General features: G+C 34.3%; 4 protein-coding genes across 4 annotated transcripts; 2 read left to right on the forward strand and 2 right to left on the reverse strand.

The window, feature by feature from the left end:
* Window positions 1–8,517: 8,517 nt before the first annotated feature.
* On the forward strand, window positions 8,518–15,284 carry LOC144442272 (SPRY domain-containing protein 7-like). The gene is made up of 5 exons (XM_078131573.1): window positions 8,518–8,645; window positions 9,861–9,977; window positions 11,058–11,218; window positions 12,307–12,409; window positions 13,086–15,284. Exons 1-5 carry the CDS (start codon window positions 8,540–8,542, stop codon window positions 13,181–13,183), a joined length of 585 nt encoding a protein of 194 aa, XP_077987699.1. The 5' UTR covers window positions 8,518–8,539; the 3' UTR covers window positions 13,184–15,284.
* Window positions 15,285–16,310: 1,026 nt separating this feature from the next.
* LOC144441956 (PCI domain-containing protein 2-like) lies at window positions 16,311–25,963 on the reverse strand. Its single transcript, XM_078131224.1, has 13 exons — window positions 25,848–25,963; window positions 24,837–24,878; window positions 24,160–24,281; window positions 23,864–23,929; window positions 22,948–22,989; window positions 22,464–22,518; window positions 22,046–22,149; window positions 20,770–20,845; window positions 20,326–20,467; window positions 19,343–19,443; window positions 18,359–18,558; window positions 17,585–17,708; window positions 16,311–16,884 (listed from the first exon to the last, which is right to left on the reverse strand). The coding sequence occupies exons 1-13, from the start codon at window positions 25,881–25,883 to the stop codon at window positions 16,783–16,785; spliced, it is 1,212 nt and encodes a 403-aa protein (XP_077987350.1). The 5' UTR covers window positions 25,884–25,963; the 3' UTR covers window positions 16,311–16,782.
* A 431-nt stretch (window positions 25,964–26,394) lies between these two features.
* On the forward strand, window positions 26,395–31,654 carry LOC144442414 (stress-associated endoplasmic reticulum protein 2-like). The gene is made up of 3 exons (XM_078131757.1): window positions 26,395–26,570; window positions 26,730–26,802; window positions 31,307–31,654. The coding sequence occupies exons 1-3, from the start codon at window positions 26,487–26,489 to the stop codon at window positions 31,342–31,344; spliced, it is 195 nt and encodes a 64-aa protein (XP_077987883.1). The 5' UTR covers window positions 26,395–26,486; the 3' UTR covers window positions 31,345–31,654.
* A 2,344-nt stretch (window positions 31,655–33,998) lies between these two features.
* On the reverse strand, window positions 33,999–102,803 carry LOC144442592 (TSC22 domain family protein 4-like). Its single transcript, XM_078131974.1, has 3 exons — window positions 101,692–102,803; window positions 46,911–46,962; window positions 33,999–39,485 (listed from the first exon to the last, which is right to left on the reverse strand). The coding sequence occupies exons 1-3, from the start codon at window positions 102,600–102,602 to the stop codon at window positions 39,210–39,212; spliced, it is 1,239 nt and encodes a 412-aa protein (XP_077988100.1). The 5' UTR covers window positions 102,603–102,803; the 3' UTR covers window positions 33,999–39,209.
* Between the last annotated feature and the right edge of the window lie 14,408 nt (window positions 102,804–117,211).

Consider the following 117,211-nt stretch of genomic DNA (forward strand, 5'->3'; position numbering starts at 1 on the left):
TCACGATTTATTGCCTTCCCATTGCCTGCGGCTGGGGCATCATCATCATACAGGTTTGTATCACATATCATTACAGAGAGAGAGAGAGAGAGAGAGAGAGAGAGAGAGAGAGAGAGACAGACAGACAGACAGACAGACAGACAGACAGACAGACAGACAGACAGACAGACAGACAGACAGACAGACAGACAGACAGACAGACAGACAGACAGACAGACAGAAAGGGAAGAGAGAGTAGAGCATCCAAGCACATTCGCATGGCAGAGTGTTTTTAGTGGTTTTAACGCCATTGACGGTATTTTTTACTTATAATTCGTAAATAACGCCATTACTTTTGTATTATTACCATTCTTGAATAGGATATTAGGTTACAAGTGACTGGTGTGGCGTAGCGTAGATTGTGTTGCATTGCGCTGTATAAAGTTTAAGACCACAGAGTTTTGTGAATATTTTTGGGAGACCAGTAGTTTACAATATCTTCATCGCTCTAGTTTTACGTCAAAGGGGCTACACAGTGTTACGTTTCGGTGTCTAAGTTATGTTCTTATAGGTAGATCAACATAACGTAAACGATTCTCCACTCTGTTGTTCTAGGGTACCAGGGTCTAGCTTGTCTAGCCCGGAATTAGGGAGCCTTCAGTATTTACAAAGGGGAGGGCCGGAGGAAATCACACATGGTGACCCTCCGCCCATGCTCCATTTGTAAAAAGTTACCCTCTCTTTGTCCCATTTTGTAAAAAATGACCCTCCCCATGACATTTGTACATACTGAACGTTAATCAATATTCCCATTATATGTATACATACAAATTAAATGATTTTGACTCTGTATTAGAGAGCAATATTTCTACATATAAAGTGACAAAATAATGACAAACATTAAAAAAAAAAACTGGCTATATATACTACTGTTACCCTTCTCTTATAATCATACACAATCTAGTTAGTATCTAAAACGTGCTTTCCATTTTGTGCATACTCTGCCTGATCTGGTCACTTGCAAAAGTTCCCTGATATCATTGTCATCATCTTTACCTTCACCTTTAGTATTGCCATTATCAGTGTCACTCTAATCTGACTCACTGTCACTAAATGATTCAGTACATGTATCACTGTCCATGTTCTCTATGACATTCAAAACTAAATCATCATCATCATCATCAGCAGCAGCATCATCATCATCATCATCATCATCATCATCATCATCATCATCACTGCTTCCATCACCATCATATTTTAACAACAACATTCACGTACAGTGTGAGTGATAAGGTGAGATGGTACACTCAACAAAATGCATCGTTTTATTAAACAATTTTTTTACAATATATTTATTTTAATTTTTGTATTTTTGCATGTAAAATACTCGTAAAAATAAATGTTGAGTGCTCATCTCACTTTTACGTCTCAAAACACACAAAACAAATTGACAATAATTGAATCTTCAATTTGGTCACAAAACTACGGATTGTAAAATGTGAACCTCCCCAAACACTGTAATGCAAAATATGACCCTCCCCCAAGAACAGGTTTGTAAAATGTGCAACAATATACATTGAGTTAAAAGAGCCATTAAAGCATTTATATATAAAGACTGCATCAAGCAATTTCCTACGAGATTGAAGACTTTGAATATTAAAATTTGAATATTACTGACAAAGATTATTGTAATTGAGGTTTACTCCTTTACCAGGGAATGATTTTCCAAAATAAAGGTAGTGGAGAAATTTATGCTAGAGTATGGGAAGCCGTTCAGTATGGGAAGCCGTTCAGGCCAAAAGTATTTTTTTATTTTTGCTATAGTATTTTATATTTTTCGTACTTACAAACTAATTTTAACAGTTTATGTACTTTTATTCCATGTTCACATTGTTTTAATTGAAATAAGTTTGCATTTATTTGAGAATATTGTTTTATTTTTCGTCAAACCAGAATTATTTTAAGGATTATATATAATTGAAAGTCAAAATATATTTTTTGTTAAAGTTTTTTATTTTATTTTTTAAATTCAAAAAAAAAATTTCAACTTTTTTTTTTTTTTCTTCCCAACTTTTTTTTTTGGCCGAGTCTGCTGACAGGCGCCGGTGCAGAGCACGTCGTGCTCGTACCCGGCGCCTGTCACGAGTACGAGGCGTGACCTTTGACATCCATTACGACGTGTTCCGGCGACGAATGTGAAGCTACCATCATATTCATATTCATCTTCACGTTCACGTTCAAAAGTTGACCTCTACGCTCAATGATAGCTTCACACGTTCATCATCAGATTCGAAGTCTCCCAAATGGGTACGAACATGCGTTCGGCAAATCACATATCCTTCATTGACAGGTTGAAATCATGTGATTGTAATTAATTTTCATTTGACTTGCGTGCATTTGCATGCTCTCTTTTTATTTTTGCCAGAGTATCAAATTTGCACCATGAACTATTGTTGTCATGGACCATATTTTTTACAATCAATTGTGTTGCCCCTCCCCTATCAAGGGAACTACATACATTGTGATAATTGTGGTCTTGACAACACTATTTTGACAATTTGTGTAAATTTCACCAGTGTTAAGTGTTAAGTAGGGTTTCAAAGATAGCGGGAAATCAAAACAATCCATGACACTAAGTGGCCAAGTGATATCACCTTGTCACTTGATCTCACGGATTCAAAACACACCCATCCAGGCCGTATTTTATTACATTACTCATATAGGTTATTTGTACACCCATATGATATACTGATATTTCATTTTCAAAGATATGGGAAAGGCATACTAAACATCCAAATTAGTTTTTTATATGACAACAATACTTTGATACTCTGACAAAAATAAAAATAGAGCATATGTGATTTGCCGAATGCGTGTTCGCACCCATTCGGAAGACTTCGAATCTCACTGATGATGAACGTGTGAAGCTATCGTTATATATTCACATTGAGGGTGGAGGTCTACTTTTGAAAGTGAAGATGAATATGAATATGATGATAGCTTCACATTCGTGTTTTGGCGTCAAATACACGTTCTTATTACCTTCGAAATTGATCGCTCAAACATTATATCAGATCTCAAAACTCTTAATTTACGTGTGATAGTATCTGTTTTTTCCAACAACCGCGACTTCAGCCGCGTACGATCCATGTGCAACGGGTAAAGGTATTTCCAATGGGTCAGTCAGGTACTTCTAGTACGAGCGCACATGTTGACGTCGACCTGCTGTATTACATACGTAGACGTGTTGTTCTCAACTTTTCATGATATATGCATGTGTATTCAGAACACCGAGAGAATGTATACTACAATGTACGATGAAGTAAACTGAATCTTTACAACAACAACAACAACAACAACAACAACAACAACAACAACAACAACAACAACAACAACAAAAACAAAAACAAAAACAACAACAAAAACAAAAACAACAACAACAAAAACAACGACGACGACGACGACGACGACGACGACGACGACGACGATGATGATGATAACAAGGCGATAAAAGCTGGTTTAGGTTGATATGTAATACATCAGGTCGACATCAACATATGCGCTCGTACTAGAAGTAGTACCTGACTGACCCATTGGAAATACGCCTTCACCTTTCCTCACGTTTTTGTTCCTAAAGCTGTTTTGCTCACGCTCACAGTATAGTGTACCATCTTATTTCAATTCTGGTCAGTTTCACAAGAATGAATGTAATTGTTATTGATGCAACAAACTTTAGTTGTTTTAGATTAACTACCTTTACCCTTTGCACATGGATCGTGTCTTACGTACTACATCATGTAATACATCATACATGCGGTCATAACCTTAACGTGACGGTGTACACATGTGTGTACGCGGCTGAAGTAAATTAACAGTTTTGAGATCTGATATAATGTTTGAGCGACCAATTTCGAAGGTAATGAGAAGGTGTATTTGACGCCGAAACACGTCGTAATGGATGTCGAAGGACATGCCTGTCACGAGCACGACGTACTCGTGACAGGCGCTGGTCAACAGACTCGGCCAAAAAAAAAAAGTTGGGAAGAAGGAAAAAAAAAAAAAGTTGAAATTTTTTTTTTTGAATTTAAAAAATAAAATAAAAAACTTTAACAAAAAATATATTTTGACTTTCAATTATATATAATCCTTAAAATAATTCTGGTTTGACGAAAAATAAAACAATATTCTCAAATAAATGAAAACTTATTTCAATTAAATTAATGTGAACATGGAATAAAAGTACATGAACGGTTAAAATTAGTTTGTAAGTACGAAAAATATAAAATACTATAGCTAAAATAAAAAAATATTTTTGGCCTGAACGGCTTCCCATACTCCACTGTGACGGTTCAGCAAATGAATCTCCATTATTTATATTCCAGTAGATATCTGGTGAATTAAAGTCACCACAAACAAGAACAACATCACCTGGTTTAGCAGTTGAATTGACATGTCAAAGTCATTCATTGTACATGTTTTGGTATCTGGTTGGAGGTACATATACAGTCGCAAGAAAGAGACTGTGGCATTTCAATTTAATCTCAACCCAAATGATTTCCATATCAGTTTCAAGGTCAGGTCTTCTTGTAGCGACTATGTCATCTTTCAAGGCTACTAAAACACCGCCACCACGACATTTATTACTACTTGTGGTTTCCCTGTTTCTTCGGTAGACTCTGTAGTGACTGTCCAATATTTTAGTATAAATTTTTTTTGAATTTAACCAAGTCTCAGTGAGTGAAATAATGTCCCAAGTAAGTCACTGAAATACATATTAAACTCGTTAAGTTTATTACCGATGCTACCGACATTTTGATAATAAAGTCTAATGTTATTAGGTGATTTGTTTCCCTGGGCAACAGGTATTCTCTATTCGTTCGCCGAGAATGTTCGACAAGTTCACATTGTCGCAAGCGTTTGAAGCGACAAGGGAACGGGGCTGTGGTACCGTGAGTAGAAATATTCAGTTCAGTAGCGATGATTCGGAAAATGAGGGAAGAACGCACTTATAACAATTCCACGGTTCTGTCATGAATTCGTAATTACTGTGTTTGGATTCAGACATGACACTGTTTATACATGTCGCCAAATACCTAGTTAGAGAAATGAATATGGCTCACATGGGTGTCAAGACAATAGATACACTAATATCGTATGTCTGGAGATATCATTCAAGTTAAAGTTTAGTATCCTTTCTTTCTTCTCCATGACGCTCATAATTATGCATGACCTATTGTTATCTTAAAAGTACATCTCATTTGCGTGACGTGACTTGTAATTTAATTATTGTAACGACCATAGCGTCGTAGAGATTCAGTACTTGGATTTTGACCGTCGAGCGGTGAGCATATGGACTCTCCAGCTGGCTCTGGCCTTGAAATGGGGCCCCAGGCCGAACTAAGGGCTTTGATGACTAAAGTCTGTGGTTCCAGTTACACAACATGCATCGTCTCGTATGCAGTTTATCATTTTACTACAAACCTTGCTGATCTGAAAGATTTGATAGTTCATTGGGTGTGTTGTAGAGCTTCATGTATTCTGAGGTTGTGATACACTCGCACTTGCAGTGAAACCGAACATGACACGTCGAATATAGCAGACCAAATTGATTACTTCTGACTGCCTTTTCTCACATACCACATGAATGTTTGGGAGGTCCTGGATTAGCATGGATATTTTCAACCATAATTAGAAGAAATAGAATCACCGACAAATTAGTCCAACGCACTGTAGTTGTCATAGTCTTTGTATCAATAGCATTACCTTTTAGTGTTCCTTGCGACAAAGTGACTGTTCATGACCTCCATCCGACATAGAGCCAAAATCTCTTGATTTATACATGCTGATAGATTTTGAGTGGTGGAGCATCTATCTTGGAATATTAGTGATCCTTTACCTTGGTTTATTGGTGAGTTCAAAATCTAAAGTAAATAATAACTTTATTCACGATTAGATTCTCATATATTGTTTGAATTACGTCATTAATCAAGAGATGCTTCATTACAAATAGATGACCTCTCACCTAGATTCATTGAATCATTCATCTAGAAGAAATAGTGAACTTTCCACAGAATGTTTAAGATTGAGATTAGAACATGTATGTCATAATGTAAATTTCCACATGTAAGACAAGACAGTGTCATTCATACCGTTATCTTGTTTATAAATACTACTCTATGTTGTTTAATCGAAACACTTGACATTCGTTAGCTACTAGAGATTTATTAAGTGCAATTACAATTATAATATGGGATTAGTGCTAAAATCAACATATTAGTAGATCACGCTGTTGTTAGCTCCTGATTGTAAGTAAGTAGCACAAAGGTAGATTATACGATATAGATTGGTAGAATATGCCGAGATTCAAAATATGATATTTCTGGATCGTATCACTACTCCCTCTATAATAAGACGAAAGTTTTAATTAATTATAATTAAAGTCAATGCATCATAGAATCGTTAAGAGAATAGACATTTGAAATATGGAATTATTTCAACTTTAGACTTTCAACTTTACACACAAAAATCAATTAAAGTTTACCTTCATTGTTAAAGTAATGATACACTGAGTTATTCATCATTGTAAATCTGATCAAGTATTATGTCTTAGTTTGAAATGTAAAATATTACAGAATAAGTAAAATCCAAAATCGTTAGTCGTTACGCCGGGATGTCAGAGTCAGTCAGTTCAAAGCCACGTAGGAAGGAAAAAACTAGTTAGGGCGACACTTACAATGAACCATACTGAGTTGGCACTGAATACATTCTTTCCATGACGGCTGGCCAACCTTGACATTCATCCATCGTCGACACAAACCAAAGTAGAAGAAACCCCGTCTGTAACTAATTGATTCCGTAAGCTCTCACTCGCAAATAGATTCTCCAATAGCTATTCATAGGATAAAATGAACATGTATTTCTCATGGAGTTACATAGGAGTTGAAAAGGTTGAACTCTAGTTTTTAATAAACATGGACAGAAAAATATAGTCTAGGAATACATTAATTCCTTACGTACATTCCTGGGCACAGTGCATGCACTGGCCTACAAACTTTGAAACGAGATTTTGATAGACACAGTACGTTTTACAAGGATTAAATTATGATCATTTGCTCTTTGTCTATTATTTGTTTTGTTTTCTGATCCCATCATATAGTAACTTACATAAAACTTAACTTTGCAGCTGCTTTACCGTCAATTTAATAAGGCAAAAATAAAAAAATTGATGTTTGCTTCTAGAATTCTGACAACATGACTTCAGAAGATATGTAGCTATGTGTTTTATTTTATTTTGTTAAAATGTTTGTTGTTAAGAAATTGCTTAGACCCAAAAACGAGATACTCGTACTCTTTGGTCACAATACTTCTGAGAGAGTTTGATATCGATGAGGTATTAAAGAAGTGAATGGTGACAATTATGTGTGAAGTAGACAAACACAACATGCAGACTGTGTAAACCTCAACTTACATTTTTTGAAAGACTCGATTTCTCTGGAATGGGATTTTAAAAAACGAATTGACCAAAGATACTTTAGCAAGAACATTTCTTAAATTAGGGTCGGTCCGGTTACCGGAAATATCCCTTTTATTCATTTAATTATTTTGTCTTTGTAAACATGATTAGTGATGTTTTTGAGGTATACGATGTTATTCTATGGCATATAAATTCCCTGCTCTATGAGCAATATAGAATGGAACTCATACCCCAGAGATTTCGTGCCCATCCGTCTGAAGAAAAAGGTTTTGCTTTATTATCCTCTAAAAACCCTCATGTTGTGTACAAACTGTCAGTGTTTGTGTACAAAGCTTTCAGATGTCGTGACGACTTTACTAAGGAAGTTGAAACATAATTTGCTGATCTGTATCTTTTCTCCTTTCTCTTTTTCATTATTGTATTAGTCTTTTGTTGTTATGCTCTTATCTCTGAATACTTGTACTTCTATTTTTATGTCATGGGCTAAGGCCTAAACACTTGCAATAAACCATATATATAAATTCCCCGATTTGCAAGATTCCATTTATTTGACTACGTTGCTAAGATCTACTAAGGAACTTAAACTCATCAATTTATTTATTCAAAAATATTATATGATTTATATACAGAAACGGTAGTACGGTAGTCAGCAGCACTCGAGTGACTGTGTGGAGAAGTTTATTCAAGTTGACGATTCGGAAATATAATTTATGAAATGATTCATTCTAAATTACATGGCGGAATGGAGGCGCTGGGGTGGGCCCAGGGTGGGGGTGGATTCGCTCTAGAACTCGAACAGCTAGCCATATCGCCACCTAGTGGTCACTTTTAATATTTAAGTCCTAAGGCAATGGCTTGCGATGTGTTCGAATTTATAAATCTCATGATATAATAATGTTTCTGTGCAGTTTTAATAACGATTTTATCTTTTCTAAACGTACGTAAAAACCGAATTCAACAGTCTATTAAATTATACCCGGTGTTCGCAAACTATACCTACTGCATTTTATTTATTTGTTTGTTCGAATCTGAATCGTATTACACACCCGGCTTTCATTCCTAAGCCAAGCTCATTTCACATTCGTAATGGCGGCCTGTTTCTGCTGTTTCCGTCGGTGCTGGGCCGGAGCGGGCTTCCAACATGTCCCCTTGAAGGAACTACCAGCTGTTGTGTTAGATACAGGACATATGGGTAAGTCAAGAACAGTCGAATATCTTTGAAGTTCGTATTTTTGGTCATAGATCGAAGAACGGGATACATTACGGTCTGATTGCTTGACACGGCCACGGTCACAGACGTTAGAAACGTCATCACGTCACGATACCGTCGCACGATCCCACATTGTCAATCTGTGTGAATGAAGTCCCGCACGAACATATGGTACATCATGTCTCAAATATGAACATAATGTTGATTAGAAAAGTTAACCTATGGTGGTATTTTTGTGTCCCATTTTTATGCAGTGGTAACGCAGAAAGCCGGAAGTAGGCATAGTTTTAAATTCGATTGTCGTTCACGCTCTATTTACACTTTACAGTGTGATTTAGTGTTGATGGTCATAGAACGTCGTGATGTTCATTGACATCTAAGTCACGACTAATATGACATTACGACCCCCCGAATGTTGTTGTGTCTGTCATTACCAGCATCTTTGATTGTAATAAATACATGACGTACGCTAAGCTAAAGTAGTTAAAGTACACAGTCAGCGTCAGCCATGTTTGTATTTTTAGTGGGTACGTTAAAACCCTGCTGCTAATTGATTCCTGAACTTAATCAAATTAATAACTTGCTGCCTCTGCATAAATAACTGTGTAATCCGACCTTTTACAGTGTTCATTGTAGAGAATATACAAAGTGAATACTGAGATGGGAGAGTTATTAAAGGAACAATAGAATAATCCCTAGTAATTGCAATGTTTCTTTAAAATAAATGTGGGGATGGGTTTTTTTATTTGATCACAAAAATATAAGTTGGGAAAATATGACTAATTTCAATGCTGTTCTTTCATCAAATTTTAAATCATATTGCTCAAAATTCTACATTTTTACAGGAAAGGTTGATCTAACTACTCCAGATGTATTTAATACATGTTTGCACACCTGCAATGATACACGCATACATACATACATACATACATACATACATACATACATACATACATACATACATACATACATACACATACATACACACACATACATACATACATACATACACACACATGCATGCATACATACATACATACATACATACACACACATACGTAGCATGCACACACACATACATACATACATGCATGCATACATACATACATACATACACACGCACGCACGCACGCACGCTCACACACACACACACACACACAAATTCAATTAATAAAATTCATTATTTTTGATTGACAGGCAATGATGTAGTGATAGTGAAGTCTGGTAGGAGAATATGTGGTACTGGTGCAGCTCTAGGTAATGCACCTATTGTACAAGACAAGGCTTACTTTGAAATGAAAATACAGTCTACAGGTAGAGTACCAAAACTCTATAAGTCTATATCAAATACAGACAAATGCTTTATACACACATGATATAGTCACAAATTTGACCTCCTTCAGCTGAGTAATACAACCTGCATCATTTTATTTTCAAAATGGGTGAGAATGGTCATATTCCAAATGTATAACAAAACATAGTAATACTAGTTATTGTGTATGCAAGAGTCAACACAATACTGTATACAACATGATTTTCCTACATTTTTGGTGAATGTGTAATTTGCATGACTAATTTTTAGCATACAAGCTGTTACTATCTCTGTAAATAGTTGTTGAAAAGTGATGTTGTGTACGATCTCATTGATGCTGAAAACGATGTAGTTAATTTATGGTGACAGCATGTTGTCATTTTAGGTCATGCTAAAATTGGCACAAAAGAATATAATGCATGTGAAAATGAATATATTTGGATTCTAGGTTAATGTTAAACATGAAAATATTGTTTCTCACAGTCAGAGTCAAGAAAGTTGTTCAGAAAAATCCCAAATTTTTGTTGAAATTTTGTTAGCATCATTAGGGGTGTACTACATGACTATCAGATTTGGCACATGATTGCAGTATATTGAAGTATACCACGATGGTACTGACAAGATAACACTAAAAATTTGGGATTAATAATCTGAGCAATATTTTGACTCTGTGAGTATAATAATAATAATACCATAATATACATTGATACAGATCAAATGTGGAAATTGAGATATTGTCATCACTTGTGTATTGCCCTGGTATTTAAAGCAGGAGGAAGGAAAAACAGACATTGTTCAGTTGTGTATAAACAGATCATCAGTCTTCCGACATACAGATCTTGAAAACATTTATTCGAACCAAGTCGTAAGTTGGCAGGTTTGAACCCAGAATGCAGTCATAGGCACCCTAGCTACCCACATGATAGCCACCAACAACCCCAAATATTTCATACTTAATATAATCCATTCTTGACTGTTTTCAACAGGTGTATGGGGGATGGGACTAGCTACCCACATGATGGCCACCAACAACCCCAAATATTTCATACTTAATATAATCCATTCTTGACTGTTTTCAACAGGTGTATGGGGTATGGGACTAGCTACTAGGAAGGCGAATTTAAATGTATTACCTATGGGCAGTGATTGCGAGAGCTGGGTGCTAAGAGAAGATGGCTCTATTTATCATAACAATGAACTTATACATAAACTAGGAGTTACAGTCAATGAAGGTGATGTCTTGGTAAGTCTTGTCAGAAACCTTTCTATATGAAATATTGTACCGAATGAAATTGAACAATCTTTGTGTATATTTACGAACGTTTTGCTTACATGGAACAGAATAATATAGAGTGTTTAAAACTTAAATTATGACTGTCACATGTTCTCCAGAACAAGGTTACAAGGGCTTGTGATTTCTGAGCACATTCTTAATAAAATGAGATTCCAAACATATGCAAAATGATAACAAATTAGCCACCAGACTTGAGATGTGCTTTTGAGACCTACAACAGGTCTCCGAGTCCTCTATTAAAACTATTTAAGGGAACACTGTGTACTAAACTGTACTGTTTTATAGCTTACTTGTATTCCTATAAATCTCACTTTTAGGTTGTGTACATTCAAAATCTATCAGGTGTTTTTATAAGACTTTTAAATATTGATTTAAACTTGTAAAGTTTGGTTACAAAACTGGTCACTAGAATACAACTGTGATATCAGACCATGGACACTGGAACCTGTTACAAACAGGGAAAGTAAACATATGAATTGAATTAATACCTCTTGGCTCAGCATGTTGGAACAGAAAAGACTTGTATTACACACCATGGTTAATAGGAACAGTTTTATGGCTTCTTTATGTGTATATGAAAGGCCAGGGGAACTGGACATTTGTTTGTGAACATGAACTACTATGTAAAGTGGCCATAAAACTTTTTATAAAATGATTGAATGTAATACAAGTCTGTGTACTTCCAACATGCTGTGCCAAGTGTTATTAATCCAATTCAGGTGTTTACTTTCCCTGTTTGTAACAGGTTCCGTTCGTTCACAGTCTGATGTCAGCAGTTGTAATCATATCCCATCCCACAACCCAAGTGTTTGTGATCGATTAAGTATTTCAAATTCTTTTGCTTGAGGTCATGACTTGTGCTTTAATCTGTTCAAGAAAACCAGATTATGAATATTATTGCTTAAATAACCCTTTGTTTGCTACTTACATCGATGCAGTTATACTAAAGATTTATTGGCACATGGAAACATATCCAACAAATTAAACATCTCCAACTTGTCAGTTTTTAAACAGAAATATGATTGGATTTGTTACAGGGTGCTACATATGATCACATAGAGTTTAATTTCTATCTCAATGGTCAGTCCTTACAATGTCCTATCAGTGGAATTAAAGGCACAGTGTATCCTGTACTATATGGTAAGTCAGTCAGTTTTATACACTGGATATTTGTACACAAAAAACTGAGTTGGGTAAAACAGGATTAAACTTGACTGAATCTTTCTGACTAGTTAGTCACTGCCACTTTTTTGACATAGTATTGGAACATTGGAAACTAGTTGATGAAGAGGGGGTCTTGGTGCAGCTGACCACTATGACAATTACAGTGCTTCATGACAGTTGTCAAGTTGTCACTTATGAGAGAACTACACCATAAAAAAATTGTCATTTTTGAAATAAAATAATCAGTTTACAAAGCCTGTCAACCTGAGCAGGTGAAACATTACTCTTGCAAAATTAGGAAAGATATTCCTTCATTCAATCTTGTCAAAGTAAATGTCAGAATCGCTAGAGAGACAGAACTTTTTATAGCGAAGAGGAAAAATAAACTAGAAATCTGCTCGAACAAGTGGGACAATCTAAGAATCGAGTGACACTTCTGCATTATAGGATTCCAATCACTTTATAGCATTTTATAGCAATGTATACCGTGCAATGTAAACCCTTTCTCCTTTTCTTTTCCTTCTTTTTTGTTGTTACTCGACTCTTTTCGAAAATAAAAAAATTAAAATTTAAAAAAAAAAAAAAAAACATTACTCTTGGTCATGGTACAAGACCCTATTAGTACTAATCATATATTTTGTTTCTCTTGTAGTTGATGAAGGCGCCATATTAGATGTACAGTTCAGTGAATTCTACCATCCACCACCTCCAGGGTTTGATAAGATTATGTTTGAACAGTCATTGTTATAGTGTACAGAGGAACAACCCAGTGTTTTTATTTTTCTATTTTATTCCATGTTATTTAAAACCTTCAAGTATCAGTGAAGAGCAGAAATGTTTTTATATGTTTTAATGATTTGGATTAATTTAATCACATTTAGAATCAGTAATTGAGATTATGATTTTGAAAGCCGTGTTTTATTTCTCTAAAGTTACAAAAATGGAAAAAGAAAGAATAGTATGAACATGTAGTGATAGGTGAGTCTGGCATCATTCTGCAGTACCATCTTTTGTATACAGTGGTATCAAACATTAACTATGGTGGCTTGTGAACAGCGCCACCAGGTGGCAGTGTTAGTAATGCAGCCAAGATAAGCACTTGTTACTTCACTGGAAACCAGTAAATAGAGATGTGCCTTGTTCAGGTGTCCAGACATAAAACCTTTGTGTCCATCCTGAACAACGATAACAAGGGTGTCAAGCCAATTTGTGCTGTGTAGATGAAATGAAAACCATACTGCAAACCACTATATTTCATGTAAAAAATATAACACAGCCACAAGACTCCGATTCTCACTTGCTGATCTCATACTGACATGCATAGTAGGTGTTTGTAACCACTGAACCCTCATGTGAAAACATTCTAGACTCAACGGTGTTTTTTAACCTTACATGTGTGCTAAATGAAGCAAGATATTATGAAGGGATGGGGCATTGGATGTCTTTTAGTTGACTTTAGTTAATTATTCATTCCCAAGTATTATGTTAACACATCATTTGCCAAGTTTTGCATCTCAGATATTTGCTGAAATGATATGTTACTGACTGTACATATAAGTTATTGGATTATCAACTCAAAAAAATGACTTCTTGCATATATATTAACCAGTAATATTTATATATACATGTATATATGTGTTTGTATGTTTAGATCGCATGTAGTCTTTAATCAATGATAGGGCGCCCTCACACATTAGTCAAACCGTTTAACTGGAGAACAGGATATATACAGAGCAGGTCACTAAGGGCAGAGCAATATGACGCATTTCACAACCTAGATGCTAGTGAGTTAGGTTATTGCTGTACTAATAATTCTAACTATGTAAAAGAGATAAGAAAATTAATTTTGGCTCCGGCTAGGCTAACCTGTCATTTCAAATATAGATGTAGGTGTATAGAATTTTGTATAATATGCCTCTTATGAATATCGCTTTGTAAGAATAGTGTTAACTTAAAAATTTTGATATGTTGTAGAATTTGCCAGTATTTTCTAACAATGTATGTTAATTTTATATATGATGGCTATAAATGTAGGTTAGTTTAGATGTCTTATTGAAGGAACAATTACTGTCGACTACCATTGCCTGAACTCAGATTCTGATTTTATTCAGAAAATTTAGGAATGATTTCATATTTTTGAAATATTTAATATTTATTTATAAACTTCCAATACCATGACTTGTGATAAACATGGTATTTGCATACACTGTTGGTGTGCATGTTGATTGTTCAGTTGACATCAGATTCAGATTCAGTCTTGTACTCATGAAAATCTGAATCTAAATCTGAAGCCATGTGCATCATATTCACAATAATTCGTAGAGGTCGTTTATGACTAGATAAACTATTATCAGTCTGTGCATGTAGATGAAAATATATGTATATAGAAATATATAGATAAGAAAGAAACAAAGAAACGTGACCAAAGAAAGAGAAAACATGATGTAGGCAGAGGGACCAAAAACAGGCATGAATATGGAAAAACACCAACAGGTAATAACCAAATATGGAAAAATAAGTACAGGTAGTGTCCAAATAAGGATAACTTAGACATGATTTGTGACTAAATAAGGAGAAGTTAGGCACAATAGGTGACCAAATAAGGAGACGTTAGGCATAATTAGTTACCAAATAAGGAGAAAACTGACATCAGAAGCATTTCAAGTGGGGAAGAAAGACAGGAAAGTGTGTGCTAGTGAAAACTGTGGCTTCCAGCATTATATAAATATAGATGTATTAAACTCACAGCAAATGTTACAATATCATTATACTTGTCTATGTGAGACTGTTGTGCCTTTTTCTAATTTTTGTCATTCTACGTTATCTGTTTTGTAATGTATATATTATATATTATGCATAAACATGTTTTCCACATAAAGGCTTTAAAGTGTCAAACTTTCAAGAAGTTGTTATCCTTGTCAATAGAGAGGTTTAGATACACGTCAGAACGTGTATGTGTTCGGAAGCATTATCGTGCAGGCATACACGTATCCACGTTCAGAATACAAACAAGAAAAACATTGGAATGTGCACATGCGCATTGGCATCTTCTTTCCAGAAGGCCACACACATGACTTGGTTTTCTAAACATGTCGTTATTTGTCAGTATTTTTGCCATTTTTCCCTACAACTACCCAAATGGAAAAATGAACAATTACTTTACAGTTATGCTTCAGAACTTTGATATAAAAATATATTTAATTGAAGAAAAATGGCAAACCTTAACACATATTTACAGTTACGTGTAGACCGCCATTATGACATAGCATCGTCTGATACAGAACACATGGGTTGCTTCAGATCACATGACTAGCACGCTACACTTATAAAACACATGTAAATACATGCATCTAAACCTCTCTAATATGAGAATATGAGTGTAACTGTGAATCAATGTTATTCATTGGGCATTATCATTTCCTGTACTCCCTATGTCCAAATAAGGAATCTGGTATGCCATACAGAATGTTGGTGCTGATTGTATATTGTCCTAAAAGGAAAGGAGTGACGGTATAAGTATGCCAGTCAACAATGACAATTCACACATGCCTATAGTGCCCTGCCATACATTTTCTCTATATGTTTCGACCCTAGATATTTTGGCACTACTTTGGACGTATCAGCACCAGTGTGACCTCTAAGCCAATTTGACACACTGACGCACACAATTTCTAGTGACGCACCAAAATGTAGTGTTCTCTTTCTATGTGGTGACTCACAAGAAAAGCCAGTTTTTATCATTTTGACTGACAACAACAAAATTTGGCAATCATTAGAGGGCACACTGATCAGCACCACTAGCCAAGACAAATTGACACTATTAATTAAATGTTGTGGCTATTCTTTCCTAAACAAACCCTGACCCCAACAGTAATTTGTTGAAACATTTATTTCAAAATAAACAAAATGTGACAATAAATGGAATGTCATTGTGGATAGTATAAATCTATTGAATACAAAATGACAAAGGAAACTAAACTGTACAAACATACTTTTCAAAATAATTTTACTGCTAACAGTAACGAGACAGCTCACAAAAACTTCTGAGGGTTTTGATATTTTCGAATTTACTGGTCTCAATTGAGAATTACTTTATTCTGAGAATTTACAAATATTCTGATGTAATCAGTTTGAACGAAAGGAAATTGTCAGTTGTTTCACTCAGTACCCATCAGTTGAAGGTATTATATACGGGCAAGTGGAAACAATGTCTTTCATGGTACCTCTTGCTCACCATTAAACAGTAAAATGAAGGTGCCACTAGAGGGCGCTGTTTACAGCTGTGGTATTCCAGCAATAAACTGATACAAGTACTGGCAGTGAGAATGTTAAGATGACTGTCTCTGTCACTATGATGATGATACTCCAATTGTCTGTGGTGGAGGAAATGCATTCTGTTTACTGATGACTAACTTCTTATGTTGATGAGACATGTAACCACGGATGTAGCCCTACAAAGAAGACCAAAAATATCCTGAATGGTGCATCATGGGAAATATGATAAATATGAATCATTCAGTAATGTAAACAATTGTTACATTATCTGTAACCATAAATAGTCTAGTAATGGTTACCCTGACCATTGTAGGTCTATTCTACTGATAAATCCAGATTAGATATTACAATAACTACAGATAATCGCACAGTTCTTTGCATCTGAGCATGCTCAGTCTGGACTGCAAGTCCCCTATTGAGGCATGGAACACTTAAATAATTCATGCAAGAGAGATGTATATTGTGAACAATATTCACATATAAAAATACTGAAACCAATGTGCAAAGTAGTGCAGCTACCTAAAGGGCATACATTTGACTGACGTCTTGCATAGATTACTTGCATAGATTAAATCTGACAATATTTACTGCACTCTTCCACTTTTCTTTCAAGTTTGTATATTTTTAACAGCTTGAGTTACTACAAGGGTCAAAACTTTGGTTCACTTTGTGACTGTCTAGATAAAAGTTGCAAGTACACACTATACCATGTCAAATTAGTAATGTTTTGCCAGTTATTTAGAAAAATTATAATTCCATTTCAATAGTTTATACCGTGTCAATATTGATGTAAAATTTGCCAATATACAATGTACACCACAAAGTTTCTGAGATATTCAAATTCAGAGGAATTCCAATTTATATCTCTTGACTCACCATATAGATAAGATTTGCCAGTATACACTCAACTTCATCTGAGTCTATGTCATTGACCTGCATCAATCTCAATGCTGTCTCAAAAGCATTCACTGGTAACTGATGTGTCTTCATAATTAAAGACCTAGCAAAATCAAGAAACATTGCATGATTAACATAATATGCAAAGTGGCTCATTAGTATGCATAACTTGTTAAAACTAACATTCTTGTGCTGATGACATATGCAAAGATCTGAGATTGATTTCTAGTAACAGTATTTATTGTATTGATATGCAAATGTGTTCATTAGTATGTATAACTACTGAAAATGTTCATTCTGTTTCTAATTATATATGCAAAGATCTAAGATAAGTTGCATGTAAGGGTACTTACTATTCTGTTATATGCAAATAAGATCATTAGTATGTACAATTGGCTAAACTCATTCCGGTGCTAAGAAACTATGTAAAGATTTGAGAGGATTGTCATAAAAGTATTTATTTCAATAGATCATAACACATAAGGTATATCCATAATTACAATATTTTTTACACATATAATCAATTCCTCTGCATTTTTGTCATATAATATTCAAGCACATACAACATGAATGGGATAAAAGTATTATTTGGGATTCTTCCCCTACCAATGAGTACCATACACACATGATCAAATTTCAAACTGTTAACTAACCCATAAATTTGGTGAAATCAGACTGCTCTTTTTTGTTCACAATTTACACAACCTACTTTAAAATCCAACCAGAATATACTGTATATAGATTATCGCTTACACTTTTTTGAACAAACTTCTGTAGGTGATAATCTTCAGTTTTTCCAGGATAAGATAGACACCACATTTAATAAAGAAAGCTTCGTGTTTATCCAGGGCTTCATTAAATAACAACAAATTACCCCGTTTTACTGCATTGGCAACATCTGAGAACTGCAGTAGGTCGTATTTCTTAAGAAGCACTGCAGTTGGCATCTGACCCTGTTGTTAAAATAACATTTGAGGTATTATTCAACACAAAATGTGAAGGTCTACAATTTGGTATCTTAATTTTTCTGTAAAACTTAGTAAGATATTTTAATGCCATTCTCACACAGATATCTAAGTAGAAGACAACAGGAAATCCAACCTATCATTACAATAGAACATTTTATTTCAAAAAAATTCAGCTGCAAAAAAGATATTTCTAATGGTTTAACTGATATTATCTTTACTGCTTTGAAATGACATATGGAATGACTTAGCCTTTCTCTAAACTTTCATTTGAGTAATCAGCAAAAGCTATTTAAAAAGTTAAAATAGTTTCCTTAATATCCTAGCAAATATATGGTGTTTTACAATTACAGCCATTGTCTGTTTTATAATTTTAAGAATTCCAACGTTCCAAAACTTTTAAAGATCTATGTAAAAAATGAGACTGACATTCTTCTAAAAGTCTTCTCCATTTCATAATATGATGTTGAAAAAACCCACATCATTCTGTACTGATATAGATAGATAATCAATATATCGCCATTGTTTGGTATTTTAGGACTACAGAGTACGGTTCTCTTAAATTTACTAAATACTATTTTTGTTCAGTTGTGTGTGTCTACTGGTACACAATGTGCTGGTTTAAGCATCACAAAACATCTAAGTATAGAATAAAAGAACATACCCAACATCAACTACATATTTGTATTTCTCAGTTTTTCAAACTGTCTATACTAATATTTACATTTACCATATTTCATGGATGACCATTATTACCCACAATTCAACTTACCAACAACATCTTGACAGGTAAGAGGTAGATAAGGATCATTCTCTTGTTTTTCCTGCTGGATCGATGACAGTGACTGAATGCAAATGAAAGGTACTCCTCAGCTGAGAAATTAATAAAAGATGAAAAAATGAGTTCATGAAAGTTTAACAGATCAGTGTGAAATCAAAAATATAGTGTGATCATGTTTACAACTGTCATTTGAGTGCAATGCACTCTTAACGACGTTGATGCAATGTGCATCGAAGTGTACATTCAGAAAAAACATGCACGTTTGATTCGGTTGTAATCAGGTTCAAATCTCCATGCCATTCTTCTATTCTAACCACATAACACAATCTGATTAAAATCCCATGGAGTGTGTACACATCGTAATTTCTTTTTGGCTGTTACGTTTACTGTCATTTGTTCTTTTGTCAGCACTCATGCCATACACCTGACACAATACCATACTATAGGTTTTCCCAAACCACACGAGAGTGCAATGGAAATGCGTAATGTACCAAAACATACGGGTACAGTACTTCAGAGCACTCTGTTTGAAAAGAGCACCAGCACAGAGCACAGACGACGATATTATCATTATTGTTTGGTGGTTCTCTTTCTTTCAATTTTGAACGTTGAGTGTTATATTGTAAGACGGATTCTGGTTAGCTACTTGTAAGTACAAGATTGGGTTCTGGAAAACCTATGGTATTGTGTCAGATGTAATGATATGTAATGAGTGCTCACAAAAGAACAAACGACAGTAAACATAACAGCCAACAAGAAATCACACCTTGTACGCTACATTGTATTTTAATCAGATTGCACAGAACATGACATGGGCAATAATGATGTTAGACTGTAAGATGCATTGAGTTGTTCTACCCTCACAGGCCTCCTCTCTTGACCGATGTGTGAGGGCGCCCCATCATGGCATACTTTACAGACTATAAGTATAATGATCTATGTTTACAGACATCAGTAGTTTCTAAAAGACTCACCACTTTTGAAGTCACTGTCAAACATAGCTTTCCTACCAACGTAGTACCTATAAGTGACTCTCTGTGATATAGGAAACTGGTCTTTGAGGTTAGAACTCTCAATGGCACGGATTAAGGGTTTACATAAATGTAACTTGTTTATCTGGAAGTTGAAATAGAAGAAAACCAAATTTTTAATGCAAGTCATCATCCATAAAAAAATGGACTGATTTTTGCTAGCCTTGAATGTCTTAGACGTTTAAAATTCTGTTCCACAGATTTAGTGATAGACATAATTTTACAGGGGTGTTCAAATCAATTATAAAATAGTACAGTGGTACCAGAATTGCACTTGTATATGTTCACTAATACACTTTTAACAATTATCATAGGTTATAGGGTTTGGAGTCGGGTCAGGACATCTTCCATATTCGTGTGAAAGGAAATCATAAATATATCACATACCTTGAAATAAATCTTAAAGAGTTGATTAACTAAATATAACATTCCCCATTTCTTGGAATCGACCACAGCTGCTCTCCTGTTGTAAGAAGAAAATAGAGCCATATTATAAAGAAGTACAGTACTTAAAGGCACGACTGCCTGGGCCTGGAACCCTATTTTGCATATGACTGACTGTATATTTGGAGGTGGAGAACTTGCGATGACTCACTGGCAAGTAATCACCAAAATATAAACATTCCCTATCTGGGTTTTTCACATGCAAATGCCGCATACAATCCTGAGTGACACACAATCTAAGCAGTTGTTTGTAGGGGAATTTGTCTTATTTTGAAAGGTTTTTTCATTCTATGAAACAAACATTGATTTTCAACTAATTTGTGTATCAAGTTACCATCCTACGACATTCACAAACAATTTGTACACGATACATGACCTGTGTGTTTCTTGGAGCACAGAAAAAATGCTGAAAACATGACCCAGAAGCTAGTGCTCTGTACAGCAGTTTGAATTTCCCACATTTGCATAGATTAGCCATAATCCTCTTTATATAGGGCAGTTCTGTGTTTAAATCATCTATTGATCTCAGAGTCAAATATTGATGCTATTTCATACTTGCTTTCTAAATGAGGATGCAAATCAATTTCTTCACAATTTGAGACTGAGCTTTCTTGAGAAGAAACGCTGGATATGTCTTATAATTTTGGTTTGAGTCTTTTTCATGTGAGTTATTTCAAATTAGAATTAGAGTTAGAATAAATAAAAATAAGCAAGTTTTTTATTGTCTGTCTGTGAAAATGAAATTCTGGTGGAACAGGAGGAAGTTATTTGAGATGAAATTCTGGTGGAACAGCAGGTAGTTATTTTCAGCTCAAACCAAATATCATAAAACATGGTATTCCATAGTATTAGTGATCACTGTTTTTTAATAAAACAACCAGAGTAGAATAACAGCTTTGTACAATTAAAGCTGTGATACCACAAAGGAAGAAAGTATAAGCACAAATCAACACTTGAAAATAGGCAAGATGTTGATTGTTGTATGAATACTTCATATTACTAGTACAAACACTCTAAAACTTGGATGTTGATCAGTGTATAAATACTTACGTATCACTAGCACACACTCTAAAAACTTGGATGTTGATTGTTGTATGAATACTTCATATTACTAGCACATACTCTTAAACTTGATGTTCATCAGTGTATAAGTACTTACTGTACGTATCACTGGCACATACTCTAAAACTTGGATGTTGATCTCTGTATAAATACTTACGTATCACTAGCACACACTCTAAAACATGACATGAGCAGATCTGCAGCTTTCTCCAAAGTTTCTCCAGGACGACCTCTTCCTTTCTTTGCTAACTGTGTGTCTGCCTAATGGAAACACAGATTGGGACACTTTAAGTTTTAAAGTAACTGAGAGGAGCTTCCATTTTCATTCCATCTCTATTTCCTTCTTTGTATTTCTTTCCAACAAGTAGACTTATGTAGCTTAAAACTAAATAAATGTTATGTGGTATTTCTTGCGATAGTATTTCTTTACGATCTAATTTTTAAAAAACTTATCCTAATTTCCAAGTTGGCTTTGCAGCGCTAACGATAGTCCATTACTTTTATGTACTAAGAACAAAGCACCTCTATGTCATTGCTATATTGCACAAAAAGAGTATAGTATCACTTAGACTTACATTATTGGCAAACAGTCTCAGATCTACGACCAGTGTGAACATCAGTGGCAGACCCCTGTAAACAAGAATTGCCCAGTTAAGTATTAGAAAGTACTGTAACACAAAAACACATCTTCAAATATTAACCACTGGCAGCATCATTCCTACCATGACAATATTAAACATTGAGAAGAAAAGTAATTGATTACTCCACCATTTTAAAGTAAAGTTTTCAAAAGTAAAGATCAAATATTCCAATTAATATAGAACTACTGCAAAGGCATTTAGGACTAAAACATGAGATCTTCTTAAAACCATAAGGTCTAAAAATGGGATATTGATTTTTGGTCAAAATGGGTCTGAAATTGGGTTTTGGGTTGGCAGTATTGGCAGCACACCCCTACCACATCTGGCCACTGGTACCGACTTGGAGCCTAAATCTAGTAATTGAACATGCATTTACTCAGATAATCCTTTCCCTGATACATCATATGTATGTACTTACCAATTTTCATCCTTAAGACTCTGAAATGCTCTTAGAAATGCTCTGATTATGCAGTAAAGGACAATGATAAATATACTACACAGACAGGATATATGAATATATACACAGCGCTATCAGGCTTCTAGTTTCACTTTATGAAAATACAATTTATATCAGATGGTTACCAGCTTTAATAAACAACACAGTCTGAGTCACTTGTTGTATACTAGATGCTTGGAAAAGAATAATATCAGAGCATGGTGATCACTAGTCATGTTTTTCCCCACATTGTGTTTTTTTGTACAAACAAATATCCCCTTGGTAGAAAGGGAAGTAGTCTGTAAGATATGACATTTGTGGCATGCTATCAACGATCACACAGTCTTGAGGTTTAGAAGCCTGATAGGTCTCAACAACATGATGTATATAGGCCTTTCCAAAAATTGCCATGGTGGTGCTCTACTTCCTGTCTTTGTGTACCTTGGGGGTATATTTGGCATAGTTACTTGGTTAACCATCGAGCACTGCTGCTTTCCTCGATGTCTGAACAATACGATAACATCCCTGATTTACATATCTACAGAATACCAAGGGACAAAGCTCTTAAGAAACGATACTATGAGGTGATGATACCCCCAATTTGAGCGAGGGCGCTGTATTCTCAATTTCCTGTTTGCAGTCTGGAATGGCCTATTAAGAATAGATCACTAAATGACATGTTATTCTAAAGAACAACAGTTTGTTTATTTACCTATGTACTGGTAAATTTCACTTGATAACTACAGAGGGGTTGTAAATTTGGGCTAAATGAGCTTTACTCTTCTCACAATCAGTAACAGTTATTTTAGCCAACATTTGAACAATTTAGTGGGTTTAAAATCTTGGCTGTACTAAGTAAATGATAGCAGATGGGTTGTTTTCTATAACCAAAGGATACTGTAATGCAATCTTCTGGCACATATGGGCTTCAACAAAGTCATGGTTGGAAACATACCAAATTCCCCTGAAATATGACAAGAAACAAAATCATCAAATTATCACAAAATCAAAAAGTAATAACAACAACACTATACCAGTAATGAATAATGCATTATACAGTCCTGGAATGATTAATGACTTCAACGACATTACCAGTCAGAGCTACCGGTATCAAAGTGACACATTGTTTTTGTAATTCTGTTTTATTCATTCAATATTCTCTGAATCATGGCAACTTTCATTTGATGTACTTACTTAATATGAGCGGCGACCATTTTATCCAAAGGTTGACTAAACCAGTCCTCACACTTTGGTTCTGGATGTTCAATATTTAATCTAGGGTTGGCGATATGAGGATGTCTAAATGACAGCAGAGCCTGACCAAAATAACAGCAAACAGTAGTAAGTTATTCTCAAATAGAAATCTTATAAAATTAACTGAAATATTCAAAGCATTTCAGTTTTGTATATAGAGGAAGTAGAGTGATCAAGTTCTCATGAAAAAAATTGTCTATGTGGGTGTCACTTTTAATATTATAATCCTACGTACTTTAGGACCTCTCAAGGCTGCCCAAATCCAAATAATAATCAGCAACATTATCATATACCCAGTATCACTTCTAATGTAATTCAATGGAGGGCACATGCATTGAACCTGTGCAATAATATCACCCCATAGCCTTTTTGCCCAAATATGGCAGGGGGTGCACTCCTCAAGATTTGTTCACTCAGTGATTTGATTTTGATTTTATCTCATTATCTTTACTTTTTTGCTAATAAACCAATATTTCACAATCAATTTATTTGGATTGAATTTTGCAGACCTCGGTAGTAAGACTTACAGGCCCTCCTAAAGTTGGGTCCTTTTGCCTCACAACCTCAGTCTGCAAAACCCATTCATATCTGTGTTGTAAAGATTAATCTCTACTTACTGCAGCCATATCGCCATCTTTCTCATTCAAAGCTTCTTCAACCTGCAAAAAAAAGAGAGAATTTAGTTGTTAGGATACCTGTGGTATATTAGTCATCATTTCTTGCAATAAGTAAAAATGTGGTGTATAAAGGCATGCTGTCAAACTTTATTTCTGTGGAAATTGCAACATCAAAGCACAGAAATAGAGGTTTGGTTGATAAACATATACAGAAGTGACTATCAGTTATTGCAGTTGATACAAATCTGGTTTATGTTAGCACAGCTCCTCTACCTGATAGAGGGACTGTGATGCTAGGGAGTCTAACCCTATTCCTACCCCTATTAAACTAAACTCTAAACCCCCTAGCTTGAACGTAAATATGTCTCTACTGTATAGCCTAACCATTGTTCTACATTCTTGCCTGAGTCGCTTGTGATCACTTTATATGAAGCCCTACAAATGCATAATTATGAATATTTTGTTCAATTACTTCTACAAGTTCTATTATCATACCATAATAAGTAAAAAATGACTGGGTTCGTCCATGAAGAGTAGATAGTTTGCATCATGGAATTATCACGTTTGCACCAAGCTATGAAAGCACGGGTATTACAATGTGAATGTGAAACTGTTTGTACTTAAAAACTGTTATCTAAACTTAACCATGACATAAAAGATTCAATAATATTGAATCTTTTTAATTGAAAATTTCGAAAATAAATGCCTCCTCATTACTTAAAGATGTGAAAAGTGTCTATAATAAGCTGCTCGTAAAAGACTTTGAAAATGTGTCGTTTCCCTCCACTGACTCCAGGTGTGTGGTTATGAATATGAATGTTGTTTGAAATTTGAAAATAGAAAGTTTCTTTTCAGAAACAAATTTGTAAACAAACACACAAGCTTATATAAAGATGCCCACATGTGAATAAAATGACACAGTCGATTGTAAAGATAATTATATTATCTTGGGTGTTGTAAACATTGTTCTGAGTTCAATGAAGTGGGCTCAGAAACGAAAATAAAACTTGCCTGCTGTAGGTACTGATTCAGCGTGACATGCGCCATTTTGAATGTGTAATCTCGGAAACCCCGGACCAAACCACCTTAACATGGGATATATTAGGTATTAAAAGGAGGGACAAAAGTCTAAGGCTCTGTCACGCAATTTCCTATCTTTTGGTGATTTTGATACTTTGATATTTCTGTATAGATGATACAAAAAAAGTCAGTCAGTTGTTCATAAACGTGAGAAATCCATAAAACTAGAAATTCTTTCCGGACTTGTGTTCGGCTTGTGTTGTATCACAAATGGGATAAGCACGAGCCACGTAGACTTCCCCCAAGGGCGTGGTGCACGGAAGAAATATGTATTCTTCCGCTAACACATATAAGAAATCTTCCAACTTTTAGCCGTAATCCTGTTATAAATGGTAAAGAAATATTCAGTTAATCATAACATGTAATTTTATTGTAAATCAAAATAATGGAAGTTCTGTACTTTTGGTCTGATAATAAATTTGGAACTATGTTACGTGGATGGATAAAGGATATCAGCTACGTGTGTAGTTTCACTTCCTTTCTGACGACACAGAAGATCGCGTCAATACGTATTGTAGCTGACTTCATTGAAAAATTACTGTTTTCTGACATTTTTAAGTTTCTAGAGTCATGGCTCCTAAACAGAGAATGCGTGTAGCTAGTGAGAAATACAACAAAAATGTTACACAGAGGGGAAATGTTGCGAAAAGTTTGGTAAGTTTCCTACAAACGATCGCTGTGTGCGCGAGTACAGTGATCGCGTTTAAAATTCGATTCAACGCGTAAACAAGACGACTTCCGTGTGCACATTTACTCAACGTAAACTCCACTTATTTGTTACTGACCAATGTTTTCCTGATTCTTACACTCCAGAAACCAGCAGAAGAAAAATATCCAGTTGGTCCATGGCTTTTAGGTTTATTTTTGTTCGTTGTTTGTGGTTCAGGTATGTACTCGGTCTCATTGTTAAAATGTTTAGTGATTACAAGGTAAGCGTCATAGATCGCAACCTGTACGTGGCTAGACCACTCTAAAAGTTAAAACGACGATTAGTTACCACTTATGGATCTTAATGCATGGTTTCATCGCCAGTAAGACATCATTGTCTCTAAATGTGTAGTTTATCAACATTTCCTGGCAATTTCGTGAATATCGTAGTAGCAGGGAATTCTTGGAAGGAATTGAGACATATGGTACAATACTAGTAGTAGTACTTCACCATTGTCGTATGGTTCAAAGGTCAAAATTCATGATACAGATCAAATTAGAACGGTCAACCACACCACATTTGACACGATGCATCTTGAATCTCGTCAAATCATTTTATTTCCATCTCAGTGAATGACAAAGATTTGTTTTTGCTACTGATGACAAACCTGGTGGTCATTCATTCAACATTGTAAAGGCATTGACATTTTTGTATAAAGTGCCTTACTTCAATATGGAGCAAAGTGAGGGCCAGTGTATGTACTATTATTAGTGTTACACCCACATTTTTCCAGACAGGTCACTATATGACCAAAAATATTTAAGTAGCTTTATATATCAAATGAATTCATAAAATCATAAGGCACAAACAAGTAAACCTGTTAGCAGTGAGCTGTTGATATTTTCTGTCAATGATCCTCATCAGAATGACAAATTCTGTGTTCCATAGGACACTATTTGATAAAGATGATGGGAGAAACTATGATAGTATTGATACAAATTATGTATACTGGTCATGCATTTTTGAAATTTTGTTTAATTTATTACAGACAGCATCAATTAGGAACACAATATAAATTGTCTTTTGATATGTGCCTCATTGGACAGAAGTCTAAAGTTCCTATTGACCATGACCTTTGATATATACCATATTTCATTCAAACTGTTTATGAATGAATTGTCAGAGTGAATGTTTCTGGTTTGCAAAATGTCAGTTCATCAAAGCCTAAGTACCATCATCATATTAATTTCAAAAAAATATAAATTGTACATAATTTTAGGAGAATGTGTCCGAGTAATTACAAACCTCTGCTGTTAGAATTTAGATGAATAATGAAGGTCATGTCAACTTATCAAGACTTGCCAGGGTTCGTTGTGAATTCCAGTGAAAACATGACCAAATCGTTTAATGCAGTGCCAAGTCCAGTATCTCCCTTAGGACTACATTTGTCTCACAATGTGCCCTCTAAGCCAACACCCATATCACTAAAAACACAGCAATATGTTGAGACACTTCACAGTTTGGTGTTTTATCATGATTTGACCCACAAAAATGTTTGTCTGTAGTACTGTTAGAGGGGGGGGGGGGGGTAGGGTACACTACATGAATCCTGATAAGGTTGCAAGTCAAAGTCTAAAGTATGACATAATCACAGCTCTAGAGATTCGTGAATGACTATTTTGACTAGAGCGATTTTTACTATTTTTAGATACAGGGACCGAGGGTTTGCCAACATATTTAAGTGACTGACCATCTGTTATTCTTCTAACCAGACATGTATACATGTACAGACAGTGAATTGTCAGGAATGCCAGTGTTCACCCCAGAAATTAAAAGGATACAATTAGTGGAGAACAATGGTCATTGTGTTATTTATTGTCTATTGCCTAAATCTTGGGTGTGGACTCACTACTGTATAATATGCATTGAACATACAAATGTTGTACTTGTAGACACAGGTAGTTGATGTATATCTGGTTGTTATATTGGAAACTGTTAGATATTGATTGTTTACATTCACATTCACATAGCTATTGTTTGATGTAGGTTAATATGAATATCCACAACTGTTGGTCTGTCCTGTAAAATGTTGTGATCGTGGATGGTAAAAACCGTTCTGTTTGGTCTTATTGATATTGATGGAGTGCAAGTGTCTTTGTATTGATCTCTGAGTCTCTCGTGCATTGGCAGTGGTCAACCTCTCTCTCTACCAAGGGGTATTTGTTTGTACACAAGTAACTATAAGTTGAGCAAACAGAATTAAATCAGACTGCGTGTAGCAAAGCTTCACCTTTGATCCTACAATTGTATGGTAAGAAATTGGAATCCAGCAGTGTTTCACTTTCAGATAAGGTATAATACTATACACATAGATTATGAATTATAAATGATGAATAAACCATGAATAATAGAATATTGTATTTTGTGCAGTCAGCTTTGTAATTAAATACCAGCCAAAGAATATATACAATAGAAGCTGTGTGTTGGGTGAACGTGTCAAAATCCACACAAATGTTTAGTTAGGTGGACACTGTACTGTTTATTATTTAACATTTATGAGTTGCAAGTGTGGTATTATTTTCCATTTAAAAAGGATAACACTGTCTTGTTTCAGTCTGTTGTTATGTAATTATATTGTGGCATTGCGGTTACAGAAATTGGGTATAGTCGTGTGCCCTCTAATGATAGCCATATTTTGTTGCTGTGAGTCAAAAATGATAAGAACTGGCATTTCTTGTGAGTCACCACATAGGGGAACACCAAATATTGATGCATCAGTGGCACATCAAATTGGCTTAGAGGGTACACTGCATACTACAGCTTAGTTTGTAATCCATTAAGAATACTAATTTGTAAGAGACATTTTAACACTAACAGTACATTTTCTTGTGTACTAGCCTTTGAATAAATAAAGGTTCATCTAAATAGTACAACACTGTAAATTGTGCATTGTTGTACCATAGGCATAGGTTAGAAAGTGATCAACATGTAAGTCTTCCCTTTTATGTCAGGATGAATAGGAAAAAAATGCACTTAGTGTGACGCAGCAGAATATATTCCATAATTACAATATTTTTAACCATACTTAATATATTGCATCATGCTGGTAATGAGTTCCCACTTTCAGAACTCATGCATGTTCCTTGTATTGAATGTGAATTATAGAAAACATTTTCTGCCAATGAGGAAGTGTAAAACAGCTATAAACATGCTTATAATTGGTTTGCATTCATTTCTTGCAGACTCACGATAAAATTCTATTTGCCAACTGTTGAATTATTACCTTACATGTACAAAGCTTCATGGTAGTTGGTATTAGATTATGCATAACATTCAGTCAAATATACTTTTTATGTTGCATTTTGAAAAATGTGGATTGAAGACTTTGTTAAAAATCAAGAGTTTCATGTGATGTCCATTCCAATTTCTTTTGGCCAATATATGCCATGTGTCTCAGTACAATATTCTGTCATCTGTCACAGTATATATTTGTACAATATGTGTGTGTGTGTGTGTGTGTGTGAATTTATTTATAATTTATAGAAGTACATCTTTAGATTTGATACTTCTGATATTGCCATGGTGTGTTTCAGTCAGTACAATATTGTATAACAGTTGCCAACATAATTGTATGCATGGTATTCTATACACTACATGATACTATTCTAAGAATGATGGTCATTATGCTGATTTAGTAAATAACACGATTTGCTCCCTCCTTGAGTATGGCATCTATTTCATCCAGATGTGATCTACCTCAGATGCTTACAAATCTTATGATGACAATTGGCAATGACCTTCCTAACATAGTTTTCTTCAGTGCAATCTTCTCAGAAGAGCCCTGTAAAATTTGAAGAAACAAAATTATGTCAAAATGCATTTATAGGTTCCAAAAATAAACTGGGAGGGAACTACATGTCTATAATGACTGTACCTTGTAAGGGGAACTTGTATCATACAATGTGAAAACCATCATAGCTTGAAATTCCCAGATGATGACGTTACTGGTTTACCATATAATCTGACTGTATCACATAACATTAGCAATTAACTAATTTTAAAGACAATATTTAACAGGTCAATTTTCATCACATTGGAATGCTTTGTTGTCTTAATACAATACAATACAGTGAATTTCAAATTTTGTGCTGTTGATATTGGATAAGTATTGAAAACATTGAAATGCTGCCAGATAATATGCCACTTACAATAACAACTCCTGTAGTGATGATCATAATGTGTTTCATATCAAATTCTCTTATATGGAAATTTTCATATATTTACATAATGTATGAATATAGGCAGAATTTTGCAAACAAACAAAAGTATTCTATTACAACAACCTTACCTCTGATAATCTTCTTATACTCTAGTGGCATATAGGCTTATACTGTGACAGGGATGAAGGACAGTAGTTGCTCCTAAGATCTGTATGAACATATTCCATGATAACATCACTTTAAAGATTTGATACATAATAAATAGCATGATCCAAAATGGAGTAAAAAGGACAGGCTATTATGTTGTGTGTTTTGGTTAAATGTCTTAATCTCAAAGAGTCAAAGGCTTATATAGACTGTAAGATACATTGTGTTGTTCAACTCAAATCAGTCTTATCTGTTGCTAATTGTTAGGTGTGGTACTCCACACTGTATCTTAAAAACTAATGCTTGTACTGTAGAGTGTAGAGATGATGGAAGTATATATTAATATGGTCTCCATTCTCTTCCTGCTATTCCAGCTCTTTTCCAGATTATCCAAGCCATCCGTTTGGGATAAGATACCATGGTATTCTTACTTGGAGGGAATCTGTTGGAAAATGACTCACTTTGACCAGACTTTGTCTTAAGCCTAATCCTGAAAAAGATGACGCTGTGGAACAAGTACAACTTAGTCACAGAAGTGTGGTGTTTGGACAGAAGATCGACAAACCAGTGTGCTTTTTATCATCACCGCCAGTCCAATTTGATGATGTTTTAAATCACTTTCTGTCTTTTCTCCACTTTTCTGTCTAGTTCTCTCTCATAATAAGATATATATTTCATTGTACAAAAAAGGATTATTAATAAAATCAAAAACTTTCCACTTATATTCACATGTGTGGCATTGATAATTTGTGATTGGTGGCATGATTTTGAATACACTTTGAGCTTTACATCAAATCTTCAAGATCGTGTCCAATAATTTTTGTAAAGGAAAAGTCCAGTCAGGGTTATTTCTGCCTTTGTTACACAAGACAATAGTTGTAATAAATACAAATATACTAAAGGCAGAAATAGGCCTGACTTGACTTTGCCTTTAAATTGCATGTATATTTTTTAATTAAAATTATTACTCTAACTAAAACCAGGTCAAAGTGTTTTGGATGGGTAGATGTAATAGACACACTTTTTTCTAAAATTGATCACAGTCTTTCCTCAAAATTTGTTGTCAGTTTTAGTGCAATAAACTAACCATTACAATGACATAAATTATGCAATGCAGCTGTGCACAGCACACTAACCAATACCTTCAACAGACATATTAACACACAAACAAAAAGGCAGCTCTCATGTTAAACATGTGTTGGCCTTCAGCAGGGTTGTGTCAACTTTAGTTTAGGGTACTAATTGTGTAAATAATGGACATCTCTCTGGTTTGTAAAAATATACCCATCCTGTTTTGCTTGCCTATGTCGTTTGTGTATCACCCAATGTAGGCACTGTCAAACTGTGTAGACATTGGACTTGAATACAAATCAGTGTAGATAATTGTCTATTGAGTAATGATTGCCAGCAATGTTGCCGCTTGCGTCCAAGTACAGAACCTGTCTAGTGGCTGGATTTGTGACCCTGCCATACTGGGAGTTCAATAGCGAGTGAGTGGACTAGCATAGTCAGATCTAGCCAGTAGATTAGTACATAGTAGCCTAGTACATTGTAACATTCAAAAATCTAGGTGGAAATGTGTGCCAACTTACTCTGTCTGCAAGGAGAACTAAAGGCAATTTAGCATAAGCAGAACATTATGTATGAAAGTAGCTCAGAAAACTGGTTCAATGGGTAGGATTCTTCTTTTTAAAGACTGCCCTCTAGTGTCCAGGTTTGTGAATTTGGCAGGTAGGCAAGGCTTTTACCTGTGGACACCTGTGATGTCAAGTTTAATTGAGTTTAATGTATCATGAGTCACTCATGTTAATGTGAACAAATATTTTAGGATAATTCTAGCACCAAAAATATCTAGTGTTTTATCATTCAATTCCTTTTATACTTGACCAGTTTTATCTGTGTGTGTCCCAGGCCTGTTTTTAATTACTCTATTGAGAGCTGCAATGAACCACTTGATTAGCCAGCTGGGCTTTCTTGTTAGTCTGCCAGGCATGTCTACTGGTCATATTTGCATGGCACATATAACACATACACACATACACACACACACACACACACACACACACACACACACACTTAAAGAAATTCATATTTTTAAGTCCATCACAAACATAAATAGAGATATAGGATTCAGCTCATACAAGAGTACTGAAGCCAATGTAACAAGCAATGCAGACACAAATTAAGACAAGACTTCCAAACCACAGAGACACATATTAAATCTTGCATATCACTATGAATTATGTTGCTACAAATGATAGATACATGAGATTTATAGTTTGGGTAATCTTGTTTACCCATACTTACAGTAATATCTGTTTGTAAATGAAGCGAACAAACACTCCCATATTGTGCTTTGAAAAATTCTGGATGGGTACATGAAGGGAGCCCTCTAGAGGCCAAAATGGTACTAAAGTGAACATTGCATCAGTCTCGTCAGCTGGCGCCAGTGTATGTATATATGGACAGATTAGATTTTAGTATTCAACAAAGGGACATGAACCTTGCCAAATCAGTACATAACAGGCAAATTACTTTCTGTTGATTAGTCAATGTAATGGAACTACAGATAGGTAGTGCAATTGTCTAGTTTGAAAGACACAATTGGAAAATTCTTGGGCTTCTTGTCAAAACAAATCATGAACTTTTTCTCTTAATTTGGATTACACTCGTGCACTTTCAGTTTGTTTCATGATGATCTCATTATCTCCCTGCAGCCTTCACCTACGTGCTTCAAATCATATGCAGAACTTCTCAGACACAAGAGACATTTCAGTCCAGCCACTGAGCCATGCCCCTTAGACTACAACGTACAAGAATGATACATATTGCATTTTAAAATCAATCTTTGAATCACCTTTGCAAATATATCCACACACACACACACACACACAGACAGACAGACAGACAGACAGACAGACAGACAGAAACATGCACATACACAATGTACAAAACCAAATCATACAAATGTACGCAATTACACCCATTCACCACAAACTCAGTTTACAAACACCAACAGAGAGAAAGAAAATCAAACCCAACACAAAAGTTTTACATTTCAAGGCAATCTCTGGCCTGGCAGGCATATTGTTTTATTTCATTTGAAAAAACAACTCACTTCTTTATCTACAACACTAAAAATAGAATACTTGGTCTCTCCTCTTCAACAGTTCCTAAGGTTTTATTTCACCTTTAATTTATCCTGCATTCATTCAAGCAGTAAATTCTCTGATACAGAAATAAAAACATCACATCCTCCCTTCCATGTACAAATTCAAAAAGAATTGATTGTAATTAAACTTGATATACTACTGGTAGGTGTTATTATGCATTTATACTATATCAGGATTACTTTACTTCTAGGCAGCATTGCATGTTAACTGGCTTATGAACATCAACTTCTTGTAATACAACCAAATATTTTCCACTTTCTGAAAAGGGTTAAGTCTTTGAATAACTGCCTGATTGAGTTTACATCTATTGTCACAATCACTATGCTTGTATACATCACAATGTTCAGTTCACAAAGAGATGTTATGTTGGGACACATTAATCATAAGGTTTTGGATTTGAGAAGTAACTATACACAATGTACCCTCAGAAGAGGTTGTCGAATCGTATAAAGTTGACACAAGCAGTATTAAGATAGAAAGGGGCTTTCAACTGTAAGGTATGTTTGGTTTTTATATCTTGCTGTTGCTTCATACATCTATAATAATGCTGTCTGTTGTGTTGATGTGAAGATATACAATAAGAAAGTACTACCACTGACACTGGAGACACGTTTGTACTACCACTGACACTGGAGACACATTTGTACTACCACTGACACTGGAGACACATTTCTCAACAACATCTATGGTAGTACCATATGACACATCATGTCGTCTATAACACGTACGATTTCATCCCCATATTTCATTCTCCATATTTCAAACTGTGTTCAAGTACCCCAAATTCTTTCTTTAGATACATATTTGTACAAATTTGCTGACTGTATAACTTTATGACTACCTTGTCAATTTCATTCTCCATATTTCAAAATGCGTATTTTGAGTACCCCAAATTCTTTCTTTAGATACATATTATACAAAATTAGCTGACTGGTATAACTTTATGACCACCTTTTCAATCCATTGCATTGCAGAACACTACATATCCTGCAAAATCATTCGGTCTGGAAATGACTGTGAAATACAGCCATTCTTTAAATCTAGCAATAACAGTAAGAATACTCAAAATATCACCCCTAATCTACCATAATGGACTAGTCCAGTCGGAACGATAATCTCAATCGCTTATAACTTATTCATAAGACAGTTAGACTCAAGGCCACCTAATATCACGTTTTCTGTCATGTGTGTTCACCCTGGGGTTTTCACCATGATAATTTCATATTGATAGAACAAACATCACTATTGTGTCCCCCTACAAAAACAGACTAGACTAGTCCATGGTGGCACAGATAACAAATCGGAGTAATAATCTGGAACAATATTTTTGGGGAAAATGGACAAAACGCTGACTGTAAATTGACATTGGCACAATTCAAGATATTTATGAATTAAATTGAATTTTATATACTTCAATGTTTTAGTGGCTTTGTTAACATTTTAAAGCTTCAAGCATACACTTGAAAACATTACAGTAAATATATCCTTAAGTTAACTCTACCACAGTGCCTCTTCTTTGGTACAAACACAACATTTCGCAGTTATTCGGCATCAAACCACAGGCTGACAGTTACAGTTAGTACGTTTTTCTTTCTTTCAAAATTTAGTTTTAATATGCTTGCCTTATAATCAGAAGCAATGCTAGGTGGATTTCTTTTCGGAATATTTCAATAATTTTAACTATCTGGCTAGTCATGTCATATTTCACAAAATCCAATTTCTAGAATGGATTTTTTTTCAAGAAGTGCCCAGTTTTACTGTAGAATTCTGAAATACACTGCACAGTTGACCTGAACAGAAAGGGAATCCATTGCATTTTGAACTCTCTACAATTTTAAACAGACTAAATTCTTATGATTTGTTTTTCGTAATTTCAAAAAGATAGTCTCTTTTTGGAACTCGAGTGGAAAACCTAAGATCACTGCACTTTATTTTGCGGGAAGCATCTTTAGGGAAAAAAATTGTTTAATATAACTTCCTGTTAACTGACAATTATTAATCATTTTTTTTACTTCTTAAAATTTCAAAAAATTCTAGAGTTTGAATTTAAACTACAACATTGCTGTACACCGTATGATGTATGGGCCCCACAACCAACAAAAGTACCTTTTGAACAAACAAAAAAACTAGCACCTTTTTTGTTGAATTATTCAGGTAAATTTACCATTTTTTCTGACACTGACTACGTATTAATTTAATTAAACTACCATCTAACATTCTAATTTTGTTTTTAACTTTGCACTATAAATTCATTTTACACCAATTTTTAATCTTATTGCAGTTACATTTGCATTTTTGTAATTTACTTTCTATTTACTATCATATGAATCAAAGAGAATGCAAGGTTTGCATATACAGTACAGTTAGTGAATGCTAGTATATACAGCTGGGTCCGACGGATACAAGATGTATGGAAACAGTTGAATGACATACTGGTGGCTCAATATTTTGCATGTTGCTGGATTTTTATTGAAATTTTGAAGCTCTACGCAAATATTAGCGAGAGACCTCAAAATATCACTAATGTCTGCACTTGATGAAAATTTCACAATATGCACGGAACTGTTAGTTTGAAAGTTTGGATCAACAATTTAAGTCTATCACAGAATACTGGCAGCATAACCTCACAACATCTGAGACACGGATTGTCATTCTGCGCACTGTCTCTTGAAGGTTTTGTTATTATAATATGCATATACAAATACACATTTGAGATGAGCTAAATTGGTAGGTACATACATCAGACAACAATTGAGGATTGCACAGTAATGACATGTCATTTGATTTACAAACCCCCAGTGTCTGATAAGTTCTTTTCATATTCCACAGATAATACAATCACAATTCAAACAATCTCAACTACCATACACTGAAAAGGCTCAATGGCTTTCATAATTTCAACTATCACAAAGGGATTTCTCTCTTAACATTTCAAGGCATCCTTTAATACAAATGCATTTGTTTTGATGACAGCCAAAAATAGACCATTTTTCTTGCCAACCTGGTGACAACAGTGACAATTCTTTGGCAGATGAGTTGAAAAGAACACATTTGATTTATGAGTGATTGAAGGCTTCAACAAAACAATGACACACATGACTGCTTATTGCTTTTTTTCCCTTTTTTTCTCTCTCTTTGTTTGCGAAGACAGTACTGAAGCAAGAAAATTGTTCACAGTTATCTATGTCACTGTTGTACCAGCACCATAGCATTCCTATATCTCAAAACTTTCTTATGACCACTTGGATCATGCCATTTAGGAATACAGGGGTGGGAAGCTTACTCTGCTGAGTAGGGTATCCCTGCATTACATCATTTGAATTGACACGTACAGTAAGCCAAGAATTGATTACTTTGCAAAACATTTGTAACCAGACGGCTGTGTTGTAACATGTAGTTTATAAATATAGTTCAAGTGTTTGCCTTGAACAGCTTAGATTTCACTTATTCCAACTTTACCATGCACAGAATCCAGCAACATTTGGAGTATTGGATGGTTGTCTAGGTAACAGCCCTTTCTCTTTTTGACTACTGCCAGTGTTGTATGACAATATCAAATTCACAGATAGGGTAATTTCTAAAAATTTAACGCTATTGCAACATATGCCTTTATCTGGTCAAGAATGAAAAGAAATTGCCATAATTTCAACAATTACATGTACCACCCATCCCCACCACCACCCAATATCTGGTGGTTATTCACAAACAAATTACCCCTAATATTCATGGAATATATATATAAATAGTATTCATAACTGAACTCATGAATATTCATGCCTGTCCTAATTAATATTCATAGAATATATATATAATTAGTATTCATAACTGAAGTCATGAATATTCATGAATATGATGATGTCCTGGTTGCTTCATCGGATTCTGTGTTGGGAAAAGTTGTCATAGAGCTGCAAAATGGCATTAACAGCAAGGCACAGCCTGGACAATACTGAACAATAAAGAGAAGAAAGGCTTGGCGTTTTTTTATCAGACGACTTAAAATCTAAAACTAATCAAAATACAATATATATGGAACTAAAACTAAATACAAGTCGACTTAAGTATGACATGTTTTAATTTAAAGGAAACAAAAAATAAACAATAAACAGGCTAACAGTGTGGACAAAATGCATAATATATATTTACAGAGGAGCTACGTTAGCCATAAAATATCCTGTTGAATGAAACTATGTAAGTCTCCTTCACTGCTAAATATTTCCGTAAATTAATTTTCAACAGTATCATTCCTTCTGAAAATTGAAAATTGCAAAAAATTTTGCTTCTCTTGGTGTGCTGTAAAACTGATTTAAAATAAAGTTTTGTTTGCAGCACAATCACAATTATTATAATAATAATGTCTGCGAATTTTAATAATTGGAAAACAAAAATTCAAAAATACATTATTTTGTAAAACTATAAAGCTTCTTTTTCTCTATACATTTCAAATACATTGAGAGGAGAGAACACAGGAAAGTGTCTGGATGAGTTTTGATGATCATTTTAAATTTGTATTCATTGCTTTTGCTGTATATTGATGTTCTTTCTATAACAGGTTCCGAAACCACGAAATGGTTATAAATTAGAAAACCAGACAAGCTTCATTATTCTGCCAACAACACATCTGTCCTTGCACTTTTCTCACCTGGTCACCCCTAATACAGTAATAGTTTGGCTCATTCCTATTGTTTTTTTTGTAGAATAGGTGGCACCATTACTTAGATAGGGGATGACAGGGTTTAATCCATACCTGTAGTTCCAAGAATCCAAGGAATCACATACTTAGCGTGTCCATATACTGGACATTACAAACTCTCAGAGCGTTGCATTGTTTGCTGTGTGAATACATTTATTTGGTGCAAATGCATTGCATATGAAAGCATACACCATTGATGCTTACACCATGAGCTGGAAAAATTCAATGTATAGAGATTCTCAACATGGCACTGAAAGTCAGAGACAATCCAATGCTCAATAGAGAAATATCTGGTTGGTTTCAAGCTCGCTGAAAAAGCAGCCAGGCGAAGCCTTAGCGTAAACGTTTTTCCTGTGTTCTCTCCAATCAGCTACAACAACTACCACTACATCCTAGCTACTGCAACACTTTTTGCTACGACTGATGTTGTTGCTGTGAAAGAACAGCCTGCACTACTGCCGCTGATGGCTCTGTCTGATTGGACTGGCTCGTCGTTTGTAACTGCGGTTGCTGCACTGCTGGGGCCGTTGATTGAGCTGCAACTTGTTGCTGTTGCGTTTGTTGTTGTTGTCGTAACATGTTATTTTCTTTTTCAAGCTGAGTATTTCTATCTAACAGTTCTTTGATTTGTTCTTTCAAAACTTCAACCTCTTCTCGTACAGCGTACATGAGATGACTTTTCACCAGGTCCTGTAACAAAACATAAGTATTTTTAGAATTTAATAACTGTTTATATGATATTTACATACATGAACATTACTTTTTATGACAATAACTCTGGAAGTCATATTTTAATAATAAAATTTTTATTACTTTAGGCTATCAAAGTAATAGACATGACTATTTTGTGCAAAACTTTCATTTTGAAGACCACCCATCTACCCATTAATTTACAACAAGATAGGGTATCTCTATTAGGTGAGAGATAGCAATAGACCCTCTAGCATTAGTAGCAATGTCAAAATTTGGGTCCACGATATCACTGTTGATACATTTGACGAAGAGCAGGTTTTACTTTATACATGTTATTCTCTTTAATATGACTGACTTCAATTTTTGCCAGACGTAATAAAATACAACCAAACCTCCCTTATTATGTTTTTGATACCACTACACTGGTATGCCAAACTAAAAATAGCTTTTTCAATCATTAAAACCCCAATACAGTACTGATACTAATAACATCACATGCACAAATTCTAAATTTAGTCCTTCAAAAACACTAAGACACACGCACTTATCAAACACCATAAAAATACAAATACTGTCATTGACATGTAATTCAAGACACAAAGTACATAATTATTCATTTTATAGGCTCGTTTAAGAATCTGTAGAATACATCACACAAGACAAGATAGTTTCAAGACTTCATTTGAAGTCCATTTCTCTGACATTTGAAGAATGGTGATGAGTAGACAAAGACACTCCATATTGATTCATTACCAGACAAAATGTACATGTGCTTAAAATCTTAAGAGGAATATGTCTCTTACAATCACGATTTATGTTTCGGTCTTTTTTCCAGGTAAATATCGATACGTACCTCTATAGAGTACTCACTTCTTAATAACATACAATGCAAGTACATGGTGCTAATTTCAAAAGTAGCTTGTCAAATGTGAAAAGTAGGCAGTAATATTTACAAACAAGACCCATGAATCTACTCACTGATTGAAATATAGTGGTTGAAACAAAGAATTTTACCACAAATTCCAAAAAAAGTAGCTAGCAAAACACTGCGAAGTAGTAGGTTATTTTTGCTAGCTACTCGCTATATGCACTTTTCTGGCAATTATATGCAATTTTTTTTAAATTCAGCCTTCAGGCTATTTTTTCCTTCAAATTAATCTTTTATTTATCTTTGAATGTTTTATTTAAATTTACCATATTAACTAAGATATATGTATATTTTATAAAAAATAATAAATGGAATCTGAATAAATTACAGGTGTATGTTTCTAAAGGTAAGAGAGATTAAAAATAAATACAAGGTCAGCGTAAGTCTTGTGTGTGATTAGGCGTGGGAGTACTATGGGATTGCAATATTCAAGTAGAGCACACTTGCTGTGATGAATGTTATAAAATTATTACAATTTAAGGGAATAATGACAGTTTAGTTTACTAGTTTCTTTCTCTGTTTAGTTGTTTTGTTGTCTGGGTGAAATAGACAATCAATAATAATAATGTGTACAACAGACACAGAATGTGTTCAAATAAAACTACTGTGTACAAATAATTATGCGCAGTGAATTTTCAAACCTCATCTTTGTGACATGGGCAGTTGTCAAGTTGCTTGTGTTGTATGTGTGTTGTGTGTGTTGGGCGTGTGTGTATGGTTATGTGTGTGTTGTGTGCATGTGCATGTGCATGTGTTGTGTGTGCGTGTGTGTTGATTGTGTGTTGTATGTGTGTTGTATGTGTGTTCGGTGTGTGTGCATGCGTGTGTGTATGGTAATGTGTGTGTGTGTGTGTGTGTGTGTGTGTGTGTGTGTTGGGTGTGTGTTGTGTGCATGTGCATGTGTTGTGTGTGCGTGTGTGTTGATTGTGTGTTGTATGTGTTGGGTGTGTGTACATGTGTGTTGAGTGAGTATGTGTGTGTTGGGTGTGTGTGTGTCTGTGTGTGTGTATGTATGTGTGTGTCAGTATATCTCATGTGTATGTGTAGTATATGTCACTGCCTGCTTGTATACATATATGTACACACCAGTATGCTTTCATCCGTTTTTCATCTACCATATAAATGTCATGACACTGTCGGATATTAGAATGGCTACATTTAATCTATATAAATATACATGGAAGTAGAGCACAACTCCCACTGAAATGTCAGTAATTTCATCATCAATTTTAATATGATATCCAATTAAGTACAGTATCTTACCAAGCCATACATTCTAGTCCTTATACACAGTGTTTTATAATAGAATAGATACGCTTGACTACTTTCTTTGATATAGCTTCATTTAATTATCAACTGTTGATTTCCTTTGTTCACATTTCTTCATCTAATTTACATCAATGATTAAATTTGGAATGCCAAGTGAAGGCTATATTTGGATGGTATTTGGTCCACTAATTACATCTAAGGGTATCAATAGATTGTTCAATTCCTGGGTTCTATTTATTTTTGGCTCTAACCAATCCAATGTAATTATATTTGGTCATAGAAACTATTCCAAATATAATAACATCAGAGTTTGTTTTTCATGTTTTAACAATTTGGTTATTCCACACATAATCATATCAGAGCCTTGAGTATTTGTTTTTCATTTTTCGCATTTGCTTCATTTATTTCATTCACAAAAACCTAATATTTACATAACCTCTCTATTTGTATGGACGAATTCAGAATATAAATTTTGTCATTCCAAAAATAATCATATCAAGCCCTTGAGTGTTCATTATTTATCCTTTGCCTCATATTTTTGTTAACAAAACGTAATAAGACATGATGTGAATAAACAGAGAATAACTCTTTCTTTGTATGAATTCAGAATATAAATACAAGAATCAGAAATTAGATATTGTTTTTCATCCATATTTGCTTTTATTACAAAAATGGAGAGAGAGAGAGAGAGAGAGAGAGAGAGAGAGAGAGAGAGAGAGAGAGAGAGAGAGAGAGAGAGAGAGAGAGAGAGAGAGAGAGAGAGAGAGAGAGAGAGAGAGAGAGAGAATCGTGTGATATTTTCATTCTGAATGTTTCACAATACATTATCACCAAACGTGTACACATTAACATAAACATTTTCTTGTTGCGTTAATTTCTTTCAAATTTCTTGTGATTAATAACATAGGGTTGATACAGGTCATATTTTATTATTGATTGATGTCTTGAAATCATTTCATAATGCAAGATAAAAAAAAAATGTTCTTGTTTAATGAAATGTAAATGTTTTACGTAAAGATAGCATTCTATGACGTCAATCTACAGCTTGTGAATGTCCTTAAGGCATTATGCACGATATAAAATATTACCCACAATGCAACTTGTTGGGTTTTCCCCAGAAAAAAACCAGTGACTTAATACTCATAATACTCTCTTAAATACCTTGAGTAAATACGGTACTATTCAGTACACTGAAATGTTTGCATTTTTTAGTTAGCATAATTTCACTTTCTGTAAATGTTTACCTTGTTTATTTTCAAATACCTTAATGATACACTAAGGAAGTATTCTGTTACAAATATATTTTTTAGGTATTATTTCCAGCTGGGGGTTGAAACTGAAAGAGGTCAAATTTGCCCATATTAGTATCACATATCAGCACATTCACAGAATTTAGAATTCATATTTCTTTTACATTCACTTCTCATTACAACAGTTAGAAAACCTTGGTAACAACCAGGTACCTCCATCAATTTGGTAAAATAAATAGTTAATCACACAATAATCTCGGAGCTCAACTCATACAAATCCCTGGTAACCAACATAATTTTTACATACTATTAGAGTAATATATATTGATTTATGGTTCAACAGTGAAAAAATTGAAGCATAGGAAATTAAAATAGACAACATTTTGTCATTTTCATTAAATATTGATAAAGCAATGACTAATTAATTGTATCTAGTCATTGGTGATGTATTTCCTGTGGGGACAATTAGCTACTTGGTACAACTGTTGGGTGTGGTTCATCACACTTTATACACCCACACAATATTATGAGTCTACTTCATGTACAAATATTGGACTTTGGTTTTATTACTTTTCTACCTACACTTTACAAATACTAAGAAATGTACCTATTTTTAGAAGCTGATGCTTGAATCTGCTGAATAGAGTATTGGCACACTAGACCAGTAAAGGTTTAAATTTTATATGAATGACACTAATAAATCATCAATATCATAATTCACCAAAATTTATTTCACCCAGGTGAAGAAAATACTATATTTAAAAAAGTGAGGAAACTTAGTTGTCTGGCAACTACTGTTGCTGAGTATTTTAATTGTGATTTCAATGGTCTTTTTAATTCATTTGTTAAAATCTATGGTGGAATATATGAGAGAGGTGTGGCTCTCATTAAATTTCACTATGCTGGGTGTACCTCACATTGTGTTTTGAACAACTGTACCGTCAATTGATGCTTTCATTTTCATAACAACTGTCGGTGGTATGCCCTATGACGTCTTTTCATTCTACATGTCTAACCTGGGAACACACTGACCTTTCATGACCAGCCGACACATGTAAACAACTTTACGAGTGAATTATTTTTGGTATGTAGCATTCCACAGCCATTGATGTGAATGGCTTGTGAATGACATGGTATACACATACAATCAGTCTGTATGTCACGCCATACTTCAATTGAAAATCAGCTGGTACTATCATTTTATTTGGCAGAGAAAACAAGTTTCAAAACATATTTTCAACTATTGACCGGTAGTTGAACTCTCATTTGTTTATGTTTGTTGATGGAGTCTTCAAAATCATCTATTCATTGATACTATGGTCTATGTCATGAGCTAGTCTAGAGGCTAACGTGGTATTAAATCATATCTGTCTCATCTCGTGAGATCTTGAAATTTTGATACCAAACATAGCTCCAGACTACCAATGGATAATCTAGTCTAGAAGCCATCCGTGGTTTCGTTTCCCTTCAATCCCTCTCTCCACATCTACCCTAGAGATATTGACAAACATCTACCTTGACCATATGCAGACAAAAGTGTGAACAGCCCATGTCAGTAGTAATCATCAAATACTAATACTTGTAATTTTCATTCCATGTACGTATGCAATCATTTTATTTTTTGTCTTGCTTTATTTGTTCATATATGTGTTTCAGGCTGATAGCCTCTAAATGCGAAATAAAGTATTCAGTATTCAGTAATTGGGCAACACGATTCTGATATGCAAATTATATTTACATCATCATGCCACCTTCAAGTTCAAGTTTGAATGTCAGTCACATGGATCTGATAATGTCATTGGGCGCCAACTGGATTAAAATTTAGCACAGAATGTTGTTTTACATATATCCATTTGACTAGGCTGGGGGGTGGGGAGAGATAGAACAGAATTGAAACCATGGATAGCTTCTAGACTAAAGGTACATGTAGTCAGACTCTCAAAGTGATAATATGTATTGACAAAAATAAATTCATGGAGGTAAAATCTATCCAACTTGTGAAGGGGTTCAACTAAGTACATGAATTTAATTATTAAGCTGCCCTTCCAGAAAATAATGAACAAAGTAGAATTTTTCTCTAAACAGATTTAAAACTGCCTTTCTAAGGATCAATATTAAGCTACAGTTCTGATATAGCTGATGAATATTTCAAGATGGAATCAACTCCAATGGGATTTGACTAAGCTGCCTCTATAGCTAAATGAGTAAAAAATAGAATTCATCTTGTGAGCAAACGCAGTAGCAACAATTTTGATATGATTATCAATATATTCGACAAGGTAATCAACTTCGAAGATTGTTTAAGCTAATCTCCCCCCTCCAGAAAAATGATCAACAAAGTAGAATTTTTCAAAATAGATTCAAAATTCCTCCATCTTGTGAACAAACAGTAGCAGCAATTTGAATTTGAATTTTTTTTAGAAGGGGTCAGCTCCAAAAGGTTTCAACTAAGCTGGTTCCTCCCTTCAAGCAATTAGAAATCTGAATTTGTCACAAAACTCCTTTTCTGAAAAACAAACAACATACCTACAATTTTGATCTATCATGATTCATATACTATACATGTAGTTTTAAATTGTTTGAGTGGGTGTCAATCTTAACATTTCAACTAAGCTCCCCTTTCAGATGATATGAATGACTACAAAATTTATCAACAAATTCAAAAGATCTCATCTTGGGATGAAATACATGCACAGCCACCAATAATTTTCACCTTAAAAATAGTTTAAGGTGAAAATTGTTGGTGTTGTACATGTATTTGCAGCTTACACCCACTAAACATATTTTAGTGGGTGTCAGCTCCAAGGGTTTTCTAACATGCTCCCACTCAACAAACATGACTAAGACTGAGTAAATTATATCTAAAAACAGATTTTTAAAATCCCCTTTTTGGGGATCCAGCAGGCAAAACAAATATTGATACATATTATTGAACAATTTTGAGTGGGTGTCACTGTTGGGAGTATGCCATAGAAATGTCATTATGTTCTCATGTCACGAAACTGTACTTGACAGATCATGTCAAATTAGATGATTTGTAATAACAACAACATAGGGGTTCAACAAGGTGAGTATACCAAAGGTTATAAAAGTGTACAACTGTATGCTATGATACTGATATCCCCCCTGTAATGTACACACTAAAGTCAATAGCTATATCATTTCATTTTTCATGTATGGTATTTTCATTCTGTCCCTGATATCCGTATCTTAGATATCCTATCCTGCTGGATGAATTCAACAGAATTGTGGATGTGACAAACTTGGTCAAAATTATCCAACATTGCCAGTATTTATTAGTGAATCAAATGCTTTTAATCCAGGATTTTCACAGAAACTGTTCAACAACGACAATACATATTAAATTTGAAAAGATTTCTCGTCTTCTGCTACCAAGGAGTTGAACATAATTACCCAAATGTTTAAGAAACTACATTTTGCCATATTTTGTTTCACTTGTTACCTAGACGACTCAGACACACAGAAAGTACTGTTTGGTATGAAATGTTACACCACACACTGTGTAGTAAGAAGGAAACTGAAATTTAAATCCAGCAAGTGGTGAACACATGGTAAATCAAGTTACTCTAAACAGGACATACATATGTTATAGACATCCTGAAGGCTAAATATAACCCCAGGATATCAACACAATGTTGGACATTGTTCATGAAATCAACAACAGATGGTGAAATATTATAAAATTGTAGTCATATTTGTCATTCTAATTTGATAAATGTACAATGATTTCCTCATCCTACCGATGGAATTATGAAAATCTTATCAGAAATTTGAGTTTTGCTGATTCACCCTCAAGTCAGGTCAATATGTAAACATGGTTATGTAACATGGTGTCATGCTGTTTTGGCTTACCATGTTGTTGTCCAAATACAGACAAGATAAAGTTTGTGTTAGTTTTGCTGAAATCAGTAGATAGATTCTAACAATATTAAAGGTATAATGAAATATACTCACCATGGCCTGCTCAATTTTATTGTCAATGGCTCCTACACTAGCACCAGATGCACTGCAAAGAAGTGAAGAAAGATCCAAGCTTAAAATTTTATCCAGCGCCAGGGTGGATTCACTGTTTGATTTCCGTGAAATGCTTTCCAAATACTGTTTATCATATTTGTGAGGGTTGGCTCTCCTTTGAGTTGCTTTGCGTGGACTCAGAGTTGTTAGTTTTCCCATTTACAGTCAGCAGTAGTAAATATATCGTACAAGGTATTACACTCCAAAAGGTGAAGGAAGTATCAGTCAACGTGTGAGACCAGCAAATTACTAATTTGGTCGTCTAGCTTAAATAAGCAGTCCTGTGGAAGGCTTCTACCCAGGTATATTTACTCCACAGACAGACTTAACACTGTAAATAGTTTGTTTTGATGTTCTTTCTCACGAATTTATTCAAAGGAGAAGACACGGTTGTGATGTGAAGCACAGACTGTGTTCGCGGGTATTATCAATGCTGCTGAATGAACACAGAATGGAAAATTCCAGACCTATCACGATGAATACACAAATAGTACATTTACATGCAGATGAGGGATTCATTGGGTGTGGCTAACCATGGCAACATTAGAGTGGACTAGTCCATGTGGGCATATGGGAGGGGTGCACAGGGTGGCATCGAAGGGACAATAATTCTCACACATGCTGCCTTGAAATGACCAGATTCAGCTGCTATAAGGATGCAGCTGACTACGTCATTGCACAGAATTTGACTTAGAAAAAAAATCTAAGTGGACCTGACAAGCATAGCTTGAATCACTTACACTTTAATGCATATATTGAAAACAGGAAGTGATAGCCAGAGACGCCAATATATGAAATAGCACACATCATTCTCACATACTGTAAACGTGCATAATTTCATCACATAATACATCACCCTATCAAATAACATGCCTAGCCTACAATATATTTATACACTAATAAATTCTGCCTTTTAGAAAGATGATAACGGATTTTGTCAGTAATTCTAACACAGACATACAAGTCTGGAGTTGACGAGAATAGAACTGCACATTTTGAAGTACATTGTAAGGCCTAAGGGTGATGTGTGGCATTATTACCATGCAAAGTTTAGATAGATAGATACATGTACATTACAATGCATAGTTGACATGAGGACATGCTATAATCCTAAGTAATGCTGTATACATGTAGTGATACAGCTAGTACAGTCTGTTTGTTAATTAAGGGCTCTGTAAGTAAAATCTTGGTTTGCCATTTTCAGACCTTCACCTAAGATTACCCTTTAAATCACAGTTAATAAAATTTTCGATTTTTTTTAACCCAGTTCTTCACCAGCACTAAAAAAAACATCATACAAACATTGACTCTATATATTTGATATACAGAAATATTTTGATAGAATTTTCTTGATGGAATCTTAGCATACCTCAAACCAGGGTGAAAACACAGACATCGATGTTGGTCAGTGCCAAATAATTCCATCTAAATTATTGGCATTTGAAATGAATTGTAGAACTGTAAATTTTACAGATTCTCTGTTTCTGTACCATGCCTCTGAAACCATGGTAAAAAAAAACCCTGGCAATCTATGCAGAATAATTCAATCTCCAAACTACGATTTTAAAATTAATAACAGTATATCAATTTCAACAAATTTCTTAATCATATCACAAACACACTAACTGTATAAGAAAACTGTTAATGTTCTCAGATTTCACTATCTTTGAACACAGGGTTGTAAAACCATAGCAACACAGATAACACTTTATGATATGATATCTGTACATATACTGTACAATATCTACTCTTACTGTAATTAATCATTTGATCATCTCAATTTCAGTCTCATATTATCAGATCTGATTGTCAAACTTACAGCAACAGTAGTAAATTTATGTCTTTTTTACTCCTACTTAAAACAGACAGTCTAAAATAACGAGTAAATAAATATCATTTACAATCTGCAGTGTAGAGTTGAGGGCTGTATATACACAAACCTCGCCATGTTCCCTTGTATTTTTACAGCTATTTCCTTCATAATGATGATTAAATCATTTGAAAAAAAAGTAAATCTTACAAGATTCCATTTTATTGTTTTCCAAAGACCGAGCTCAGATTAAGAATTAAATGAAGGTGTGGAAACAGAACTATAGATAAAGTTAGTCCTGGACAGAAGACTGATCCTATGCAATCGTTATGTCTCCACCGACAGGATAACACTAATGTGAAAACCTGGGACTGAATCCCTGGCCTTTAACCAGAGTTTTAAACTTGATTACAGTAAAGGAATAAACATATACATGTATTAATATATAGGAAATACCCCTGGTATAACCAAGGTGTTATTATGGGTGTGTCATCCCCAAATTAATGTCATAAATGGAACAGAGTAAGAATTTTATACCTGAGAAAATTAAAATATATAACTGAAAAAAATTGAATGTTCTGTACATCTACCTAGTGTTATGTATACATGATATAAGCTCAGTACAGTAGTATTTCCCTGTGCTGCAAATTCAGAACTGTTAATTCATTTGACTGCTAACTCACCCCATAACAGAAACCATTTCAATTAAACTTACATTTATATCAAGACTAACATAATACACTTTGATTTAAATCCACTTTCTTTCAACTAAAATGATTATTAGGTGACTTCTACTGAGTATTTTATTAGTTTTCTCATGCTTTCACAATAAAATCCCGCCATTATAAATTACGCCTACAGAAAACATCACATTTAACTATACCCTGTTTTCTATTAAATTTTACTATAGTTCCCAGGTCAGCTACATAATTTTAATCCCTTTGTATTTCTGTTAGTTAATGGACTCACTGAATTAGGTGTTATTACAGTTACATTTAAGGATGAACAAACATATGACACAAATAAACAAACAAGTAAATCACTAATGAAACAAATTATGTGTTGCTTCCTGACGACAAAAAACAATTTGCAACAACATATTTCAAATAATCTAAGAATTTTTTTTTTTTAAACTACGGAGTTTTTCTAGAAAATTCTAAATGTTGAAGTGGAATTATATATATTATTTTGACTGATGTAAAAATAAATAAGAATGCCACTACATCATTTTAACTAATTACAAGATTCCGCTGTTAATTAAGATACATGTAATTAGTATGCAAACCCTTCCTACGACCATAAAATTTACGGATTTTCAATTCATTGGGAAGAACTTTGGCAAATAGCTGATTTTCCTACATAACAAATATGGATTCTTGCCTGTATGTAATAATTAAATCACATGATCACAATAAAATAATAAACACATAGAATTTACCAACAAATAACAATATTTTACATATTCAGTAGCCTCTATTTATATGTTGCCATGTCAAATCTTTAAATAAATAAACAAATATAAATATTCAATATGATAAATTTGTAACAAAAATATATGCGTATATGTATATAAATATCAGCAATTTCATAATAAAGATTGATGGGCAAAATATGATGTTTAGAAAACAAATCATTGAAGGCTGTTGAATTGGCGAATTAATTACATGTGTAATTAACAAATCTACTTTTAGAAAGAACTGTCCACTATTGTGATGTACACTTCAGCTTTCATTTCAAGAAATTGTCATTTGTGATTTTAAATTTTGATTTTGATTTACAGTTCTCATTCGATATTATGATCTTCATTTTGAATGGTGACTTGACTAATATGGATAATTATATGAACTCATCATGAACAAAAAAATTACCAATTGTATCTAAGGTGTTCATGCACCGCTTATGATACTTAAACAAATGAAAGTTGACGACTCTAACAAGATCCTAATTTTAATGAAAAACACAGAAATTATAATGGATATAAATTTGCAGTATATATACACAGCACATGACTGCAATGTTAATGAAAACAGTCTACTTCTTAAGGGTTTTAAAAATATCAGCATGGCTAGATAAATTTCACAAACAAAAAAAGACAAGAATTTTAAACTTATTTTCATCATTCGTACAAAAGAGATGTTATCACTTACTAATACGATGACTGCCTTTGATAGTTTGGCCACGACATGAAGAAACAACAAATTACGGACATCGACAAGAACAACCGGACGGACACTTCACACACCAGAAAGAGTTGCAAAAGAAGAAACACTGCAGAGTATACTGAATAGGCCCCCTGACAATAATCAACATGGACCTAATAGCAATTTTAGCATAGAAGCCCCCTTACCTACCTTTTGAAAATTAGAATCAAAGCCACTAAGGCCGGGTCTACATCTTTAGGGTCATACAAGGAAATGGGGTTATCCGAAATTTTGTGATGGAACCGATAGGAGTCCATGTTATTGGTAGTGGTGTCGCGTGAATAGATGTGGAGTCCTGGACACGTCTCTGACATAGTGATCACTAGTGTGGCTTATGACGTGAGTGATGCCTATGTGTTGTACAGCTATGAGGCCTACACATTATATCCTACTGTGTGTTTTGTTGCTGAATAAATTATTCTGATGTGCGTGTCGTCTCTCATGGCAGGATTCCAGTTAGACGTTTACTGTAAGTGGAAATCTCACTGCTTGATGTTACAACATAAAAACATTTTCACCATAGCAACAGAAGTGTTCTAAGACATCAACACTCATTCCTATCACATTGTTTTCACCCCCTTGTATGACTTTCCTACACTAAGTGTATGGGATAACAGCACTTTATTATTTCCTAATCACAAACCTACATGACATAAAACTCCTAAGACCATTGTCTACATTCTAATCTGTCTGTCTCAGTATGTGAACAGAACATTAATGATTTGGTTTTACATGACAACATTTTCAATGCAAAGTACATTGTGTGTTGTCCATTTCAATGACTTTGACACTACATGTACATTGTATACAGAGTACATTAATCATACACTGTCAATTTCAATAACTTGGTGATGATTCCATGTTATGTCTAAGTTATTGAAATTGACAGTGAATTGACATGTTTCACTGATCACGTGCCGTCCATTTTAATATCTTTTGACGCAACATAAAATCAACAACTTTTCCTCAGCAAACAACATATGGTGTTCTAATCTACAGTACTGAAAATAACTCTCTACAACAATACATGCCTACTTTGTCGTGCTCACAAAAATTTCAATGTTACGCTGTTGTTTTTCAAATATATTTTCTATATATATAATTTCATAACAAACTAATCTAAATCAAACCTAGATTGTAAGAAATGTCATGTTGTTCTGCCCTACCACGCTTCTTATAGCATGGCATGAATGTCATATCTTACAGACTCTGCCAATCCTAAAATCTTCTAACCTCACCATCTTTAATTTCAATTAAATTTTCATTCAAATACTGATGTGATTTTCGTAAAATTCTTGGGGGAAACTCTGGTGACAAGATAGGGAGGGGGTGGGATCCAGTGAAAGCATACAAATGTATAAAGATATTTCATACAAGTGTCTCATGGCAATTAGTATTGATGGGGAACCCTGGTACAATACACAGTACAGACTTTAGCTACTTAACTACCCTCAACAAAAACCCTGGTAAGAATGAGTGATGAATTCAGACATATTTTATCTACTTATCCGCCTTAAATTACTAGTTGTATTGTATGTATGTACAATGGTGGTAGATATTACTTTTGATAACTGTGATGTAGTTTTTTAGTATAACTCTTGACATTTGTTGAGTGACAAGCTTCACCATTCTCTTTTAAACTAAAGATATTCATTCACCTTTCTAATAATCTTATTTTCATTGTAAGATGCCATACTTGTGTGTAAAGTATTTACATTCACAACTGTTAACGTAAAAAGCAACTGACAGAGAAAAAAAAGGAGGAAGAAATCACACATCGTTACGAGATAAACTGTTGCCATGAGTTACAAGTGTAGTTCTATTGACAGGAAAAACTATATTTCTATGGATTGAAATTTTTTTATTTTTAAATTTTTTGCGACATTTAACTATGTTTCCAAGTATTACAATACTCTATCCCTGCATCTAAAAAAAAGCTTAGAAGATTTGTAACTAGGAAATTGATGGTTTTTGTTATGTGGACAATGAAGTAGATGAATATAGAAGCAGCCAAGGCTATACAAATCCTGGGGGATTGTCAGATGAAATCCTTCATCTGTTTCACCTAGTCACGCACTCCTGAAACCCAAACCATTGCCATGGTAACCGTCTCTAAAGGAATTGATAATAAGCTTCATCATCAAGTCTAATGATTTCACATCAATCATAATTTTGTAAACTTAACATGCTCTTCAAATTTGTGATATTGGTTGATGTTAATTTCTCTTATAACACCAATTGTCTGAAATATGATATGATAACCTACATAACTGAAGTACAACCTACTGTGATTTAGAAAATGTAAGATATGAAATGATACACAGATTTGATAAGTCAATCTAAGGAATTATTCACAGCGACTAATTAAGAGATGAAATCCCTCCTTTTATAAATTATTCATGACAAGCAACCTAATAACTCCTGCAATTTCCTCAATAATTGGTAGTTTTCACCAATTAAGTTAAATAAGGAGTATTGAACTATAACACTGATGTTAGACTTAATGGAAATATACATAGACGTGATTACATATATACACCTACACTTACATTACTCTGCTGTTCATATAGTTATTAACAATGTCTGATTTCGTTTCTGGTTTTCTGATAAAACTTCAATAATAACATGCATGATTTCATTTCATCAATTTCCAATTTTTCAACCGTTTCAAAGCTGGCAACTTTTACAGCTGGAATTTATTGAACAAGAATTCATGACTACGTAATATGATGGCAGACCTCTCAGAAATATATGTATTACCTCCAGTCAATGCTGAGAACCCATTATTTTAGTGGATTTTTAGTAGCACTACATTACTAGCACCGCATTTACTTACAAATGAAACAGCGCCCTCTCTGGCAATATCTGCATTATTGCTACAGGTGTTCAATAGCACATTTTATTTCTGGTATCTGATGATACATTTGATTTAAATTCATATAAAATGTGAAAGTTGGAAACAAATATTCATACATTGTTTTCGTGAATGTGTAAATGTGAGTGGCTAAAAAGGGAAGTCTTTTATCAGTCAATGGTAATTTAATACTGCTATCACTTCTTGACCATCCAGATGAGAAGGTACAACTCATATTTGCAAACCAAACATATACAACCCTTATTTCACCATCAAAGCATACAGTCTACTACTGTATATATAAGAGCAATCTAATCAGGAATCAGACTTCTTACACACATCACTCCTATTACCATACTAGTTAATAAGATTATGTAGAGTAACCCTGGAGAATTGATATTGAGACGGAAAGACTTGAGAATCAATTCTCTCTGTCTGATCACTGACAATTCTAGGTACCAAAGGGTACATGTATAATCTACTCACAATTACTCAATGCTTGTTAATAACACTCTTCTCATAATCATGGCTCCTTGTTAATATGTTTGAAAATCTTTTTTTTTTGTTTCAATATCCCTTTCTGCTAGTACAACAGTATTAAAATCTCAACAAACATAATTTAGATGTCCTGATTATACAAAACAATCATTCAACATTATGGTTGTAAATATATTTCAAATATGACTGGATCATGAAAGCCTGCAAAAATGCAATCTATGGCCCTGAATATATTTTTAATTTAATATAATCATGGAAGTCTGCACTAATAATCTCCTTTAGAAATCACATATTTTGTACATGTCCTACACAGCAAAATAATCTGTAGAAAAAATCTCTTTTCACAGCTTCATCTCTCTAAATTGCCATGGTGATAAAATCTTTGTCGTTACATTTCTGTGCGGTGAATTAAGAAATCAATACATTGTACGTGTAGCAATGACGACTATACTTTCAAATTCCAGTAGATCATGTACCGATATAGCACAGGAAGTATGCAATCTTTTGTAGCAAAGGCATCTAATTGAGAATTAATGTTTCAACTTGTTTAAGGAGAAAAAAGCAATAATCAAATTACGGTACTAATTATTCATGGTTATTAGTAATTTCATTGATACAATAATACCTATGTAGGGGAAATAATAACAATAATGTTAGTTTTTACACAGCGCTTTCTCACTCTGTACTCAAAGTGCTTTATAATTATTACCCCTGAATCTATAGGAACACAAAGGCACTTTACTTCCTCAACTCCCTGCATACAATTTACAATCCATTGCAGCCTCTATAAGCACATAGGATTAAAGCCTTCACATTGCAACCTTTATCCTACCAGGTCCCCAATTATACAGCTGGGTTGACTGAGGCACAATTGTGGTTCAAATCTTGCCCAAGGACTTTACCTATCCAGAAACAAATGACATCGATGGGTCTCGAACCTGCAACCTGTCGATTTCACACCAGCCACTCTAACCATTCACCCATCATGACTCCACAGTTAATCAGTTTTTAATGAGATGACACGACTATTAAATCTCAAATTAATTAATATATACATTGTAAACAGGAACTAAATCGAAGTCAGATTACTCTGAGAGAATATATATTTCACTTTGAACAGAACTTCCATTACAAAAGTATATTACACAAATACAGTCGTTTTATCTTGATCTCCAAGGCTTAGCTGTCAAGGGAAATCTCATACATATAAACTAAACAAATTTCCCATGAGCTTAATAGTCTCTCCAAGTTGTTCTGAATAAATGCTTGGATCAATCGATAGGAAAAACATTTAAAATAATGCACATCTTTTTTCCAAAATTACACATTTTTTTCAATAAATTATTATTTTTTAAATCAATTTCATCAAAAGAGACATTATACATGTACATGTAAATGTATTTAAACAAGAAAATATATTATTTAAGTCCAAGAAGATGCAGTGTTAATATTTAATTGAGATCGTACGCCATGATGGCCTGGTAAGGAAACCACGCTGTCCTGTTTTTACAGAAAGATGCAATATTTCTTGGCAATGACATGTTGTAGGCTTTTAATAACTTAAATATTATTTGAAATATTTACAAATGCATAATATTCTGCTAAATTTTATTTCCATGGTAACGGGGAAAGGACTAATCTGCTATTATTTGGAAACTCCCTACTCCATATACTTGTAAGTGTCTGTGACATCATCCATGTAAAAATGAAGAAATCATTATTATAGCATTTGACTGCGCGATCGAGACTTGTCAAAGAAATTTATGAAGACTGGACTCTGTTTTAAACCTATGCTGATTAATTAAACTTTGGTGATCAACTTGACTTGAGGCTGTTTGACAAAGCTAATATCTTATTGAACAAACCATATTTGTAAGTAAACACAGCAGACTTCAAGGACAAATGAACTACATTTATTCACAGCTGCACACCACATTCTATACAGAACAGGAAATATAACAGAAATTTATTCACACATATCTAACATATGTACAATATGAATATATTTCTGTGTTATATTTCCTGTTCTGAATCATTAATTTCACTACATTTTTTCCCATCCTTCCTTTAATTTCTTTTTCTTTTACCATCATTATGATAAAGAGTTGGCAACAAAGATATCAATAAATGGTAAATGACAAATGAAATCATATTTTAACAATGGAATATATTTAAAAATAATAAAACTATTTTATCCACATCACCATTATCGGTGCACATGACAAATACTATACGACATAACCGGAATTGACAATTTCAAAATAAACTACAGTGTATTATCTTATCTGTTCTATTTCCCATAACAGCTACAAACAGTACAAATTACTGTCTGTATACGTAAGATAAGATGTTTCCAAAATGATTGATTGGTTGGTATTATGATTCCCTGCATATCAATTGAAATGGCCATGCTAACTGCAGTATAAACCATACATGTATGATATTGAACAAAATAGTATATTTTAATATATATGGTAATACACCTCAACCTTTGCTATACTGCCATGAATTTTATCAATTCTAGAGAGCTTCTCAGATTTGAAGGTCCGTCTGTCTTGACTATCATGGTCTTCTTAGTTGACAGTATAAACTCTCAGAGATTAATTTTATTCTATACAAAAATCTTAGTCTTGCTTTGATTGGTCTTTTTGATAGAATGGTACCTGTATGGCAGATTATATATCATAGACTTGAAAATCAATTTACAAATCCTAATTTTTATCCTGTTGCTATAGTTACTGGCAAGTTCTCAACTTTTCACTAAAATTAATCCCAATTTGTAGATTTCTTATACACTTGTCTAAAATAAGACTTTCCTATATAATTGTCAAACGATATTGTTGTATTTACAATATTGCTCACTATTTTCAATACAATACAATACAATACAATACAATACAATACAATACAAAACACTATCAAAATGACTAACACAAAGTATCACATGTCTAATCACATTTCAAATCAAAGTAATATATTATATACACTCAAAATACAGCAGTCCCTTATGACAATTTCTTCATGTTGTTGTCATGGAAACCATACATGTTATATGTCAGAGTTCAATCTAGGTATATTTTATCCTATTTGAAATAACAAGACCTTTCCATTCCATAATAGGACTAAAATCCAACTGCCGGCCTAGAACGCCTAGAACTATCATTATTCATTCACAGTGGATTTGAAGCCCTTATTCTGTAGGCATGTAGTGTAATCAGCAAACTGAAATGAGAGTCACAGTACCACCTGAGCACATTATAACTTTACGTCAACAGAATCTAAATAACATTTTCAGCTTCAACGAATGTGAAAAGCTGAACACAGAAGAATAGATATATGCTACAACAGTAACCAAATTATTGACTATGTTTACAGGAGGCACTGGAGTGGTTTTTAAAACTTGTACCTTTTTAACATTTGCCATGTAAAGTTCTATCAATTATAACATACGGCCGGCCTCATATTACAATTTGTACATGTACGGGTATTTGTGCCCTATTTGTGCTCTACTGAAATATTTACTTTTTGTATTTTGTTTTATATATACAGGAAAAACTTGGTTTTTTTTTTTTAAAGTATGCCAATACCTACAGTAGAATTCTAAAATGGTTTTTAATATGTTCATATAATTTAAATGATTATTCTTTTCCAAGAGTTCAGTCATACAAATTAAAAAATGACAAATAATCGAATCACTGACAATATTATTTACATGTAACTTAAGCTGTAAACAGACCACCTGCAATATATATATATTTGATATATCAAACCACTAACAATATCATTTACACGTAAACTGTAAACTGGCCACCTGCAATATAGCAAAGTAATTTCACCAAAACTAAATACCAATTTACAAATCACAACTCATTTCAATGAACTGATTATTTCATATTTATGGTGACGATTGTCAATGTTTATGATTTATAAACATATTAAAATTGTGTTTATTTGATCTTCAGTTCCAAGTTTATAATTAACCTTTCCTTCACTTCACTTAGAGGTTGTAATGTCATGAATTTGTATACTTTAAATGTCTAGACACTCCTTTCCTTCAAAGAATACACATTATAGAAGGGTACTCAAGGTGACGGCAAGACAATCATGTGAGAATCATGTGCGATTGGCATGGAAGTAAGGTACATCAACACCTATACAAATGTAAGTTTACAATTCATTGCACTAATGCAAGGTGACGTTGTTAACACCCACTAAGTAATACCATCAGATTTGCCATCATTTATAACTTGTCAACTTTGTCGGAATGTCCATTTAGATTTAACTCAATATCTACATAGTGTCTGTTCATCCATAAATTATGCAGTCTGGTAAACAGGATTAGTATTACACAAATTCCATGCAGGAAATCGTCTGATTTCCACAAGCTGAGCACACATTCACAATTGGCCACTAGAGGGCGCTATACACAAATCTCACCCCAACACTGGGATATCCACCCATCCCGTAATATCGTACCAATATTCCAAGGTAAACTTCGACTAATCAAAATAAATTTTTTATGCAAGTGTGCAATTAATCACTGGTTCAATTCTTCAGACTTCAGACTTCAGTCAATTAACTTTTTATTAGGACAAATAGAATGTGATATGAAAGAGAGTAATTTTAAGTGAGAAAATAAATCAATCAATTAATGTATATTATAAATAGCACTAACTTGGTTCATCAATAAAGTCACTGTATTACCTGAAACAGACAGTTTTCTCTCAGACAAGACACAACATACTAGTCATGATAAGAACTCAGCAGATTACAACAAGGGTCTCATTTTTAATGGATTCCTTTTGAAGACATAATCAAAATTTTTGATGATTTAAAAATATGTTCAGAAAAGATAATGATATTGTCAATACCCTAAGGGTTCACTTGTAATGCGACAATATTCTCATTTAATACATTTTGCGTGATTGATGTTCTTTCATTTTACGCTGATTTTTCCCCACTTTGTCGACACTTAATGAAGTTTTGAAATGATTGATTATCTAACTATCTTTCATATTTCATAACTTTGATGATGACGTACTGATTCCATCTAGGAAGAAGTATGTATGGAACAAAATATGTATATTTCAGGCATGTTTTGTGGAACAAGATACTGCTGGAACTTAAAGTGCTGACAACAAAATTGCAAATCTGCCGTTTTGACATTAATTTTAGTGAGTGCAGTTGTCAAACTCTAATATTACTAGATACATTAGAAGTCTCCTTGGGAGAGCAGATGAACGGTTGAAAGGAATCTTTTATAAAAATAAATAAATTTCAATGGATAAATATATTAACACACATAAATTGTTGATGTTGGACTTAATATAGAGAAATTAATGAGTACTAAAAGGGTACAACAAGGGTAGGAATCTCTGACTTGTTTCACACATCTGCAGGTTTTTTCAAGAATGTTGAAGAATTTGAATCATATGAAATGGAACCATAAAATTATATTTTTTGATAAATTAATGAAATAGAATTCATTACTGTTCAAATATATCATATGTTTTAGAATTTAATTACTTTATGATGATGATAATGATGATAACAGTTTCATGTACCTACTATACACTATTTTCTAGTCCTCTAACAAAATCATATGCAGTACATACACATGCATATATGAATCACAAGCTTTTCTATTTCCTAGCTTGTAGCTTTTATCTTACAAAAAAAACATTGTACATATATCAGATATTTGTACAGGTATGATCAAAGGATTCCACAATATTTGTCTTTATTCAGCCATAATGACAAGGGTTTTTGTCTCTACTCATCTTTGATCTGTGGTTAATGAGGCCCCTTGTGTCACTCATATTTTCTTCACCTAAACAAATAAAACTATTGGAGAAGATCTGCTTCAATTTCTATAATGTTCAAAAACATTACAATTTTAAAATTTTCTTCTACAGTGGCAAGTACATCATAGTGCAATCTGTAATTGAGGCCACCCTTTTCATAAGTACATGTACATGTATGTGTACAGAATAATTACATAAAAGTTGTCTAGGAGTAAATCTGAGTCAACAAGCAATGACAGACAATAGAGTATTAGCTGTATGCAACAGGGCTGAATTACCAAGACCAAGTGGAGTCTGTCAAATTTGCTGATAATCAAAATATTTATAACCACACAATTTTGATTATGTCTGTAACTCCTAGTCAAATTTATCAATCCACAATTTTGTTGGAAAAAAAAAGAGATTTCAATATAAAACAAAACTAATCCTAAAATCATAAAAAATATAGCTAGACTTTCTAATTATGACAAAGGTCATCCAAATCTACATTTGAGAAAAACAAGTTGATGGAAAAAGCTACAATCTATATGGTTATTTAGTATGCAGACAGCACTGTTGTACTCTTACATGTTCCATCTAATAAATGTCCTGACAGCCACCTGACTCTACGTGATCAATTATAAAGGTGAGAGTTGTATACAAACGTGTACCATAGTATTACCTGACATCTCAAACACTTTTATAGCTCATATATTACCTTGTTAAATGTTTATTTCTTGTTCTTGTTTATCCACAGGCTTTCAGTTAATCTTTTTTCAAAGGGACATCAGCCAAATCTGAAAATTATCTGTCTTGTCTTTGTTTCATAGGAAGAATTAGGTATTTTTCTATATATTTAAAACATGTACTGGTAATTATGAGATCTGTTGCATCGTATGTACAGAACCTAAATTAAAGAACAGCCTGAATAAAAGAGTCGCCGACATAATTTTTGGGTATACCCATAAATTGCAGTTGGCGTCAAGATGAAAGAGAAAGTGCACATACATTGTCCAACCTGTCAATATCCCATTTTGAGGCAGATATCGACATAAAGACATTATTACAAGTATGTTATTTATTATCAATATAGTCCATATCGGATTTGTCCCTTTAAAATACTCTCTCTACAAGGCGTGTATTTGTGTGTATTCAAATAACTACAAGTTGAATACTACAAGGTTAATTTCCTGAAAAATTTCATTGAAACAAAACAAGGGGACAGAGAGAACTTGTTTATTTACTCTTTTGTAATTTGTTCAACATACAACAATTCTATTCCATCCAAATTGATGGAGAGAGTATTTCTGTCAGAGTTACAGGGTTCTATAAGTTGATGAATCATCATGTTTAGTCTGTCAACTATTGTACATGCAAGTCACTTCTTTATGAGCATAGTGCATGTAGACACACCATGACCGGAATTTAAATGTACACATGTCAATTATAGAAGGTGGAAACACAACAGCATAGCTGTGGTTCAAGTATACAAAACTTTTTCCATGCACATGTAAGAAATTACCAGAGGTAATAAAAATGTCATAAAATCTGCTGACAGTGTAAACATGTTTTACTTTTCAACTGATTGCAGAAGTTATAATATAAGTGTGACAGTGGCAGTAATTTGTAGATAGGGTGAGGGTGTTAAAATGTTTACATCTCCATTATTCATAAATCAAGTGCAATATCATATTTCCAGTCTTATTAACTTATAATTTCCCACAGTTGTATCCACAAGAAGATATTTTTCTATTCTCTATTCAAATTCTGCAGTGCCACATGACCGATTCTATCCAATAAGAGAAAAGAACTGTTTAGCCTGACTAATAAGTTATGCATCTGATGACATGTGTACAGCGCCCTCACTGGCAGCATACTCTTATTAGCTCTTTTTACTATGTATTACTTTTTGTAATGGCTGCCACTTGACTTGTTTTGAGTGTGGTATTTAACCTTTCCCATGAAAAATGTTTACTTTAACACATCCAAGTGTTTTAATGTATAATTCATCATTTTATACAAGTAAATTGGAGTCAAGAACAGTAAAAATAAATGCTGTCGTCAGCAAAGTATATAAACATGATTTAATTTGATTCTGTCTTGCAAATATACCATTACTTTTTAGGTTAAATATTTCTACTTTTTTGCATTTATTATTTTGATACCAGGTACTATATGCCTGTGATATATCACAACATATAATTAAAATCATTCCTTATCAATAATACTGGCATAGGCTTTCAATATCTGAAGAAAATAGAATTGCTTCATAAATTATTTCATGTTACGAATAAGTTTTACAGTAAATTTCTGCGTGAAAGGTGAGTACATAAGGTGTAAATAAAATTTGTGTGGTTCCAATTACATTCAATTTTAAAATAGGTGGGGTAGGTAGATTTTGTATTTTATTTTATTACAATATTTTTTTCATGTTTGAGTGTCTAGTTCAGGTTTTCCATTGTTTTTCAAATGGTCTCTGTGTTGTTTATTTGTTCCTATTAGATGTACAGCCATTGACAGATTGGAAGAATAGTTTTATATAGTCTTTTTAAGTTGATGTCAGTTTCCACATCCACTATTTCTTGCGAGACTTCACAATTTTATTATTCTTTTCCTTGAATACGTATTTTAAAAAAATGTTTAGCATTGGCGTGAAAAACTAGGTGGGGGTCGGTTAACTGGAACCAAACAACTTTTTTTTATTTGGCCCAACTATATTTCCTTAAAATGGGGTATTACAGCCAATGAATGACAGCATATATTGGGGAGATATAACAAATATTGTATCTTTATGATAAGTAGAGAGACATCCTTAAAATGCCCAGTTTATTAGGATTAAAATTTATGTCTGAAAAAAAATTCTGAGGCAGTTAAAAAAAAAGGAAATATCACTAATAGCCTGTATCATGTGAAAACCTGCAATTGAACCACTGGCCTTTAAAAGCAGACGACACAAAGAATGTTGCATTTACCACATTTATATCTTCTTCATAGATTTAAATAAGTCACTTTATTTTATCAACTACTATTATATTCTAGTCATTAAGTTTGAAGATCACTGATTTATGGAGCACTATAATATCTCACTTTCAGCAAATAACATCTGCAACAATAAAGAATAAAGCCGCAGGAAAATTTCATCACTACATTATATATTTTTAGCAACACTTTTTTCTTTATTTCAATAAAGGTGTCGGATGTGCACAGGCTTGATATTTTCAGAGTAAATTGTGACAGACAATAATGATGGGATTTTAACGGAAATTCTCGATATCAAACAAATTTACTATTACCTGCTTGTAATATGAGTCTGTCTGTAAAAACAGCTGCTGTGTGCTTGGCGTAATAGACAATCACATTATGAAAGGTCTTTTCTCGTAATCAAAGACCCAAGTGTTTTCGTGATTTGTATTCAGTTGGTGTACACATAGCAGTACATGTAGTAATCATCCGATGTCTGCACTGCTTACATGTCAATTTCAGTGATCAATCTGATATTCGATGACATGGTTTTCCTGACTTGACAACGCTGCACATTTTACTTTTTAACAGAAACGTTAATAAGATCTCACAGATAGTTTCCTGTATTTCAGATGACACAAACAATACAAGTATGTGAATGAATTTAGGTGTGGAATCTGATACATGTATGTTTTAAGAAGATCATTTGCATATAATTTGCATATCATTAGCATATTTTCAGATCTTAACATAAGAGAATAAAAAAATGTTTTCTACAACAAAAAGGTCTAGATCAACTGAACCCTATTTTGTAGAATGATCCATTTAATTAAAGTGCCCATTTGGATGACAAATTGATTGTTATTTTTTAGTTAAAGAAAATTAAAGTCAATCTCAATGATCAATCTGGCATTCCGAGATGCCATTTTTCACTTTTTGACAGAAATATTACACCTATCTCACAGATACACACAAACACATAAATGTTTTACACTATTTCAGATAAAGTGCTTGAACTACACTGAAAAAGGAAACTGTGTTTTAGAGAGGATCAAAGGTTATCAATAGATTGACTTACAACAGTACATCTATACTTTTATCTACTACTAAATTACTATTCCTAACTTCATCACATTTCACAGAATGAAAGACAGCCTTGAATTATACAATATTACAAATGAAACAGATATCATATGAACTCTAAATTGTTCAATTCAAGGTCAAAGGTTATCAAAACAGAAACAATGTCGCATATTTCATTGAATAAATAGTAACTTTTAACATCTTCAGATTACACACACAACATATTATAACACACATAAAACTTCTTGAAACACTTTGCAACTACAACTAACAAGTTCTCCGATTGAAGTGCTCAGAGGTACCGAAAGCCATTTCACATGCATTGCATTTTGAAACGTGATACATTCAAACATTTCAACACGTACAGGGACAACACAAGAAGAGCAAAGTTTGTTTCCATGGAAACTGACATTCTCTACGTGATTTCATGACAATTATTTTGAGAAAATGAAATCAGTGTCATGTAAAGTAATGAATCTTGCTACAATACATGTACCTTTTACAGATGTTGCAACCACACAAGAAAAGCAAGATTTCTTTCCACAAAAAATTAGTAAAATGTCAGAATTTTTTTATGAAAAATTTTCTGCAATATATTTATCACCACATGGATACTAGGTTGAGAATACATGAGAAGCATTACTCATTTCCATGGAAACGAACTAAATCAAACCTTTCATTCAAAATGTTTTATCACGTTATACAATTGTAGTTGGTGTTGCCATGGTTACAAGATGGCAAAGAAAGGTGTGAATGCGGTTTCATTGGTAATTAAAATGTTTAGTTATATAAACACATTTCACCTGTCTGTTTCACGTGTTCCTGAATATTTCTAACAAATTTCCCTAAAGTCTCCCTAGTCCTCTGAAGCTGTAAATTTTCACCTTGACTTCTCAATATATTTCCACCTCCCTTTATTAATAAAAAATACTGAGAAGCAACTGAGAACTTTGTAAAAAGCCATCCCTAGCTTAAAATACAGCAAACTGAATAAGGTAACATTGAAGTATCTCAAAGATTTTCATTGACTAATACATATATAGTGACCCCACAAATTAAATGAATAAAAATAGCTGATAAATATTAGAATTTCGGAAAATACAACCCATTGTTGAATATACTGGCCAAATGTATTGTATTGTTTTGTATCTAGGAGTGTTTAATGGATTAATGTAGTGACAACACATAATTTATATACATGTACATTTTTATGTACATTGTACATCACTAGTGTATCAAGATTTGATAAATCAGTCGATCATTGAGACATGTCTTACATCAGTCGATCATTGAGACATGTCTTACAACTGATTATTCAAGGTCTAAACAAGACAACATAAATCTCTTACTAGCATCTGTCCTTTGTTATTGCACTATCTCCTCCATTAATTTAAGATTCTGGTGATATGCAGTCTACTACATGGATCTTTCAAGGCTATTATGGAGTGGAGTACATTAAAAGTGTTTGTTAGACGAGGTGTCAAATTTGGGTTTGAAAAACAGTTGCTAATGGGGGGGGGGGGGGGGGGGAATGCCTTAATTCCAAGGAAAAAAAATAATAATCATTTACAAATAATAAATATATATGTAAATAAAGTTATAAAAGATGGGAAAGTGGAAAATGGAAAGAAGTTGTCTTGTAACTAGTCAAGTTTGTTCCTGTTTGTTTAAAAGTATGTAACAATCTTGAAAGTCATATCTTGGGTAATTGTTCGCAGTCTTATGAAATAATTGTATATTAAATATCTTACCATCTTTCAAGAACTCCACAATAAATGTTGTCTACAGTCTAACGGCACTATAAAAGTTGGTCCAAAACAAAATGTATGATTCTATGTAATCCTTATGGTTCCACAGATTAAATAGTTTAAATCTAAAACCATGGGATTCAAAAATTGGTGTTTAAAGGCCCAGTTCAGAATAGGATTAAAATTTATTTGTGAAAACAACACACCTACAAGAAAAGTTGGTGCAGAAAAAAAGGAATGATCCTCCTTGTGTGTCCACAGATACGATCAGATAGCACTAATGTGATGACCTGGGATAGAAACATAGTCCTTTAAATTAAAGACTACAATCAAGTCTGGAGACAAGAGAACCACACAATACATAAATGTCACCCTTGTAACAAATAAAACAAACATGTCTTGCTAATATTTTGAACATTAATTTAGGAAACCTAGCAACTACATGTATAAATAAAAATACACAAAGGTATCATTCATACCTGTAATTCATAAAGTACATGTAGTTATCTAACAAGTCTATGTGTGTGCAGACAACACACCTTCGGTGCCAGTGTGACCTGGTATGCAATACCTATCATTGTCCTAATATGATATCTACGTGAGCAAGAACATGTACAGTACTGTAATACGCATTTGGTGTGTATTTTCATGCCCTACTTGTTCAGACCAGAGGCACATCATATCCTCACAGGGTTGGCTGATCTTTATGGAGGGTTAAAAATATGTCCGCTGCAAGGCACAATAAATGGTGCAATATATCCTTGTCAGTTGACGGGTTGCCTGACAGTAATATCTGTCTTGAATACAAGAATAGTTCCTAACTGCTATGCATCACAGAGCCCTTGATTGCCAGGTGCCGACCCACAAAACAACGATACTGCATGTAACATGCCATGCCCTGATATACCTTGAACTTGTACTACGATCTTGACTTTAGATTTCTAGTTGTCCTGTTGTGGGCACTGGTGAGTAGGAGATGGGTGGAGACACATTGCTCACCTAAATGAATGGTGAAATTTGATGAAGGAAGGTCAGATTGAAGTGTGACAGCTCTTGCACAGCTCTTTGGACACTTGCACAACTACTGATCTTCTTAAAGATTCCTGAAAACTCTACAGTTAATAGCAACACATACCAAAGCTTGCTGAAACACAACAACCCCCTTGAAACTGTTCCAGAGTAACACCTACAGGAAGTCTGTTGAAACCCTCCTGACACTTCCCTGAAATCATCCCAAGTGAGGAAATCTACAGAAGGCCTGTCAAAACCCTCCTTTCACTTCCCTGAAACTGTCCCGAGTAAGGAAACCTATAGGCCTGTCGAAACCTTCCTGACACTGTCCTGCAACCATCCAAAATAAGGAAACATACAGGACGCCAGTTGAAACCCTCGGCCCTCCTGACACTTCCGTGAAACCATCTCACAGAAGACACCTATGGGTGGTCTTTTGAAACCCCTGACTTTTGTTGTATGTGGGTGCAAATGATTCTGTACCATTTCATTACTGTCCCCATATAAATTTTCCAAACCACATTCTCCCTGAGGTTAGAACCTGGCATGGCTGCAGTAGGATTGTGACATTTAAATGGAGTACTATCTCCTCTGTTTACTTACTTCCTGTACAAAGTTGAATATTTATATTATTTTCAGCAACAAGAGAGATAACTCTAAATTCAATAAATGTCAATAGCTCTGGGTATTTCTTTGTTATAAATTTCAATTGAAGTGTTGCAGTTGCAGGCCAAGGAAATAGACTACAAATAATTTTTTTTTTACTTTTACTTCTAGTTTGACTAAACCAACAATAACTGCCCTTTTATTATCAACATTGAATGTAAACTGTTATCTTTGACAGGACATCATATATCTTCAGTTTTATCAACACTTCACACTACCAAAATATAAGTACAATGTTTTTATTTATTAACCATCAATGGATCACATATGTATGTTAAAATTAGAATTCTACAGATTTTATGTTGTAAGTGTTCAAATTGTCAGAATGATGTACAAGATGTACCATGCATGCACTACATTTCTAAGCTTGCTTCAGATTGTAGAATAGAAATTGATACTTGATTCCATTTTGCTTCAGATGTGCATGTAGCTGTGGTTGTTTACATTTGTGATCTTGGTAATATTAATAATTACGATTGATAGATCATCATTCATTTACACGATAACATAAAATTTCAATTAATCTGATTGCAAAACACTTCATTTACCAAGTCCCATGTTAAAAGTTATACATTATCATTTATTTTTATACGAGGCTGAGAGGTACTTAATTTAAAAGTAACATGTAAAACTAGAAAGGTAGGCTGTAATATCTACATGTATCTACATGTATCAGGGAGAACTATGAATGTGTCCCACAAAGAATATATAGTGACTGAAACAAAGAACTTGGATAGACAAATTTCTGAAAAGCAGCCAGCAAGAAATTGCATAGTAGCCAGTTGTTTTTGCCAGCTATCAGCCGTACATCCCTGCTAAGATTAGACAGTGTGAATCTTGTCAAACAGCCAGATGAATAAGGTGGCATTTTCAGAGGCCGACATTTGCATAATGTGTATTTTTATGACAATGTTTGTTAAATTTAACTACAATGTTTACATTGTACCTTGTACATAAAAATAGTTTTATAATTGGACAATTCGTTAAGAAACCACTGATTGTCTCATACACAAGGTTTCAAACTTATATGTGTACCTTGCTAATGGAAAGTTGTTGCATGAGATAAACATATGACATGCAAACAAAATACGACATGTATAATTTTTTTGCTACTGACCTTAGGGTGTTTTCATATACATATTCTCTGTACAATGCATTGCTCAGTCTGTGTTGGTAGACATTTCCCCGTGAGTGCACATTCTGACTTTGAGTACTTTCCACAAAACAAGGTGACGATGTTCTTGAAGATGAACTGATTGAGTGAAAATCTGAAGTTCTGTAACTATTGGACGGTGAACTGTAATTTGACCAACACCAGAACTCTCCGCTACTATGTGTGCTTGATACTGACATCGCTGCACTGTCTCTGTTGTCTTGCACTTTGCCATTATAATTTGACAGGTTGTTATTATCATCGCTAATATGTACAAAGGTCTCGGCAACCTTGTTGCAAAGGTTCATGGAATGGTCGTTAGATTTAATACTCCCAAACTGACGTTTGCAACAGCTGATGGACATGTCTTGCTTATACCAGAAATCAGTGCTGGACTGGTCTACTATGGAGGTCACATTACTATCAAACTCTACGTTCTTCATAGTAGACACTGTCACGTTTCTGGTTTTCTTCGATGTGGTCTCTTTTCCTAGGTGAAATCAGTTCAAAACTCAATAGCGACTTAGAGTAAAAAACATATTACTGTGTTAAGTACCCGTACTAGCACATAAATTATCAATTAAGTGTGTAATATACCACAAAAGTTATCAATCAAGTAGGTAAGTAGCACAAAAACTATCAAGCAATCCTGTTCGTGTCCACCTTTGTCACAGGTTCTGATGTCTTCCAACCATATATGAATGACGATTGTCAGGATGCCAGACCTTCTATTGTTTCAGATACCGGTACCTCGGGATGTCAATGACATTATTTGAGAGTTTAGTAGCAATTTACTGTGATCTCCACGTGCCTAGGTCTTCAACAGGTTATCAGTTCACCTAGTTTCCATATGAACAATCCGATCTAATATTAATGAAGTGCGACAGGAATGATTGTTATCACTAATGAAAGAATTGAATACTGTCTAGCATCTAGTTCCAACAATTCTGTGACATCCTCTCTATTCACAATGAGAGCAATTGATGAAGCAGACAGTACTTCCCTGTAGTGGTATCAATCAACACAGTCAAAAAGCCTGTGCTGATGACATACAGCATCAATTTGGTGACGCCACACAGCAAACCAAAAGTTGCATGCAACCGAGAAAACACAAAGTACAGCGCTATCTCTTTAAGTATAATGGCAGCTCTGTTGGTGATTTGACAACTGACAACAAACCCTACTTGCTATAGTGAGCTCAGTCAGCAATCAATATAATATATAGCTCAGCTTAGTATCATAGGAGTCAGCTGTTCTCTGGCTTAATAACAAGAACAGTAAGTACATCACGTCGAGGTCACACAACTCTGATTTAACATACGTCCTATCCCCAACGTTTTTTAATCTCTAATCCTATTATGCACCATAAAAATATGTCATACAGGGGAAATACAGAGTTTCCTTTTTAAAGCTTTCTCACGAATTTCTACTTTCCGTAACTCAGTTCTGGTCGTGAACTATTTTATCTGACGTGGGTGATTTGTTTTATTATGTAGAGCCTGTTTTGGTTTTGTTGGGTAAAACCACAAAGAAACCCAACATGATTTCCTCCATGACCCCATTTGCCCTTCTATTAGGTTGGATTTTAAGGAAGCAACACCAAAATATTGTCACATCACAGGAAAATTTCTACTTCCATGTTCCATAAATATAGCAATCACACCCTTCCTTTTGATGTATTAAAATCACCTGACTCACAAGGGAATTTTCATACTTTATTTCGGTAAATTAAGAAGGGTGAGAATTAAATTGAATTATTTCCCTTCCCTTCAAAATATTTACCATTATGTCATTAGAATCATAAATATTGTCATCAACATACACTTTGGGCCAGACTTTCCTGAAACCATTGACTCCACTGGAAAGTACATAGGAAAAATAATTCCCCTGAGTTACAGAACTACTCGAGTCTGGAGTACTTTTCTAGTGGTCTATAAACGATATAAACAAGAATTTTTATTTTGTAATATGAGAAACCAATTTCACAATATTGGCAACTCAACTCACATGAAATATTAATATCATATTACACATGGCAATATATATACAGATGTCAAATTATTATATTCTTCAACAAATTTAGCATAAATTTATCTTTTTCTTACAAAAACTTGATAAGATGTTAGATGGGCGACTTAAAATTCGCAAAACAAAAATTTCAACATAGATTAATCATTTTGTAGTCATACATTTGCACAGTACAACTGCCTAACTAATGTCACATTGAAATCCATACTCTCCTAATGGAAGGAGTTCCAAGCTACACTACACATTCACAATGGAAGACCAACTAATTGTCCAATGGAAGACAAACTAATTGTGGTTACTTCACTGCTTTTTTTACAGACAATAAACTTAATCAACCAAAACAATCAATTAATTTTTATTACATCATTAATATCTAAGCTATATCTGTTATTCCACTTGGAATTTAATTACTGTACAGTACTAGTAGTACATTCATGTCACCTGTGTAAGTAATTTATGTGTTAGAATGTCAGACATAAAATCCATCCTTCCCCATCCCACACACTGACGAAAAAACCCAATGTCTGTATTTCAAACCTACATGTATCACACTACTATACTTGCAGTGATTACGATTACTAGCATATGGATTTTGTCTCAACAACGAATCAATAAATACACCTTCAATTCTACATACATTGTATTTAGTTTGTCAAATTCTTATCTTTAACAGGTTTCAGGCATTTTCCTAACATACAATGTACTGGTACATAAATACTTTCCAAATGTTGTACAAGCCACACAAGAACAACACCCCCTAACTGACTACAGATCAATGTCATGTGATATGATCAGGTGACTACAGAGTGTCCACGTGTACAGTGTGAATATTCTGTAATTGGGGTAAGGCATGAACTTCTGACACCGTCGCTACCAACACTATAACATATACAATAGTTACAATGAATCTTTGATATACCGATCCACAATTTCACACACTGACTTCTCCAGATTATTTGGTTAACTTAATTCAAGTCATGTAACATATGTACAAAGCATACAAGTACCGCTAGTATTAATAATGCAGTTGTACATGTTACAAAATCAGTTACGGTAGCATAACTTTCATGTTCTCACCAAGTCTGTATAAATAGGATTCTAAACATGATTTCCGAAAATAAAACGGGGAAATTACATTTCTAGTTAATGAAACAGTGTTAATATATTGGATGATATTTACATATATATTTATATACGTATATATTTATAAATTTATATCTACATATTTGCCTTGCTATCCTTCATTAAAGAATATTGATTCAGAATATCAGGATTGAATTATTTATCAGGACTGTTCTACTCATTATTTTTGCAATCCTATATATTTTATATATGTATATATTTACTGGTCTGATTGATGATGCTCTCTTTGATAAGGTGAAAGGTACATGTAGTCAGAACTTTTGGGAACCCTTTGGATGAGTTTGTTGACACCATCCACCTTTCATTTGTGTGTCTCTGATGTGTATTATTTGGCCATGCACATTGTTCATTTCTATCCTTTTCTAGGGACAACATTGGACTCACTTGGAATCAATGTGTATATCATTTCATATTTCATATTGCAATTAAATGACCTCTGACATTGTATACATGTATGTATGTATCTACAACATAGTAATATTACATGTAAAAGTAATATAAGGAAATGGGATATTTTGACACACACACACATACATACATACATACATACATACATACATACATACATACATACATACATACATACATACATACATACATACATACATACATACACACACATTACATACGTGCGTGCGTGCGTGCGTGTGTGCGTACGTACGTACGTACACACACACACACACACACACACACACACACACACATACATACATACATACATACATACATACATACATTACATACACAATTTTTTCTTCAATTTTTCTATCCTCTGTACATATAAATCTCCTAAAAGTTAATAAAGTTAACAATTGTTGCCAATTGTATGTTTTATTTAATATTTTAATGTATCAATTCTATTTCTGAGATTCTCATTTCAAAATGATCTGCAATTGTAATAGTAACAATTCCGCTGATAGGATGCTATGTACAATATAAATAAACCATAAATAATAATAATAATATCCTTTGACACTCATTTCAAATTCTCAGTCATACAAAGCCATGGGTAAGGTTCCAGAATATAGTCAACAGGATGTACGCCTATGAGGAATAAATTGAAATATAGCATTTATTTACATTTATAATGACTTTGTCCAAATTTGCACACCATTATCAAAATAATATATGCAAATATTATCTGTTAATATTCAAAAGTCTGGTGCAATTTTTTCTCTGTCCTCTTTTTGAATTTAATTGAGCACTCAGCAAATTGATTCTCTATCTCAATTGTACGCTAAAAACCTGGCTATTTGTCAAATGTTATTTGTCATCAATGATTTCAACAATAACGGAAAAAGCATTGATGTGAGGATAAGTAGGATTTTACTCCTGGTGATATTGCATCAAAATGTCATTAATCTGTTACTAGTCAGTTTAATCACTATGCATACCAGCATAACATGGACATAATAGACCATTTGTGCATTTAGAAAATTGATTCCTTGTAGGATAGTCTACAGCACGTATGCACACTCAGACAATTAAATCATCTGAGATGCCTTCATTCATATGGAGTGTCAAGAATAGCCATGATGCATTGCCTAATTTGATTAGTTGTTAGTCCTCAATTTTTCAAGTATAATGAACAGGGCTTGATGTCCATGTTAGCATTAATTTGAACACTTGGAAATAAAAGTATGATTTATAGGTTAGTGTTGATTTGTAAAGTTCAAACAACTAACTATATATCATAACATATAGGTATATCATACATGTAAGAATATACTAGAATAATACTTTCAGGGTCGTTTTTTTAGAATAAGTGTTGTTTCCATCCTGAAAAACAACATAATTCATATTATGTTATCACATTTGGAACAGGAAACCCAACACTTTCATCGACAAAATGTCAAAGTTTCTTTTCGTGTTTTCTATTCAAAAAGATAAATATCTATGTCACTTTGGGCAGGAAAAAAATTACACATCTGACTACACTTTGGAGTGATTTATGGTTTGAGATTAATCCTTGTATTATCAAAATTTTATATTACAGTAGGTTTATTAATATATCCATATTTTGAGCTACATGTGTATTATTATAATTCATTACAATAATTTCTTCAAATATCAAATATGAAGGTGGAAAATGTATTGTCATACACTGACAATGGCAGTATATAAACAATGATATATAATTAAAATAGTTTGATAGAAATAAATTTAACTTCGATTGATGTGACCACACTGATGGGTATCAAATGCATAATTATTATAATCAGTATGACTATGCGAGGTTAATAAGAATGTGAGGTTAGGTTGAGGGGGGGGGGGGTGAGGAAGGGGAGGGGTGCACTTCTATCCTAATCACCCCATTTCAAGTATTCCCTAAAATAGCGATTGATAGGCAGATATACACAAGTTACGTATGAACACTCTGGTAGAGTAATCCTAAGACTGTATCATAACTGAAATAGCGAGACATCATAGGCCATGTATATGTACAATGTAGAGAGTACCATGACGTACATTGTTGTTGTTAAAGGAACATAATAAACACACTGCAAATAGTTGAAGGACAGACATCAATCTTTTGACACATGCTTGCCAAGTAACTTAGTATGCACCAAGGAGAGTATAAATTACATGACTGTAATGTAGTAAACACATGTATATTTATGTTCATTTGTTTACAGCAATGTTTTCTTTTGCCACAGTGGTTTTACAAATGTCTACAAATAATACCTTACATCATTTTAATTAGGAAACCTCATGGACTGAATTGCACTTCAAGGAGGGTGGATGTGTTTTTGGTTGATTGGACCTATTACTGTAGTATTACTCGTCTGGTAAAAAATGCTGTCTTTTATATGTAAAATATCTAAATGAATCACATATGTATATTTTTTTTTCTAAACAGGAATAAAATACCATCAGAGATTCAAACTGATAAATACCTCTCTGTCTCTGTCTCTCTCCCTCCCTCCCTCACTTACTCATTCACTAACTCTCCCTTCCGTCTCTCCATCGTCTCTCCATCGTCTCTCCATCCCCTCTGTCTCTCTTTGTCTCCCCTATACATGTAAGGTCATACATTGTACAATGATACAGAAAAAAAATCTGCACTCATTTTACACACACATACACATTAAACAGAAATACCAGACATATTAGACAGTTGTCCTTTGACCCAAATCACACTTTCGGAATCCAGAGAATAAATTGATCCAGATTGATCGATCTGACAGACTGATATGTTTTATTCAGACAGACAGACTTAATTGATTCCAAATAACCTTCCACCGTTCACATTTTGTACAATAGTAGAGTTTTAGCTTAACTCTATTCATCACAGTAACAGTTTCCATTAACCCCTTCAATACTGAAAACATTCCCGCCAAAATTGTTTGGACAAAATTCTTGTTTTATGTCAGTTTTTGGCATATATCAACTTCATTTTAGACTGGAATTAAAGATATGTTACTTCGTAATAAAGTAATATTATTGTAATTATGAAAATATTCATATAAATTGGGTCCCCATATTATTTAAAACTCGTCTCTAGTCATGAAAGGGTTAAAAACATTTGAACATTCATAGAGGATTATCAGGACTGTTTTATCTCACTCTGTGATTTAATATATATGGAAATATGTACACCTTTCTGATTTGATCTACATCTACATTTAATAACATAACATATACATATGATCATATCTTAGGTTTTTGTGTGTTGGAATTTTACAGCTAAAAATAATTTAATTTTTGGTACCATTACAAGCAATAAAACTAAATAATTAACACACACATTTTGCTGACAATGTACTGAATTAAAATTTTACAATAATATTGCAATCATTTATGAGGTCAAAGCCAAATATTGACTGCTAAAATTTATACAAATTTGAAAAAACATTACGGCCATGCTGATCCAGATTTGTAAAAAAATATACAGCTATCTGTGCAATATTATGCATTTACTGATGTGTTATGTTTGTGCCAAATTTGAATGCCATTTCCAAGATGTCTTCTTACAAGGGCTAGAACCTGGCAAGTTTCTACACTTGTATGGTTGCCTGCTGGCAGAAGACTAATATTAACAAGCAAATTGTGACAACAAAATATCTAAAAACTGTGTCCCTTTTCCACATACCTAATGTATCATCTCTACAAAACGTCTTGTTCCCCCATGAGGTACACTTAACTAAAATGGAGTCTCAACCATTCTGTGAGATTTTTTTACTTGCAATTATTTCTTAATAATATTGCATAAATTCCCTTCATTACTACATCAGTACATGTATAACTTTTGAGATTTTATGTCTGTATTCAATCTAGGAAGCAAAATTTTGATTCACAGTACCCCTAGTTTCACATGAGCATCTACCGCAATAGAGTTTAAACATATATTTAATATAAATGCTATAATTACAGTAATTTTCCTAGCATGTCTTTTCAAGTGTGTATTCATGCTACCTTTTTGTCATGTTACTCACATGGTACTTGCAAAGTATATGTACAGTGCAATATTGGTTATCAGATAGCTGAGGTACTGAAAGCTTTTAGTCTCATTAGGCACTATCTAATTTTGTTTGATTCCAAAGAGTTGAATGAATTGAATAGCATGGAAAATGTGGAGTGTTTTTACAAGTTAGGAGAAGAATTATTGACAAGGGACATCATTATGTGATAGTTGATACTTGATTGATTGTAACATTCATGTGGTATACCATCAGTCTAAGATTATACACATACAGTTGAATCATAACAAACACATGAGTAATGACTCTTTCATTCTGAGATAAATTCTGCCTAAATACACCTATTTTGAATTTGTTAGTTTTGGGGTAATACTCATCAGAATGTATGGCTAACATGTCTTCTATAGCTAATGCTAATGATATCAGTTCTATGTACTTCCCATATTATCTGAATTTAGTAGTACGGATGTTAAACCCTAATATTTGAATACCATGGTTTTTGATAATGTCTTTTTTATTACAGGAGTCATGAGCATTACATCGGAGCACTTTTTTAAAATTGTTCTGGACCAAATTTTTTCTTCAGCTTTGCTAGACAAATATTTTTTACACCAATACGTTAATCCTAATCCAGTATTAGCCTTTAAGTCCAGTTTTAATCTTAATCAGAAATGTGATATTATAATTATGGTAGCTCTGCCCAACAATATCATCTGTTTGGGCCTGTATGTGTACCATTAATCAATACAATTCTCTTCCTTTGTCATTACAGAGGTAGATTTCACCCTATACTAGTATTATATTGTACAAAAATGTTGATATGTTTATCTAACCAGATGTTCTGTTCCTATGCATAATTTAGACACAGCACTGTTGTTATTGGAGGGGGGGGGGGTGTCAGGCTGTTGTTATTCAGGGAATGGGGGTTCAGGAATACACAGTAACACTAGCATTGCCACATCAGTATTTTGCTAAGGGCTAAGTACTTCCACATTTCTTTACTTATCTACTATCAGATATGAAACATCAAAGTCAATACTATGTTATCATCAGAGTTGCCAATCCCAAACAGTAGATGCCAAGAGATAGTCAATATAGACAGCTTTATATTGTCTTTCAGAGCAGTCACTTGAACAGTCTGCCCTAATTCAAATAATCTCAAAGACAGGTGATTATAACTAAGAGAGAAGATACCATGCTACATGATGATGTATGGTGGATGACATTGTGTAATATATAGTACATGCATTGTCAGTATTTTGGAAGACTTCATTAATCTCAACTAGTTGGGACTCAGTTTGAAGTAGGCTTGTTGACTTGACCTAGATTATACTATATAGGGTTTGCTATCCCATACCCACTCCATGGTTGGCTACATGTACTTGGGATGGATCACGTTCGGTAGGAAGTGTCCTAATCCACCATTGTGGTCAGTACACAATGTTTAAAACAATGTCACTCAATCTAAATGTATTTATATATTGTCCTGCCATTCTCGGAGGAACCTGAATCTTTTCCATCCAACAGCTGTTACAAGAGTACAATAACCTAATTACCTGCCTGAATAAGGTGCTATTATGTAAACAAATGCCATGAAAGTGAAAATGAAAAGAACCTTTAATACATTACATGTGTATTCCATTTGCATGTCAACTAAGACAATGAGATAAACATATACATGCAAAATGAATACACAGAAATCCTTGTTTTATAGCATCAATAAAGGAATGTACTCAATCTGTCACCATGTTTTATGTTGAAGGAATCCATGAAAGTAGTCGTGATTGGTGACCTGCGACCTCTGACCTTTTCTTTCAGCCCTACACAATATATACATACATGTATATTGCAGGACAAACGTTCTACACTGCATAAAGGTAAAATTCACAACTGCATATTGTCTCTTTACCATCTATATATATTTATCAGAACACCTCTTAAATCAGTTGGCCCTTCATGTGGCAATGTGTGCAGTCAGTTTATGGTGTACGACAATCACTTTCACAGCAGTGAAACGAACATATTTATCTGTGTATTGTTTGGTGTAACTACATGTATGTCATACATCACCACACAATTTTTAGGATTGCTATTTTACATTACATTCACAATCACAGTAGGCAGAACAAGACTTGCCTCAACTATCTGTACATTATAAAAGACAACCCTGAAGCTAAACACCAATTACTGCATTTCATGAAAGAAGCAAGGCATGAATCATGTATTAATAGTTTGAACTGAGAAATGCATGTACATGTATATATATTTGTACATTCATTTTTCAGCTTCAAATTTTTAAAAAATAAATTACAGCTCTAGTGTATTGTTTGAAATATGATATAGCATCATCCGTACATTGGCTAAAATCACTATCAGCCTGAAATTGCGTGAATTGATAATGTTTAGTAAGTTATCCTAAAACATTTTTTTCCATATATGTTCTTTAATTTGGCCTAAATTTTATCCACATAGTACATGAAAGCTTAGACATTGATAAATTCATGCTAAAACCACTCTAATAATATCCCCAACCCGACCCTGTAAAATAACATGCATCCTCCAAATGCCATAGTTACCCCTAACTTGGGTCAAAGTGGCCATATGGATCAGGATTTCATGAGTATTTATTTTGGATTTTTAATTCATAAATCAAATTTATTATGGCTTCCTACTTGAAAAATCAACGTGAAACAATATATTCATGATCAACTCAATAAAATGTAAAAGATTAATAAATGTGTAAAATGTTTGAAATTGTACATACAATAACAAACTTTACATATTTTTTAGTTTTTTGCAATTGATTGATTTACAAACACAGACTTGGTCAATGTTGTTTCACATTGATTTTTCAAGTATGACGCTATGATAAAATTGTTTTATGAATTTAAATTCCAAAATAAATACACAATCCTCATCTCTGTGGCCAATTTTAAGTTCAGAAGAGATTGAGTAATCAACATAAACTCTATAATTGGAATGGGTTCATTAGTCTGGCCAACAATCTAAATTTAACCATGATCAATTTATCAATAATTAAATTCAAAAATTTCTTTTGATAGTTCAAGACACAAACTTTAGTTTACTTTGCTGACTAATTTACCTTTGTAATTATGTCTAACATTTATCAATATCAAATATTAAAATTAAAGATTTCTTAAAAGCTCGTACACAATTTCTCTGTTGGTTCTAGACTATAATATTCCTCTTTTATCCAACTAGTAATTACTTAAGCAATAAACCACCCTGGGGATGGTATACCAAGAGGTTTTGACCAGTGAACGAAATATATGCACGAGCGATAGCGAGTGCATATATTGAGTTCACTGGTCAAAACCAAGTGGGATACCATTCCCATGGGTGGTTTATCGCTATTATATTATACCATTATATTGAAAATATCGGAAACAAGATAAGACGCAACATTTTCTGGTTTCATTTGCACCCCCATCCATGCATGGACTACAACGTTCTAGACAAACAGTGAACATCAAAATTTGGACGCGTGCCAACTGTGCATTATCGCTCATTTTAGACGCGCTAGTTCGATGTCTTGACAATCAGATCTCACGATTTGCGCCATCAATATACTGGTATTATATAATTGTGTATAAACAATACCCCCTGGGAGAAAGAGGATTAAATTCCTATACAGTGCTAAATCATATGAATATTATTTTACGATTTCTTGGAAATATTCCTAAATTTATCAATGCTAGACCATGAGATAACTTCATATACTACATATTATATACGTCAGCATCATTGACATTTTTTTAGGTACTGCATGCAATCTATAGTATACAATTAACACAGCAGGCATCTTAGCCTCTAGATAATGAAGAACTCAAAGATCTTAGATTATTTTGTAGATGTCTCTTGACTGCAATTGTAGCTGCGGGCACTGTCTCATAATTTTCCGCATTTTTACTTTTCTCATGAAATGATTTTATTGAAATTTGAGCTGAACATGTAGAGTATCTTAATATAGTAACTAACGACAAGGATTTTCTTGGGGAATGAATACTGAAGTACTTTTTGTCAACTGACAAGAATTACATCAATTTTCTATTTCCTGCTTTGACATGTACATGTATGTGCATCCAAAGGTAATGAACCTATTTCAAGACATTTTTATTGTCCTAAAATAGGTAATTCACGTCAGTTACATAAATATGTTAAAATGGTCACCCAATGTTTAAGGAATCAACAGCTGTCTTTCATGATGGGTGTGTGTGAGTGTGTGTGAGTGTGTGTGTGTGTGTGTGTGTGTGGGGGGGGGGGGTGCATGAATATTATTTAGGCACTACACATAAGATACAAATGTATAATCAAATGATACAAGTGCTGGACATTATTGAAATAATTTGGTTTGAAATGCTATACAATATAAATAATCAATATACAGAAACAAATGTAATATTACACCTTGAATTCATTTTGATAGTGTTTCAAAGGTCAAAACCTCTTTCTATATAAAAAGTTTATCACCTGTATATTCTCATCAAAAACAAGGCCATGTAATGATATAATATGCTGAGATGTATACTGGCAATGATTGTGTCATTGTATACTCTCATCGAAAACATGGTTAGGTTTGGTGATAGATACAAATATATATATGAAAATGTATCCTATACCTAGTATGAATGCTACTGATTGCATGATATTGCATGTTACCTGTATATATCATTCTCTCATAAAAAACAAGGCCATGTAAGATGATGGTAGCCCAAAGACTTGACTGTCTGGCTTGAAAATATCGTTTGCTGAACAGGCCAGTATGTGGCGTCAATCAGCCAAGTCTCTCGGCTATACTGTCTGCCAGTATGTAGAGTCAGAGAGCCAAGTCTCTAGGTTATATTGTCAAACCAGAATGTCAAGTCAGATAGCCAAGTCTCTGGGCTATACTGTCAAGCCAGTATATCAAGTCAGATAGCCAAGTTTCTGGGCTATACTGTCTGCCAGTATGTGGAGTCAGATAGTCAAGTCTCTGGGCTATACTGTCTGCCAGTATGTAGAGTCAGATAGGCAAGGCTCTGGGCTATACAGTCTGCCAGTATGTAGAGTCAGATAGGCAAGGCTCTGGGCTATACTGTCTGCCAGTATGTAGAGTCAGATAGGCAAGGCTCTGGGCTATACTGTCTGCCAGTATGTGGAATCAGATAGTCAAGTCTCTGGGCTATACTGTCTGCCAGTATGTAGAGTCAGATAGGCAAGGCTCTGGGCTATACTGTCTGCCAGTATGTGGAGTCAGATAGTCAAGTCTCTGGGCTATACTGTCTGCCAGTATGTAGAGTCAGATAGGCAAGGCCCTGGGCTACAATGATGGATATACATGATACACATGAGTATGAAAATATGTACTGCCTACGCATGCAAATCCTTGTACAAGGCAATCAAATTTCAACCAAACATTATGTGAGATGATATATTGTGTTGGCATACATGTATAATATGGATTGAATCAATATTTTTTCTGTACATATTAGTTACAATTTCACAAAATGGTGTTCCTTCCGTGCTACACACAGTACAGATATTAACGCTACAACCCCAACCGGCAACGTGGTTTGTTTATTGATTCCTACCTATCTTTATTTTATTTTGTAGAATATCAAAATAAATGACACAGAATTATTGTTTTTTCCACAATTATATTCCCTTCATGTCTCAATCACACCTCTAGTCACCAACAAATTAAATGCAGTTCAACAATAATTTATGACAGTAAGTAACATTAAAAGTTCATTCTGATCCACATATCAACTTTTTACATGAATATTCATGAATGGGATGATATCCAAATATGGTAATATTCTATGCATAGGATACTTATTATCTCATCATACACAAAATCCATGAGTCACGATTGATAATAGAATCATAATAAATGTATACCTGATACTCACAGACAGACTAGACTCACCCTGTACTACTACATACATACAATAATGTAGTTCTACAAAATACACATTTACAATATTAGTCAAATCTACTGATTGAAATGCTGCCATGTGCCCTATGTATTGCTAATTTTATTGGACAATATTTCATATCTCCTCTCCATTGTCACAATATTCTCAACATACCACTTCACATACCACTGTACTTGGTAGGTTACACACACTATGATTTTTTGAAAACAATATAATAAAGTCAACATAACACTTTGTTACGCAATTTCAAATATTTTGAGACGGAGGTTCATCTTGCAAATTCCCCTTTAGTTGCAGTAGAAAGCAATGAACACAACAACACTTTGTTATATATTAAATGTGTACAAAATTCTAAGAATGGGGAAATGGGATTCCAACATCACCAAGATACATGTAATCAAAAGGATTATATTTATAGTATTAGTGGTTGAGTTCAACCCTATATTTGTACAATGGATGAATTATTAAAATAACTAGGTTTTCTCATGCAAATTTCCAAAACCTCTACTCTTAATGGGGGTATGAGTGGGGGTGGGGGTTGGAACTGGGGGGGGGGGGGGGGGGGTTGGAAAAGGGTAACAGGTGGGGTGGAGGGGGCACTGTCTTCACATACATTTCCAAAACTAGGTTTTCTCATGCAAATTTCCAAAACCTTTACTCTTAATGGGGGTTGGAGTTGGGGTTGGGGTTGGGACTGGAGTGAGTGGGTTGGGGGGTTGGAGAAGGGTAACGGGTGGGGTGGAGGGGGCAGTCTTCACATATATGTAGCTTTAAAACCTTATCAAAAACAGTAATTATATTGTATTATTCAGAATAGAGAGACACAGACTGAGAGGCTGGTCCTGTAATAACTAGAAATACATGTCAGACACTTTGATCCACTTCAGTGAATTCTGATAATGACAGGTTATTAGTAAATAAATACTTTTGATAACAAATCCACACCTGACTAACTCACAAATACACTGGAAACTTAGTAAACATTATTAGTCACATTACACTTGGGATCAACTATTTTTGAATTGTGTCATGTAATTCTAAAATAATTTGTATGATCCATAATACTCTAAATACATATCATGCATATAATAAAATGCTAACAATATTGCGTACGGGAAGAACTGACAAAACATTTAACCATCATACATGTATATAAGAAGCGTACCACGAAAACAATCACAAATATCAACAAAATAAATTTCTATAGACAGAACAGTAGATAGAAATAAATATATTTTGTATGTAAAAAATACACAAAAAATTTTCATTAAATAAATTATATTTCATGAAATATATGTACTTTGTAGCAACAATATATGTTTCTGATTTCTTGCAGTTGTAATGTTACTTCCTTTCTATAGGGTAATATGTTTATAATTTGATTTTTATTGCAGAGTACAATACACTCTACCAGTGTGACCACATCCAGTGAAATCAAGCGTTTATACACATGTATGTCATGTATATTGGTATATGTGTATGACTGCATTGATTATATTACAACTGGTGTATTGGTTCAGCTTATCCATTGCATTCCAATACTGATGAAGTTCTTACAGGTCAGATCATTGCAGGTGACCCCTATACTACACTGTCAAGCTAACAAGCACACCAGCTGCCCGTGTGGTATGCAAAATATACATGTCTATTTCAGGCATAATAAAAAAAATTGAGTGGTTCCGATTACGCTCAATTTTAGAATAGGTGGGTCGGTCGATTTCTTATTTTATTTTTCTTTTATATTATTTTTTCAGATGCGGGTGTCTAGTTCAGGTAGTTATGTTTTCCATTGTTTTCCATATGGTCTCTGTGTTGTTGGTTTCTTCTCATCAGATGTACAACCATTACAGATTGAAAGAACAGTTCTATATTGTCTTCTTAAGTTGATGTCAGTTTCAGCATCCACTATTTCTTGCGAGACTTCACAATTTTTACAATTTTTTTCTCTCGAATACATAAAAAAAAGTTTAGGGTCGGCGTGAAAAACTAGGTGGGTCGGGTAACCGGAACCAAACTACATTGTAATTTTTTTTGTTAGGCCTCACTTGCTTTATGCTGTTCTGGATGTATAGAAAAAATTGCAATGTATCTCTCAGTATCAGTAGTAAAAGTGTAATAAAAAGCAAAAATCATTTTATGATCATTTCTTTTAATGTATTAGCAGATGTTTACAGGTTAGTGTCACTTCAATAAAATACATTTACCATGAAATGTAGGTTACTTACGGAGTAGTAGCAATACAATAAAATATGGACCTCATAAAATAGAGATAAAGGAAATATAATATTTATCTGAGCTGAGGGAACAGAAACGCAACGACGAGATAAATAATTCTCTTGATTTTTAGATTTTTTCAGATAGTGTAAACCTAGATATTTTCGCTACTAGAAAATTTTGTGATTTTACAGTCTTCAGCTAGTTCTCAAAGACTAATTTTTACGAATTACCAGACCGGTACATTGTGTTTATGTACAAGAAGACAGTATAGCCACTACTTATTTTTGCATCTGTATTTTCCAGTGAAATAAGCAAAAATAAGTCTTTTCTAGGTTTACATTATTTACAGACTAATATAATAGCAATTTTATAACATGCATTTATCATTTTCAAGTACAGGTGCTTCATGGGTATTATAAATACTTGCATATCACAGCAACAAAGATATGATCATATCAAATTTCATATTCAATCTATCATAGATTCTACAGATATGCACAAACTACATCGCATTGATCCTGACCCATATGACTACACAACAACACATGTTCATGGTATGCAATATTTGTTCAATAATCCATTTCACAACTCGTCAGTTATTATTGATCACTTGTGTAACCTGAGCTGGAAATGGAGATTACCAAAATAACCTCACACTGTACAAATTCAAATATACATTAAAAGGATGTGAATTATCTCACCACTGATGACCTATAAATAGTGAACAATTGTCCTAATGTTATAATAAATATCACAGCTAAATATCATGTACATATATCTTCTTTACAAGTATGTTGCATGCATAACCAGTGTTGTTGGTTTTTTAAGGGTGGTAAGCAGATAAAATCTACCCGAGTTCCAATGTCATTTTAATACCAGGGTTCCTCACCAAAATAATGGTACAATATATTTGAAACTATGCTAGTTTTACACCATGTTTCCACTTTCTGTTACCGGGGTTCCCCCCTACCTTAGCAAAAACCACTGCTAACCGAACTTAGTATTTATTATTTTTTTAATTTTTAGTTAAAACCCACAAAATTACACAATAAACATTTACATATGTTTGTGTTTAGCTGAGGAGTAGTAATCAATGTGAAATTGCAATTTTTTATTTTCATTTTTTTTGGGGGGGGGGGGGGGGGGCTATCAAAATAACTACTTTTGAGGATTTACACTGGTGGAATACACAAAATATACCTACCAAATATGCAATAAAAATGATCATCTTGAGCCCTAATTAATCTAAAACTAAAAATACAATTTTCTTTCCTTCTCAAAACAACAATTTTTTAGGATTTACATCAGCAGAACACACACTGCTCAAAATATACCTACCAATTATGTAATAAAAATGTGTATCATTATCTTGAACTCTAATTAATCTCAAATGACAATTTTTTTAGGATTTACATCAGCAGAACACACACCATTCAAGATATACCTACCAACTACACAATAAAAATGTATATCATTATCTTGAGCCCTAATTAATCTAAAACTAAAAATACCATTTTTTTCCTTTTCAAAATGACAATTTTTGAGGATTTACGTCAGCAGAACACACACTGTTCAAGATCTTCCTATGCAATAAAAATAATCATCTTGAGCCCTAATAATATCTAAAAATGTTTTGCTTTTTAAATTCTCAAAAAAAAAAAGTCATTTTTGAGGATATTCATCAATGAAAGACATTTTTTACTTATATAGTTTTCTTTACAAACCAGAGTATAGCTAATTCACAGGATATAAAATACAGTATTTTTTCATTGCACTGGCTTTCTTTAGAACTCACAATTCCCATGTGAAAGACAGTCTCTATAGGGTAAACTGCCTCATTTAAAAGGCAATTATATTTACCCTATGGGAGAAAATGCCAGCCCTTATTCTGCAAAATAATTTTTCAAATGAAATACTGTAATGTAGAATGTTGCATTTCACCTTTGAATAATTTGTTTTTGATAGAAATGTGGGTTTTTTTAAATTGAACTAAAATACAAAACAATGAAAATATTATAGACTTTCTACAGTGTATGTATCTCTATTAGTGCTTCATTCATTAGAGAAATGGCTGAAATATCTTACAAATTTCAAAACAAAGGATATTTCAGTGAAATCATAGATTTCAATTTTTACTATTTTGCTCAATTTGAAAGAATAAATTGTCTATGTATCCCGGTGAAACTGAAGATGTATATACACAGCTGATTTCTTGTTTCAGCAATAGAACAAAATTTATACAATTTGGAAAAATCTAGTTTTCTACAACCATATCTTATACCCCCCCCCCCCTTGTAACCATAATAGTCTACAAAACATAAGTAGATTTTCACCATCACATTCAAAGTTATCACTCTTAAAAATACACCTGTCAGTGTTAATTTATATCCTGTAAAATATCAATACCCTACAGTGAAATGAAAGTCAGACAACCTTGCCCTGTCTCAGTGAAATTGCCAATGCACCATCACATGATCAATCAAAAGAAAACCTACAGCCTTGTGCAGTTTGAGTATATGCCAGTGGCTAGCTAGAAAGTATATCTACAGTGACTTATTAGCTGGAAAGCACATCAAACTACAGTGACACATTACAATGTGTTGGCTTCTTACTCATTACTAATACTAAGTGGATAAATTGAACTTCTAGTACACATTGTATAAGCAGCCTACATGAATGTCATGTTTATGTATGTATGGGTGTGTGGGTATATGTGTGTGCGTGCGTGTGTGTGTGTGTGTGTGTGTGTGTGTGCGTGTGTGTGTGTGTGTGTGTATGTATGTATGTATGTATGTATGTATGTATGTATGTATGTATGTATGTGTGTGTATGTATGTGTGTGTATGTGTGTATGTGTATATGTATGTGTGTATGTGTGTATATGTGTGTGTATGTGTATATGTATGTATGTGTGTGTATGTATGTGTGTATGTGTATATATGTGTGTATGTGTGTGTGTATGTGTGTATGTGTATATGTGTGTGTGTGTATGTGTGTATGTGTATATGTGTGTGTGTGTGTGTGTGTGTGTGTGTGTGTGTGTGTGTGTGTGTGTGTGTGTGTGTGTGTGTGTATTGGTACATGTACATTTATATATTTGCATGTGTGTGTGCATTTCACATATTCAATTTTCAGACATTCTGTACACATTACCATGTAATGGCAGAATATAAACATTAGTATGGTATTAAAGTGAGCTGATAACACGTTTGTAATGAAGTCATTCTGAGTAAAGTTATCAGTATTCACATGATGTGATGTCACACAGAAGACAATAATCTGTTCTAGTCATTGCCATGCTTATCTGATTTCTACAGGAAAAAGACTCTCACCGATAAATAATGAAGTGCAATGCTGCTTTCAGAGTGAGTACCAACACAAGATCGGATGTCGCAACGCTGCCATACTTCCTTTTCTCTTTAGGTCTTGTGTCCTTGTTTTCATACAGGTTTCACAAAAGGCAAGGTGACCTTAAATATAGTATACTACAGTTCTTTGACAATCAATCACCTACATGTATAGCCAACATGGTTTAGAATACACCATCAATAATTCACAAATACATGTCTGACTTTGTAAATTCATTCTGAGTTGTGTTCTAGAGCCAAATGGAGACATTTCAATGAACTATGATTCTAGTATTTTACAAACAAAGTCATCCTTCAAAGATTATCAAAGTGTTCTTATCTTATCCACCTAAGCATGAAGTCGGGAAATCTTACTTAGATGGCAGAATCTGGAAATCTGAATTAATCTGTGCATGGAAATTTTCTGTTCTTCATGGATAAGCTTATAGTTAGATCATTTGACTTGCCAAATATAAAAGTTCATACTAGATTTGAAGTGAAAAATCTTTAGTCGGCTATGAATTGTTGATGACCTAGTCAGTACAATTCATTTGGTATATACAATATAATAAACAGTAGTGTTTCTGTTTATTGTATATTTTCAATTGAAACTGCTTAGTGTTGTGTGTATATATATATAATGTGTGTGTGTGTGTGTGTGTGTGTGTGTGTGTGTGTGTGTGTACAAATTGTTTGTATGTGCATGTGTGTATGTGACACCACACAAAAACAAATTTTCACTGAGGTTAATATAGAAAATAAATGCATTGTAGAAAGAACAGTCCACATTCGATCTGCATAATAATCATTAAAATTCATTGTTATGCAAATTTCATCAGAAAAACTTGTTATTATTCTCTGCCAATACTTGTGCATTAATTGGTTCATTGTTATGCAAATTTGACAAGGAAAACTATCATTTCATATGTATACTAGTGCATGCACTTTATACACACTTGGCAGTTTTGGTTGAAGGCTTTTTTACCTCAGCTGATTTACCTACAGCATTTTTCCTAAGCATGATTTATATGTACATGTAATACCTAGTAACTAGGAGATGACACCATATATTTAGTGGGTGTGTACATCAAATTCTGTATTCATTATGACAAGTGAATATGACCAACATCAGCATTCTTTTGATTCTAGTTGAACGATACATAACTATTTATATCTGCATGGCTGGTCATGGTCAATGATGTGGGCTGGAAACCCAGTGTCAATACACAAATACTTCACATGGCCTCATTTTTAATGTCCAGGTGAAAAAAATCTGCGAGGCACAGGAGGAGTCCTGGAGTATAAATCAATATTCTTGTTAGTAGTAAGAAGTTGGTATATTATATGTACTGTGTGCCATTACCCTCTGACATCGTCTGTAAGATATGACATGTCAATGTCATGCCACCATAACAAGTCAGTACAGAAGAACGGCTAAGGTTGTACACTCCGACAAATCTTGCAGTCTATCTCTAAAAGTGTATATAATAAATTAGGTGTAAGTTAATATGTTAAGCTAAAAAGTCTTTTTCATTTTGCACTGAAAGTGGTACAGAAAGGCTAAGCGGTATACAAAGCCGTTTTTTAATACTTGTAACTAAGGTGATAATGGCTACTTGATAGGCAGCTTCTCCTTCAGACAGTACTTCTCAAGCCTTTACTACAAGACTTGTTTATCAGCTAGGCAACTACATGTACACTTGTACTTACACCAATTCCATGATTGATTCTCAAAGTCCATCTAAGTGCAACCTCAGTAATCTATTGGTGTCACTACACACTTCCTAGCAAAGTCTAATCAATGTAACAAGTTGTCACACACACTGATAATTATGACTTGCATAGGTGATTTCTCACTTGAAGTACTTTCAGTCATGGCAGTTCAAGGGATCACTGGTGATAAACTCAGCTTACTTGAGTACCATAAATCAATGGCCGTTGATCATTTCAATGTACTGGGTTTTAAGAATAACACTACCCTGGCCTCCTAAGTGTGGGATTAGCACATGTACTTAAAATTTCAAGGTAATTTAGTGAAAACTGACCTGGCATATCTTACTCAGCAATTGCTTGGCATAACTGACAGGTAAATGCAAGTTGACAGGTTTTCAGAAAATACAAATTTGTTGATATAAAAAGAAATTCCATTCAAAATACATCACAAATTTATGCACAGCATGATCTTTAGATGTTATTTCACATTACAAATACAGTGTATACTGTATGGTTTATAGACATCACTAGAAAACTCATTTTATTTCATTTTCTGAATACACTTTCTTCCCAACACCTGGGTGTCCCAGTCTTGATCTTACACCATATGTCCTAAGGGGCTACATTTATACATAGTAAAGGGACTGTCACTTTGTTGTCTAACCGCAAGGCAGTGTAAATAATCTGAACTATGTAGTTTGTACGACTATTAGCTATGCATGCTGACAGTTATGATATGTTCTTCCAGGGCTTGAAATTAACTTTTATCTTTGATAGTCTTAGTGTAGTTAGTGGGCTACCAATTTCAGAAAGTGTTAGCCAGAGGATGGTGACCAAAAGTCCTATATTCCTGAACTGAAAACAGAGTTCCTCTTTTGGAAATGTGTATTATTAAAATACTTTCATGTCCATAAATCTTCCATCCTTTAAATCATCACATAATCAGTGGTAGCCTGAGTGGGCTACCAGCTACAAATTGTGGTAGCCCCATGACAAGAATTGGTAGTCTGTGGACACAGCCCTGCCAGGGTCACTACATAGTCAGAATCCATGCTGTCCTATTCTACAGAAGATACAATAAAGGAAATTAAAATCCCTCTACATGCGTAATCACAGAACCATCTGAGTAGTTTGACACTTCCAACTGAACATTCACACAATATGGGGTACGTGTACAGAGATATGGATTCCAATTTTTGCAATGGCCATCATTACAGCTACATGTACAGACAAATTATGATATATAATCATGACATGTATATCAGAGCAGAAAAGTAAGTTGCCTGCTTGTGTCAATCAGATATGGTACCGTATATGCAAATGATAGAATTGTTATGGCATCACTGAATTCAGTATTCCACTGATTTTGTACAAAGTCTTACTGTCTTAGTCTAGTTACTATACTGTTTCCAGTATCATTACCATTTAGTTAGAAACCATGTTGGCATCCAGACTAATAAAGTCCCAACATCAGAATGTACTATCAACTTGTACAAGTTATCATAGCAACTTACTATCAACAAAATTTTAGGATAGCAACCCCCACCATAGACAGTAAAGGTAGGACGTGTTGTTCAGTTCAATTCTTAACCATGTGAGTGCTGGCTGATAAAAACAATACCACTGAAGGCATGGAGAGTAGGGTACCACCAGTAAAGTTGCTGAGCTACTGTTGGCTTTGGGATTTACAGTAATGACCATCACTGCTAGAACATTTGGTTATTCCATACAGGAAATGAGACCTTGGGGTTAATGAGACCTACTGAAGGAATTTAACTCTGGTTTTAAATTTTGAGATGATTGACATTTATGTGGTACAGAGATCATAAATGCTGATCTGTCATTGCAAGTATATTATAGTACAAACTGATTTGACCTCTGACACGCCTGTCAAAGATCATAAATGTCATGACATCACAACAAACTTCTTACAAGTTGACACTGAGAAACTTCCTACCAGTGTTCCACTTCCTGTACAGTTAGTTTTCCTTGAAAGACAACATGTCTTCCCTTTCCTACAAGCTTGTGTTGAGTATTTTAAATAGACATGCACATATTACTATATTCTTAACTTCATATCCTTGTGAGCCTGCAAACTTTTATCCCTCCCTCAATAAAATTTTCCAGGACACTTCAAACATGTATTCCCTGCCCATGAGGAACTTCAAACTTTACATGCGTATCGTATATATTCCCATTCTGATGATCACATGCTTTCCTTCTGAATGTACCAGTAACAAGGCTTCCCATGTGCTTTCTCTTCTCATAAGCTTTCCTTGGGGAACTTCCAGCAACATGTAATCCTCCAGGTATGCTTTCCGAATAAGACTTCAAATGTATACTGCATGTATTCCCTTTCCCACCCATGCTTACTAGAGACTTCCAACTTTTCCTATACATATGCATGTATTCCCCTTCTGATACGCTTTTCCTGTGTAACTTCCCACATCTATTCCCCTTTCCCATACGCTTGGAGACGTTATACATGTACATAAATGGGAACACATTCCGCTTGATATTATCCTTTCCTAATCAGATTTCAAACATCCATTCTCTTTCTGATAAGTTTTCTTTGCGATGGTTGAGAGACTTTTGCCATACATCTATTAAAATACATTTGTAGTTCCTTCCCTTTCATTATACTTTTCCACCAAGAACTCCATGCATCATTTTGACACATCTTTTTATTATTGTGACTTTTCATACCATTGCTTGCACGATGTACAGAACACATTTTGTGTTTGCCACAACATATGGGATGATCAAGTAATCAAATTATCTATTCTTGGCTGAATCTGTGTAATTAGATTTAATGGTACAAATTTGATTAACATGCATCTGTCTGTCAATGTCTCTCTCCTTGTTCACATTCAATGGTTACAGAAGTTTCATTTTTTTTACATATTTTATTCATTTTCTCCAATAAATAATTGTTTTATCCTGTTTGCATTATGTTTGAAGTATTGATTATTTCAAATACGTTTTTTTCCAAGATATGGACCAAGTTGATGTATTCACATATTTTATTATGAGTGGTACATGTAAATCGATAAAAAGCAAGTTCCCCCAGGTATTTCAGTGGAATATCCAGAGAAAAGTACTGTACAAGACTGAAAATCTATACAAATCATACTTGACATCCCTTCCCCTCTTCTCTGTTACCATGGTTTCAAACCCTAACATTCTCCTCCCCTCCCATCCTCAGTTATAAACCTCAACAAAAACACTGATTGATTCAGGTAACAACCAGACATTTCTATTAATATTATTCAACACACTTTCTCTTTGACAGGATAGGCGACAATATTTACACATTATATTCTCATGACTAACCATTATAATTATCCTGGTTATGTTATACAGATTTCCATGTCTGTGCATGTAATTTTATTTAACCCTTGCTATATGTCCTTGCTTTGAATGATTTCATGAAGGCTCAAAGAGTGTGGCTTGGGGTCTCTTTCAAAACTTAAGGTCAAATTGAGGATAAAATCTCCCATCTAAGTTTCATTACTATCCAGCACATTTTGACCACAATTTCCTAAAAGGCAACTGGCATAATTGTAAATTTTAAATGTAATTGCAGAGATTTCACAACCCACTAAGAGTGTATGGAATTCAGGCTAATCCCATTAAATTTGCATATTTTCTATACACACATTTCATTAAAGTTTGGAGGTGAACTGTTTATAATTATTTTTTTCACTTCTGTATAAATTAATTTGGTGGTTTATTTGGTGGGAGTTTATAGGGTACCTACTGTAGATAAAGTCCCTGCAGTAAATAACACCACCTTACAAATCTGAACAATAACACAAACATCTTGGATATCACATCTAAATGGCCCCTAGAGATTTGTGAGTGTAACACGTTTATACAGTGGTACATCAACTCACTCATCGCTATATATTGATCTTGTGAGACAAACTTCATTCACACACACACCCCACAGAAGAATAGCTGGCTATACAACCATGACATTTTGCCAGTACCTACAATAGTATCTACAACCACAATATTTGTTCAAGAAGAGAAACCAGTCAACACAGCATCTAGTCAAAATTAGAGTATCTAAAAACAAGACCTAATTACATCCAAACAAATATAATCATTAAATATGCAAATAGGAAATTAAACCTGTCATAAACAATTATAGTGCCAGAGACATTTCCTCTATTTTTTTCAAAAGATCCAACTTCTTTCAGAATTCTTTGGTGCCTTTTATCTGAGAACACAACATCCCTGAACCACTTATCTGTAATTACAAATCTTTCATATGTTAATAGCATGCTGAATTGTTGAATTCTTGTACTGGTCTTTGTTGTGTTTGAATAAAATTGAATGTTCCACCAGGCTTGACCCATCCCATGTATGAATATGTTGCTGTGTACATGGTTTTATTACACATTAATTAATGTAACACCAGTAATGAAGAAAAAAACATGTTTGGGTTCCTATAACACACATTACGATGTATATGAAATGTTCCATCCCATGACTCAATTTGTGGATATATTTTTACACATTTTTTATAACAGTCCTGCTTGAAAACAGAGTTTACGTCAGGACCCAATTCTAACAATGTTCCTATTCATGTAAAAGGAAAGAGGCAACATCAATATCAAGTCCTGAATTACTTCGTCGGCAAGAAAGACTAGGTAAAATATACTATAGTATCCTTATGTTTCCATCTGACATTAAAACTTACCTGTATGTCTGACAGATAGAAACAAATGAAATTTCACAGTTACATATTCACATTTTCTTTTCTCATTGTTCTTTGTTTTAGAGGGAAGGGTAAGGGTATACAACAATACTGTACCATTCATAAAATTGTGGTGAGGAGTCTACAGACTACAGTATGTGGTGAGGAGAGGTGTATGTAGCCTAATAAAGGGAATCACTGCAAATAAAAATACAAGCTTCTACCCTTTTTTTTTTCTCTTACTGCAGGACTAGAATTCCTTGTGGACTACTCATGACTAAATTACAATATATGGATCCCGTGAGATGTTCTCAATCTCAGGTTAAATCCATATGAATATGTGCAAGGATGATAGTGAATTTTGACGTAAAAAGTGAAAACACTTACAAATGCAAATGCATAAGGTTACGCTAATTTATCAGAATTATCCTCAATTATCTGAAAATTACGTTTTTTGAAACAATATTCATGACAGATGGGTTACTCCAACAGTGTAACACCAACATAATGAGCTAATACTTCTGTAGTGAATGAGTGTCTGAGTATGCCAAGAGACAATTAGTCATTGGGGACTGTTTTAGAATTTTTCATTATCTATTAAAAGTTGAACAATACGGTACATTTATCGCATACTTATGTCTCCTGTATGCTAATCTGAAGTCAAAAGCAGCTACTTCTTTTGACCTCCTCCCACCAACACTCAAGAGAATACTAAGTACCTAATTTGTATAACACTAGTTTGATTACCAGCCAATGCCAATGCCTCTCTGGAGGTGTAAATATGTGGGTGTGGCAGTCCATGTGGCCAGATATAGTTTTAAAGTGACCACACAAGTTCTCCATGCTCAAGTTAACTGAAGCGTCAAGTCCTGTGGATAAATGTAAATTGTGTACCAAATCTCTTCATCTCATGTCCAAATGACGTCAAAACTGACACTACACTCAAGGTGTTCCCTTCTTAATCTCAAGCCATCTACTCTCTCGAGTTTTTATTTTGCATTGAATCCTCAACAAGCACTGTCACAGTCAATTTTGTAAGCTAAATGCATGTATTTACAGATTACCAACATTTGGACAGATTGGATCACAGTCTGAAAAGTCCAGTCACCGGTCTACTTATATAATCAGTCACTTATAAGGCACACATGAATCTTTAAAGGCTAATTGGATCAGTGTTTTGTGAATTTTGTAAGGAGTTGTTGAGAAACTGAAAAGTAATCAAATTATTAGAAACATTTTCTTATATCATTTTTTTGCAAGGAAACATGTATAAATACATCAAACATTCTGCAAAGCCTTTCATAATGCGTAATTGCTCATATAGCACTCTCTACAGGATCTTTGAAACAGTACTCTTTTCAGGACCTCTGAAACAATACTTTTTTCATCATAAATTTTATCTCCTAAAAACATCAAAGGACAGTCTATGTTAGAGACGCCTGAACAAAGCATTTCTTCATAAAACCTTTGTACAATAGAGTCATAACACAAAGCAACTGCAAGTAGCTGGCCAATAAAACATGTCTGGAACAGTGGCATCTGGAATGCAATGTCAAAATCTATTATTTTAAAATTGTGCAACAGACTATTACTAAATGGCACAATAAATCTCCTGTCATCTACTCAAACAAGTTCAGGATTAGAAGCAAACTGAACTACTGGAAAGGTTGACACAAATACAAGTGTTTCTGTGGTACGAGTCTGAGCAGCCTGTATTGCATGTATTATATCAATCACCTACATACACATACTACAAAGTTAGTTTAGTGATATATGCACAAAGCATCTGTTTGTTTTGGGATAGTCAGCAAAAATACAAACTGTCTCGTTGTTAAGGGATTCTTTTGCTCATAGCCATGTCACACTGTATGCATCCTAGTCTGGGACCATATGCCATTTCAAGACACAATAACCCTTTCCATTTCATTTACAAGGACAGGATGGCTAGCAATCTATTAGTCTGGATGCTAACATGGTTTGTAACTAAACTGTGAGTGGAGGTGTAAATGGTAACAGTGCTGTATAGGAACTAGACTACCAATCTATATGTATCCTGACAAACAGCATGTACTGTCAGTAAGGGTGACTGTACTTTTTTCTGTTTCTCATTACCCGACCAACCCAAATTTTCAGCTCCAACATCAAAATAAAAAAATTGTTTTATTTTCACCGTCCTTTATATTTAGCAAAACAGTGCTCTTTCTGGTAAGAACAAGCCAGTGTCTGGACTGTCAATGTCATCTACAGTCATGATAGCGGCGGTGACACTTGTTCACGAACAGAGCATTTCTTTCATGATGGAAGTCATTCAAGTAGGGGCTGAGAACATGCCAATTGTGTAGAGAAGCTGGGAAAGAGCTTGTTACCAAGCATCCAATAAAAAGAAGATAGAGAGGAGGAAAAGGAGAGACAGATTATTTTTTATTTTTTTATTTATTTTTTAATATCGACCGACCGACCGACCGACCAACCGACCGACCGACCCATAGTTGCCATGAAAATGTAATGAGAAACATTTTAAAAATTGGGTCACCCTAACACACATGTACATCAACAGTACATATCAACTGTATTCATCAAGACAGCATTCAAACAGTGTGCCTCAAGGAGTGTTACATTTAGGAATTCACAAAACAAAGGTATATCCTGTACTTTGAATGGTAATATTCAGAGTTCCAAACCATAGTCTATGTCCAAACATGGTATGAATATGGAGGTAGGACAGAGCATAAGCTGCTCACTGTATTGATACATATCGGACGATTTCCAATCTGACAACCAAAGAATGAATCTACCGAACAATGTGATGCTTACATGAATTTCAATGTAAATGAATGCACTTATATTCTAGTAACCATGGTATTTCCATTCTACTAATCTGGGTATGAATACTAAATAAAATGTTTGCATATCACAACAACCCTGACAGCTTCCTGTTTAGCATGACGAAAATCAATAGCAGTGCTTACTAGCTAGCTAGCTGATCACTCTGATTAATACAACTCACCCATGACAGTGTGATGTACCAAGACATGACATAATCATAATATTCTAAAGTATACTTGACTACTTCCTGTCTGGTCTCTCATAATGATACAGAGACTTATGAACAACATAAGTGTTCACACAGCCACCTGATCACTTTCTATGGGGTAATTATAAGAACTAAAATATTATATTTATACTTGCTATGTACACCTAACTACATGTACTTCCTGTGTGACTTTCACATAAGTGTTCTGAGAGCAACATGGCCACTTCCAGTGTGGTAAATATACTAGCAGTATACACCATAGACCTACCATACAGAGAAATGTACATGATTCTACTGTACAAATGTTTTCTGTCTCACTTTCACTATCAACATAACTGTGTTCACAGCAACTTGGCCACTTCCTGTGGGGGTTATCATAGTAGACACATACTAACACATGAAATGTCCTATGACTTTAAATGTACACCTAACTACTTCCTGTCTGGCTTTCAACCATTGAACATAACAGAGTTTATACTATAACCTGGGCACTTCCTCTGGGGTTATTACAGTATATGCACTTTCAAAACATGAACTGTTCCTGATTCTAATGTACAAATGTATACTTAAGTTAACAACTTCCTGTCTGGCTTTCAATCATTGAACCATAGATCTTGGAGGGGATCTTGGAGGGGAACATAACAAGAGTTTATAGCAACCTGGCCACTTCCTGCGTGGTAATCATGACATGATACTAGTCCTTCCCAACTTGTCTGCACATAATATGGCTGGAATTTTAAGTGTTTAGTGAAAGCTCTCATGAACATTATGAACCGCGAGAATAAATGTCATTTCAAACTGCTAACACCTGATCATGAGATTTCATAACTTTACCGACCCAGTTCGGATTAGCTTCAAAATATCTTGGGTGTGAAAAACAGTTGTCTGCGGAGCCGTTGAATAAGCTGATCCAGAATAAAAGAATAATTGTATGTAATCTTTGTGGTTGCACAGTTTGCACTGATAAGATAACACTAACACCACAACTTTGGATTGAATCACACGCCTTTAAACACAGTACAATTACAAATGCATTCTGGGAATGAACTGTGGGCATGAATGTGGTACAACTGAGCAAAATATGTAAATTCTTTGATAATGCTTTTTTCTGACTTACTCAGCATTTCCATTTTTAATTTATAATTCATATTTATCTATGCATATTCATGAACTAGACAGCTGACACTTGTTCTGCATTCTCTGATCCACAAAATACCGCAAACACTAACAGATGAATGCTGCAATAAGCATCCATATTGCATAACCTGTATGTATCAACAAACCCTCCTGTTACATGTAGATGGTGGTTAATGAGTTTTTGTTCCTGAATTCTTCTGCTACATGTACTTTCCAGTTACATCACATTTTGAACTTGTCCATTGTTTCATTTCACTGGCAATGTCCACTTGTATCACCATAACAATGTCAAAAATGCTCCAAAAATAACTCCTGACAAGTCACTTGTTTATAAACATGCATGTACAAAATGTACTTGAAATAACTGAAAGCTTGATATCCCAGAACCATATCCATTTCAAAAGAATTGTATGTAGATTGCAAAGTTCACAAAAAACATTGGCACCAAAACAAACCATTGATCAACTTAGGACATTTCATTCCCTTCTTGTAGAATAGTAAAATACAGAATCCAACCTACATTTGTAAGGGCTCACACTGAAGGGCAAAATATTTAGGCAAAAATATATTTTGTCCCAGTGACATACATTTCAAAAGAAAGGTTAATACACTGTAGAAACATATTTAAGCATTATATCTTCACCACTTCTTACTATTTTCTGTCCAGTTCACAGCAGTGGCCTACATATACTAAGTGACAACCTAGCCAGGAATCCATGCTGTCATGTAGTGTCACTCAGAGCTAGAGACCAGTGATTTCTAGACTAATAACAAGCACCACGATACTGTAAGCAATGTACAAAAAGAAGCATATCTTAACTGCACAAACTTTTCAATGCCTAGCCGCATTTTTTTATCACAAACTTTTCCATAATGTTTATAAAACGTATGGTAGCCTTAACTTAAAACCAGGTCAACTACTGAACACCTCAAATCTTTCTGCATAAAACAGGTTTAACACAGATGTCATGGCAAAGTTACAGTCATCAAAGAATAAGTGCAGTCAGATATCAACAACACTGGTATAAACCTTACATAAATATGTGCCAGACTCCTCATATTCATTCACAGTCGTTTCCTGAATTCAGGATGTGGTATAATTCCTAGCAAAGTGAACTTCCCTAAGGCATAGGAAGCACCCATCAGCACATTCTAATGGTTGACCTACTGAGAATTATGACAAGAACTCCACTTGATAGCTCTTGGTAAACACTCCTATTTCCTACTTGTCCAAGCATGACTTTTTTAAGATTGCAACTATAAATGTAGGTTATAGGAGATTAAGATCTCTATAATTGATATTATTTATACTGTTATTGGCAATAGATCTCCTATATTAACATGTCACAAGTGTACAAATGTATCATGTGGCAAGAGAGCATTATCACATGCATGTCATGTGACAAAACTACAATGACTCTTATAGGGGGGTACATTTATAGAAAATGTATCTTTGTAATAATAACAGATAAGCAATTCTTGATCTCAACAAATTCTTTTCATTTGATGAATAATTACTGTCAGAAAGTCAACAGACAAAAAAACCAACATTTTAATTAGAATAATGTTCATTGAAACACCGGCAAATGCTTTTTCTCATGACTACATTTGGCAACATAACTGCCAAAGTTCCAACCATATGAACCTATTTTAATACTGAGATAGAAACCACGTTGACAATTGATCAAATTGATTGATCAGACACAGAATTTGTAATCACTGATTGATCATCACAACACTGCAATATGGGGTACATGCATCTATAAAATATCTTCCATAGAAATGAAGTAGAAATAAAACCAGTCAAGTGTTAAATGCTGTTTACATGTAACTCATTATCCATACATACCAGACAGTACAGGTAAGTTAGGTATGTTATATATGTAAACAGTTTACCTCATCAAATACTAAATCAATAACACTACAAACAAATACTGATTGAATTCCAATTGCTCCGATACCCAATGAGTAATAATCAACTCCAATCAAAAAGGTTACAAGTCAACCAATGCAATTACAATGACTTATTCCTGCTACAGATCGAACACTGAGAGAGCAACAAAGCAATCTTCCTAGTTACCACTATGCCCATTTTACTTTTGTGCATGACTAACACATAACTATTCATATGCTCATTTCATTTCCAACACTTTAAAATTTCTTTTTAAAATTTCAAAGAGCCAAGATTACAAAGTTTTTTTTACAGAACATCAATAAATATGTGTTATACAATCATATATCAAACTTATATTTACTACAACTCCAAATTTGTTTCAAATTTTTAAAATTAAACAAATGAAGAATTTAAGATTTAATATAATAGCGACCAAGGAATCTAGCACTTCTTTCGAACACTTCGCATACATGTTTTGTAATACAAACAAGTTTATTTACTAGTCCATACCAACATTATTTTTTTCTCTCTATGAATTTCCAAGCTCTCAAAATAAGACACAGGAAGATTCATAAAGTACTTTTGAAAATATTAGTTATGAGTGGATGCTACCTATGCCCGATATTGTGTTTGATTTACAAATGTACATCAAAGGACATGTATGTATCTGGTTCAAGGTAAAGGTTGTAATTATTCACGTGTTTGCACATCAGGTGCGTTTACTGCTGTACAGCAGATTAACTGTTTTTTATAGGAATCTGATAGGGTGACTAAACAAGGAGTGGAAGGGTCAAGGAAACACTGCTGCAGTCATGGTTTTAAAAAAAATGGCCGACCTTTATGTGAATGACAATAAAATCTCCACTGTCCTCATAAGATTTGCTGTTATATAGTTCTAACTTTGTATACTTGTACACTGACTTGTTCCAAATATCTTTCGGAAGCATATCATTTATGTGTCATAGGACTTTGTGTACCAAACATGTACACACATCAATTCATTCATTCATTCATACAGTCATTCATTTGTTCATTCATTCATTCATTCATTCAGTCAGTCATCCATCACATAGTACCAACAGTGGTTCTCACACCAGCTCAGTGCTTTTCAATTCACCATTCTCAGTGCATTGCAAAATTGGAAAGTCTCTTTTTTGAGAAGGAAAATTATTTTACCATTTTCATATAATTTTTCTTCTCTTTACAGACTAAATTGAACAAGGGGCAACTGTACAACATGGTCCAACATAGGGAGGTCAACATGTGTACACAGAGGCCACTTGTTCTTATACATGTATGGGTTGCCATGGTAAGCCATTTTTTAATGTAATACCTCATCTTACCTGTAATTTTGTGAAAATGTTATCAACCCTACCTGTCCTCCCCTTCAGATTGACCGTCAGTTGATGGTGCACCAGAAGACATATCAACACTTAGTGAGTCTCTGATATGTTCCACCATTGAGTGTCCACCATAGTCTAGTGGATTGGAAGGCTGTTGCGACTGTGATGTTGAAGACTGTATCGAATCCTGTCCCTGATTCTGAGTTGCAGCTTGACTTGTAGCATTATCAAATTCAAATTCATAGTTGTTGCCTGTATTTTGTGAGCTTTGTGGCTGCTTTGGCTGTGGTACTGTCTGTGTCTGTTGTTGCTTCGGTGGTGGTTTTTGTTTTGGTGGTTGTAGATCCCCACTACCTCCAACATTTAGGGGGTTTTCTGCATTAGCATCCTGGCCTGGTACATAATGCACTGAACTAGCTGCACTAGAATTGCCTGAGCCAGTTGGCTCTTTTTCTGTCGTTCCATCTGTTGCTGGAACAAGTTGTTCTTTTTCAACTGGATCTAAGTAGTCTCTGCACGTCCATCTGCCTCTTTTGATCGGTTCTATTGTTTCTACTTTAACAACTCGAAATCTTGAAGGACCATTACCATGGCCATTGCCGTAAGAATTTTGATGAACATTTCCATCAGAATTTATAATTTCCGGGGGTACTACTGGCAGATCTTCGATAGAATGATCAAGATCGGTAGTTCTCGACATCTCCAACATGTCAGACGACACGTCCTCCGCATGACTCTCGTCTAATTCGTCAATACTCTCGTTATCATCATTGTTGGTGTTTTCAGACACCTTAACACTAGTTATCTGGAAGCAGCTTTTCTTCTTTTGCCCGGCTACAGTATTTGGTAGGTGTTGCGAAGGAAAATCGTCACCAATATCAACGAACACAGATTTGTTATCCGCCATATTGGCTTCTTCCTGCAGGCCACTCTCTGCAGCCATCTTCGTAACGGGACTTTTTACCGCCGTAAAATCAACACTGATACCCACCTTACAAAGCCAAAGCTGTAAATAATAATTTCCATGGTTGTGTGTCTATGATGCGGTATCAGTAATAAGACCACTGACGACCAAAATGTAACTTTTCCAGTCAATTTCTGTAAAAACCGGTAAATTACAAACTACACTGGTTTCTTGTTCAAAACCCAAGATGGCGACAATCATGTGTCAGCTAGGGGGATTGTGGGAGTTATTGCGTCGACCCATTTCGGTTTGCCACGGGGGTATTACGCACATTGCTCAACATCGCACTGCATTATAGCGCACCCCGGGGTGGGGATAGATCTTGGTTGGGGATGTGTCAGACCATTTTATTGTTGTATTTCCAAATATCGTTTGTTTTTGTTAATTCATATATTTTTTATATAATTTTTCACAAACGAAAAGAGCAATGCATTGATCACACCCTTTCTTCGAAGAATGTTCACTTGGACTTGACCAGAGTCTGAGACCAGACTTGACCATGAAGATTTGACAAGAAGCAACCATGCGTAATTAATTATTTGTCAAAGTCATTATAATGTAGTTTGTCTTTTTTTTTGTTACGGGTGGTGCTGCCGTTTCCACCGCTGGGGTCGCCAGCCGTGATCACGAAGGAAAAAAATAACTATTATTTGAAAAATGAAAAGTGACACTGAGGATCGGACCCACTGTCGAAGTATATGACTATGCAGGAGAATTCTAAAGTTAAAACTTTTTGTGAGCAGCCAGTCGTACAGATGACGAGTGACATGGACGTTGAAATATTCAAACTGAAATTAAATGAAATGATATCGATTCGGTTCCGATTACAATAATTCAACCTTAGATCACCCATTTTTAATATTAGTATTTTCATTATGATAAGCTTGAAAGGGATTAGTAGACTAAACTTTGCTTACTTTTTTTCTTTTTCTCTTCCTTCGTTCCTACTATGTATCTATCTATCTATCTATCTATCTATCTATCTATCTATCTATCTATCTATCTATCTATCTATCTATCTATCTATCTATCTATCTATCTATCTACCTACCTACCTACCTACCTACCTAACTAACTACCTTTCTTTCTTTCTTTCTTTCCTTCTTTCTTTCTTTCTTTCTTTCTTAAAAAAGTTTCTTTTCTTTCTTTCTGTGTGTGCCCGTGTGTGCCAATTGTTTTTTGAAACATGTTACATGTAAGCTTAATACAAATGTATATACTAGTATGTTGTTATCTGTGATGACGTCATTCTAGAATTCTGTTGTCCAACTTGTAAAGTATAGTCACATCGGCCCCGTCCAGTTTGTCATTCTACACGCATCTCTCAAAGCACAGCGAGCACAATCATGCCATCTGCTTAGTCTAACAGCTTGCTGAAGACTTTCAACAATTACTTCAGCTCCAAAATTGAAAAATAACAACAAATTAACATATACAAACAATAAACAACTATCTACGATGTATATCAAGCTATCGCGTTTGGAGCTACGAGGTGGATGGGGGGGGGGGTGGAAAAAACACCGGTGATGGGATATCTATGACCCACAAACTGCCAGTGCCATGGTTTTACAAACATTGAATGGAAAACGTACCCTGATAATTATTGGCCTTTATTTTTCTTTGTTGATGTCCATGTTGTTTTTGTTTTCTTTAAATCAGAGAGGGGTGGGGAAGGCTTATACTTTCGATCCGTCATTTTCAAGCTGACTTAGTCATAGCATGACGTCATTATTTGTGAATACACTCATTCCTCCATATATAGAAACACGTGGTATGTTCCACAAACTTGCAGGGTACAATAAATCCCACATTAGCTCGAAATGCCAGTATCTATCTAAGACACATTAGCTAAGTAGCTAAAAGTCACCTAAAGCCGCGTCTTTCCCTCAAAAGTGTTCCCCATGTGCATAATGTTCATGCACGTAGAACGAAAGTCCAAGTCGCAGCATAGCAACGCGTGAAAAGAGGACATATGCCATTTGGTTGTCACTTTTTGTTATTCCCTATGGCTACTTAGCAGGGGTGCAATGAATGATATACCATTGAGACTTTCCTATCAGATTGGGATGTAATGACCTGGTAATGACCTAAATAAAAGGAGTAACTAGCTTCAATGTCACGTGATCTCGATAAAGTCATCCCTACATCAATATTACCCAACAGTGAAATATAAACTTTAGTTGCCATAGAAATGGGAAGAGGTTTTATTTTGGGATTTTTAATAAATAAAACGACTTTTATGTGTTTTCCTACTTGAAAAAAAAACTCGTTTCCAACCAGTAATCAGCAAGAAAATATTTATTTTTACTTAACTCGCGTCTACCATATTTATGCGTCACGTTATATTTCAGCAGGAGATATCCTAGCCTATTTACTTCATTGTCGAGATACATCGTTAGCTGGTCGTACCTCCTAGCCCTCATACTGTACAACGATGTATCTCGACAGAACAGTAAACAAGCTAAAGCTAGCCGCGATCTTCTCTAAAATCTTAAAATGCCATTTGAATATTCTTATTGTTACCAATCTATTTCTGACAAGTTCCTGGTAATTAAAGGATTTTAATGCTTGCACCATCGCTAAAGTTATGAGAGAATAATTTCTGAGCATTTACCGATTGGGAATACTATTCTTGTTATATGCACAGTTCTTTAGGTATGGACTATGAGTAAACTCTGTCATAGCCAAAACAACCACAAAACTAAATTAAAATTCATAATTTCCAACTTCGTACACAGTTTTGCTTCTTCTTTTATTTTTTAAAAAGCCCGTGGCTAAACTTCGATTCTGAATTGTAATTAACAGTTTGACGTGTACATGTAGGGGTAGTTTTCTGAGTGTGAAAAAGAGCAGTTACCACTGTCAGGATGGACCACAGGGGCGTGTAATATTTCATAGATTGTTGTTTTCCAGGTCTACAGACTAAATATAACAACCTTTTGATTATATATTCCTACATGTAATACATTAAGATTTCTTCGTAGTATAGAGATTGATACATTTGTAGCAGCAAGATTCGTATGATATTTTCCTAAGAAAGCGACATTCTAAGCATTGGCCAATAAGAAAACAACAATCTATGAAATATTACACGCCCCTGTGGGATCGGGACGGACCATGTATTGCAAGGAAGGGATCATCAAACCACAGCTCGGACACTTCCAGTAGTGTACAGTTAGTTCGTCGGATTCATGTGTCAATAGAGCATGTGACATTGAATTAATTTGCGAGGTATTTATTCGTGCCCACAAACACACAAACTTTTCACTGTACACAATACCAGATAAGCTTATTGAGGATAATGGCACAATGCAAAAAACTCAATGGCGTGTCCTCCAGTCGCAAAGTTGCCATTCAGAGTCAATGTAGTTGTACATATTTGTTTTGCAAACTTATTGATATTTTCGTTCTTATGATGCCCAACTTGTTACTATGGACACCATTATACCAAGCCACCAAGTGCTTGACATCAGAGTACATCGGATAGTCACTATATTATATGTTTTACGAAAAAGCGAGTCTTGGTTGAGACCTCTACGAAATCGTAAGCACAAATGACATTGGATGTGGATTAAAATTAGCATATTAAATACATTAAACACATTTGACCAAATGTTTGATCACTTGAGTGAAATGGAAGCAGGGTAAAACATACAAATTTCATCTACGAACTCTGTCCATATTTCACTACCTATTGGTCATACTCTACTGACGTTTTTAATTTTAGTTTTCCTCGGTACCTTTAAGATGATCATCTTAATTTCTTGAATTGGTGTGTGGAGTGAAAATGACAACAAAGGGAAAAAAATAGCTTGACTGTGGAAAATTCACTGAGAGTGTACTGGATTGAGACAAAGCTACAGATATGCCGTCGACAAAGTGTTTATTTACTACACGGGCTGTATGTAATCCCAAACTAGCATGTGTGGTCAGACTTACCTTCAAGTTATAATACGTTGAAACGTATATGGAAGTGTAACTAAAGGGGCTGAGGCTTAGTTAGCTATGTTTTACGAAAACAAACAAACAAACAAACAAACAAACAAACAAACAAACAAACAAACAAACAACAACAACAACAACAACAACAACAACAACAACACATAAATACTGACAAACAGGACCGAAAAAGTAATTACAAATCAATACAATGTTGCTATGCAACAAGAATTACAAAATGTTTTCCCATATGCGAAAAGGCCACTAATAGTACATACATATATATATATGGGTATGTACAGAATGTCTATTTGGCATATAGGAAAACATATACCCATGTTCTATGTATTAATAATCTTTACGGCCCGGATATGGGTTTTACGGACCTCGGTAGTACTGCTCAGTTACTGGCCCTCCTAAAGTCGGGTTCTCCCACCGCACAACCTAGGTCCGCAAAACCCATATCCTGACTGTAAAGATTATTGGAAACAACATTGTTGATATCGATACGTTGTCATAGTAGAGAATGACTTTAATTTTCGATGATAATAACCATAATTTGATGTATTCATATGCCAATAATTAAGACAGTTTTGTTTTACATATTCAGGAATCAACCAGCCCTGGGTATATGCATAAGTATGGATCATATAGCTGACAAGGCAAAATGTAAATTCAACAAAATGAATGATTGTGCTGGCTGCAGTCCCTATAGCATTTACCGTTTGTCATTCAGGTAACGTTCACCAGTCCCTGTCTAACTTCTGTGGGAATTGAAACTGGCTTGATATCATGAATTTTAATGAACAAGGTAAAGACACTTTACACTGATAAGTGAGCTAAAGTTGTAGATAACTACAAACATGTTTTATTTAAGTTGTTTTTTGTTTTAAAAAATATGATATTATCAAAATAAATGTTAAAAATTTGCGTATGAGAAAGTGCAGGTAAGGCATACCTTGGGGGAATGATACCTTGTAAATTCACTTTGTTTGAAAAACTTGGATCATGCTAAATAAAATGAAATGCTTTAGTTTTATTCATTTTCGCTTCTCAGTACTGTCTGTGGGTGTGTCTTGTCTTTTATTACATTTGATGTTTGCCTTGTGACAAGACAAATTTCCATGTTTTTATAGACAATTACAATAAAGCATATCTAATTTAATTATGGTTTCCTCCGTCCCTCTGTCTTCCATGCCACGCGTACGCCCATTATGAAAAGAATCCTTTCTCGCTTTTGGTCAAAAAATGGAACAATATAGATACTTGTTTCCACATATCTATCGAGAGATGTAAAATTTGTTTATAAAGCTTTTCTAGAGCATGATGATGATGACGACGACGATGATGATGGTGGTGGTGGTGACGATGATATAAGGCAAAGGATTCATTGTATGAGGGCGCTCTTTTGCTCGTCTACTCAACTACTTCCAATGGTTCGCGCCCTTCACAAGCTTTGCATACTATAGATGGTTCGATATGTCAAAACCACTAACGGAACTACTAAAGTCAAATATTTACATGTAACACTAACCCCAAAGGTAGTCGTAAAACCTAGAAGCTGCTCGAATTTCCAAGCATATAACTGGCGCCGTCTACATTCAACAGTGCTTCTGGCGTCGCCAATGCAAATTTGCAATGCTGTGATTAATTCAGCCGACTCTACCTGTCACAGTGCATCAAGCTCTCAGGAAATGTTACCTAAGTTATGACGCCAACTTGCCAAAAAGATCAAAAAGATTGAAATTGTTTCAACTTAAAGCACAGGATGCAGTGAGCATGTAATTGACTGATCGATTGATTGATCAATTGATTGATTGATTGATTGATTGATCGATTGAATGATTAATCTTTGCGTTGAAATAAAACTTATTTTGTGTGTAATATATTGATCAATTGACTCATTGATTTTTGTGGTAATATAAAACTTATTTTCTTCTTTCCCTGGCTACTTTTCTCTCTTTCAGCTGTATGTAATTCTCTCTTCATTGCTCTTTGTTGACTAAATAAAGACATCTTGTCCACCATTCTCTTATCTAAATGAAAACATCCATAATCATATAATTGCCAAGAGATCGGTTACATCATAGACCCTACACCCTTGGTGTAGGGTCTATGGTTACATTAACACTTTACTTTATCTCTTATCTTCTGTGAGATTATCACACTCATTCATGCATTAACTAACTTCATTGTTAGTGTATGTTTGAGTATCTGGTGTAATAATCACCCAGTAGATAAGAGATAAAGCAAATTTTTGTGGTAACTGATCCCTGCTAATTATGACATTATGACATTTAATTTAGATAAGAGGAGAAGAATGGACAAGATGTCTTTATTTATTCAATAACGAGATAATTATATATACAGCTGAAAGAGAGCAAAGTAGCCAGGGAAAGAAGAAAACATGTTTTATATCACCACAAAAATCAATGAGTCAGTTGATCAATATCACACACAAAATAAGTTTTATTTCACCTCAACATAATCATTCAATAGATTAATCATTCAACCATAAATCAATAAATAAATTGATTGATCGATCAACCAATTACATGCTCACTGCATCCTGTGCTTAAAGTGTTTATATAGAGAAGAAAGCTGTAGGGCAAGTCTTTGGTCAATCAGTTATCACGAGTCAGGAACTAAATCAAGGAATGACATTAATTCTCACCAAGACTCACGTCTACCTTTAGCATTTGCTGAAAATAGACCATAGGGGGCTCTACTCCAGCTTAGTTAGTTATGTTTACAAAAACATACAAACAAACAAATAAACAAACAAAATAAACAAAAAACAATTACATATAAAGTGACAAACACGTTTCCTCTAATATGTGAAATGGTAGGGCTATGTCATTAGTGACCATTTCACACAGGAAACATATTGGAAGATCTGCCACTGATTCTGCTTATGTGGCCACTCCCTACCTATACCCCTAGTACATAACTGGAACAGTGGATCTTTCAATCTATGAAATCTCCTGTTGCTGTGACAGTCATGAAGTAGGGAAAGTCATTCTTACTGTTGATAACTAGTACCTTTACATGTGAGACTGAGCTCCCTCTAGAGTTAAAATCCTGTACATGCAGCTATCACCAAAAAACACACACAACACAGAATTATCATTCTGAATTCACCTTTATTGCTTGTTTGTAGACAGAATTCAAGTGCACACACATTTTTCAGGGGCGAGGGTGTGTGCGTGCCATGAAATATTAAAAATACTATTTTTCCATATTATAGTTATGACTATCTTCCAGTCTTAAGGTATTAGACCACACAAAATTTCCCTTGTTGATATTGGTTTGCAGTTAAGAAAGTAATGATTACACACATCCATAACTATACATTTTCTGAAAGCTCTTGATCCACTCTTTACAATGAAATTAATAAAATTTGGTTTTATGTACTTCCGGTCACGTGACCTCTACATACGTGATAATTTGCATTTTTCGTTCAACAAAAATTAGCTCCTTCAAATTTCGACCAACAATAGAAAACGACGCACAATGTTTATCACCACGTCAGTGGCTACAAAACCGTGTCTCAGATTTTTCCTGTCTGTTTTTGTTACGAAGATATATAAATAATAATAAATAGTGTCCAAATAAACCATGTATGTCTCATTTAAATCCGTCTTACTTTCGAACAAAAGAAGCAATCAAAAATCTGAGACACGGTTTTGGAGCCACTGACGTGGTGAATAAGATCCTACTGTGTTTGTTATTGTCGGGTACTCTTTGAGGTTGCTAATTTCCACATAGTAACGCAATTCTTTACAAAATGTAAACTTGAGAAAGTAACAAAAACATGTGTTGTGAGTTGAGACAAACAAAAAACGTTTAACACATTCCTTACAGAAAAGTTGTAAGTGTCACATCCTTTATCACCTTCGAAAATTTGTTTTTTCCATGTTATGACCATTCTATTGGCCAAAAAATATGAAATCTGTCAGTTCAAATGTAGCCAACGCCCACTATTCGACATGCGATTTTGGCTATTCGGGTTAAAAATTAACTTCCTCATTTGCATATGTATGCGAAAGAATTGAGGGCGGAGCCTTCTTCCTTTTATGGAAAGCAGAGTGTCAAGCTACGTTATATAGCGGTCTCAGGTTTTATGTAAAATAAACGTAGTGGTTTCCGGTGAGAGAGTAAATGTTCCCTGGGTTCTTGTTCAATTTAGAGGAGTTCCCCACTTGTGTGAACATGAAACGACGGAAAATATACCAATTGCTTTGAGAGTGGTATTTTAACTAATAAAGAAGCTAGTTAGCTTCATAAAACATATTTAGTATGATGGTATTTTCTTGGAGTAACAATGCATAGTCCGGTCGCGATTGTACATGTACTATGTTTTGCTTTGAAGCATCGTACTCAGATTCTATTGTTTTTATTTTGATACATAACATGTATCTGTGTCGAAATCAACGTCAAAAGACGCACCACTATCGTCGCAATTTCATTGTTGTGTCTACCAGGAAAATTACTGCGCCGGTTCATCTGGACACAGCATACACAGTACATTTAACCATGGGTGGAGGGTCTATGATTCAACACATCGCGCTTCCACGTCAATGCAAAACGCAAACTGTTAGACATGTCTAGCCATATAGCTCTCTCATGTCTCTAGCTCTTCGGCATGTTAATTTTTTTTGACAAAAACAAAAATAGTCGGAGACGAGACGGCACCTCGGGAGGGCTTCAGTGAGAACGGGCCGTGTTTAGAAAGAAGACGAAACCACCTCATGTCAATTTGTGGTTGGTAATGAACTCAATTAAAAGAAAATGAAATAAAGCGAGTACATAGTTTTCAAGAGGGATAGTTATCCGACAGCTTCGCTCTACTACGCGTATACGACGACTTCGTATTTGGAATGTCGAAGACTGTAGCGTGATGACACGTACTACGTGCTACGAAGGGAAGGGGGGGGGGGGACTTGGCGTTCGATACTGAAAATCTGTATAGCGCCATTGAAAATCGTAGATTTTTGAGGACATGTACCCGTAAAACGGATTATTTATTAGAATTCAATACTTGGGAATGATGTTCGTTTCGGTGACTTTTTATTTAGTGTCACCTAAGTGAAGTAGTGTCGATGAACAACACGAGACGGTATATGTTTACATGGAAACGATCTGTTGATCTGTACTAGATAACTAGTCTTGCTGCTAGACGTTCGGGCTTTCTTTCGTATAAGCGAACGAAATTCGCAGTGAGGGCATAGCGATGTTAGGTCGTGTATCGTATTGTATCGGAAGAACATCCGAGGTCTAGCAGATAGACTACTAGATAACGGGAGAGATACGAATGGTGCGTTATTTTTGCATGTGGTTCACGAAAAGATAACTTCCAAATCGTGGGTTTTGACTTCACTCGCTGAAACATAATCACTACTACTGTACCGCAAGGACGAGTATGTTTTGTAAACCGAGGCTATGCATAATTACTTCGCCTAGATAGCAAAAATGGATTCCCCAGAGGATCGACGCGTTGCTGATAAATACTTTTTTTTCCTTTTTTGTTTAAAATTTGATGTTGTGGTTCCAATTACACCTTTCCACCATTCTTTGTTGTAGGATGCCTTTGTTTTATCAATGGAAGACTTCGCAAAGACCATCTGTGCTAAACTATAACAAAGCTGACTTTCACTTGCATTTTGACACCTATCGTAATACATTCCTTTATGCACAGTAAAATTTCATTAAAATTGAGAAATGTTTTCACCATTTAAATAGTTTTGAGTAGACAATCGGTTATAAGCAATATCATGAAAAGACACACACACACAGAGAGAGAGAGAGAGAGAGAGAGAGAGAGAGAGAGAGAGAGAGAGAGAGAGAGAGAGAGAGAGAGAGACTGACTCTAATTCATTCTCTTTATTCATTTTTTAGCTCGCTCATTACATTATTGGGCAACTCTTTTTTGACTCTGGAAGGATGTCCTCTTGTTATTCATACTTGTGGTACACTGTACCCCATACCCCATGACCATAGCAATTCTTTTACTGGTCTGAGACTACTCTATCAGCAAGTTTATGTAAATGAGTTGACAAGTACTTGACACATTTCGTCAAATGTATGCTAATGAGCTGCCTAGTACTTGACACTTCCCTCTATATTATAATAAAGTGTGCAAATGGTTGTAAAGCCATGTGCATTTGTTTTGGTTTTTTATTTCTTCCCATATCTCAAGATTGAGAAGTGCAACATTCATTTAGGTTGCATACAATGATAGCTGAGATGGTTGGTAGTCATTTCCCCAAAAAAGTTAATTTTGTAATTTTTTCTAGTTTTGTGTGGTCTCCATACAGATAGAAACTACACAAGTCAATAACATTTTAATATTTCTGAAAAAACCCGTAACATACACAATTTTATAATATCGGTGGCGTATTAAACGTGCAAGAAAGAATGATATATTTTCATAGCATAGTATTATCCATATGTCTATTCATGCAAGAGTGAAAAAGGTTAGAAAGTCTGATACAAATAAACATGGCACCTTTAACAGGACCAAAGAATGCTGGCAACAAAATATATTTGTTTACTAATGCTAAAAGCCTTTTCTGGAGTGGAAGCAAAATAAAAGCAATGCAGGATGTTACAAGTAGATCATGTAATATTTATAAGTGGGTTTATTTGATGCAAAAATTGGTCATGCCACAGACGGAAGGCCTTGTAACAACAGTGTTATCAGTAGGTCCTTCCTTTAGACACCTTGTCTTCACGTATACCATACCTTTACTGTATTGTCATATGTAACTAATACTTGTACTGTCATACACATTGTAATGCCACTCCAGGAAATACAGGCATTTTTGTCAACTTTGATTTCTGAAGAGTGATTGCAAGATTCTGGTATATGTATGACCACTTTTACTTTCATACATAACTTTAGTTGGAAACTGAAATAAACGGGTTACTTTGGACGGCTACATCTACATTAATACTGCCCACAACAAAACCATTGAAAGAAACATTTTGGTAAATGATAATACAGTGAAAAATAGCAAGGCTTATAACTGAATGCAACATAACCCACTTCCCTCCCGTTGTTCCCATTACTCTCCCTCTTTTTGAAAAATTTCAGTTAAAGCCACATTAGCTGCAACTGGAATGTTGTTTTTTTTGAGACTGTTTTGTTAGATATGACGACTTTATCGGGAACTTGCAAACATGCCATGTTGAATGTTGCATCATGGGAAATGTGATAATGAATACTAATCAATGAGTATTATAAACAATGTTGATACATTGTTTGTAACCACAAATAATCAATTAATAGTTTCCCTGACAATTATGGGAGGTTTATTTTATCAGTAGCTCCAGATTAGGTATTACAATAACCACAGATAATCCCATAATCCTTTGCGCCCGAGCATGCTCAGTCTAGATTGACAGTTCCTATTGTGATATCATACACCCTGCACAGTATTGAATCCCCTATGGGTAAATATTTGTGTAGCTGTACACATAGTATGTTGCATGCAATATATCAAATCAAATTGATTTTCTGGGGTCTGCACGCAAAAATCAGCTAATTATTGCTATTTTAACAATATTCAGTAAATATATTATGGATTGTCCGATAGAAAAAATAATATTCCAGTTACAGCTAGAGCAGGTTTAAGTGTACACCATATAATTATACATGGAGAAATATCTTGTTGGTACACATAATATAAAACTATACATACAATACATCACCTACACATAATATATGTATATGTACAACAAGAATGAAATAGCAACCCTACAAGATTCAAATCAAATATGTCCAAGAAATTTATACATATAACAAATTGCACTCATGATCTGCCAATCAGTTTTTTCTTGCCATTAAAAAAATACTGCCAATAGCAATGTGCACAACTGAAATCCAATGACATACACATGCAGCGAGAAAACACACTTCAAATATGAAAACACCCCTACAGGATAATAGAAAATCCCATGGACTTTACATTGAATTCCACTAGATGGTATGGAAAATAAGAATTATATTAAAGCTTACACTAGAATGCACCTACAAACCTTTCAATTTTTGTACTCTGCCTATAAACCACAGACAAATAATCTTCTTACTTGTCTGTGTATAAACTTAAAACTTGCACACCCTGTAATGACAAAGTGTCACTGATTGGCAAGTGTAGGGTCTATGATTAAAAGAGGAGCCTTTACATAAGTTGTAAAGTTTGTCAATGAAATACAAAAAACTTCATAAATTATCAGCTAGACAGGGTGAAGAGATGATTCAATACAATGTATAGTACCTAGACTAATTAGAATTCATTCATACCTAACATTTCCTATCATAATTATTACAATACAGGCAATATATATCCATAGCTTTTTAATTTAATTGTGAACCTTTCAAAAACACTTCATAACATTTCTATGATTGCACGAGTCCATTCTTGCAAAGCAAAGCTTATTTGTCATCAGTGATACATCTAAAACACACCAGGTGTGTCTTGGATGGTGTCGTAAAAAGAGGTTATGGTTTACAACAATGCATGAGCCAGTCATACCGAGATGTTTATTTTAAGTAGGTATAAAATATTGGAAGTGAACTATTCATTGCAGTATTTTCAATAATTGTTTGTTCACTTGGCACTTCTATTTCACATTACAAATACCAAGTTATCTTATCTTAGCTCTAATATAACTAAATGGTGTCATAGGACAGAATCCCACGATGCCAGACTGCAACTTGTGTGGCGTACTCTGAATAGTGCTTGCAGTGTTCTCTGCGGCAGTATTTTCATGAGCATAGCAAATGAAAGTGCAACAGAAAACACTGCAAGCACTCATGAAAATACCCCTGAGTAGCCACAGGTACTCATGCGGCATGGGGTTCTGTTAATTCTACAATATTTATCCGAAACAACAAATTTCCGTAAACATGAGACGATGCGATCACATGCTTTGAATGAACAATTGGGTCCTCATTTGCATATCATTTGCATGCAGGTATGCAATAATGCTCTGCAGTACAAATACCACTAGTATACGCACACACCAGGCAAGTAATCTCTGGTACATATGTAATAATGTATGGACACACAGCCTTTATCCACTACTTTCACAATAACAAAACACTGATACTGCACCACTAATAATTTCAGTAATAATAGTTTACAACAACACCTGCTCGTTATTGCCAATCAACAAAGTCATGATTCACAATTATACAAACACTGAGCATTTCAAAATCAAAACTGCACATCCCCTGGTCATAGAAATGCCTCTACAAATTGCACAATTTAAAACCAGTAAGTCGAACTATACATTATTTTCATCTTTCAAAGCATATATGGAAAACCTTCTAATCATTAACATATCCTTAATTTGAATACAATTTACATATCTACAGGCAGCAACCAATCAAAATGAAAAGGAATCTATATTGTTTCATATAATTTGCAACAAAAAATTGAATATATAAATATGGAATTAAAGCTGATTTGAACACAAGAATTCTAAGAAATTCATTTCTGAATGCAAAAAACCTGATAAATTAACTTTTTAATAAAATTATGTGAAAATGAAATGATAAATATTACCACCAGCTACCTGATAAAGCAGAAGGTAGTCAATACCATTATGTGGAGGACAAGTGCACTATAAGTTTACTAAATGAACCTTTGTGTTTATAGCACACATATCTAAATATTGCACGAATACAATTCCAAAACAAAAGTTTAGATTCAAACAAATATTTTTAGCAGTTAATATGGATAAATATTATTGTTTGCTTTCTCTGTTTGAGTATAGTAAAGTTAAATATTGCTTAGAAAAACTTTAAGTGGTTGCACCCAATCTGATTAAAATCTGATGTGTTGAAAGTGGCTGGATGTCTTTATTTATCTCTATTTCCATCATTTTGTGTTGTTTGTTTTGTTCCGGGTGATTGCCACCATCCCACATCTGACCCTGTGTAATAATCCTGTTTGAATCTCAAGGGTCTTGTAAGGTTTCTACAACCAATCAGCATGCTTCTTTCAAAATCATTCAGATCTCTGTACATATTGACCTTCAAGTGTTGTGTAAGGGTAGTAGTTTGTTTGCTTGTTTTTTCAATTCCTTCAGTGTGCACAGCTGCCAATGTAACACTCATCCTGATTGGCTACTTGAAAGCACAAAATACTTGAGATTCAAACAGGATTGTCTATTACACAGGGTTAGATGTGGGATGGCAGTGATCTCCCAGAACAAAACAAATGTCACAACACGATGGAAATAGAAGTAAATAAAAACATCTAGCCACTTTCACTTTATCAGATTTTAATCAGATTGAGTACCACCAGTCAGTGCATATTTTGTAATAATCCATACACTTACCAATTAAATATAAAAACATAAAAATATGTGTACCACGTCACCAAAATCAGATTATTTTGTTAGCTCTATGGGTCTTGATTTGTGCAATTAACACTAAAACATTTATTGTTACACTGAAATGGTGTCTTTACTGATCAGCTTGATTATTACTTTCTGATATGTTCAACAAAAACTGTTGTTCAATTTCTTCAGCAATAGCAGCCAGTTTTTTTCTCCTTACCTTTCTAAAAATGAACATAGAGGGAGCATTTCTTTTTTATATTTTGAAGTCGACTGTGCTCTTGAAATACTGTGAACCT

The sequence above is a fragment of the Glandiceps talaboti genome, chromosome 11 (genome assembly GCF_964340395.1).
Source record: "Glandiceps talaboti chromosome 11, keGlaTala1.1, whole genome shotgun sequence".
Taxonomy (NCBI): Eukaryota; Metazoa; Hemichordata; class Enteropneusta; family Spengelidae; genus Glandiceps; species Glandiceps talaboti.

Bases quoted from the DNA above. Each gene is read 5' to 3' on its own strand.
- LOC144442272 (XM_078131573.1), top strand. From the start codon at position 8,540: ATGGCGGCCTGTTTCTGCTGTTTCCGTCGGTGCTGGGCCGGAGCGGGC. The intron at 9,978-11,057 runs GTAGAGTACCAA...TGTTTTCAACAG, and splicing joins AATGAAAATACAGTCTACAG to GTGTATGGGGTATGGGACTA. The intron at 12,410-13,085 runs GTAAGTCAGTCA...TTTCTCTTGTAG, and splicing joins AGTGTATCCTGTACTATATG to TTGATGAAGGCGCCATATTA.
- LOC144441956 (XM_078131224.1), bottom strand. From the start codon at position 25,883: ATGGCGCATGTCACGCTGAATCAGTACCTACAGCAG. The intron at 22,519-22,947 runs GTAAGTACATAC...TCTTGTTTACAG, and splicing joins AGTCTTAAGGATGAAAATTG to GGGTCTGCCACTGATGTTCA. The intron at 19,444-20,325 runs GTGAGTCTTTTA...TTAATTTCTCAG, and splicing joins TGACAGTGACTTCAAAAGTG to CTGAGGAGTACCTTTCATTT.
- LOC144442414 (XM_078131757.1), top strand. From the start codon at position 26,487: ATGGCTCCTAAACAGAGAATGCGTGTAGCTAGTGAGAAATACAACAAA. The intron at 26,571-26,729 runs GTAAGTTTCCTA...CTTACACTCCAG, and splicing joins GAAATGTTGCGAAAAGTTTG to AAACCAGCAGAAGAAAAATA. The intron at 26,803-31,306 runs GTATGTACTCGG...CTGCTATTCCAG, and splicing joins GTTCGTTGTTTGTGGTTCAG to CTCTTTTCCAGATTATCCAA.
- LOC144442592 (XM_078131974.1), bottom strand. From the start codon at position 102,602: ATGGCTGCAGAGAGTGGCCTGCAGGAAGAAGCCAATATGGCGGATAAC. The intron at 46,963-101,691 runs GTAGGGTTGATA...ACTTCTTTGCAG, and splicing joins CAATCTGAAGGGGAGGACAG to TGCATCTGGTGCTAGTGTAG. The intron at 39,486-46,910 runs GTGAGTATATTT...GTTTTGTTACAG, and splicing joins ATAAAATTGAGCAGGCCATG to GACCTGGTGAAAAGTCATCT.